General features: G+C 43.0%; 5 protein-coding genes across 12 annotated transcripts; all 5 read right to left on the bottom strand.

Moving 5' to 3' along the window:
* Window positions 1-3,809: 3,809 nt before the first annotated feature.
* LOC311134135 (voltage-gated potassium channel KCNC4-like) lies at window positions 3,810-10,560 on the bottom strand. Its single transcript, XM_084167728.1, has 3 exons — window positions 9,598-10,560; window positions 6,616-7,486; window positions 3,810-6,515 (listed from the first exon to the last, which is right to left on the bottom strand). Exons 1-3 carry the CDS (start codon window positions 10,186-10,188, stop codon window positions 6,442-6,444), a joined length of 1,536 nt encoding a protein of 511 aa, XP_084023854.1. The 5' UTR covers window positions 10,189-10,560; the 3' UTR covers window positions 3,810-6,441.
* A 2,640-nt stretch (window positions 10,561-13,200) lies between these two features.
* On the bottom strand, window positions 13,201-22,672 carry LOC311133273 (tripartite motif-containing protein 16-like protein; the record flags this gene model as incomplete). The annotated part of the gene is made up of 7 exons (XM_084166761.1): window positions 13,201-13,838; window positions 14,030-14,083; window positions 14,219-14,269; window positions 14,556-14,715; window positions 21,437-21,670; window positions 21,841-21,936; window positions 22,136-22,672. The coding sequence occupies 7 exons, from the start codon at window positions 22,670-22,672 to the stop codon at window positions 13,288-13,290; spliced, it is 1,683 nt and encodes a 560-aa protein (XP_084022887.1). The 3' UTR covers window positions 13,201-13,287.
* Window positions 22,673-26,448: 3,776 nt separating this feature from the next.
* strip1 (striatin interacting protein 1) lies at window positions 26,449-37,491 on the bottom strand (the record flags this gene model as incomplete). 3 transcript variants are annotated; one of them, XM_084167375.1, is made up of 21 exons in its annotated part: window positions 26,449-28,136; window positions 28,361-28,565; window positions 28,683-28,787; window positions 28,982-29,048; window positions 29,139-29,239; window positions 29,417-29,543; window positions 29,627-29,724; window positions 29,831-29,905; window positions 30,032-30,103; window positions 32,665-32,728; window positions 33,336-33,401; window positions 33,545-33,765; window positions 33,905-34,087; window positions 35,129-35,256; window positions 35,355-35,461; window positions 35,548-35,616; window positions 35,765-35,885; window positions 36,034-36,168; window positions 36,258-36,332; window positions 36,437-36,506; window positions 37,349-37,491. In XM_084167375.1, 21 exons carry the CDS (start codon window positions 37,457-37,459, stop codon window positions 27,889-27,891), a joined length of 2,448 nt encoding a protein of 815 aa, XP_084023501.1. In that variant the 3' UTR covers window positions 26,449-27,888. The 3 variants fall into 3 exon arrangements, with proteins under 3 accessions (XP_084023501.1, XP_084023502.1, XP_084023500.1); XM_084167376.1 differs by having other exon boundaries at window positions 35,548-35,610; window positions 37,349-37,461; XM_084167374.1 differs by having other exon boundaries at window positions 26,449-28,139; window positions 37,349-37,459.
* A 7,227-nt stretch (window positions 37,492-44,718) lies between these two features.
* On the bottom strand, window positions 44,719-96,962 carry LOC311133751 (S-adenosylhomocysteine hydrolase-like protein 1). Its single transcript, XM_084167303.1, has 17 exons — window positions 96,499-96,962; window positions 66,271-66,382; window positions 66,038-66,181; window positions 61,019-61,119; window positions 56,565-56,667; window positions 54,557-54,651; window positions 54,318-54,424; window positions 54,097-54,213; window positions 51,023-51,086; window positions 47,491-47,579; window positions 47,069-47,139; window positions 46,814-46,908; window positions 46,518-46,616; window positions 46,366-46,434; window positions 45,641-45,719; window positions 45,142-45,262; window positions 44,719-44,948 (listed from the first exon to the last, which is right to left on the bottom strand). Exons 1-17 carry the CDS (start codon window positions 96,685-96,687, stop codon window positions 44,942-44,944), a joined length of 1,662 nt encoding a protein of 553 aa, XP_084023429.1. The 5' UTR covers window positions 96,688-96,962; the 3' UTR covers window positions 44,719-44,941.
* Window positions 96,963-97,169: 207 nt separating this feature from the next.
* On the bottom strand, window positions 97,170-106,673 carry LOC311134134 (nuclear transcription factor Y subunit alpha-like). 6 transcript variants are annotated; one of them, XM_084167726.1, is made up of 10 exons: window positions 106,557-106,673; window positions 105,417-105,538; window positions 101,294-101,440; window positions 101,028-101,159; window positions 100,720-100,828; window positions 100,369-100,511; window positions 100,104-100,280; window positions 99,865-99,972; window positions 99,009-99,038; window positions 97,170-98,072 (listed from the first exon to the last, which is right to left on the bottom strand). In XM_084167726.1, the coding sequence occupies exons 2-9, from the start codon at window positions 105,492-105,494 to the stop codon at window positions 99,027-99,029; spliced, it is 906 nt and encodes a 301-aa protein (XP_084023852.1). In that variant the 5' UTR covers window positions 105,495-105,538; window positions 106,557-106,673; the 3' UTR covers window positions 97,170-98,072; window positions 99,009-99,026. The 6 variants fall into 6 exon arrangements, with proteins under 6 accessions (XP_084023852.1, XP_084023853.1, XP_084023850.1 ...); XM_084167727.1 differs by having other exon boundaries at window positions 106,368-106,568; XM_084167724.1 differs by lacking the exon at window positions 97,170-98,072 and having other exon boundaries at window positions 98,483-99,431.
* Between the last annotated feature and the right edge of the window lie 19,177 nt (window positions 106,674-125,850).

The raw sequence follows: 125,850 nt of genomic DNA, 5'->3' as shown, positions 1-125,850 counted from the left end.
TGGCACCATCCCTACGGTGAAACATGGTGGTGGCAGCATCATGCTGTGGGGATGTTTTTCAGCGGCAGGGACTGGGAGACTAGTCAGAATCGAGGGAAAGATGAACGGAGCAAAGTACAGAAAGATCCTTGAGGAAAACCTCAGACTGGGGCGAAGGTTCACCTTCCAACAGGACAACGACCCTAAGCACACAGCCAAGACAACACAGGAGTGGCTTCGGGACAAGTCTCTGAATGTCCTTGAGTGGCCCAGCCAGAGCCCGGACTTGAACCCGATCGAACATCTCTGGAGAGACCTGAAAATAACTGTGCAGCGATGCTCCCCATCCAACCTGACAGAGCTTGAGAGGATCTGCAGAGAAGAATGGGAGAAACTCTCCAAATACAGGCGTGCCCAGCTTTTAGCGTCATACCCAAGGAGACTCGAGGCTGTAATCGCTGCCGAAGGTGCTTCAACAAAGTACTGAGTAAAGGGTCTGAATACTTATGTAAATGTGGTATTTCTGTTTTTAATTTTTAATACATTTGCAAAAATGTCTAAAAACCAGTTTTTGCTTTGTCATTATGGGGTATTGTGTGAAGATTGATGAGGGAAAAAACTATTCAATACATTTTAGAATAAGGCTGTAACGTAACGAAATGTGGAAAAAGTGAAAGGGTCTGAATACTTTCCGAATGCACTGTATATATTCGTATTTTAAGCTTTGCAGTCCTCCATATCAGTCCTCTATATCAAATAGAGTGTAGTAATGCTTTCCCTAGATTTTATGTAGAACATTTCCTTGTAATTTAGTGTGCCACTGAAGCACTTGAGCAGACCACTGCTCTTGACACACCTCCTTTCGCTGCAATGCTCTACCTGTTTCAGCTAAGTGTTTAGAGGCAGGAACAATATTGTTTGGCATTGGTTACAGTGCCAACTCCAGAGGGCTCTGTATATTTTGAAAGACTATGTGCAAGGCTGCTGTAAAGACACTGTCTTCATTGTCTATTTGCTAGCATTCATGCTAGGCTCTTCACATAAGCACCACTGTCTCATCTAGTGTCAGTCTCCTACTGTATCTTGTGTACTTTAAGCAAATACTGTCCTTGTTCATCATGTAGGAGTTATATAGTGTGATACTTCAGGCCACGCATACAGTAGCTAGTGTCTTAGAAACTTCCGTACCTCCACCAAAGAGTCTGCATGTCGACTACGTTCTGTACATACACCATAGAGCGGAATTAACAGATCACCATCACTTTCAGAGCAGAAATCCAGGAAGAAACGCACTGTATAATGTGCTGCTATTGATGTAGAAGATGAAAGAGGACTTGTCCAGTCATTATAAATAGCACAGATGAAGAGTACAAAAGGAGTCCCTCCCGGGCACAAAACGTTTTTGATGATCTCATATTATGAGAAGTTTTTGCAATAAATTACTACCAAGCACATAAAAATGTATTGACATAACCTTGTTACAAATAATTCATCAGCACAAGAAAGATTGTAGTATGTATAGGCACAAATAGGAATGTATTACAGCAAATGTGATGATTAAGGAGCTTTGACCAAATCAGATCGAAGTCTGATTGTAAAGCAATCTCCACTTTACTGAGGAATATAAACCTTCCCATGGTTGATCCTCAAATCTCTATTTACTGATACTCATGAGCAGAACGGCAGTGCTTCATGTAAGTGTGTCTTAATTTAAACCATGAGCACAGTTCTCCATTGGACTATTTCAACCCTCTTACAGAAGTGAAGTATTAAAACCAGATAGAGAACTCACACAAGCATATATTGTTAGTTTAATATCTGCCAAGACCTTTTCCCACAAGTATTTACACACCTTCATCACACAGATAGCAAAGCTTTTACCGTACGTTGTTACCGTAACAAAAAAAAAGCACACCTGACAATCTGGAATGACAGGGAAGGAAGAAAATCCCCCCCAAAAAAGAAAATATATATAAAATCAACATGACCCATAAAGCAACATGACCCACTTGGTCTGTCACTCTTATCAATTGATTTACAGCTAGCTATGAAGTCAAAATGATTCCATTTAGCTAACTTTATTTTTTGAAGAGGATTCCTTTATTTAGATTTGTATCACAATGTTCAAAGCCATGCATGGTGTTGATGATTAAATTGACTATATTTATATTACTGTATAATATTCTATCTGTGTATGTTGGTGCGCATAATGTTTAAAGACTAATTACGATTTTATCTGTAAAGGTGACCAGTTGTATGTTTTCATCCTGTGTATATTTTATTGTATATTTGAAGATTTCTCTATTTTGTAGTTGGTATACCTTATCTATGACTATGGGACTGTAAAAGGAGTGGGAAGATGGGAGGGGGGTACAGTATGTTAACCTTGTGTGATCCCAATGTAGCCTCGTTTTGTGAACGTGTATTGTCGAACACTGACAAGCTGCATGTGCAGCACTCTGGTTCTGATGTGTTCCTCTCTCAGCTGCTTATAGAGAGGCGTGGCCCTCCAGATAAGAACACATGGATAAGCATATCGATGCAGTCACCAGTTTTTGCTTGAGGTTATAGTCAAGATTTGTTTTAGTCATTGGCCTGGAGCCAGTCCCTCTTGTGATTGTACCATGTTGAAATCCCTCACTTTGAAAGTCTGTAAATATTCTTATGTCTGTAAGATTCTACAACAAATAATAATCAAATTATTCTAAAGATAGAGCAAAACTTGTGAAGTATATAAATGTCTTAACACTGCAGAACTGTTTTAATAAGAGTTCATGTGGAAGAAATTACTATTGAATGTGGTGAAATGAATGCACTTTTTCACTTGAACTCCAAAAGAGTATTGTTATGTTTCTGTTTTTTTGTCTGCATATTGGTATGCTCAATGTTTGCCCAAGCTTCTGTACAGTCTGTGTTAAAGCATTATTGTACTATATTATCTGCTGGAGCAACAGTAGTGGGATGGGAGGCTAAAACCTCTGTAGGGAAAATGAGTTGAGGTTAGGAACTGCCCCTTTGTAGCTAAAGTGTTATAGTGACTCAACATAATATGAGTGTGTGAGTGTGGTTATGTGTATTTGTGTCTATGAATGTGTGTTAGTGAGTTTGTAGTTTCCTTCTGATAATAAGTGGGTGCAGGGCCTTACCAAGCACAAGTTGAACATTGAATCGGAGGCACCACCAGAACCTACTCTCTCTTCCATCATTATGATTGTACAGTATTGAAGCTACATGTGAAAAGAGTAAAGATATTTTTTGGATATCACCAAAAAGATAAATAAACCATAAACAACCTGTCAAGTGATTTGTGTTTAACTTTTAGGACAAGCTAGATATCTAGATAAGATACATGTAGTCTGGGTGGCCTGGAACACTGTGCTGTTCTGTTTACAAATGGGAGCATAAGGCTTCCTAGCATTACGCAATTCAGCCATTTGGCACTCAACATATCCCACATTGGGACATAACCATGGTTGCAGCAGAAAACATTCACACATGTCCTCACTCTCATTAAGTACTACATACTGTACACAGAGGAAAGTATTGTCATGGTCCACAAGGATCATAATTCATTCACATTTCAATTCAATGTAAATACGCCCTTTGTACAGATTTGTAAATCAATCACTTGGAGAGGCCAACAGATGACACATATTTGTACAGAGCTGTTGTTATTCTGGCAGAGGAAATGGTGCTGTCCTCCCTCACTGTGGCGTCATAACGGATGTTTTGGCAGAGAACAGCTAAATGGCTTCTCAGAAGCCCATGTACAACCCTTCAACAAGATTGTGCAAGAGGACACAGCTCTGAACACAGGCTTAACCCATCAGAACACAGGCATTAGACATTTTTATTAGACTTGTTTTTACTCTGTTGTGTATTATTATAACAAACAGATATTGTGGTGATATTACGCTCTCACCCAACTGTGACATATAATGATAAAATTACTTAACAGAAACTTAAAACTATAGAATATACAGTAACTATAATTGCATGTTTTAATTTGTAGTGTTAATATCGTTAGAGGTTTGAACGTTTTTATATAAAAAAATAATACATTTCATCTGTGTTTCCATTTCCCCCAATAAATCATCCATTTTGTTTTAAATATCAATGTGATTTCACACTCTCACCTAAACAGAACATAACAAATCATGAATAAGAAGTAACCAGGCAAGTACTGATAAAATTACAAAAATAGCATTGTTTCAGCTCATTCTTTCACATATAGAAAAAAAACATGTCTAAATCAATGCTAAATTCATGTAAAATAAATGAGTATAGCTGAACAAAAATATTAATGCAACATGCAACAATTTCAATGATTTTACTGAGTAACAGTAAATCAGTCATTTGAAATAAATTCATTAGGCCCTAATCTATGGATTTCACATGACTGGGCAGGGGCAAAGCCATGGGTGGGCCTGGGAGGGCATAGGCCACCCACTTGGGAGCCAGGCCTAGCCAATCCAAAATATTTTTTCCCCCACAAAAGGGCTTTATTGCAGACAGAAATACTCCTCAGTTTCATCAGCTGTCCGGGTGACTGGTCTCAGACGATCCCGCAGGTGAAGAAGCCAATGTGGAGATCCTGGGCTGGCGTGGTTACATGTGGTCTGCGGTTGTGAGGCCGGTTGGACGTACTGCCAAATTCTCTAAAATGACGTTGGAGATGGCTTATAGTAGAGAAATGAACATTAAATTCCCTAACAACAGCTCTGGTGGACATTCCTGCAGTCAGCATGCCAATTTCACTCTCCCTCAAAACATCTGTGGCATTGTGTTGTGTGACAAAACTGCACATTTTAGAGTGGCCTTTTATTGTCCCCAGCACAAGGTGCACCTGTGTAATGATCATGCTGTTTAATCAGCTTCTTGATATGCCACACGTGTCAGGTGAATGGATTATCTTGGCAAATGAGAAATGCTCACTAACAGGGATGTAAACAAATGTGTGTACAAAATTTGAGAGAAATAAGCTTTTTGTGCGTATGGAAAATATCTGGGCTCTTTCATTTCAGCTCATGAAACATGGGACCAACACTTCACATGTTGTGTTTATGTTTAAATTACTTGACTAAAACTTGAATATGATTACACACTCTACATGTCAGTAAAAGTATTGTATTTGGTTCAAAACATTCTCTTAAGACCTAAACCTCAACTGGAGTTGTGCATTAATGGTGTAACCATTGAGCAAGTTGAGGAAGCTAAACTCCTAGGTAACATGCGATGTTCAATTATAATGGTCAAGTCATATTGACAAAGTTGTTGTGAAGATGGGGAGGGTTATGTCTACTATAAAAAAATGTTCTGCATTTTCTTTACACAAAAATCAACTGTTCAGGCTCTGGTCTTGTTCCATCTTGATTACTGTCCGGTAATATGGTCAGGTGCAGCAAAGAAAGACCTAGCAAAGCTGCAGCTGGCTCAAAACAAAGCAGCACGCCTTACCCTTAACTGCACACACAGAACTAACATCAAGAACATGCATGCCAGTCTTTCCTGGTTGAAGATTGACGAGAGATGAACTGATTCTCTTCTATTCTCTATGAGAAATATTACTGTGATGAAAATTCCAGATTGTCTGCATAATCAAATAACATACAGCTCAGACACCCATACATACCCCACAAGACATGCCACCAGGGGTCTCTTCACAGTCCCCAAGTCCAAAACTAATTCACGGCAACGCACAGTATTATACAGAGCCATGACCGCATGGAACTCCCTTCCATCTCAATTACTCAAGCAAACAGCAAAATTACATAAAACAAATGGATAACATCTCATGGCACAATAGGGACTGTGAAATGACACACATACAAACACACGCACACTAACACACACAACCTACACCCACATTATTCTTTAGTTGTGTTGTTTGTACAATGAGTGTAGAAAACATTAAGAACCCCTGCTCTTTCCATGACATAGACTGACCAGGTGAATCCAGGTGAAAGCTATGATCACTTATTGATGTAATTTGTTAAATCCACTTCAATCAGTGTAGATAAGGTTAAAGAAGGATTTTAAAGCCTTGAGACAATTGAGACATGGATTGTGTATTGAAGTCAACATGGGCCAGCATTCCTGTGGAACGCTTTTGACACCTTGCCCCGACGAAGTCCATGCCCAGACAAATTGAGGCTGTTCTGAGGGCAAAGGGTATCATTTTACATTTGTGTGACTCTTCTTGTCTATCAGTATATCAGTGTTTTGTTACTTGTCGTGTTTTATGTTTTTGAGTGGACCCCAGGAAGAATAGCTGCTGCTTCGGCAAAAGCTAATGGGGATCCGAATAAACCAATAAACCAATAATATGTAGTACTTTAAATACACACAAACAAATATTGTTATACCATGTGATGGGATATAAAGATGATAAAATGTAACATGTTATAATGTTATTCATGGTATAACATAACTATAATGTCCCAATCCGGTGTAATGGTACAATCAGGATCCAGTCTTTACCTCCAGGATCTCATACCCAGACTTAGGCTGGGATTCAATTAAAGGCACGTTGGACTCTAAGAGGGAAAGAGAGAGAAAAATTGAGCTTGTTTTCTGAGCAACAAAAATAGGGATATTAATATAATCAAATATGAATATACAAATATTATAAAATACCTGAATAAGACCGCTCCCCTGATAACAGGCATAATTCTGTCTGCTCTTGGGGATGGCTGGCTAAGCGCTCCAGACAGGGCAGGTGTTGCCTCTTCTTCTTCTTTGGGAGCTTTTGTTGGGCCATGGCCAGGGAGTAGTACAGGCGGAAGTTATTGACTATGACTGGGACAGGCATGGCTATGGTCAGAATACCTGCCAGAGCACACAGGGCTCCAATTACCATGCCGGAACAGGTCTCCGGGTACATGTCCCCATAGCCCAGGGTTGTCATGGTAACCACCGCCCACCAGAAGCTTATGGGGATGTTCTTAAAATGGGTGTGTGCAGCCAAAGTTGGGTCTTCAGGGTCACCATGTACTCGCTCTGCATAGAATTCCAGGGTGCTGAAAATTAGTATTCCAATTCCAAAGAGGACAGCGAGGAGGCAGAACTCTGGAACGCTGGCCTTTAGTGTGTAGACTAACACACGGATGCCCACCATGTGGCGCATCAGCTTAAAGATCCTCAGGATCCTCACAAAGCGCAGCACACGCAGGAAGCCCAGGGCTTTCCCACTCAGCCCCACCTCCAGGAAGAAGGGCAGGATGGCCACAAAGTCAATGATGTTCAGTATGTTCTTCACAAACACCAGTATGTTGGAGCAGCAGGTGAAACGTACCAGAAACTCAAATATGAACCACACCACACAGACGCCCTCCACCACGGTCAGAGCAGGTTCGGTCACTATCTCATAGTACGTCACCTCTTCGGTGTGGTTCCCATCTATGACCAGCTCTGTGCGGTTCTCTAACGTTTGGAAGCTCTGATGTGTCTCCAGACAGAAAGCTGTGATGGAAAGGAGGATGAAGAAGAGGGAAAGAAACGCAATGACCTGCAAATGACAAGAGGCATCATATGACTGAGTGGATCATCTCATAATGATTAAAGACACAAACAACACACTCATTTATTTGTCTTTGCAGTTTGATTGACGTGTTGGATATACAATGGTACTGTATAAAAAAGGCTGTTGGTCGGTGAGATTATTAGGCTTGTGTGCTGTCTCCTAAACTGGCTCAATCCCATGGTCGCTGTTTCATATGGAGCCACATTACCTTCCGTTTGGGTGACATGACTCAATGGGAGTTACATGACTGAACCATTCAAGGGACTCTGAGGGTGAATCTCAATTGAATTTTTTATTCCTCACATCTTCTCTGCCCATCTCCTTATCAAAGCACATTGGAGCAGAAGATCTGAAGTTCCTGCACTCTAATCTTCTCTGTTTTAAGAAGGAGGAAAGGAAAACGTATGTAAGATATCAAGAAGATAGAATTTAGATTCACCCTGAAGCTTCAATTCTGGTGAAGCTGCTTTTATTATTACAGTCCTAGCCTATGGAACAGCCTACCTGAGAATCTGAGGGTAGTAGAAACAGTGGATTTTTAATTTATTTTTGCACACACCTTTTAGCCTTTACTTATTTGTAAAATGTGGTTTATACTTCTACCTTTTGTACTCGTTTTTATTGCCCTTTATTGTCTGTGATTACTTTTATTTATCTCTTATTCCTTTTTGTTTTCTATTTTTATTTGTGAAGTGCATTGTGTTGCTGCAAGGCAGCAATGAAATGTACTATAGAAATATGTTTGATTTGATTTGATTTTGTTCTTGTGGTCTCCGGCATTTTCCATTTAATTAATGGAGTGGTTGCGGTTCCGGATTTTTTGGAAACCTGATTTGCCATGGCTAAATACATGGAGATTTCTGTGCATGTGCAATATATTTTTTTTTTTTGAGTAGCTGCTGCCCAGTGCTCCGCTGCCGCTTCCCCCTCCTTGAACACCTTTGCCTGGGGTGTAGCCTACAAATCTTATGTTGAACACAAAGGGCATGGTTGACATGTTCCAACTATTTATTGCATTCCATGCCTCAGTAGGCTATTAAGCATATGCACGATTTCATGTTATTTTTTCAGGAGGGGAATTAGGCTACATGCAGCTATTTACATATTGTACACAAAAGACGATCAACATGTTCGTAAAAACTTGCAGATAGTTTTTTGCCCCAAGGCAAAACTCAAGTGGGGAGTTACATGCAGCTATTTAGGTAGCATATCAAACACAAGCAAGACACAGAGATACAGTCTAATTAGCAATTTAATGTTATCTTTTAATCATCATTGCAAACATTGGCTAAGCAGGAGGCGGACAGGCAGTCAAAGTTCTATTTCAGCAACTCTGGCCAGTGGCAACGATATGGCAGCAACTACAAAGATTAGCCTACATCATCTCACAAAACGCAGATAGTTTTTGCTCCAATGCAACATGTATGTACGCTGTCCTGCTTGTGGAACTGCAATATCCATTCCAACAGACAGAGAAGGTTGTAGCCTTCATAATGGCCTTGAATGTTAGTTCAAATCACAGCAAGGTTTTTATTTCAGCTGTTCAGAAATATGAGGTAGTGACATAGACTACATCATCATGGTTCAGAAGAGGGTGAGTAATGAGAGAAATGTGAAGGGACTGGTGGCAAGTGAGCTGCAACTAAATAGGAAAAAATGTGTGCGTAAAATAACACATGCGCAGAACGTGATCCGGATCCATAGCTTTGAGAAAGCGGTTTCCAGAGGGGCAGAGCAGGGGCAAAACTCAATATTCACAGCCACAGCCTTTAAAGGGGTGTGATATATCAGACATGCTTCAGGCTATCAGAGCTGCTTCCACGTGCTTCTCCAAGCCATTGCAAGTGTTTATTTTTCTTAAAAATGAGTGACTCTGTTTCAATGCTGTGATCCGTTTCTATGCCTGCTGCCTGCTCTGGACAGTCATTAGAGCTGTTTGGTTTATGGAAAAGCCATATGGTTTTTAACTGCAGTAAACAGAGCCAGCCTGCTACCATACCACCTTCTCCACAGCATGGTAGGAATGCCCAGAGGGAATTGCCAGCCTCACACTGACTAGCCTGATTTTTCATTGGGAGAGAATAAAGAATACAAACCTTGGCAGCCTTAGACGAGAACGGGTCATCAAATAAAGACCATATTTTCGGTTTCCACCTTTTGAAGCAGCTCTGAGAATTATCTGGGTTGTCCTCAATATCGAATGGCTCTGGAAACTCTTCATTGTGGTGCACATTTGAGTCAGATGGTCCGAACGCTGCAAGGGCCTCTTCGGCGTCCCTATGTTGGCAGAATGTTATCCAGCAACAAGGTTCCACGTCCACCTCGTCGACCCCCCAAAAAGCCAACTCCTCTTCAAAAAGGGGACCGCAGACATCTTTTGGACAGTGAAGCTTACCAGTTCTGTAGTAATTCAGAACATTGGAGAAAACACCTGGATGTCTGTCAAAGAATATTTCAGGGTCACCACTGGGGTCATGGTCCATCAGTTTAGCCAAACGGGTACCAGGCAAGCTCTTGAGAGTGCCCATGTAAGTTTCATGACGCATGCCACCAACGTTGATCACAACCTTTTTTGTGACATCCCCTTTTTTGTCCCAGTCTTCCCTTAGACATGTTTTCGACGACGTCCTGTCGTGGCCATGGGCTGAAGTATGGCCCTGAGAGGACACACACATTGAGCTGATCATGACTTGGAGTGGAGAGAATAGCACTTCCAGGAATGTTGTTTAGCCTACGGTCCTCATCTGTGGCAACATTTTTTGAAGAGATTTAAAAGGTTTCTCAGGCCCAGGGGTAAAGAAAAACAGCATTAAGGCAGGCTATCATCTCTCTCCTTTGGTAGTTCAGTTTGGGAAGAAATCATGGTCTTTCCTTCTATTTATTGCTTCAGAGCAGTCTCTCCCTGTAGGCCACCCCCTTTCTGCATTCCAAAGTTTTTGTCCACTTCTGTCAGTCAGGGCAACCTGGTCTCCGAGCATTTCGTATTATTCTGTAAGTAAATCCGAGATACTCCATTTAGTATGATATGTTACATTTCGTATGGTATGTATTAATTTGTGGATGTCCATCACCCATTTCATATGATATTTTACGAATAAAAATGTGTATTATATGTTACGAATTTGTAAAATGTATGATATGTTGCGAATTCCAACTAGGTGGCTAAAGTTAGCTAGCTGGCTAATGTCAGCTAGGCTAGGGGTTAGGGTTAGGTTTAGGAGTTAGGTTAAAGGGTTAAGGTCAGGGCTAGGGTTAGGGTTAGCTAAAAGAGTTAAAGTTAGGGGATGACATTCGAACTCGCAACCTTTGGGTTGCTAGACGTTCGTGTTATACACCCACCCTGACTAACCACCCTACTTTTCTTTTTGCCTTAAGTAACCATCTGTCTTATGTAACCATACCAAACATAACATACTAACTTGAGTACATATCATTCATTTAGTATGTTACGTCTAGTCTATGAAACCAGGCTGGTTAGGGGTACAGCTTAATTTTAGCCTATTGCTAAGTTTTTTTACATCTTAAAGTTGATATCAATAGATTTCAAAATAGGTAAGACATCCAAACACACATCTGTGGCAAAGAACAACCTCACAATATGTAAGACAGTTTTAAGACAGTTTCTCCATCAGTGAACAACTGCGGTCACTGTCACCTTTACTGTAAGGATTAACTAATAGAAAATTAATTGAAGTGTAAATTGTTAACTAACTCTTCACATTCTTTGATCCTCAACATTGACTTGGTTCAGCCCCAAGTGCAAATGTAAAGCAGTATCTATTGGGCTAATGACCTCCTCGTGTCATCCTGCTGTGTAAGGGACATGACACTGCCCTCTAGTGTGTTTCCAAGAGAAATAGTCAGAGAAAGTATGACATAAAAGCTGTATAATAACCAACACTTTTGCACTTTATTTACATATTTAAAACAACCATTATTATTTTTTTTATGAAAAACGATGTTTCCGTAGATATTACAAATAAGTCAATATTACAAATGTAAAGAAGGTAACCATGAAACCATTTAGAGGTTTACAAGCTAGTTAGACAATAAGATTCCCCAAAACCTAAACAGCAATCTAAAACCTTTCAACTGTTCTCCGGGATGTACAGTGCAGTCGGAAAGTATTCAGACCCCTTCACTTTTTCCATATTTTGTTACGTTACAGCCTTATTCTAAAATTGATGAAATTGGTTTTTTTCCTCAATCTACACACAATACTCAATATTGACAAAGCAAAAACAGGTTTGTAGATTTTTTTGCAAACTTATAAAACAAAACAACTGAAATAACACATTTACATAAGTATTCAGACCCTTTACTCAGTACCTTGTTGAAGCACCTTTGGCAGCGATTACAGCCTTGAGTCTTCTTGGGTATGACGCTACAAGCTTGGCACACCTTTATTTGGGGAGTTTCTCCCATTCTTCTCTGCAGATACTCTCAAGCTCTGTCAGGTTGGATGGGGAGCGTCACTGCACAGCTATTTTCAGGACTCTCCAGAGAGGTTTGATTGGGTTCAAGTCCGGGCTCTGGCTGGGCCACTCAAGGACATTCAGAGACTTGTCCCGAAGCCACTCCAGCATTGTCTTGGCTGTGTGCTTAGGGTCGTTATCCTGTTGGAAGGTGAACCTTCGCCCCAGTCTGAGGTCCTGAGTGCTCTGGAGAAGGTTTTCATCAAGGATCTCTCTGTACTTTGCTCTGTTCATCTTTCCCTCAATCCTGACTAGTCTCCCAGTCCCTGCCGCTGAAAAACATCCCCACAGCATGATGCTGCCACCACCATGCTTCACCGTAGGGATGGTATTGGCCAGGTGATGAGCGGTGCCTGGTTTCCGCCAGACGTGTCGCTGGCATTCAGGCCAAAGAGTTCAATCTTGGTTTCATCAGACCAGAGAATCTTGTTTCTTATGGTGTGAGAGTCATTTAGGTGCCTTTTGGCAAACTCCAAGTGGGCTGTCATGTGCCTTTTACTGAGGAGTGGCTTCCGTCCAGCCACTCTACCATAAAGGCCTGATTGGTGGAGTGCTCCAGAGATGGTTGTCCTTCTGGAAGGTTCTCCCATCTCCACAGAGGAACTCTGGAGCTCTGTCAGAGTGACCATCAGGTTCTTGGTCACCTCACTGACCAAGGCCCTTCTCCCCCGATTGCTCAGTTTGGCCGGGCGGCCAGCTCTAGGAAGAGTCTTGGTGGTTCCAAACTTCTTCCATTTAAGAATGATGGAGACCACTGTGTTCTTGGGGACCTTCAATGCTGCAGACATTTATTGGTACCCTTCCCCAGATCTGTGCCTCGACACAATTCTGCCTCGGAGCTCTACGGACAATTCCTTCGACCTCATGGCTTGGTTTTTGCTTTGACTTGCACTGTCAACTGTGGGACCTTATATAGACAGGTGTGTGCCTTTCCAAATCATGGCCAATTAATTGAATTTACCACAGGTGGACTCCAATCAAGTTGTTGAAACATCTCAAGGATGATCAATGGAAACAGGATGCACCTGAGCTCAATTTCGAGTCTCATAGCAAAGGGTCTGAATACTTATGTTGTTTTTTTTATATACATTTGCAAAAATGTGTAAAAACCTGTTTTGGCTTTGTCATTATGGGGTATTGTGTGTAGATTGATGAGGAAAAAAATTTATTAAATCAATTTTAAAATAAGGCTGTAACTTAACAAAATGTGGAAAACGTGAAGGGGTCTGAATACTTTCCGAATACATAGCTTTATTTTAAACTTATACCCACAGCCTACTCTTCCTGGGTGTTTTATTCTCTATCTCATGGTTAGAATCTCTTATGCCTCAGATTACATAGTATGATGGGACTCTCGTCCCCAAGACAAAAACCTGGGTAGAGGGGTTCAGTGAATGTGCATTTCTGGGTTCTGTAGAGGAACTTCATCCTATCTGAGACTTCATAAAACGTTATGGTGCCCTCCTTGAATTTCAGGTAAACCCCTATTTTGTGCTGGCTGGGGGTTGCACTGAGTAGAATACCTTTATTGTTGTGGGACACAGAATAGCCTTTGGAACAGTCGAGGCTCCAGGATTGGTCGCTGCCCCCAAAAGCAGATGTCTTAGAGCGTGATTTTCTGTTTATGCCCCAGTAGGCCAGGGCAATCTCAGCCTTGTTCCCAACCATCTCCACCTCCCAGTAGCAGCGCTCAGCCTCAAGCCCCTCCCTGCACATCACCTGGTGACGGTTTGTAAACCTCTCAGGGTGAGGTTGGACTGGCACCTTCTGCTTTTTAGGGTCCCACCTCACCATTCTGCCATCCGTTGAGAGGGACAGGTCATTGTGGGCAGTGTTGGGGTCAAGAGTGAGCTCACAGGCATCTGAAGAATCAAAGAGGATCGTAAAATTATGTTCATGATCATGTTCAAACAGCATTCTCATGAGGTTGGTTCAGCCCCATTTAAAACAAAAATATCTTTATTATGTTTCTTTACAGTTGTTGTTGTACAGGTTGAGGGAATTTTAGTTGGGTTGCATGTCTGTGTGTGTGACTAAAGGACTTAGGTCTTACACTGTAGAAACTCTGGTCTGGTCGTAGGCTCTAGGGTCTGTGCACTGCAGATAACTGTGTAGGTCAGGAGAAAGGCAGAACAGGCGTAATTAATCATGCTCAGTTGTGGTTAAGGTTGTAGTTAATTACTAACTCTCATTACTTAAGGTCAAGTAAACTGTGACTGACACAAAAAGAAGGATAACTCACCTGGAAGCTGCTCAGGTCTGACTGGAGACTGGGAACCTCCATTACCAGCCACTGTTGAGACAGATCATAAAATCCTTTACAAATGTATTGTCTGTCTGTCTGTCTGTCTGTCTGTCTGTCTGTCTGTCTGTCTGTCTGTCTGTCTGTCTGTCTGTCTGTCTGTCTGTCTGTCTGTCTGTCTGTCTGTCTGTCTGTCTGTCTGTCTGTCTGTCTGTCTGTCTGTCTGTCTGTCTGTCTGTCTGTCTGTCTGTCTGTCTGTCTGTCTGTCTGTCTGTCTGATTGCCTGCCTGCCTGCCTGCCTGTCTGCCTGTCTGCCGCATTCCTCTCTTCAACTGACCAGTTTGAGACACTGTATTGATTTCCTCCTCACAGAACGCCTCCAGCCGATCCCCAAACTCTGAGACGGCAGTTCTTATGGCCTCAAAGGGGAGGTGTGGATCCGTCGAGACACTGGACAAGTCATGGGGCTCTGGGAGGGTAGAAAGTGAGGGCCAACTCTTTGGTAACAAGAGAGAGGGAGATAGAGAGACATGAAAATGAAAGAGTTATTAATCGTGAAAATTCACCATGTCATCATGCACACAGTTGCAAACCTTCAGAACCAGACCCTACCCCACTGGGCACAAACTGGTTGAATAAACGTTATTTCAACGTAATTTGTCAACTTATTGTGATGTGGAATGTACATGGAAAATACATTGGATTTTAAATGTTTGTAAGCAATTTTCAACATAGACAAACCTTGTATAAGATATGTTGAATTTGTACTTTGAAACAAAGTCAGATCCACATTCAGAAAAAACTATAGGCTGGGCAGCACGTCCTACTGGAGAGTTGATAGATATACAGTGGATTTGGAAAGTATTCAGACCCCTTCCCCTTTTCCACATTTTGTTACGTTACAGCCTTACTCTAAAATTTATTTTAAAAAATTTAAAAACACCCTCATCTACACACAATACCCCAAAATGACAAAGTGAAAACAGGTTTAGACATTTTTGCACATTTATTACAAATACATTTACATTTTTACATTTGATTTAGCAGACGCTCTTTTCCAGAGCGACTTACAGGAGCAATTAGGGTTAAGTGCCTTGCTCAAGGGCACATCGACAGATTTTTCACCTAGTCGGCTCGGGGATTAGAACCAGCGCCCTTTCGGTTACTGGCACAACGCTCTTAACCACTAAGCTACCTGCCGCCCCGGCAAATAAAAACAGAAATAGCTTAAGTATTCAGACCCTTTGCTGTGAGATTCGAATTTGCGCTCCGGTGCATCCTGTTTCCATTGATCATCCTTGAGATGTTTCTACAACTTGATTGGAGTCCACCTGTGATAAATTCAATTGATTGGACATGATTTGGAAAGGCACACACCTGTCTATATAAGGTCCCACAGTTGACAGCGGATGTCAGAGCAAAAATCAAGCCATGAGGTCAAAGGAATTGTCCGTAGAGCTCCGAGACAGGATTGTGTCGAGGCACAGATCTGGGGAAGGGTACCAAAACAATTTCTGTAGCATTGAAGGTCCCCAAGAACACCGTGGCCTCCATCATTCTTAAATGGAAGACGTTTGGAACTACTAAGACTCTTCCTAGCGCTGGCCGCCCGGCCAAACTGAGCAATCAGGAGAGAAGGGCCTTGGTCAGTGAGGTGACCAAGAACCCGATAGTCACTCTGACAGAGCTCCAGAGTTCCTCTGTGGAGATGGGAGAACCTTCCAGAAGCACAACCATCTCTGCAACACTCCACCAATCAGGCCTTTATGGTAGAGTGGCCAGACAGAAGCCACTCCTCAGTAAAAGGCACATGACAGCCCGCTTGGAGTTTGCCAAAAGGCACCTAAATTACTCTCACACCATGAGAAACAAGATTCTCTGGTCTGATGAAATCAAGATTGAACTCTTTGGCCTGGATGCCAAGCGTCACGTCTGGAGGAAACCTGGCACCATCCCTACGGTGAAGCATGGTGGTGGCAGCATCATGCTGTGGGGATGTTTTTCAGCGGTGGTGACTGAGAGACTAGTCAGAATTGAGGGAAGATGAACGGAGCAAAGTACAGAGAGATCCTTGATGAAAACCTGCTCCAGAGCGCTCAGGAACTCAGACTGGGGCAAAGGTTCACCTTCCAACAGGACAACGACCCTAAGCACACAGCCAAGACAACACAGGAGTGGCTTCGGGACAGGATTCTGAATGTCCTTGAGTGGCCTAGCCAGAGCCCGGACTTGAACCTGATCAAACATCTCTGGCGAGACCTGAAAATAGCTTGTGCAGCGACGCTCCCCATCCAACCTGACAGAGCTTGAGATGATCTGAAGAGAAGGATGGGAGAAACTCCCCAAATACAGGTGTGCCAAGCTTGTAGCATCATACCCAATAAGACTCGAGGCTGTAATCACTGCCAAAGGTGCTTCAACAAAGTACTGAGTAAAGGGTCTGAATACTTATGTAAATGTAATATTTCAGTTTTATTATTTTAAAAACCTGTTTTTGCTTTGTCGTTATGGGGTATTGTGTGTAGATTTATGAGGGAAAAAACTATTTCATCAATTTTAGAATAAGGCTGTAACGTAACAAAATGTTGAAAAAGTCAAGGGGTCTGAATACTTTCCGAATGCACTGTATGTACAGCTATTCATTTGGTCTCCCATCCAGGGTTTTAAACAAGCCCAGCTTTGATATTTGTCACTGACTACTACCAATGTGCTACCATAAGAATGATTATTGAGAGATCTCTTAATAACGAAATATATTCACTGTTGCTAGCAAAGCCATTCCAAAGGGTAGGTTTAACAAAGCAAATGAAATATAACCATACTTTATAAATCATCAATGATACTATTTAGGCCACCGGAGGTTGGTGGCACCTTAATTGGGGAGGACAGGCTTGTGGTAATGGCTGGAGCGGAATAAGTGGAGTTGTATCAAACACATGGTTTCTATGTGTTTGATGCCATTCCATTAGCACCGTTCCAGCTATTATTATGAGCCGTCCTCCCCTCAGCAGCCTCGACTGATTTAGGCCTATATAGCATCAACAACTATTGTTTCAATTCAACCCAGGGTTCAATTAAAAATAGACAATATATACAGTGGGGGAAAAAAGTACATATTACAAAAAAAAAGTACAAAAAAGTACATACAAAAATACATATTTTCCACCATAATTTGCAAATAAATTCATTAAAAATCCTACAATTTGATTTTCTGGATTTTTTTTTCTCATTTTGTCTGTCATAGTTGACGTGTACCTATGATGAAAATTACAGGCCTCTCTCATCTTTTTAAGTGGGAGAACTTGCACAATTGGTGGCTGACTAAATACTCCCCCCCCCCCCCTGTATAGGCCTATGGTTTCAAGCTTTGGTTGATTTCAAATGTCATCTTCAAGTTAATCATTAATATGTTGGATTCACGTCTCCATCTCAACCAAAAATCTAAGTTAAAGAATAGGACTAAATCAAATCAAACTTTATTTAAAGTGCATTTAAAATTTGATTAGATTTAGTCAATTATTAATTTGTAGACAAGCTGGATATTGTCAACGCAACCAAATATCAACATTTGAAGGAGATGCGTCTTCTGCTTGGATAGTTCCATCTGTGCCACTGACTTAGTCTGCTTTTATTCCAGTTGATCTACAAATAATTGATGTTGGATTCACGTCTCCATCTCAACCAAAAATGTTACTTACAGAATAGGACTAAATCTAATCAAACTTTAAATGCACTGTAAATAAAGTTTGATTTGATTCATTTCTGTTCTTTAACTTTGATTCTTGGTTGATATGGAGACGTGAATCCAACATATTGGCACACGCACTCGGCACACGCATACTCCGGCTGACTGGCTCTCGTTCAGGCAAATTAGAAATAAGTGCACTCAGGCTATCCGGAAGGCCAAAGTTAGTTACTTTAAGGAGCAGTTCTCTCTCTGTGGGTCTAACCCCAAGAAGTTCTGGAAAACGGTTAAAGACCTGGAAAATAAACCCTCCTCCTCACAGCTGCCTATGTCCCTTAATGTTGATGTGGTTGTTACTGACAAGGAGCACATGGCTGAGCTCTTTAAATCACCACTTCACTAAGTCAGGATTCCTTTTTGACTCAGCCTTGCCTCCTTGCCCGTCCAACATTTCCTCATCTCCCAGTCCTTCTAATACGACTAGCCCCGATGCTCCTCCCTCTTTTTCCCCTGCCCCGCTACAAAGTTTCTCCCTGCAGGCAGTCACTGAGTCTGAGGTGCTAAAGGAGCTCCTTAAACTTGACCCCCAAAAACCATCTGGGTCAGATGGTTTAGATCCTTTCTTCTTTAAGGTTGCTGCCTCTATCATCGCCAAGCCTATCTCTGACATTTTAAACCTGTCTCTCCTCTCTGGGGAGGTTCCCATTGCTTGGAAGGCAGCCACGGTGCGTCCTTTATTTAAAGGGGAGATCAAGCTGATCCTAACTGTTATAGGCCAATTTCTATTTTGCCCTATATATCAAAAGTGTTGGAAAAACGTGTAAATCAACTGGTTGGCTTTCTTGATGTCTATAGTATTCTCTCTAGTATGCTATCTGGTTTCCGCTCAGGTTACGGATGTGTCACTGCAACCTTAAAGGTCCTAAATGATGTCACCATTGCCCTTGAGTCTAAGCAATGTCGTGCTGCTATTTTTATTGACTTGGCCAAAGCTTTTGATACGGTAGACCATTCCATTCTTGTGGGCCGGCTAACTACCTCTCTCAAAGAGTGCAGTGTATAAAGTCAGAACATCTGCTGTCTCAGCCACTGCCTGTCACCAAGGGAGTACCCCAAGGCTCGATCCTAGGCCCCACGCTATTCTCAGTTTACATCAACAACATAGCTCAGGCAGTAGGAAGCTCTCTCATCCATTTATATGCAGATTATACAGTCTTATACTCAGCTGGCCCCTCCCTGGATTTTGTGTTAAAATGCTCTACAACAAAGCTTTCTTCGTGTCCAACAAGCTTTCTGTTGTTGGACAGGTCATATGGTTTGGTAAGAAGAATGCCCCTCTCTCCACCGGTGTGATTACTACCTCTGAGGGTTTAGAGCAGGGTTCTTCAATTCCGGTCCTGGAGGGCCGAAACACCTCTGTTTTTCATCCTCTCCTTCTAATCAGGGGCTAATTCAGACCTGGGACACCATGTGAGTGCAATTAACTACCAGGTAGAAATAAAAAACAGAAGTGTTTCGGCCCTCCAGGACCGGAATTGAAGAACCCTGGTTTAGAGCTTGAGGTAGTCACCTCATACAAGTACTTGGGAGAATGGCTAGACGGTACACGGTCCTTCTCTCAGCACATATCAAAGCTGCAGGCTAAGGTTAAATCTAGACTTGGTTTCCTCTATCGTAATCGCTCCTCTTTCACCCCAACTGCCAAACAAACCCTGATTCAGATGATCATCCTACCCATGCTAGATTACGGAGACGTAATTTATAGATTACCATTCGGCCATCAGATTTGCCATCAATGCTCCTTATAGGACACATCACTGCACTCTATACTCCTCTGTGAACTGGTCATCTCTGTATACCCGTCGCAAGACCAACTGGTTGATGCTTATTTATAAAAACCCTCTTAGGCCTCACTCCCCCCTATCTGAGATACCTAATGCAGCCCTCATCCTCCACATAACACCCAAACTGCCAGTCATATTATGTTAAAGGTCCCCAAAGCACACACATCCCTGGGTCGCTCCTCTTTTCAGTTCGCTGCAGCTAGCGACTGGAACGAGCTGAAAAAAACACTAAAACTGGACAGTTTTATCTCCATCTCTTCATTCAAAGACTCAATCATGGACACTCTTACTGACAGTTGTGGCTGCTTCGCGTGATGTATTGTTGTCTCTACCTTCTTGCCCTTTGTGCTGTTGTCTTTGCCCAATAATGTTTGTACCATGTTTTGTGCTGCTACCATGTTGTGCTGCTACCATGTTGTGCTGCTGCCATGTTGTGTTGCTACCATGCTATGTTGTTGTCTTAGGTCTCGCTTTATGTAGTGTTGTGGCGTCTCTCGTCGTGATGTGTGTTTTGTCCTTTTTTTTCTTTTCTTTTTTACCCCCCGTCCCCACAGGAGGCCTTTTGGTAGGCCGTCATTGTAAATAAGAATTTGTTCTAAATAAAGGTTACAATAAAATAAATATATAAATTATTAATTTGTAGACAAACTAGAATTAAAGTCAGACTAAATAAGTGGCACAAAAGACATCTCCTTCAAAATGTTGATATTTGGTTGCATTGACAACCAAACACAATTCAATATCACTTTTGCAATACAGGAAATAGCCTATTAACTTGTTGACAAGTTAACAAATGATATGTTGGATTCACGTCTCCAACTAAACCAGAAATAAAAGTTAAAGAATAGGATTAAGCCAGTGGCTCAGATGAAATTATCCAAGCATTAGATATCCTTTAAATTTTGATATTTGGTTGCATTGTCAACCAAACACAATATGACTTTTGTTATACAGTAAATAGCCTAAAGTTAAGGCTATCTTACAAAACTAATGTAACAGTATTTATTCGACCTTAAAATGAGTAACACATCCATGGCCACATTTTGAGGTTACGGTACTGTAACTATACAAATCTTCTTATGTAATCATAGAAAGCATGCATGTTCAAGATAGCATGGAAAGGTTGCAGGTCTGTGGAGATTGCTATAATAATAATAATTGCTAGAATAATCTGTGCAGAATCTCGAACACCATTGGTCACTTGAACTATGTACTTTAATGCAATCTCAACTGCAATCCAGTTCATTTGGTTGTGTTATTAGATTAAGCACAGTGATGACACATTAAGTTGTTGTATAAATACAAAATGTCTGACATTGTATCCCATTTGAATTTTGTTGTGCTTTTAAATGGTTGAAAGCACAGTGATAACACATTTAGATGGCAACTAAATCAAAAATCAGAAATAGTTTTTCCATTGGAATTTGGTTGTGCTTTTAGATGGTTGAAAGCATAGTGATAACACATTGGTAATTCAACAAACTTCTAGCTGTCTTTTTGAGTGGGTGAATAAAGGTTGAAATCTCATTGATTAATGTCTCAATCAAATATCACCCAAGATCCATGTTGAAATGACGTGGTGACGTCAATTCCACATTGGTTTAACGTAATTTCATTGAAATGAAGTGGAAACGTTGATTCAACCGGTGTGTGCCCAGTTGGTACAGCCTGTGATGCAACTAACCATACCTGGAGGAAGTGGATATCATCATCTGTCTGAGAGAGCTCCGCCAGCTCAGTGTCCTTCTTCTTCAGGTCAGCCATGTATGTCTCCAGGTTGCACAGGGAGCTCTCAGCCTGAGCCATTACAGCTGTCTCCTGGGCCCTGATCAGCTCTCTGACTGTGGTGTAGTGCCTCTGGAGGGAGTCAATCAGCCCAGCGAGGACGCCCTCGCAGTGCTCTTCAGCAGCCCTACCACTTTCCTGTTACACATACAGTCAGGGGCAGACTTAGCGATTTATGTTTGTTTTTAATTCCAGGACATTTTGAAAGATATAGGCCATATAAAGTTGTTTTTAACACATTTGTTGGTTTAGTCCTGAGAACATTGTAAATAATTATCACTTACTTCTCTGACTTACGGTCTACCCACCTTAATCCTATTGATGATCTCTGTCAGGTCCTTCTGCTCCTTTTCACTCTTTTTGATCCTCTCCTTGGATTGCTTCTTAATGTCCTGGAGCTGTTCCTGTGGAGGGAAAATGTATCTACAGATTCAATATTTACAAGGTCAAACCAATAATGATCTCATAAATTCTGGAATGCACAAGGGAATTAAGTGTTATTTACTTACTTATTTGACTTGAATCAATAAGTGATCAAATGTGCATTATACACATAACCCTTGGGATACTTGAAGCAACAGATTTAAGTTTATAGGTCAGTACCTGTTTCCTGCGCCATCCCTCGTTCACTAACAAAGTGGTGTGTTCTTTGTGCTCAACCAGGGCGCACAGAAAGCAGATGCATTGATCATCATCACAGCAGTAAACCTCCAGTAGTCTGTCATGTATAGGACATACTCTGCTCTTCAGTGCCTCTGGGACTGTAGTGGTTTGGGGACTCTTCATGGGTCTGGCCTTTTCCTGAGTCTGACTGGGCGATGGCTCTGCCTCCTGGCAGGCTGCAGCAGGTCTGTGTGTACCTACAGCACCCACATTATTTCTACACCTGGACTTCTCCATAGCTTCCACCATTTCAGCCAGAGCAATGTTCTTGATCAGGTTAGGCCTTGGGTGAAAGGTATATTGGCATTCAGGGCAGCTGCAGAAAAGATCATGCATTTCTTCATTGTCCCAGAAGTCCTGGATGCAGAGAATGCAGAAAGTGTGTCCACATGGAATAGCAGCTGGAGTCCTGAGCACCTCCTGGCAGAGTGGACAGCTGAAGTGGGCCATCCTGACCGATATACCAGACACTGCCATATCTGAGAACAAACTGATACCGACTGACTGGAACAAGTCTGTCTTTAATTTCTGCCAGAAAGACAAGAGTTTCGATTCTGTGAAGTGAGGTAGGTGGGACTCCTTGTCATTTCTTGGTATGTTCGTGAGAGCTGATAGGAAGTGGTTGAATCGTGGTTATTCGCCACGTGCATATAGGATACAACAGGTGTAAAATAGTTCTGACCTTGAGAGCGCTTTCCCAATAATGCAGTGATAATAATAATAATAATAATAATATAGATAATATAGATAATAGAATAAAACAATATTAAAAAAAAAACATAACTACGATGTAAGTTAAAGAACCACGAGTACAAGTACCTTATTCAATGGATGTGTAGTACACAGAGTGACTATGACAAACAAGCCGACAGTCTGGATGCGCGTTTCAGACAGCGAGGTTACCCAGAGGAATGGTTGCATGACGCAAGGGATTGTTATAAAAATATGACACAGGATGACAGCCTCACACCCAAACCACCCGCCCTCCTGACCAACGCGTTCAATGCTTCCTTCAGTACTCCCCACTTGGCAAACAGTTCGACCATATCATTAAAAAACACTGGCACATCTTGAGCACTGATCGACAACTGAAAAAATACATTTAAAGAACCCCCGCGGGTGGTCTTCAGACGTGCCCCCAACATCAGTCAAATGGTGGTGAGGTCTGATCTTCCACCGGTGCCACGTAGCACCTTCCTATAAAATGTGCCGGACGGTAATTACAGATGTGGCCGATGAACCCAGTGTAACTTTACGAACAAATGCACAATGTTCAATCACCCTATCATGGGCAAGGCCATTAAGATTAAGGGCATCATTACGTGTTCCACAAAAACATTTGATATACCTGATCACGTGTATTTGTGGTCTATGCTAGGCTATGTAGGACCAACGAAACGGGCTCTGAAAACAAGGATAGCAGAACACAGGAGTAATATCAGGATTCTTGACCAGAGAAACCCTGTGGCTGCTCATTTCATGGAGGCTCGCCACAACATTTGCTCTCTGAGATACATTAGTATTGAACACATGGCCTACTAACAGCTTACTACACAACATACACTTAGAATGACTTTCTTAGGTACAGTATACATATCTCCCTGGCATATTACATCATTTATGCAGCAGCATACAATACATTTTTGGACTCACCTTGTTGTGTTGTGCTCACTTGAACAGGAAGGTGGCGTGGCGGTCCTTGTGGGCAAATGTTGTCATCAAAGTCTGGCATTCTCTGGATTTATGGTGCTTTCAAGACACTGGGAACTCTGAAAAAAAACAAGGTCAAATCATGACGTCAGTGATCTTCAGGTCGGAACTCTAGAAAGAGGCTCGAGTTCCCGACTTGGAATTACGAGTTGGATGACCGTGCAAAACGTATTTTCCCAGTCAGAGCTCGTTTTTTTCAGAGTTCCCAGGTGTCTTGAACTCACTGAAGTCTGCCCTGAATGACAGGTCGCCACTGCTCTCCAGAGATGTTCCATCGGGTTCAAGTCCAGGCTCTGGCTGGGCCACTCAAGGACATTCAGAGACTTGTCCCGAAGCCACTCCTGCGTTGTCTTGGCTGTAGGGTTGTTGTCCTGTTGTAAGGTGAACCTTTGTCCCAGTCTGAGGTCCTGAGTGCTCTGGAGCAGGTTTTCATCAAGGATCTCTCTGTACTTTGCTCCGTTCATATTTCCCTCGATCCTGACTAGTCTCCCAGTCCCTGCCACTGAAAAACATCCCCACAGTATGATGCTGCCACCACCATGCTTCACTGTACGGATGGTGCCAGGTTTCCTCCAGATGTGATGCTTGACAATCTTGTTTCTCATGGTCTGAGAGTCCTTTAGGTGCCGTTTGGCTGGTAGTAGGATATACACTACCAGTCAAAAGTTTGGACACACCTACTCATTCAAGGGTTTTTACTATTTTTTACATTGTAGAATAATAGTGAAGACATCGAAACTATGAAATAACACATATGGAATCATGTAGTAACCAAAAAAGTGTTAAACAAATCAAAATATATTTAATATTTGAGATTCTTCAAATAGCCACCCTTTGCCTTGATGACAGCTTTGCACACTCTTGGCATTCTCTCAACCAGCTTCATGAGGTAGTCCCCTGGAATGCATTTCAATTAACAGGTGTGCCTTCTTAAAAGTTAATGTGTGGAATTTCTTTCCTTCTTAATGCGTTTGAGCCAATCAGTTGTGTTGTGACAAGGTAGGGGGGGTATACAGAAGATAGCCCTATTTGGTAAAAGACCAAGTCCATATTATGTCAAGAACAGGTCAAATCAGCAAAGAGAAACGACAGTCCATCATTACTTTAAGACATGAAGGTCAGTCAATCCGGAACATTTCAAGAACTTTGAAAGTTTCTTCAATTGCAGTCGCAAAAACCATCAAGCGCTATGATGAAACTGGCTCTCATGAGGACCACCACAGGAATGGAAGACCCAGAGTTACCTCTGCTGCAGAGGATAAGTTCTTAGAGTTACCAGCCTCAGAAATTGCAGCCCAAATAAATGCTTCACAGAGTTCAAGTCACAGACACATCAACTGTTCAGAGGGGACTGTGTGAGTCAGGCCTTCATGGTGGAATTGCTGCAAAGAAAGCACTACTAAAGGACACCATTGGGCCAAGAAACACGAGCAATGGACATTAGACCGGTGGAAATTTGTCCTTTGGTCTGGAGTCCAAATTGGAGATTTTTGGTTCAAACCGCTGTGTATTTGTGAGACGTGGTATGGGTGAACAGATCATCTCCGCATGTGTAGTTCCCACCGTGAAGCATGAAGGAGGAGGTGTTATGGTGTGGGGGTGCGTTGCTGGTGACGCTGTCTGTGATTTATTTAGAATTCAAGGCACACTTAACCAGAATGGCTACCACAGCATTCTGCAGCGATACGCCATCCCATCTGGTTTGTGCTTAGTGGGACTATCATTTGTTTTTCAACAAGACAATGACCCAACACACCTCCAGGCTGTGTAAGGGCTATCTTACCAAGAAGGAGAGTGTTGGAGTGCTGCATCAGATGACCTGGCCTCCACAATCCCCTGACCTCAACCCAACTGAGATGGTTTGGGAGTCGGACAGCAGAGTGAAGGAAAAGCAGCCAACAAGTGCTCAGCATATGTGGGAATTCCTTCAAGACTGTTGGAAAAGCATTCCAGGTGAAGCTGGTTGAGAGAATGCCAAGAGTGTGCAAAGCTGTCATCAAGGCAAAGGGTGCCTATTTGAAGAACACTTTTTTGCTTACTACATGATTCCATGTGTTATTTCATAATTTTGATGTCTTCACTATTATTCTACAATATAGAAAATAGTAAAAATAAAGAAAAACCCTTAAATGAGTAGGTGTGTCCAAACTTTTGACTGGTACTGTACATGTAAACAGAGCTGAAAAGTGACTGGTAGTAGGAATATATAAATACTTACAGTAATATAATAATGGTAATATATACATGTAAACAGGAGTAATAGTGACCAGTAGTAGGATAGATACATACTAATGCCAATCAATAGTCAATGGACATCAGCAAAATTGAGTAATAAATCAAATCAATAATCATTTTAGCAGCAGCGAAGGTTGTCTGAGTGGTTAGAGACCTATGGATGGGCATAGAGCCAATGTGGATAGTCTGTGAGAGCAGTAGTTGTTAGCAAAAGAGTACTCTAAGGGAAAATAAATCAAGACGTTGTTTATTGACAGAAAGCTGTCTTATTCCGTTATATCAGTCTATAAATAAAGCAAAAACACAAATGACAGGGCAAGAGGGGGCATTATTTTAATACAGTATTTAGTCATACAATGTAAAACAGCCATGATAAATAATGGTTTTCCCAACATCTGTTTTCATTTCTCCATCTTAGATTGAATAACCATTATGACAAAAAAACAATAGAAGCTGCAAATTAGTATAAGCACAATGCAACTATAAAATTACCTTGAATCTGAGGAGTTATCAGGTGGGCAAAATTGTTCCCTTGAGTAAAAAACACCTGCTAGCTAGTTTACTGAGAGTGAGAGCCACAAATAATAACATAGGGCTCATTTTGTTTCTTTCCTCACTCTCAAACATACTGTGTACACACACAATATTAAAGTACATTTTCCAAGTTCTTATTCAATCAGGTTGTGGAGTGCGCCAGCACGTTTTCCTGTTGCTTTAGGTTAAAACGTTAGTCTGTAAATTTAATTAAACTGTCTTAATACCAAACTAAATGGTCTACGCCTGGGTTGTATACAGGTGTATCATACAAGCCAATGGACACTAAGTGAGTAGAGTAATAATGGAACAGTGGAACATCAAAAGGGATTCAAAAGCCTGATCAACAGGAGGTTAAAGCAGTAACCATAAGACATAGACAGATACTGTACACACACTCAAGAAACCCTTACCTCAATCTTTCTCTCCCTTACAAACACACCATGTTATTTTGCACTTGTTCCTAAGGGTTATCATACTGTACTGTAGTGCTTGAAGGGCAAAGTACTGGGCCGACAGCCAGGAATGGGGTTAAGTGTGTAAGAAGTCAGGAATACAAAGGGTTAACATCCCCACCCTGGGAGGTTGGACAAGGCTGATAAGAACTATAGCACTCTGTAAAAGGTCCAGTTCCAAACTAAACAAGGGTTCTACATGGGATAATGGATAAATCTACCCCAGGGTTTCCCAAACTCGGTCCTGGCCATTTTGGTTTTTGCCCTAGCACTACACAGCTGATTCAAATAACCAACTCATCATCAAGCTTTGATGATTTGAACAAGCTGTGTAATGCTAGGGCAAAAACCAAAACGTGTACCCAAGGGGGCCCCAGGACAGAGTTTGGGAAACCCTGGTCTAGTGCCTGGATTCAGGGATTATAAATGATTGGTCCAACTGTGCAGGGGTAATGCAGAAGGTCCACATTTAGGTGGCTTTGCTGTTGACCCTCTACCTCCTAAATATCCATTACTGACTGTTACTCCTCTCTGCATGAGGTGACAACAATACAAGGATAATGTTTGCTATTGGGACTCATGTCTGCATCGTTTTCACAACCAAATGCAGTGCTCTATGAATGCTGTCTTTAAGTAACAGATATTCTTGTTCAGCAATATTTGCACTTAAAGAGGTGGGTATGTAGACTATTGTTGCCACCTAGGGGAGGTGTTAGGAAAACCTCCTTATAGCACCACCTGCCACCACCAGCCCTGTTCTCATTGCAGTAGCTCTTCCCAGGATATTGGCTTGGAGAAGACCTCTCGCTCCAGCCAGAGGTCATAGTTCATCTGGAAGTCCTCCGGCAGGTCAACACGCTGCCCCAGAACACTCTGCAGGCAGTTGTCCACGGGCAGGAAGTCAGGGTTGCTCTGGTTGTTGTCGTAGCGGCGGCTGTTGAAGCGCTCAATGTTGGCGCGCAGAGCACACTCCTCTGCCTGGAAGTCCCAGGGCCGCGCATCCAGGTCTGCTGTCAAAGAAACATGGAAGCTCATTACTTGGGGTAATGGGGTAACTTGACATACGTAGGGGTGCTTACACTTAGCAGTTCACAGTCATTGTGGGGAAATGTTTCACGGTTACGTCTGTGATAGCAGATATGAGTCTCCCAATCATCATATCATGTCAATCACTGACTGAAAAACTCAACGGGCTCTTTCTGGGTCGATTTTGGTGTCGACAGCAACTCACCGTTACCGTAGGCCCAGTCGTCATTGAGGCGATGGCGGACCTTCTGGTAGATGGCAGACATGGTCTTCATGTTGCTCTTCCTCCACTGGCGGCCCAGGTACTTGGTTTGCACTTTGAGCAGCTTGAGGACGTACAGCTGCATCATGGCCTGTTTGACCTTCAGCGCCCTCTTCAGGATAGGAGCCGACTTGAACACCACCAGCATCTGACAGAGAGAAGTGCGAGGTATGCAATTATGATCTAAAAGAATCCCAGACTGATGTCTGTCCTAGTGAATAAGAGCAACTCTGTATTGTTTTGGGTGGGTGAGTCACTCCCTCACCATGGTTCTGGAGTGCTTCCACTTGGTCAGCTTGTTCAGGATCCTCAAGAGGTTGATACAGGAGAACAGGTTCCTCCAGCAAAACTGGTTGATGTCTCCAGCCTCCTGTAGAACACAGACAAACCGACCAATTGTTACCAACACCTCACCTCCAACCTTTGATTACTGTAACACTTCCATTAGGTACCCTGGTGTTTCCCCCCCTTCTACAACAACATTGCCTAGGTGTTTGTTTGAGTTCAGCAGCTCATATTACAATATGTATTTCAATTATGTGAGGGATGGAGTTTGCAACTTACCAAACTCTCTGCAGTAAGTTCCGGGAGCTCATGCACCACACTGTAAGGAAAGTCCAGCACAGAAATACTGCAGGAGAGAGAATGAGATGATTACTAAAAGGGTCACAGATCTTCCTGATCATCTGGGTCTTGAAATGGCTCAAATTCACCAACGTACCTGTTCTTGGCTGTGATGTAAGACATGATGTTCTGGTTGAAGAACTTGAGAATGAGAGGAATACAGTTGGCAAACACCAGGTGCTGAGCCATGTACTCAAACTGTTGAAAAAAAACCACAAGAAACAGAAGGGTAAGGCAAGGGAAGACCATTCACAAGTTCGAGGTGCTTGTGAGAAATGACCACTCCTATTAAGTGGTTGTCAATACTTGGTAGATGAGGCTAAGTCAGAGTTTGCCTGTGTGTGGTGGTAGTGGTTGAGTGTGGGTTGCCAGTACCTGGTAGACATGGTTGAGTTTGAAGTGTTTGAGAAGCAGCAGCAGGATGGCAGAGATGGCCTTAACAATGATCTCCTTGTGGCGGTTAACATCCACACCAAGCTTCATGCTCTGGATCACTGTTGTCCTGCAGATACAGTATCAAATCAAACCCTTTCAATTGTAACTCAACTGAATACAGCTCCCTTTCAAATCAAACAGCTGACTCACGGCATCTCCTCAGGCAGCACATCTGCCAGGATGTTGATGGAGTCTGTCTTGGCCTTGGAGGTGGGGGCAGCTGCCAGCAGAATCTTCAGCAGGGCAATCTGAGAGGGAGAAGAGTCACAGGTCAATTCTGCCAAGGGTTTAGAAGTCATAGAAATGGACTGGAGACCTATATTCATCAGTATACAAGTGGAGCAGAACACTCACCATGTACTGAGGCAAGCTGGGAAGAATGCCCTGGTATAGCAGCTCAGTGGAGCACATCTCCACATCCTCTTCTCCCTATAAACAAACACAATACATGCAAAATAATACTTTTTAAAATAAACACTTGTTGCCTTTTCTCTAGGACAGTGATATTCCTGCATATATACCAGTGATAGGTCAGCGATATGCATTTGCACTCACCCCTGACAGTGGAGTTTTCTGAAACTCATCCTCCTTGGCAATCTGAATCTCAGCTATAGAGATGTACTTATGCTGAAAGGAAATAGAGAACGGTCATTTATGAGAATTCCCACTACCAGTGGTGCGGTCCCTCTCTAATCACATCTCACTCCACCCATCCCCCAACATTGCCAGAGAGACTGGGGGTTCATAAACCAGGCCATTGATAGGTTGCTAGAGGGCCGGACACCTGACAGCCCTTCTGCCTTCTCAGGTCAGAGCCTCCTCAGTTTCTCTCCAAGTGGACATGTGTAATGGAGTGCGTGGACAGAGTTGGTGTTACTATTGTAACTTGTGTTTGGTGTTTCCAGTTCCAATCTGTCTATTGTTAGTTGTTCATAGTAGTTGTGCTATGTGTTATACAGTCCTTTTCTTACGTCCCTATCACTTTATTGCCCTAGAGTCGATGTCTGTGCAGAAATGAAATTAGCATAATAAATATAAAAATTGTCCATAAAAATCTGTCTGTTTAAGCTATCAATATGTTTTTTTGCATGGGCTGCGTCTCAATCCGCCGATGTCGGCCTTCCGCATCTGCGGTGTAAGGTGGAAGAGCAACAGTGGTGTTTCTATTTTGTAGATGCACCTTTGTCAGCGATTAAAGCTGCGAGTCTTTCTGGGTAAATCTAACAGCTTTCCACACCTGGACTGTGCAACATTCGCCCATAATTATTTTCTAAATTCTCCAAGCTCTGTCAAATTGGTTGTTGATCATTGCTAGACAACCATTTTCAGGTCTTGCCATAGATTTTCAAGTAGATTTAAGTCAAAACTGTAACTCAGCCACTCAGGAACATTCACTATCTTCTTGGAAAGCAATTCAAGTGTAGAGTCGGCCTTGTGTTTTAGGTTATTGTCCTGCTGAAAGGTGAATTCATCTCCCAGTGTCTGGTAGAAAGCAGACAGGATTTTGCCTGTGCTTAGCTCCATTCTGTTTCTTTTTTCCATCTGAAAAACTCCCCAGTCCTTAAAGATTACAAGCATACCCATAACATGATACAGCCACTACTATGCTTGAAAATATGGAGAGTGGTCATTTAGGTTAGTATTGTGGAGTAACTCAAATGTTGTTGATCCATCCTCAGTTTTCTCCTTTCACAGCCATTAAACTCTGTTTTAAAGTCACCTTTGGCCTCATGGTGAAATCCCTGAGCAGTTTCTTCCTCTCCAGCAACTGAGTTAGGAAGGACGCCTGTATCTTTGTAGTGACTGGGTGTATTGATACACCATCCAAAGTGTAATTAATAACTTCACCATGCTCAAAGGGATATTCAATGAGTGTTTCTTTTTTTACCCATCTACCTTCTTTGCGAGGCACTGGAAAACCTCCCTGATCTTTGTAGTTGAATCTGTGTTTGAAATTCACTGCTCGACTGAGGGGCCTTACAGATAATTATATTTGTGGGATACAGAGATGAGGTAGTCATTCAAAAATCATGTTAAACACTATTATTGCACACAGAGTGTCCATGCAACTTGTTATGTGATTTGTTAAGCACATATTTACTTATTTAGGCTTGCCATAACAAAGAGGTTGAATACTTATTGATTCAAGACATTTGTTTTCCTAGACAATTTAGAAAAACATATTGCCACTTTGAAATTATGGGGTATTGTGTGTAGGCCAGTGATAAAAAATCTAAATTTAATAAATTTTAAATTCAGGCTGTGACAACAAAACGTGGAAAAAGTCAAGGGGTCTGAATACTTTCTGAAGGCACTGTATGACCCTACTATGGAAAGCTGAGACTCATGAAATCAATGGTGTTCTCCGCTCCCCACAAGCGTCACGGGACTCGTCTGAAGTCGGTACCGCCAATGTGCCAACTTCTGTCTGTAGAATCCAAACGTTTTGAGCTACAAACTAATATGACCTCACCATCGCAAGTCCAGACTCTCACGAACATGTTGATTTGCTCTACGACGCCCAAAAGCTTCACAAGACTCGTCTAAAGGTAACCCAATACCGGTTTTAAAAAATGAATGTATGGAAGTAGTTTTGTGCAACAAAAAAAAGGAGTTACTTCCTCTTTTAACTGTTTTCTCATGTATGAATATGTTATTCAATGCCTTTCTATGGGTTAAAAGCAGTAAGGCAAAATTCAATGTTATCAAATCATTTTTTTATATATATTTTTTATACCTACAGGGGTCCTAATATTCTAAATCAAATAGCAAAATTATCCTTGGTATGACCATCTTAAAACAATTCCACGTTAGCTTAGTAGGACCCCCCCCAACATACAACCAAATGCTTAGACTTTAGCGGGATAACAATAATATTGCTTGTGCTATCCTATCCGATTACCCATTCATTGTATTGCTATCTGTATATATATATATATATATATATATATTCATATCTCTCTTTCTACAGAACCACATCAATCTCATATATCCTCTGGAAATAAAGTTATCAATTGTGTGTAACACTGTGAGGTTGCCTTATTCTTCGGAATAATAAGGTGTCAGTGAGTCACAGACCAGCCTAACTTGAGAGCAGCTCTCTTTCAGGCACAATGCAGGAATATTAAGCAATATCTAGAAAATCCATGTTTAACAATGCTTGAGACATGTTGAGAACTGCATAATACCTGCTTCAAGGTTCTGATGCTTTCATGGATGGGTCTGGGTAGGCCGACAACTGTATCTGTGTCACTGCAATACAAATACAAAAATAACCACGAAAACTAGGTCAAGGATCCTCGACAAGAAATTACTTTTCAAGATTAATAGAGATTTACTATTCAAGGGATACTTCAGGATTTGGGCAATGCACGCAAAAAGATAAAAATGGTATCCATGAGTTCATCTGACTCTGGGTAAGTAGATAAAGGGCCTCGTTGCCAAAGTCCCAAAGTATCCCATTAAAGCTGCAATATGTAACTTTTTGGGCGACCCAACCAAATTCACATAGGAAAGTGTGTTATAGATCTGTCATTCTCATTGAAAGCAAGTCTAAGAAGCTGTGGATCTGTTCTATGTGCGCTATTTCTATGCTTCCTGTTCTCAAGTTTTGTTTTTGCGTCTTTTACTTTCGGTTTTCTACACCAGCTTCAAACAACCGAAAATACAATAGTTTTGGTTATGGAAAATATATTTCACAGCGGTTTAGATGGTACAATAATTATCTACATTGTACTTGCTTGTTTTGTCACATAATTCACCTAATTTCAGTTTATTAGAATTTTAGCAACCTGGAAATGGTGGAGCGATTTCTGCATAGTGCATCTTTAAATGAAAAAAAGACACCAATTGAACTTACTTTCCAAGCGTATAGCCAATAAATTTGCTTCTACTTGATTCCAGGAAATTTTCGATGTCTTTTTCCCTGTAAAAGCAAACAAAAAATTATAATCATACAATATTAGGCACATTATACAAGACACATAAAACCAAAGAGTATATCTAAAGACACAGCATTAATCTGTAGCAAATGGTCTCCTTGATGTCTCCCTCAGCCCCGCACCATACCTGACTTTGGGGGCCCAGGGCAGCCCCTTGGGGAAGTTCACCCTCTCTGAGGGGGGGTGTGGGATTGGCGGGGGCATGACCTCATCCCGCTCCATGGGAAAAGGCTCCACCTCCATGGAGTTGTCATTGTCATCGTTGTCATCCTCATCTTCACGAGGGTCGTCTGACTTGTAGGGGTCCTTCTCATTGAAAGCATCCAGGTTGTCCTGTTTTGTCAGGGACTGTAATGGAGAGGAAAGGGTTGAGGAGTACTTTTCAAATGAGCCTGACACAATGTTACATTGAGCAGGTGTCAAACAGGGGATTGCCTTCACTTTGTTGCGTTGCATTGAGACTTCATTCAGGCACGGTAGAGGTTACCTTGTGTTCACGGCGTGCCCGTTTCTGCTGCTGTTCGATGAGGTCAGAGGCGGAGGCTGGGGGAGAGGCTGCCCTCATGCTCCTGATGACCCGGATGCTGTCCTCTGGGAGGGGGGGCAAGCGCAGCTCCTCCCGCTTACGCACCTTAATGTTCTGGAGCTGCTCAAACCCCCCGAGGGTGAACTGGGGCAGAGGAGAAGACATGTTGTAAGAGATAGAGATATAGACACTACCGTTCAAAAGTTTGGGGTCACTTAGAAATGTCCTTGTTTTCGAAAGAAAAGCAACTTTTTTGTCCATTAAAATAACATCAAATTGATCCGAAATACAGTGTTGACATTGTTAATGTTGTAAATGGCTATATAAAAAGCCATATCTCAGACTGGCCAATAAAAAGAAAAGATTAAGATGGGCAGTCTGAGATATGGCTTTTTCTTTGCAACTCTGCCTAGAAGGTCAGCATCACGGAGTCGCCTCTTCACTGTTGACGTTGAGACAGGTGCTTTGCGGGTACTATTTAATGAAGCTGCCAGTTGAGGACCTGTTTCTCAAACTAGACACTAATGTATTTGTCCTCTTGCTCAGTTGTGCACCGGGGCCTCCCACTCCTCTTTCTATTATGGTTAGAGACAGTTTGCACTGTTCTGTGAAGGGAGTAGTACACAGCGTTGTACGAGATCTTCAGTTTCTTGGCAATTTCTCGCTTGGAATAGCCTTCATTTCTCAGAACAAGAATAGACTGACGAGTTTCAGAAGAAAGTTATTTGTTTCTGCCCATTTTGAGCCTGTAATTGAACCCACAATTGCTGATGCTCCAGATACTCAATTAGTCTCAAGAAGGCCAGTGTTATTGCTTCTTTAAATCAGCACAACTGTTTTCAGCTGTGCTAACATAATGGCAAAAGGGTTTTCTAATGATCAATTAGCCTTTTAAAATGATAAACTTGGATTAGCAAATACAACATGCCATTGGAACACAGGACTGATGGATGCTGATAATGGGCCTATGTAGATATTCCATTAAAAATCAGCCGTTTCCAGCTACAATAGCCATTTACAACATTAACAATGTCTACACTGTATTTCTGATCAATTTGATATTTTAATGGACAAAAAAATTGCTTTTCTTTCGAAAACAAGGACATTTCTAAGTGACCCCAAACTTTTGAACGGTAGTGTATATGCAAGCCAAAAGTACCTGGCTAACACAATAGCCAAAATCACCAGTATGCTCTTCCACAGCAGCAGAAGAACCTTCTTCATGGGGAAGTGGGGTGCGTGGCCACTGCAGAACTTGGTCACCATGCCAAAGAGCATGACAGAGATGGGCTCGTTGTTGTACAGAGGAGAGCCTGGGAGAGAGAGAGGGGAAAGAACAAAGACTAGTTATAACAGACAGCCCAAAATTACTCCTCGACAAAACCCTTCTAATAGAAACACACACTCTTACCCAGCTCTGTTCTAAAGGTCTCCCTGGTGGCCCTCCACTCAGGTGAGTCGGCTGGGTCCTCCTGCTGGATGGTCTCCACCATCAGATACATGATGTTGAGCAGCACCCTGAGGAACACTAGCATCAGAGGAGGACTCTAATACACTGGTGTTTAACTATATAGAGCTACAGGAAAGTCAGTGTGTAATCTTACCTGAGGTCTGTGCTGTCAGCCAAGGAGATTGCTGGCTTTCTGACTGCACTGCTACAGGCAGCACTGTTACTGAGAGAGAGAGAAGAAGCGGAGGAGAGAGAGGCTAGTTGAGAAGAGGAGTGAAAGAATCAGCTACCTGATTTTTACCACATTTTGTATAGCAAAGAAACTCTTCCCAAAAACAATGACATCTCACTGATTTGTAGTTCCAACTTACTCAACCTCCATGTTGAGCAGTTCCACCAGGGCAGTGAAGGTGCCAACATCCAGCAGCAGGAAGATGTTGTACCTAATCCAGTGCTGCACTTCTGCCTCAGAGCTGCACTCTGCAAATGTCCCTGTAGAGCCACAGGTAGGAAATCTGACTTAAGTGCTGAAACATTGTTTGCTGGCTGCCTCACTATATAAATATTTTGCAACAGCTGCCTCTTCACAGGCTTCCTTAGTGAACTTATGCTGCTAAACCATTGAGAGCTGATGACCTACCCTGAGCCATGTAGAGAATGGCCCTGGCCACCTTTAGCCTCTTCTCCCTGGCGATCACCTCCAGGCCGTCCAGGAGACGCATAGCGTGAGCTCTGTGTTGAGCCACATCCAGCTCGGTCCATTTCTTATCAGACACTGAGACAGGGCAGGAACAAAACACACTCAGAGGTACTATATAACCACGCTGGCGGAAGACAATGCATTCAAGTCAATAAGATACGAACCATGAGTTCGGAATTCTTCCTCAAAGCATTTTCTGTTGAGAATAAATTCTGGTCCTTCAGTGTAACTGTATAGCTCTGGAGAAGATACGTAGGCAAAGTTTGTACAAATTCACAAGAGAACATGTCATAGAGGTCACTATTTAAAAAATAATAAAGGAGAGTGTCCAGAAATACCTCACCTGACAGTTCAGCAGACCACTTGTCTGTATCTGCATACTCAAACTCAAGGTCTGGAGACTCGGAGAAGCCCTGTGTTGGAGCACAGACAAAAATACACTACTGTACTGTATTGCTATTTCGGACCACAGAGAAGAGCCGAAAAATTTGGGCACATTCCAATGTCCGTAGTCTTTTTAATTTGGGGAAATATTGTTTTAAATTTGCAGCCAGATGGGGCAAGCCCATTGCATTTGGACTTGACAGTATTCAATATAGTGAACTCATAGTATATTGTAGGATCAAGGGTGTTTGAAATGTCAAGAGATGCCATTAGCTAGCTAGTTTTATAGACATACACAACTGTGGGAAGCATTTGAGTCAACATGGGCAAGCATCCCTGTGGAACGCTTTCGACACCTTGTGGAGTCCATAGCCCGACAAATTGAGGCTGTTCTGAGGTCAAAACGGGGGGATATTAGGGATCCGAAGTGCCCTGTACGAGAAAGACAAATATTTTGTACACTCAGTGTATATCTACTATTGTAGCAAGTTCTGAATAGCAGAAGGTTTGAACTATATTTAAACAGAAACTGGATAGATATAGCAAGCTAGTTAGCTCGCGTTCATAGTTACTGTAGCTACCTAGCTAGCTAACAAAACAGGTAGCGTTGGACAAGTGGCAGTTTCGTGTTCAGGGTTAACAATTCTGAAAGCGAGCCACAAATCTTGCACAACTAACTATTCGCCATCAGAACAGTTGTAATGGGTGAAAACGGACTGGGGGATCAATAATTAAATTCCTAGCTAGCTAGTAACAGCATGTATCGACTAGCGTTAGCTAGTTGCTAGCTACCGTTAGGCTTGTTGACAGCACAAAATATGAATTTATGATACAGAACGTAATACAATAAACCAGTATTTTTTCCCCTTACCTCCGAGTCTTTTCTTTGATTACGGACAAATTCACCCCTACTTTTGTTGGGTAACATAGCCCTCTGTTTATTGTTAACAATCAATCCACCACCATTACCACCAACGTCCATCTTTGATTGACCAACAAAGTTTTCCTTCTTCTTCGTGTGGCTTTCCGGCAGACTAGACACAGGCTTTCTTCTTCTTCGTGTGAATTTCCGGCCGAGTAGACGCTGTGTTGCGTATTTTTGCCTTTTGCAGGTTGGAACCCCTTCTCTCAAAACTCCATGTAGATCTTCTGCACTAAAATCTCTCACACACCAATATTTTTCTGCTGCTGCAACTACCACATCAATTTCTGCTCCACCAGTGCAGTGCAGTTGATCACCATGGCTATAAACACAATAAATCCAACCTTAATAAAAACTAATCTTCTCTGGATCTTTCTCTTCAGGCCTACTCACTGGGGGGCTCCCAGTCGAATCCCTCATCCTTGGGCTATCCTCTACTCTCCTTACTGCCTCAGCGTATGAAACGTTCTTCCCCACTCAAACTCTGGCAATCTCAATTTGTCTCTCTCATACAGGGCACTTCGGATCCCAAGTTGTATGGGCACCCCCACAGTTTACACACAGTGATTTCTCAACCCTGACTTCACACTAGAGGTCTTCACGGGTCAACCCAAACCCGAATACCCGAGACCCAAAAATTCCAACTTTTTCCTCGGGTCCGGGTCGGGTCCTGTTTGATTGTCATCAGGTCTGTGTCTATGTAACTAGATGATAGACCTAAGTGGACACAAATGGACCCAACCACAGCTCTGCATAGCCTATAGCATATTTATTTTATGCTAATACAGGTGCATTTATTGACTTATAGAAGACCTAACCAACATATAAAGACCTATTCGTTAACCAGAAGAGCAACTTGGCTGATAAACATACTTTTTTTGTCACTTGGGTCCAATCGGGTCTTGTCTAGACCCGGACCAGTTAGGGTACAGTTTAGGCCTAGGTCTGGTTGTCGTCGGGTCCATTCGGGTTTGGGTCTGAATGTTTTCTGGTCCGTTCGAGTCTGGGACCCCGTTAAAAAATATATATATTGGGTCCGGGTCCAATTTTTTTGACCTGAGAAGATCTCTACTTCACACTCCCTCTGACTATGCACTCCTGCACACTTTCCACATTGTGGGATCTCCCTTCTACATGCTGCTGCCACATGTCCGAATCCTTGGCACTTGAAGCACCATAGCGGGTTCAGAACAAACACCCTCACCGAACAGCTAATATACCCTTATCAGGTAGAAACTCCACATCAAAGCTCAGCAAGACAGACAGGGTATTCTCCGTCTCACTATTTCCACCGGGTCTGCGTCTCACCAAACAGCGGGTGTCACAGACATCAGGAATATTATTTCTCATCTTATCCACCTCTACACTCAATGCCACCCCCACTGATCACTCCTTTGAGCGGTGCCCTGCTCCGGAGAGCAAAGAACGACACAGGTTGAGCCCTGAGACGCATGAGGCGGAACACCCGCTGCCTCTGGGCGGAGGATGCAAAAAACATTTATACAAAAAAAATCCACTTCCCAGTTTGTCCTTTACCCAGTTTGAAACAATGTATGGGTCGGCCAAAAAGCAGGAACCCACTTCACTCCTACCGGTCCAAAATCATCTCTGGTAGGCTTCTCAGGGCAAATGTTGGAAGTATCTACCACCTGTCGCCGCAGGTAGGCTACTTCACCTTGGTCAAGCTCACTTCCAAACTACATCCAACTGGGAACAGACGTCAATTCAACGTCTATTCCACATTGGTTCAATGTAAATTCATTGAAATTTCATGGATACAACGTTGATTCAAAGTAGTAAGTAGTTGCAACCAGTGTGTGCCCAGTGGGATGCCACTCCCTCCATGGTCACCTGTGACAGGAGACAGGAACTCATACTCACTAGCTGTTTTGTACTCTTTAACACCATTAGGTATTTATTCGGTAGACAGGTTTGAGCCTGGCGCCTTTCTTCCCATTCGTCTGCCTCTGCGTCATGACTCGCACTCTCATTCACACCCTCAGCAACCTCTTCCCTGACGCAGACTTTCTTGCGTATTGCTGCCTTTTACTGGTCGGAATGTGAATTGCACTTTTGTCACAAAAAAATTGAAAAGGAGAAGGGGAAAAAAGATATTGCGCCACCATCTAACCCTACACATCACAGGAGGCTGCTGAGTGGAGGATGGCTCATAATAATGGCTGGAATGGAGTGAATGGAATGGTATCCATGTTCCATACCATTTCAGTAATTCCGTTCCAGCCATTACTAAGAGCTCGTCCTCCCCAATGAAGGTACCACCAGCTGCCTATGCTACACATATACAGTACACCACTATACCCCCCCCCCCCCCCCCCCCCCCCAAAAAAAAACACGCCAATCGCACTACTTTGGCCAAAACAAATCCTACTCCAGGCCTGGAAGGATGGAAACCCTTCTCTCAAAACCCCCTGTAGATCTTATGCACTAACATCTCTTACACCCAATCAGTGCAGTACAGTTGATAACCATAGCAATAAACTCAAGAAATCCTACCTTACTAAAACTCATCCTCTCTGGATCTCTCTCTTCATGCCTACTCACTGAGGAGCTCCCAGTCTAATGGCCTTGGAGGGTCAGTGTTTCTCCCTTTCCTCTCTTAACCTGTGAGTCTGTCACTTCACTTGATTCAGGTGTTTATTAGCTATCAGTTCCATTATTTCCTGTGGTGTTCATGGTCTCTGAAGTTGTGGCCTTTATTTTCTGTCTTGCTGTAGCATAAACACTACAAATGGAGAGCAGACTGTGACTCAAAGCGAACCAACTGGGTTTGCATCCAGAAGCTTACTCCAAGGCCATTGAGGACATCAACAGTGACTTGACCTACTCCCAGCCTCCCGTCTACAGAGTGCATCTTGGATGGTGGTGGAAATTGTCATCAGTGATTCTCAGCGTTGGAGCCAACCCTGCAGACTCCCCTGAGGGAGAGGGATCCACCAGCATGGATGGCACTTGTCGACCTGATGATGTGGGTGGCGATATCTGTGCTGCAGGACCTTGTTGGTACTCCAACCTGGACTCAGGGGTAGACGTAACATAGTAAATGTAAATCCGGGACACCCAATTAGTATATGTTAAGTTTCGTATGGTATGTATTCATTTTGTGGATGTCCATCATCCATTTTGTATGATATGTTACAAATTCAAATTTTTATGATATGTTACGAATTGCAATTCATACAATATGTTACGAATTTGAAAAATGAATGATATGATATTGTGGCTAACGTTAGCTAGGTGGCTAATGCTAATGTTAGCCACCTAGTTAACATTAGCTAGGCTAGGGTTAAGGTTATGAGTTAGGTTAAAGGATTAAGGTTAGCTAACATGCAAAGTAGCTAAAAAGTAGTAAGTAGTTTCAGAGTTGCTAATGAGCTAAAATGCTAAAGTTGTCCGTGATAACATTCGAACATGCAACCTTTGGGTTGCTAGATGTTTGCGTTATATGCCCACCCCGACCAATCACCCTACTTTAGTTTTTGCCCACTTATTTAAGTGTCCCGGATTCTGTCTATGTAACCATACCAAACTTAACATATCATACTAATTTAAGTGTCCCGGATTTACGTTTACTATGTGATGTCTAGTCTATGAGACCAGGACTGGGTTTCCCAAAAGCATCGTAGCACCAAGATCGTCTTAATTGATATAAGATGATCTTGATGCTACAATGCTTTTGGGAACCCAACCCAGGCTGGGTACTCTGCACATCACAGATGCTGCAGGTTCTCTACTCCAGGCCTGTGGGGTCAGGAATGTGCGCTCCATACTTAATGAACTGCTGAGTGTGGCTGGTGGCCCCACTGCCCTGACTGCTGGATATGGTGAGGCTTCTGGGACTGTCATGACAGCTGTCACTCTAAGTGTCTGTCAGCTTGGAGTAAACTGCAGCCTCGTATGCACTTGGCAGATCATTGACACCAGATGAGAAACCAAGCCTCCAAACAAGTGAGTCAACGAATCACATTTACACTCTCTCCAAAGAATATATGGATTTGGAGGTGAATAGTTAAGACTGCTTCCTATCCTTCAGGTGATCGTAAATCGCCCAAGAAGGGAGGTTTCCTCTGCCGTGTTTGGAGGGCAGTGAAGCGAGTTAACCTATGGCTGCTGTAGACATGCCAGGAGCTAGGACTAAAATACATAGTCATTGTTGGCCCAGTCTTAAAATGTTTGAAACAGCCAAATGAAATATTTTTCATACTTGAATCTATATTTTGTAGTTTAAAGCATTGTTTACATGAATACATTGTTTATTCATTCCATTTACTATGTTTTTCACATTTTCTAAGAATGTGTTAGAAAATATTATGTTAAGTACGTGGAAAACCCCCATACAGTTAGTTACAGAATTGGGACTTAACATCACACTTGGTAAAGAATGACTTGTTGAAAATTTTTGCACTAGCAGTTTTTAATTCAAACACAGAAAAGTTTAAAGGGATCGGTATACATCAACCAACAGAAAGCAGAAACAGAAATAGCAGCATAAGAGAGCAGTCACATTAAAGTAAATCAATTTGAATTGTGACTCAGCCAGACTACACCAGATAATACAACAGATAATACACAGAAAAATAATACATAGTACTGTATAATCTTTAACATTATGATTTCATTCGCAAAGCTCAAATAAAAATCCTTAGGTAAAAATATAGTTTTGTCGAAACCAGAGATGCATAAGCGATTCTCGCATCATGTACATCACAGTGATCCTTGCTTTAAATAATAATGGGTCGAAATTTCAGCTCCTCACGCATCACTTGGTTTTGAACATGGTGGTCAGCAAGTGAAACTTGTCACTTGGTATATGGTATTTTCTGGATGAAATTATTCAAAATGGTTACAAATCAATCACATAAGCATAATAAATATATGTCACAAGAGTTCTTCACTATTTATGTCAGTTGAAGTGAAATTGCAGAGCACTGTTGCATACAACAGCCAAATGACCCTGGACTTGAGAGCTGGTTTGATAAGACCTCTCTACTGTTAGACAATGTTTCATAAACTGACTATATTTGTCAGTTATTATGACATCCAGCTAGTCCTTATCGTTATGACAGTATGAATGAATAAAAAAATATGGAAGATTAATTTAACTAAAACTGAATTTGATATCAGAGGCATTGTAATCAACGCAGTGCATGTAAAGGCATTCTGGAAGATTGAGTCATTTTACTTTATGGCATGCTTTTGGTAGTGCTATACAGACAATACCCAAGGGAAGAAATGGAAAGATTTACTGTACTTTCGAAAACAATGGTAAGTACAATACAAGTGAATTCAAACTACTTTGTTAGCTTACAATGGAAGTACCTTTAAAATGCTGACACATCAAGCAGTTTTGGTACCCCCCCCCCCAAATCTTTATAAGAGACCACTAGATTTATGCACAGCGATTATATTGCAGAATCAGACCACTGTTGGACAGCTTCCAAAGAGGAAGAGAGCAGACAGACATAATCCTACAAGTGATGAATATGTACAGTAGCAGATGAGTCACAAGGCACTGTCACTTGACCAGTAACCAAAGTTAAGACGCCAATACCCCGCCAACAATGTTCTTCTCACGCATATGTCCTTGCTTGTAATGCCCAACAGCTTTAAGTAGTGCAAAGATGAAAGCGCTTTATCTCACAGTTGCATCAGCTAACATATATACAAATAAAACAGTATCTGTTTCACGCAGCTAAAATGGAAGGACAGAGAAAGGACTGAAAACCATCGCAAAAACTAAATTGTACTTAGAGATGTGGTCTGTACTCAACTGACTCGGTGTCCCATATTAACAGACCAGGGTGGCAGTGCATGTCCTTTTAAATGCACAGGTAATACATACAGATTATTTACCCTCTGTAATACTACCGGCAGCTGGAACTAAAAAACAACATAAAATATGCAGTTTGCAGTCTGATGATCATCATTACTCAACTGAAAAACAACTCTCCCTTATGGAGAGTTGGTTGGCTGTGTAAGTTTCCTCTTTCTGCTCAAAACTGACAATAGTGACCTATGTGATGGTGACATGAAAACAGGCAGGTATGGATGCAGAGAACAGAGAAGGACAACATGGTGATCAGGAACGTTAAGAGAAAACAGGATTCACAACACAAAAAATGATACTAGTACTACTAGTAACAATACTTAAACTATCAGCCAACTACAATATTTCAAAAATAATTTCAATAATCATATTTCCACATTATTAGGACCAGAGATTGAGAAATGGCAACTCCACTATTGTCATTTGAGTCTGATAAGACTCCTCTAATACATTTCAGTGTTATTACCCTATTACCATGTGAGACTCAATCAAAACCAGTGCCACATTAGATAATCACTCTTCTGGTTACACATACCTTTCTGTATCTACATGTTGGTGAAGATAACTGCATTTCTGTACTGTACATGCATACATGTACTATACAGAAAAAACAATACATGGTCTGTCTGTATGTTTGCCTTAGGAGGTTTAGTCAATACAGTCAGTACAAGTAATCATCTTTTCAATTCAATCAAATGTCAGCTCTGTTTCAGAGGGAGAGAGATAGAGCAGTAAAATTACCAGCTGGTAGTAAACATCTATGTGGGTATAGTAAACATCTATGTGGGTATAGTAAACCTCTATGTTGGTATCATGTTTCCAGCAGGAAACGTGACAATGTGTTTAAAGGCCCAGTGCAGTCAAACACGTAAATGAGTCAATAGACCAATAAGAAAGAGTTCCAAACCTTTCTGACAATAACAGCTAGTTTTCAGTTTTCCCCTCACTCAGACCACTCCCAGACAGTCCTAGCTAAATTCTTGCTTGAGAAATTGCTCTTTACTAAGAAGCTATTTTTGTTTCTTTTTGACCATTTTAATTTAAAACAATCACAGTAAGGTATTTAATTGTTACCCAGAAATGATTAGATATTGAGATACAAACGGCTGCATTGGACTTTTAAATGGGACATTTTGTGGTTGAGACTTTCTATTGTAGAGGCCCATTTCTCCCTGTTCCCTTGGCTGGAATGTAATTATTTGAGAAGAGTGTAGCGACATCAATGCAGAAAACAAATATAAATCTCAATCAAAACTATCCCCCTTCCCTACACAATCATTTGGCACAATAATATAAACATAAATCAAACTACTAATAAACCATCAGAAAAATGTATATTCTAGTGGGGAGTGGGTATGAAATCAGACTTGTGTGGAAAAAAATACATCTCTAGCAGAGAGCCGAGTTTAAGTGCTGTACTTTCAATTGGTCATTCATGGCCAGTGGGATCCAGCATGTTGGTTTCTTAGAGGAGGTGTATATTTACAGAACTGATGGTGAAACTAAACACACAAAACAGCAAGTGAAACAGGGTAACACTTACTGAAGAAGATGACGGAATAGAGCTTGATTTGAAAACAAAAACAGTGTGTCTGGTGAAGTGTCTTTAAAAAAACAAAATATAGATTTCATTATCTTCTGGTCATCCAGGCCTTATCCAAGTCAAGGAGTGCAGAGTTGTGGTCCATTCATGCAAGCTAATACCTGTGAATCCCAAAAATTAACATAAACCTAGCAGTCAAATGTTTGTACTGAATGTCATACGAACCTTTACTTAGCTCGATTGGACCAATGAGAACATGTATGTTGTGGCTGTGGGGATGCATTGCAGATAAATCTGACATAAATCTGACATTTGGGTGTCATTTAAAGGGATCTTAGGGGGATGTAGTTGTACCTGTAGTAGTTGGGTTTGAATGGGCCATTCTTGTTGAGGCCCAGATACTTGGCCTGCTCATCTGAAATCTCTGTCAGGTGGGCGTCAAAGGTGGGCAGATGCAGGCTGGCAACATACTCATCTGAGACAATCCCAACACACATACAATTATAGAAGTGATAAACAATTTATTTTATTTTATTGTATTCAACGTAGCGATTTGTGTCAACGTAACAGAATGCCTCATTCATGTCACCAGAGGGCATAAGTAGGGCCTCAGAAACTAGTGAAAGTGGTTTGAACAGCTTGTCCAAAACAAGCACTTGTGATACAGTATCATTATGTCCACACTCACAGAGAGAGTGATTAAACAGTTAGAGCAGGAATTACTGTGGGTTGTGTAGCTAGCTAGACCATAACATAATAATTATAACAACTACCACTACAGCCACTATTTCTCTGTATTCTCATGTAACGCTCCAAACATAGCAGGATATAATAAGGGCTGTCGATGACTCACCCATCTTCTTGGGCAGCAAGTACACATCCTGTTTGTAGCGGCCCTCTGGAGCATTGTACAGCTCAATAAGGGCCAGAGCCTGTTGGAGAAATGAAGCACCATACACAATCATCGGTACACACACACAATCTCAGGAATAGAAACATATCAATACTCACATTATACAATGTACTCGTGTGAACACATAGAGCCCCCTTACGTTCAAACAACATTTTATAAATACCCACACCATTCCTGGAACCTTCAAATAAACACTGAACCTTTTTAGAAATGCCATAACAGCAGTCTAAATATACAGCTGTGCATGTAAATATACTTTGCTTAATGTGCCAAATGAAAGGTGTTATCTGATGCACAAATTGTCACTGAATGAAATATGCACTAGGGGAGATGGCTACACTATGCCATTGCTTCCTTGTCCGAGCTTGATGTTCTACACAGTGCTCTGAGAGTCTATCTAATCTACATGAGTTCAGATAAGCCCTCCTTAGCCATTTCCCCCCCTGGAGTTTTATTATTAGAGATGACACTGAGGTCAAGGCACCCTCTTATCATCTACCACGGTGGCCTAATTATGGGAGGGAATAGACCACATAATAACCCACAGACTCTGCTATCTGGTAGCTAGTGTGGGGTTGGGAGAGGCAGTGAGGGTCTGTATTACCTGCTGCTAACTGCAGCACTACTCTAGCTGGTTGTTAGCTACTGTGGGGAGTGTCTTTTACCTGGGTCGTGGCTGTGATTGACAGGACGAAGGTGGGAACTGTGGAGCAGCTGAGGTTCAGAAGACGACCCTAAGGGAGACACACAAACATTTAATTTGCTATGTGGGAGTATATGTGCATGCATGTGTGTGTGTGTGTGTGTAACTTCCCACCTCGGCCAGCAGGATGACCCTCTTGCCATCAGGCCAGATGACGTGGTCCACCTGAGAGCGCACTCTCTCCCAGGTCAGCTCGGGGGTCCGCAGGCTCGCCTGGTTAGCAGGTCACACACACAAGGGTCATGCAAACACACTATGCACTCTCACTCACACTCTACTAAAAGTCTAAATATGCAGTACATTTGAAATCATCATCATGAACATCATATTCCCAGGAAAACTTCAAATATTGCCTCCCTTTATTTTTACGATTTACAGTAGCAACAAATTGAGTTGTCAAAGTTCCTCACCACGTCAATCTCAGTGTTGGAGTGCCCCATGTTGCACACGATGGAGCCGTTCTTCATGCGGTCCAGCTGGTCCCTGGTCACCACGTTCTTATTCCCTAGGAGACCACAGAAGAACACCAGTCTAAAACCTCCATCTCCATATAGGCCTTAGCACAAACCCTCAGGGTGATTAGGTGATTTTTTTTTTTTACAAATCATATATAACTGTCCAAAATAATATCACAATTCATTACACAGTAGTTTGATGTTGTTTACCAGTGCATGTGATGATGACGTCCACCTGGCGGATGACCTCGTTCAGCTTGACCACCCTGAAGCCGTCCATGCTGTTAAGACACACATGGGGAGAGAGGGGTTAGTCAGAACCGAGGGGGAGAGACAAGTGCTCTGCCTACTGTAAAGTTGGTTAGTACTGGTTGATGAGTGCCATTCAAATAATAAGGCTCCTTTGTTTTATTTAAAGATTTAATACATTGCTCTCTGGTTTCTATCATTTTATCCTGAATTATAAAAGCCAGCTCATATTTTCTGTTTATATTTTGCTGGAGTATTTGTGTTTCAAAGGTTTATCTTAGAGCAGGGCAAAAAGACTCCTGGTGTCACTTTATGGTGTCATTTCTCTGGGTCAGCAGTGCTTAACATTTGGTACTTCCTGCTTCCTACTTGCTGTCCCTCACCAGGCCTGCAAGGCGCAGATGGGATCTATCTCTGTGACGTAGACGATGGATCCCATGGCTTTCAGCGCGGCAGTGCAACCTTTCCCGACCTGCAGGGAAAGCACATTTCATTAGCATTACATAACATGACCACATCACATTGACCTCAATAAACAGAAAAGGCCACAATGGACCCACTACAGAACATGTATACCGGTAAACCTTGACGTCCACATTAGTCTTTAGAGGCAGATTACATTAGACTAAATACACAATGACTTAGCATGAGATAGCATTGAACTCTTCAGTACAGTGGGGGAAAAAAGTATTTAGTCAGCCACCAATTGTGCAAGTTCTCCCACTTAAAAAGATGAGAGAGGCCTGTAATTTTCATCGTAGGTACACGTCAACTATGACAGACAAATAGAGAATTTTTTTTCCAGAAAATCACATTGTAGGATTTTTAATGAATTTATTTGCAAATTATGGTCGAAAATAAGTATTTTGTCACCTACAAACAAGCAAGATTTCTGGCTCTCACAGACCTGTAACTTCTTCTTTAAGAGGCTCCTCTGTCATCCACTCCTCTGTCATCCACTCGTTACCTGTATTAATGGCACCTGTTTGAACTTGTTATCAGTATAAAAGACACCTGTCCACAACCTCAAACAGTCACACTCCAAACTCCACTATGGCCAAGACCAAAGAGCTGTCAAAGGACACCAGAAACAAAATTGTAGACCTGCACCAGGCTGGGAAGACTGAATCTGCAATAGGTAAGCAGCTTGGTTTGAAGAAATCAACTGTGGGAGCAATTATTAGGAAATGGAAGACATACAAGACCACTGATAATCTCCCTCGATCTGGGGCTCCACGCAAGATCTCACCCCGTGGGGTCAAAATGATCACAAGAACGGTGAGCAAAAATCCCAGAACCACACGGGGGGACCTAGTGAATGACCTGCAGAGAGCTGGGACCAAAGTAACAAAGCCTACCATCAGTAACACACTACGCCGCCAGGGACTCAAATCCTGCAGTGCCAGACGTGTCCCCCTGCTTAAGCCAGTACATGTCCAGGCCCGTCTGAAGTTTGCTAGAGTGCATTTGGATGATCCAGAAGAGGATTGGGAGAATGTCATATGGTCAGATGAAACCAAAATAGAACTTTTTGGTAAAAACTCAACTCATCGTGTTTGGAGGACAAAGAATGCTGAGTTGCATCCAAAGAACACCATACCTACTGTGAAGCATGGGGGTGGAAACATCATGCTTTGGGGCTGTTTTTCTGCAAAGGGACCAGGACGACTGATCCGTGTAAAGGAAAGAATGAATGGGGCCATGTATCGTGAGATTTTGAGTGAAAACCTCCTTCCATCAGCAAGGGCATTGAAGATGAAACGTGGCTGGGTCTTTCAGCATGACAATGATCCCAAACACACCGCCCGGGCAACGAAGGAGTGGCTTCGTAAGAAGCATTTCAAGGTCCTGGAGTGGCCTAGCCAGTCTCCAGATCTCAACCCCATAGAAAATCTTTGGAAGGAGTTGAAAGTCTGTGTTGCCCAGCGACAGCCCCAAAACATCACTGCTCTAGAGGAGATCTGCATGGAGGAATGGGCCAAAATACCAGCAACAGTGTGTGAAAACCTTGTGAAGACTTACAGAAAGCGTTTGACCTGTGTCATTGCCAACAAAGGGTATATAACAAAGTATTGAGAAACTTTTGTTATTGACCAAATACTTATTTTCCACCATAATTTGCAAATAAATTCATTAAAAACCCTACAATGTGATTTTCTGGATTTTTTTTCTCATTTTGTCTGTCATAGTTGACGTGTACCTATGATGAAAATTACAGGCCTCTCTCATCTTTTTAAGTGGGAGAACTTGCACAATTGGTGGCTGACTAAATACTTTTTTCCCCCACTGTATATACACTACTGGTCAAAAGTTTTAGAACACCTACTCTTTCAAGGGTTTTTCTTTATCTTTACTATTTTCTACATTGTAGAATAATAGTGATGACATCAAAACTATGAAATAACACATATGGAATCATGTAGTAACCAAAAATATCATCAAACTGATCAGAAATACAGTGGACATTGTTAATGTTGTAAATGGCTATTGTAGCTAGAAACGGCTAATTTTTTATGGAATATCTACATAGGCGTAGAGAGGCCCATTATCAGCAACCATCAGTCCTGTGTTACAATGGCATGTTGTGTTTGCTAATCCAAGTTTATCATTTTAAAAAGCTTATTGATCATTAGAAAATCCTTTTGCAATTATGTTAGCACAGCTGAAAACTGTTGTGCTGATTAAAGAAGCAATAAAACCGGCCTTCTTGAGACTAGTTGAGTATCTGGAGCATCAGCAATTGTGGGTTTCTTCTGAAACTCGTCAGTCTATTCTTGTTCTGAGAAATGAAGGCTATTCCATGCGAGAAATTGCCAAGAAACTGAAGATCTCGTACAACGCTGTGTACTACTCCCTTCACAGAACAGCGCAAACTGGCTCTAACCAGAATAGAAAGAGGAGTGGGAGGCCCTGTTGCACAACTGAGCAAGAGGACAAATAAATTAGTGTGTCTAGTTTGAGAAACAGACGCCTCACAGGTCCTCAACTGGCAGCTTCATTAAATAGTACCCGCAAAGCACCAGTCTCAACATCAACAGTGAAGAGGCGACTCCGGGATGCTGACCTTCTAGGCAGAGTTGCAAAGAAAAAGAAAAAGAAAAGAAAAAGAAAAGATTAAGATGGGCAAAAGAACACAGACACTGGACAGAGGAAGATTGGAAAAAAAGTGTTATGGACAGACGAATCGAAGTTTGAGGTGTTCCGATCACAAAGAAGAACATTTGTGAGACGCAGACCAAATGAAAAGATGGTGGAGGAGTATCTGTCAAGAATGGTGGAGGCAATGTGACGCTCTGGGGGTGCTTTGGTGGTAGTAAAGTGGGAGATTTGTACAGGGTAAAAGGGATCTTGAAGAAGGAAGGCTATCACTCCATTTTGCAACGCCATGCCATACCCTGTTGATTGGAGCCAATTTCCTCCTACAACAGGACAATGACCCAAAGCACAGCTCCAAATTATGCAAGAACTATTTAGGGAAGAAGCAGTCAGCTGGAATTCTGTCTATAATGGAGTGGCCAGCACAGTCACCAGATCTCAACACTATTGAGCTGTTGTGGGAGCAGCTTGACCGTATGGTACGTAAGAAGTGCCCATCAAGCCAATCCAACTTGTGGGAGGTGCTTCAGGAAGCATGGGGTGAAATCTTTTCAGATTACCTCAAGAAATTGACAACTAGAATGCCAAAGGTCTGCAAGGCTGTAATTGCTGCAAATGGAGGATTCTTTGACGAAAGCAACGTTTGAAGGACACAATTATTATTTCAATTAAAAATCATTATTTCTAACCTTGTCAATGACTACATTTCCTATTCATTTTGCTATATTTCCTATTCAAACTCATTTCATGGAAAACAAAGGACATTTCTAAGTGACCCCAAACTTTTGAAGGGTAGTGTAAATTATGAAACCTCCTTACCTCTCCATAACCACAGACAACAACCTGCTTTCCTCCAAACATTACGTCTGTGGTCCTCTTCAGGCTGCAGACAGAAACATGGAGACAGAAACAGGGGAAACAATAGGATTCAGGATGTCAGCCTTTCTGTGGTATGTTAAAACTCCAGGTAGAGTGAAGTGGGCAGTAGCAGTCTATAAAAGCAATTTCTCAGGCCACAGAAGTCATGTTGTTAGCCTGATTTATTGGCTTTGTCTATTATACAGGCCAGAGATGCTTTGGCTGGGACACTGAAAATGCATCATATTTTGCCTTGGGGAAAAATTCAGCAGCACAGGACTTCAGTATATCAAATCAGAAATCTAATCAAATCAAATTTTATTTTATTTGTCATATGCACCGAATACATGTGTAGATCTTACCGTGAAATGCTTACTTACAAGTCCTTAACCAACAATGCAGTTCAAGAAATAGAGTTAACAAAATATTTACTAAATAAACTAAAGTAAAATATAAAATAAAAAGTAACACAAAATTACATAAACAATAACGAGGCTATATACAGGGGTACCGGTACCGAGTCAATGTGCGGGGGTACAGGTTAGTTGAGGTAATTTGTACATGTAAAGTGACTATGCATAGATAATAAACAGTGAGTAGCAGGTTGAGGGAGAGGTTGTTGTCCTGGCACCACACTGTCATCGTTGTCGTTGATCAGGCCTACCACTGTTGTGTCGTCAGCAAACTTAATGATTGTGTTGGAGTCGTGCTTGGCCACGCAGTCATGGGTGAACAGGGAGTACAGGAGGGGACTAAGCACGCACCCCTGAGGGGCCCCAGTGTTGAGGATCAGCGTGGCAGATGTGTTGTTGCCTACCCTTACCACCTGGGGGCAGCCTGTCAGGAAATCCAGGATCCAGTTGCAGAGGGAGATGTTTAGTCCCAGGGTCCTTAGCTTAGTGATGAGCTTTGTGGGCACTATGGTGTTGAATGCTGAGCTGTAGTCAATGAACAGCATTCTCACATAGGTGTTCCTTTTGTCCAGGTGGGAAAGGGCAGTGTAGAGTGCGATTGAGATTGCGTCATCTGTGGATCTGTTGGGGCGGTATGCGGGTCTAGGGTTTCCGGGATGATGTTGTTGATGTGAGCCATGACCAGCCTTTCAAAGCACTTCACGGCTACCGAAGTGAGTGCTATGGGGCGGTAGTCATTTTGGCAGGTTACCTTTGCTTTCTTGGGCACAGGGACTATGGTGGTCTGCTTGAAACATGTAGGTATTACAGACTCGGTCTGGGAGAGGTTGAAAATGTCAGTGAAGACACTTGCCAGTTGGTCCACGCATGCTCTGAGTACACGTCCTGGTAATCAGTCTGGCCCCGTGGCCTTGTGAATGTTGACCTGTTTAAAGGTCTTGCCCACATCGGCTACGGAGAGCGTGATCACACAGTCGTCCGGAACAGCTGGTGCTCTCATGCATGCTTCAGTGTTGCTTGCCTCGAAGCGAGCATAAAAGGCATTTAGCTAATCTGGTAGGCTCGCGTCACTGGGCAGCTCGCGGCTGGGGTTCCCTTTGTAGTCCGTAATAGTTTGCAAGCCCTGCCACATCCGAAGAGCGTCAGAGCCAGTGTAATAGGATTCAATCTTAGTCCTGTATTGACGCTTTTGCCTGTTTGATGGTTCGTTGGAGGGCTTAGCGGGATTTCTTATAAGTGTCCGGATTAGTGTCCCGCTCCTTGAAAGCGGCAGCTCTAGCCTTTAGCTCGGTGCGGATGTTGCCTGTAATCCATGGCTTCTGGTTGGGATATGTACGTACGGTCACTGTGGGGACGACATCGTCGATGCACTTATTGATGAAGCCGGTGACTGAGGTGGTATACTCCTCAATGCCATTAGATGAATCACGGAACATATTCCAGTCTGCGCTAGCAAAACAGTCCTGTAATGTAGAATCCGCGTCATCTGACCAATTCCGTATTGAGTGAGTCACTGGTACTTCCTGCTTTAGCTTTTGCTTGTAAGCAGGAATTAGAAGGATATAATTATGGTCAGATTTGCCAAATGGAAGGCGAGGGAGAGCTTTGTATGCATCTCTGTGTGTAGAGTAAATGTGGTCTAGAGTTTTCTTTCCTCTGGTTGCACATGTGACATGCTGGTAGAAATGAGGTAAAATGGATTTAAGTTAGCCTGCATTAAAGTCCCCGGCCACTGGGAGCGCCACTTCTGGATGAACATTTTCTTGTTTGCTTATGGCCTTATACAGCTCATTGAGTGCGGTCTTCGAGCCAGCATCGGTTTGTGGTGGTAAATACACGGCTATGAATAATATAGATGAGAACTCTCTTGGTAGATAGTGTGGTCTACAGCTTATCATGAGGTACTCTACCTCAGGCGAGCAATACCTCGCCTGAGGTAGAGTGTGAGACTTCTTTAAATATTAGACATCGTGCACCAGCAGTTATTGAAAAATAGACACACACCCCCGCCCCTCGTCTTACCAGACGTAGCTGCTCTGTCCTGCCGATGTACGGAAAACCCAGCCACGACTCGGTGAAATATAAGATATTACAGTTTTTAATGTCCTGTTGGTAGGATAGTCTCGACCGTAGATCATCGAGTTTGTTTTCCAGTGATTGCACGTTGGCCAATAGAACCGATGGTAGTGGCGATTTACTCACTCGCCTTCTCCCTCTGTATCTCTGCCTTTTCTTCACGCGAATGACGAGGATTTGGGCCTGGTCTCCGGAAAGCAGTATATCCTTCACGTCGGACTCATTAAATAAATAATCTTCATCCAGTTTGAGGTGAGTAACCGCTGTTCTGATGTCCAGAAGCTATTTTCGGTCATAAGAGACGGTAGCAGCAACATTATGTACAAAATAAGTTACAAACAATGCGAAAAACTAAACAAAACAGTTGGTTAGGAGCCCGTAAAACAGCAGCCATCCCCTCCGGCGCCATTATATTGTCTAGTGTATATGATTTTATGTATGTACAGTATTTGATCTACAAAAAAAATCTAATTGATACATTGTTATGTAGTGCAGTGTTGTAGTGAGACAACATTCACTTCGCTTAAAGGTTCATTTAACACCTACCCATCCAGGATAGACTCTCTGCAGCAGTAGAGGTTGTCAAACTTCTGCTTTGTCACAGAGTCATTCACGTTCATGGCTGCCACACACAGCTTGCCTGCTTTGGACAACTGGTACAACCTGAAAGACAAAGAGGAAGTGACTAAGGAACTTAACTCAGAGTTGCCTGCTGGTCTTATGAACGTGTGTGACTGTGAATGTGCTGTAATCAGAAATGAAATGACCTGTGGACCCCAGTCACACTCTCCTCCACAATGCCCCTGATCTTCTTGAAGACGTTGGGGTATTTCTTATACACCCAGTGGGTCAAGTCCCCTCCATCATCAAGGATCTACCACAGACACAGCAAGAAGGGACAACATTCTCAAACAGTGACAACAGACACATATCAGTAACACAAAATGGTCTACAAGGACATTTGCCTTGCTGTTAAAGGAGGTTAATGATATACTTATATGGGTACCATGTTAGGCTGCCAGCCCTCCATGTTGACGCACTTGTCGATACACCACCAGAAGTCATCCTCAGATTCCCCCTTCCAGGCAAAAACCGCCACACCTGCACAAATCACAAGGTAGTTGGGAGAATAGAGGTGTTCGATATTACTATATTTCTCCAGATCAGACAGATATTACCAAACAGAGACATATCCAAATCCCTTTTGAAACAACAGCACAGCATTGGTTTGTGATGCAAAGACCCTTCATTCCAGAGAGCGCAGAACTGATGACGTTTGAACGCACGGTGCTCGATGTCCGTATAATCTGCTCTAAAGCCATATTAATATAATGACCTGCAGCTTAACTCCAGATATCTGGACCTGCACAACAATCCAACCACAACACCACAGAGCCTAGAACAGCGCTCACCTTCTGTAGGCTCCTCCAGCAGGCAGTACACTTACACAACCCTGCTCACTAAAGACTTCAGCTCTCTAACATTAAAGCTAACTTCACACTCTCATAATCATTCAGGAAACGGGTATCAATAGCAGCCATAACTAACAGTATTGACATCAGTACTGAACAATCATGTAGGATCGCTACAGTAGCTACTGTAGCTTATTAGGCTTAGTTACACAGTAGTCCTATCCTGCTATGTGTCTTCATGACCAATTGTTGTGAACTGACCTAACATTTTACTTCCATTCTGACATGCTTATAACATCATAATGCAGGCTTTATAACACAGAGGGTGTGAGTAAAGCCCCTCCGTATGTCTGTTCTCTAAACCAAGAGGGGATAATAAGCTGGGTCTCTTGTCACGAAAGCTGTTATCCTGTGATTTATAGAAGAGGACCAGACATCAGGTGATAGCTGCAGCAGAACAGAAGGCCTCCTGGTCATTTCTACCCCAGAGAGTAGAGCAGAGCAGGCAGGCAAGGAACAGAAGCTGCCAGAGGACACAGCGCTTTCATCTGTTAGCAGGGAGATTTCTCTCCATAAAGACCTGGACCAACTGTTTATTAGAAAGAGATACTCTGACAGACGGAGCTTTACACAACTATGTGGGAAAGGGAGAGCTTATGTAAAAAAATAAAATAGAGTGGTACACTAAAACACAAATCTGATTCCTGCTATTGGACTAGAGGGTTGGGGAGATTTTGAAAGCTCCATGGTTCCTCTGCCATGCTACTAGAAACACGGTATACAGTACCTGGGCTTAGGATCTCTATCCCACTGACTTTTTCTTAGTTAACCTCATATCTAGTCCTCCAACCTCATCCCCGTCTCTGTGTCTGTAAGTATACACCTACGTACTACCATCTATCTACTCCCTTCATCTGGTCAAGTCTCCATCTCAGTAGGTTTCTGGCAGGCTTGCTGTATGGTATGAAGATTGCTGGCATAACTCACACATAGAAAATGTAAACACTGCTGAGAGTGGGTTGTAAATGGTCAGAGGATACTGTTGTGTGTAGGACAAGTTAATCAGCCCACAGCCTGTGTGCCAGTTCCTCTCCCAGCTTGAGCTGTGTGACTGGTGATATTTACTTTAATGCAGTCTGACTCTGTTGTGAACCTCTCCGGCTAACAGGCCATGAACAAAGACACCCCACTACGGAAACACATATACTTAACAATCACCCAGCAACCCAAGAGATATGTGTCTTGGTGCTGTAGTTCAATGACTAGAGGGCAAGACTGATGTTTTCTCTGTGTTTTCCATGACTTTATTGAGAACATCTCGAAACACGTCTCCTTGGTTTCAAAGGGCACAGGGAAGCAAATCACCCCCAACTCTTAGCACCCTTACAAGAAACACCCATTTAACAATAATGTAATTCATTACATATTAATAAGAGTTAAATTATGCATAGTATGCAGAAATACTACTAATTAATGTGAATGTGATGAACCACAACTCTCAAAAACCTCTTATGAAGTACAATCAGCCTCTCATTCTTTTCCATATAGAAGCTCATACTGTAACAAAGCAGCAAAGTAGTGATGTAGAAAGCTTTTACTTACTGATCTCTGAGAGGGCAGCTGCCACCTCGTTCTGTGTGGAGTAGATGTTACAGGCTGTCCAGCGACACTGGGCCCCCAGAGCCACCAGAGTCTCAATCAACACCTGAGGGCAAGAGAGAGAGGAGGGGGTTGAATGAGAGAGGCACAAAAAAAAATACAGATATGTACAAGTAATATGTTGTATCATAAATAGCCTAGCTGATAGAGAGAGCAGTAATTTTTTTTACATTTTAGTCATTTAGCAGACGCTCTTATCCAGAGCGACTTACAGTTAGTGAGTGCATACATTAAAAAAAATATCATACTGGCCCCCCGTGGGAATCGAACCCACAACCCTGGCGTTGCAAGCGCCATGCTCTACCAACTGAGCTACACGGGGCCCATAGTAGAACTCAATATATTTAGTCTTCAGAAAGTATTCACAGTGCTCTTGTGTTACAAATGGGATTAAAATGGATTTTAGTGTAAGTTTTGGTCAATGATCTACACACAATATTCTAATTTCAAAGTGGAAGAAAAATTATACAATATTTCTTTCATACATTTTAGGTTATTGTCCTGCTGAAAGGTGAATTTGTCTCTCAGTGTCTGTTGGAAAGGAGACTGAACCAGGTTTTTCTGTAGGATTTTGCCTGCTCGATTACATTTATTTTTGTCCTAAATAACTCCCTAGTCCTTGCCGATGACAAGCATAATCATAACATGATGCAGTCCCCACCATGCTTGAAAATATGAAGAGTTGTACTCAGTGATGTGTTGTGTTGGATTTGACCCAAACATAACGTTTTGTATTCACGACAAAAAGTGAATTTCTTTGCCATATATTTTGCAGTATTTCTTTGCCATATTTTTAGCAAAATTACTTTAGTGCCTTATTGCAAACAGGATGCATGTTTTGAAATATTTATTTTCTGTACAGGCTTCCTTCTTTCACCCTGTCATTTAGGTTAGCATTGTGGAGTAACTACAGTTGAAGTCGGAAGTTTACATACACTTAGGTTGGAGTCATTAAAACTCGTTTTTCAACCACTCCACAAATTTCTTGTTAACGAACTATAGTTTTGGCAAGTCGGTTAGGACATCTACTTTGTGCATGACACAAGTAATTGTACCAATTGTTTACAGACAGATTATTTCACTTATAATTCACTGTATCACAATTCCAGTGGGTCAGAAGTTTACATACATTAAGTTGACTGTGCCTTTAAACAGCTTGGAAAATTCCAGAAAATGATGTCATGGCTTTAGAAGCTTCTGATAGGCTAATTGACATCATTTGAGTCAATTGGAGGTGTACCTGTGGATGTATTTCAAGGCCTACCTTCAAACTCAGTGCCTCTTTGCTTGACATCATGGGAAAAGCAGAATAAATCAGCCAAGACCTCAGAAAAAGAATTGTAGACCTCCACAGTAGCCACAGTCTGGTTCATCCTTGGGAGCAATTTCCAAAACGCCTGAAGGTCCCACGTTCATCTGTACAAACAATAGTACGCAAGTATAAACACCATGGGACCACGCAGCCGTCATACCGCTCAGGAAGGAGACGCGATCTGTCTCCTAGAGATGAACGTACGTTGGTGCGAAAAGTGCAAATCAATCCCAGAACAACAGCAAAGGACCTTGTGAAGATGCTGGAGGAAACAGGTACAAAAGTATCTATATCCACAGTAAAATTAGTCCTATATCGACATAACCTGAAAGGCCGCTCAGCAAGGAAGAAGCCACTGCTCCAAAACCGTCATAAAAAAGCCAGACTACGGTTTGCAACTGCACATGGGGACAAAGATCGTACTTTTGGGAGAAATGTCCTCTGGTCTGATGAAACAAAAACAGAACTGTTTGGCCATAATGACCATCGTTATGTTTGGAGGAAAAAGGGGGTCGCTTGCAAGCCGAAGAACACCATCCCAACCGTGAAGCACAGGGGTGGCAGCATCATGTTGTGGGGGTGCTTTGCTTCAGGAGGGACTGGTGCACTTCACAAAATAGATGGCATCATGAGGAAGGAAAATTATGTGGATATATTGAAGCAACATCTCAAGACATCAGTCAGGAAGTTAAATATTGGTTGCAAATGGGTCTTCCAAATGGACAATGACCCCAAGCATACTTCCAAAGTTGTGGCAAAATGGCTTAAGGACAACAAAGTCAAGGTATTGGAGTGGCCATCACAAAGCCCTGACCTCAATCCTATAGAAAATGTGTGGGCAGAACTGAAAAGGTGTGTGCGAGCAAGGAGGCCTACAAACCTGACTCAGTTACACCAGCTCTGTCAGGAGGAATGGGCCAAGATTCACCCAACGTATTGTGGGAAGCCTGTGGAAGGCTACCCGAAACGTTTGACCCAAGTTAAACAATTTAAAGGCAACGCTACCAAATACTAATTGAGTGTATTTAAACTTCTGACCCACTGGGAATGTGATGAAATAAATAAAAGCTGAAATAAACCCTTCCCTCTACTATTATTATGACATTTCACATTCTTAAAATAAAGTGGTGATCCTAACTGACCTAAGACAGGGAATTTTTACTAGGATTAAATGTCAGGAATTGTGAAAAACTGAGTTTAAATGTATTTGGCTAAGGTGTATGTAAACTTCTGACTTCAACTGTACATCCTCAGTTTTCTCCTATCACAGCCATTAAACTCTGTAACGCTTTTAAAATCACCATTGGCCTCATGGTGTAATCCCATGTGGTTTCCTTCCTCTCCGGCAACTGAGTTAGGAAGGACACCGTTATCTTTGTAGTGACACAGGATGGTTTTTCAATACCGTCAATATCGTTGAAACTATTTCATTGAAAGTTTTTCTATACATTCATATTTGTAGCTACTTTTTCTGTAAATATCTGCAGTCAACTTGTGCAATAAGTTAGAAGATAAAGCAGATTGCGTTTGTCATTTCACCTGTCACATTATTTAACATTATGAAGTTTACTGTAGTTCCCCAGAACAGTTGAGCCAGTCACGTGTTTGTTTGTAAATAGCACAACTGGAGAAAGCGGGAGCAGGTGAGTCCAGCTGTGTATTGACAGGGGTCGTGTTTTATATTGAAAGTCAGTGTTTCTTTGCTTGAATAGAGTGATCAGGGACGTGCAACTATAGTTTTCCTTCACAGAAAATGCATTAGTGCAACACATTCGGCAGAAGATAGCTTAATTTTAATCAGATGACAAAAGAAGTGCAACGCTATTTGGCTGGCAGCCACACAAGTAGGCTAAATGAGCTTACGATGAAAAAGTAAGGTATTTTTTGCAAAAACTATGCATGGCCATCATTTCTGTTTATCATAGAAAGAATGTAGCCAGGTACATTTCCTAATGTTTGCATTTTACCAGAGAAAAGTAGTCTGGCTACATTGAGAATCAGTCAGAGCGCTGTCTGCTGATAGAATGCCAGTTCGTGAATTTTCATCTGAGTGGAGAAGTGCAACTGAAGCACAAAATGTGTCTGATGCCGAGCAGAAATTACAATAAGAAGCGTTTTAGATTTGCGTTTACAAAACGCAGCAAGATATTTCTTATGCGTTTTGTCTTTTTTTCCTGTGTGAAAAACTAAGAATTCTGCGTTAACGCGACCCCTAAGTTTAAATTGCTAGCTATCGAAGTAAGTAGCTGAATTAATAAGGCGAGACGGGGCATCATTGTGTTGGCTTTCTGCCGTGTTTGAGAAGTCAAAGCCATTCCGACGAACAGTTTTGATTTCCTTGCGTTTTTTCTCCTCTCCATTTTCTGCCCATCTGCTCCTCCCCCATCTGCTCCAACCCAATCTTCTCCGAGCAGAGCAGGCAGGGCCATTGCCCTAGCGACTCCAGACTCCACACAGACACAGTGTGTACACATGCTGCTCCAGAGCCAGTACTGTTCATTTGCACAATGTCTCTCGTTCACATTTGCTTGTAAATGTCCAAACACACCAAAAATGACATTCGGTAGCTCCTACCTATATATGTATAACTTTATGAGATGGATTGCGTGTCTTTGCAATTATTTTCGTTTGCGCTCGTTAGCATATTTAGCTAGCAGCCTCCATGGAAATGTGCTATTACTTGTGATAACTTTGTTAGCATTCTGGTAATAGACCCCCCAATAGGATTTTTTGCGCCCTTGTGTACTAAACTGGTAATACCGTAAATCCCGGGATGAGAGAAGAACGGTATGAAGATATGAAAATCTGGATACCGCACAACCCTATTCTGCAGTAGCAATACTGTGGGGAAGAGATATCATACTGCTGTCTTGGCACTGATATTTGGGTATGTAGCCTATGTCACTGCAGCAAAACTTGGGTATTGGAGACAGTGTAAGTTAGTCTAAACAACAGGGCCAACTTGGTTAATGTAGAAGTCTCTGTGTACGCTGTGACCTTCAAATCCTACTTTATAAGGAGAGAAATGTCCCCCTGTAGCCTTGACAGTGATATTAGGATAGGTAAGAAGACAGAGTTTTCTTACTGCAGTCTGGGCAGTGATGTGAGTGCAGCCAACAATTTTTGCCCCAGCAAGTGGCTTCTCTCCCTGGGCTCTCTTCCTGAGTGAGATTAATGCTGACATATCTGTGAAAAAAGAGAGAGAGAGAGAGAGAGAGAGAGAGAGAGAGAGAGAGAGAGAGAGAGAGAGAGAGAGAGAGAGCGAGAGAGCGAGAGAGAGCAAAGTGGGGTGATAGAGAGAGAGTGAAGGAGATGGAGCAAGAGAGAGGGAAAGAAAAATAGATTCCAAACATGTTATCTACATTCACAGAGTAGACATACAGAAAAGTGGTCTGAATATAAAGCCCTTCCAACTCCCCCATCTTCCACACAAATCTCACTCAAAATTGAGGGACTCAAAGAATTTCCTGCACCAAAACCTCTGAGCTCCGTAAAATTCAAATACCCTCAAATAAGCTATGACTTTGCAAGCTGCCAATTCATATTGGACAAGGATGATCACTCCATATCAAGCTCTGGAGTTGTGCTGACAGTGTTAGGGGTGTAGATTCAGCTGCCATGCTGCACATAACAAAACATTTAGGCCAAGGACAACATAACATCTAAATGATTTGGGGAGTAATGTCTGAAATCAAACACAAGAATGATAAAATGAGAACTTTAGACAAAGATTTTGCTACATGGCAAAAACTGAAGGTCAGCTTCATCAAAGCTGTCTGAACTGGTGGTTAGGCCTAGGGCTGTTACAGTGACCGTATTACCGCTAAACAGGCGGTCACGAGTCATGACCGCAGTCAAATTCTACATGACCGTTTAGTCACGGTAACTAGGCTTCTCCAAGCTCTGATGCAGCTGGTCATTAGTAGCCTAACAAACTTGCTAACTGCCTGGTACTCAGCACTCTATTGTCCCTCTAAATCACTCTGACATCAATACAAATGTAATCGAAAATCAAATCAAACTTCATGACAGCCCATAAACTCATGTTACGCAACATTTCTATAGGCTATGCAATTGCGTGAGAAAACAGAGTTTTAATGGCCTCTATTAAAAATAGGCTTAAAATTAGCTTTCTATAGGCTTACAATATTTATTTCTCAACTTTCCTAATATTAAGCACATTGCTTCGCTTTACAACAGGAGTACTACCTGGCTGGCATGAAAATGAACCATGGGAAAAGCGTCCTCCATTCGCTATTTCAGTGCATAGATGACATGTATTGTTTTTCCTCTGCCCCTGTTCCAAGAGGTGCATAATAATGGTCCATTCTAAATCAAAACTAATTTCACACATATACAAAAGTATATATTAGTGGATTCGGCTATTTCAGCCACACCAGTTGCTGACAGGTGTATAAAATCGAGCACACAGCCATGCAATCTCCATAGACAAACATTGGCAGTGGAATGGCCTTACTGAAGAGCTCAGTAACTTTCAACATGACACCGTCATAGGATGCCACCTTTCCAACAAGTCAGCTCGTAAAATGTCTGCCCTGCTAGAGCTGCCCTGGTCAACTGTAAGTGTTACTGTGAAGTGGAAACGTCTAACAGCAACAATGGCTCAGCTGTGAAGTGGACCGCCGAGTGCTGCAACACTCACTACCGAGTTCCAAACTGCCTCTGGAAGCAACGTCAGCACAATAACTGTTCGTCGGAAGCTTCATGAAATAGGTTTCCATGGCCGAGCAGCCACATACAAGCCTAGGATCACCATGGGCAATGCCAAGTGTCGGCTGGAGTGGTGTAAAGCTTGCCACCATTGGACTCTGGAGCAGTGGAAACGGTTCTCTGGAGTGATGGGTCACGTAGTCCGACGGACAAATCTGGGTTTGGCGGATGCCAGGAGAACGCTACCTGCCTATTGCATAGTGCCAACTGTAAAGTTTGGTGGAGGAGGAATAATGGTCTGGGGTTGTTTTTCATGGTTCGGGCTAGGCCCCTTAGTTCCAGTGAAGTGAATCTTAACGCTACAGCATACAATGACATTCTAGACGATGCTGTTCTTCCAACTTTGAGGCAACAGTTTGGGGAAGGCCCTTTCCTGTTTCAGCATGACAATGCCCCCGTGCACAAAGCGAGGTCCATACAGAAATTGTTTGTCGAAATCGGTGTGGAAGAACTTGACTGGCCTGCAGAGAGCCCTAACCTCAACCCCATCGAACACCGTTTGGATGAATTGGAATTCTGACTGCGAGCCATGCCTAACCGCCCAACATCAGTGCCCGACCTCACTAATGCTCGTGGCTGAATGGAAGCAAGTCCCCGCAGCAATGTTCCAACATCTAGGAGCCTTCCCAGAAGAGTGGAGGCTGTTATAGCAGCAAAAGGGGGACCAACTCCATATTAATGCCCATGATTTTGAAATGAGATGCTGGACGAGCAGGTGTCCACATACTTTTGGTGATGTAGTGTATTATTTTGTATATGTAAAGACAAGATTCAATTAAGAATAGTCTGATGGGTGACAATTTTAGCCTATCACTTGTGACTAATGTATTATCACTTATGAATGATGCCCAGCATGAGCAGTAAGGCAAGAAACAGCGCATACCATTTTTTTGTGACTTTTAAAAACCATAGTCGTACACCTCATGCAGCCTAGCCCATAGGCCTATATGTTTTGATAAGGTTTGTATCACAACTAAAGTGGCCAAATAACTTCTTAAAATTAAGCACATTCATACGTTTTACAACCGGTGTAGAGCCTAACTGGCATATATAGGCGGCGCGTGAGTTTCAAGTTTGGGGAAGATCATTTTCACCATACCAATGCACCTTTATAATAAAGTATTACATGCAGAATCGCATTTGCCACTTTTGTCACTTTTGAGAACAGTGTTTTCCAGCTAATTGTGCGCATTGCTGCGCTTATAATCTGAAGAAATAACCTAATAGTTTATCAAAATGTAAAGCTAAACGTTCTGATCTGTTGCATCAGCCTCATTGCTTTTAAACTTTTTTTTTTAGCGAATGGTTGTATTAATTTGGGATCTATCGCATCCAACTTTCCCAGAGTATGTTTGGAATATTTATTTAATCGCACAGAAGGACAAGTTGACCAATAGAATAGGTCAACCTTTGTACTATGAGGGATAGTAGATTGACATAGGCTAGTGCTTTTCCTGTTCGTTAGGCCTACTCATCTTGTTGGCTGACGAAAAGTAAATATGGACAGTTCTTCTAACATCTTCAATATGTGCCTCGGAATTCGATAAGGAGGGACACGCACAGTTGCGTGCACTTAGATATCTGAGAGAGCCATGTTAGTGAGAGGTGCTTCAGGGGATCGCTGCCGGGATAAGGGAATGATCATTATTATATTCAGCCCAAGGGCACAACGGCTACTTTGGCTGCAAAAGACATGGATTCTTTAGGGGGCATTACAGCCACACAAGGAGGATGCCACCGGGAAATTGCTTGTCAAATTGTGAATGAGAGACTGATGTGTGTGTGCAGCCTGCACAAGAAACAAAGCACAGCTCATGCCTTTCATAAAACTTTTTTCAAAATCATTAGAGTCGCATCATGCAGCCTTAGAATGTGTTAAAAATCTAAACATATAGCCCAACGTTTGTATCACAACAACATTTGCATAAATAACTCTAAATTAAGCATATAGGAGGACCTGTTTCTTTGTTAACCGCTCAACACAGAATAGGCACATGTGCGCACTCTCTCTGGAAATCGTTTGGAGAAAATATACTTTCTATTTTATTCAGCTATGTTCAATTGGATTCTTCATACTATAAAATATTATAAAATTATTCCACGGAATTCTAAGCAAATCTTGTTTGCTAAATGAACTAGTGTAGCCCACAGCTATGGCATAGCCAGATCAGGACCTAACATAAGGACAATTCAGAGTATGCTATTCTGTTCTTCTGAAATTGAGTACATTTTCTTCATATCATGTTTCTTTAGACCTGTCTAAAATAAATAATAGATTTATTTGCGATGGTGTAGGCTATATAAAATGGATTTATTAGACTTTTAAAAAATGTAGATGTTCCAAAGGTCTGCATCAGTGGCTTGTAGGCTATGCGTGGAAGCCAAGAGATGCTAGACGTGTTTATGGTAATTAGCGGTCAATTACCGTGAGACCGGCAGTTATTTGCTTGACAATCACAAGCTGACTAAATGTCATGACCACCACAGCCCTAGTTAGGCCTAGTGAATCTTTAGATTTTTCTGCATAATATGTTTCTCTTTCTGATGTGGCTTGTGTGTGTTACACTTCAAATGACTGATCAGCAAAACCAAAGAATAGTCTAATAATTCGACACAGGAGGCCCTTAAGAGCAGAAGCCATATCTGCAGACAGATTGGTCGAGGTCAATCTGAATATAGATAACAAGCTACTATAGATAACTAGCTAGACTCTAGCTGCTAGAGTATATCATTTACATTTTAGTCATTTAGCAGACGCTCTTATCCAGAGCGACTTACAGTTAGTGAGTGCATACATTTTTTTTTTCTTTCATACTGGCCCCCCGTGGGAATCGAACCCACAACCCTGGCGTTGCAAACGCCATGCTCTACCAACTGAGCTACACGGGGCCCAAGGGGCCCGTATATCAGTCAATCACAGAACTGAGCGAAGCTGTTCTTTTCTTATCCCAGATTCTCCCCTCCAATCAGTGTCTTGGTTAATCTGATTTGGCAAATCCTGGCCTTGGAGGGTGGGACTCTAATATATTTCTGCACTACAGGCCCTGGCAAGAGCAATATTTAGATTTAGATATACTTTACTCTCTGTTGTTCACAGAAATGTTTTTGTTGCTCTTTGCATCCTGATTGATGCCAGTAGTGGTTTTATTAACTATGATATTACCTATGATCAAAGACTGTTAACCATTGATTAGACTAATTGATTCATGCCATAAGACAGCAAATTTCAAGAACATGCTTTAAATAACCAACAACAAGTACTTTACACCTGGAGCCCCCTAGGAATGTTTTGAGGTTTATCACTTCTTATTGTCTTGGGTTGTTCTGTGTGTGAGAGGTGAGGGTGACAGGTTACAGAGCCATTTTATTGTACCTTGTTCTGCAATCTCAATCTCGCGACGACCAAATTCGGCCTGTTTGATGTTCTTCACACAGAAGTCACTGGTGCCCTTGGAGTTGAGCTGTGTTTTGTCCCGTGGTGAAGTCTCATCATCAGAGCTGTCCGTGTAGGACGCAGCTGGGAAAGGAGACAGAGAGGGGAAAGTCAGCAAGAAAGGGTCAAGCAATCCATACATAGCTGCGTGTGTGTGTGTGCTTGTGTAGTACCGGAGCTGTAGCTGTCGGTGGATGACTGAGAGATGGATCGAGACAGCGAGCGTCGGCCAGCCTTGGTAGGGAACCTGCTGAACTCCTGCTTGTCTTCCACAAACTGGATTTGCTGAAGGAGCAAAAGAGGGTACAATTTAGACTAGGGCTGACCCCATTTAGTCTACTGGTCGATTGTTTGGCCGATAGGCTGTTGGTCAACTGAGATTTCTTTAGGCGAGCAGTAGCAAAAAAATAAAAATAATAATAATAATTCATGTTCTGTCTGATTCGCACCTGTCTGAGTGGACTAATCCATTGTGGAGGCAGTGAGGATGGCACAGTCCATCACCCTAAGACATGTGCTACTGAAATTGTATATGGTTATATTACGTAAGAACAATGGTGCAACACTAATAAAAATGTTATTTTATAACAAATGTGCTTTCTCCCGCATTGGCTGTCCACAGGTCTGAAACATCAGTGCGCTGTTGAATTGACGCCTTTTCCTAGACCATGTTGTTATGTGCATAATAGCAAAGATAAACAGCATATTGGTGTTGAGAACAAAGCGAAGGAGGCAGCAGAATGTGGAGACAAGAAAACAGCCCTTGCCTTATTGCCTAAGAAAAGTATGGAGAGAGGAAACCAACTTAATTAGGTCTAGAATCAATAGCCGAACTGTTAAATGTGCCTGGCTTTATAAATAATCCATATACAGTACCAGTCAAAAGTTTGGACACACCTACTCATTCAAGGGTTTTGCTTTATTTGTACTATTTTCTACATTGTAGAATAATAGCGAAGACATCAAAACTATGAAATAACACATTTGGAATCGTGACCAAGACAAAGGAGATGATTGTGGACTACAGGAAAAAAAAGAGGACTGAGCACGCCCCCATTCTCATCGACGGGGCTGTAGTGGAACAGGTTGAGAGCTTCAAGTTCCTTGGTGTCCACATCACCAACGAACTATCATGGTCCAAACACACCAAGACAGTCGTGAAGAGGGCACGACAAAGCCTATTCCCCCTCAGGAGACTGAAAAGATTTGGCATGGGTCCTCAGATCCTCAAAGAGTTCTACAGCTGAAAAGTCATAGTCAATCAATCAATAATATAATAATACTTTTAGCAAAAAGGTTTATTTTTAATTCACAATCTGTAGAAGCAATGAGAATAGAAAGGTTCAGAACTTTTGTAAAACATCACAGTACGGTTGAAATATATACAGTGGGGAAAAAAGTATTTAGTCAGCCACCAATTGTGCAAGTTCTCCCACTTAAAAAGATGAGAGAGGCCTGTAATTTTCATCATATGTACAAGTCAACTATGACAGACAGAATGTGGGAAAACAATCCAGAAAATCACATTGTAGAATTTTTTATGAATTTATTTGCAAATTATGGTGGAAAATAAGTATTTGGTCAATAACAAAAGTTTCTCAATACTTTGTTATATACCCTTTGTTGGCAATGACACAGGTCAAACGTTTTCTGTAAGTCTTCACAAGGTTTTCACACACTGTTGCTGGAATTTTGGCCCATTCCTTCATGCAGATCTCCTCTAGAGCAGTGACGTTTTGGGGCTGTCGCTGGGCAACACAGACTTTCAACTCCCTCCAAAGATTTTCTATGGGGTTGAGATCTGGAGACTGGCTAGGCCACTCCAGGACCTTGAAATGCTTCTTACGAAGCCACTCCTTCGTTGCCCGGGCGGTGTGTTTGGGATCATTGTCATGCTGAAAGACCCAGCCACGTTTCATCTTCAATGCCCTTGCTGATGGAAGGAGGTTTTCACTCAAAATCTCACGATACATGGCCCCATTCATTCTTTCCTTTACACGGATCAGTCGTCCTGGTCCCTTTGCAGAAAAACAGCCCCAAAGCATGATGTTTCCACCCCCATGCTTCACAGTAGGTATGGTGTTCTTTGGATGCAACTCCGCATTCTTTGTCCTCCAAACACGACGAGTTGAGTTTTTACCAAAAAGTTCTATTTTGGTTTCATCTGACCATATGACATTCTCCCAATCCTCTTCTGGATCATCCAAATGCACTCTAGCAAACTTCAGACGGGCCTGGACATGTACTGGCTTAAGCAGGGGGACACGTCTGGCACTGCAGGATTTGAGTCCCTGGCGGCGTAGTGTGATACTGATGGTAGGCTTTGTTACTTTGGTCCCAGCTCTCTGCAGGTCATTCACTAGGTCCCCCCGTGTGGTTCTGGGATTTTTGCTCACCGTTCTTGTGATCATTTTGACCCCACGGGGTGAGATCTTGCGTGGAGCCCCAGATCGAGGGAGATTATCAGTGGTCTTGTATGTCTTCCAATTCTTAATAATTGCTCCCACAGTTGATTTATTCAAACCAAGCTGCTTACCTATTGCAGATTCAGTCTTCCCAGCCTGGTGCAGGTCTACAATTTTGTTTCTGGTGTCCTTTGACAGCTCTTTGGTCTTGGCCATAGTGGAGTTTGGAGTGTGACTGTTTGAGGTTGTGGACAGGTGTCTTTTATACTGATAACAAGTTCAAACAGGTGCCATTAATACAGGTAACGAGTGGAGGACAGAGGAGCCTCTTAAAGAAGAAGTTACAGGTCTGTGAGAGCCAGAAATCTTGCTTGTTTGTAGGTGACCAAATACTTATTTTCCACCATAATTTGCAAATAAATTCATTAAAAATCCTACAATGTGATTTTCAGGATTTTTTTTCTCAATTTGTCTGTCATAGTTGACGTGTACCTATGATGAAAATTACAGGCCTCTCTCATCTTTTTAAGTGGGAGAACTTGCACAATTGTGGCTGACTAAATACTTTTTTCCCCCACTGTATGGCAAATAGAAATCCTATATGGATGGTGTTAAGAGATAGATGGGAGGTATTGAATAGAGTTGAAGGATGGGACTAATAACAAATAACAACAAATAATAACAAAGATAGCTAATAATGTAAGCATACTGTGTTCATAATAAGTATATAGGTTGTATGTTGGGAGCTTTTGGGAAAGAGCACAGTTAGAAAGATATGGCATATAGAAGCAAACCGGATGGACATCATGAAAATGATCGGAGAGGTTGAGAGTAGAAGAAGTTCAGGAGCAAAAAAATATATATATATAATAGAATTATTGTAAAATTAACTCTGTCCATAAGGTGTAGATAGTAAGTATAGACCGGAAGTAGGGGCCTGGGCATTGTTGTTCACTAATTTACTCCAAGTAGGGAAAGGATGGTGGGGTTGAAAAGTAATGAAGGGGAGTATATATATTTTTTAAAAACATGGGGGATTGGAAGTGATGCAGACAATTACATTGATAGAAGATACAATCTATCTGCAATATTAAGCTGATCCATTCCCCCAGAGAAAAAAAATATAATAAATAAATAAATAAATAAAGAGTTCTACAGCTGCACCATCGAGAGCATCATGACTGGTTGCATCACTTTCTGGTATGGCAACTGCTCAGCCTCAGACCGCAAGGCACTACAGAGGGTAGAGCAGGGGTGTCAAACGTACGGCCCGCGGGCCGGATCAGGCCCGCAAACGGGTTTAATCCGGCCCGCGAGATGATTTGGTAAAGTATAAAAATGCGCTGCAATTTTTCAATAAAATAAACTGCTGTTCCAATTGCGTCCACTGGATGGCGCAATAGCAATTGTGTTAAGCAAGCAAACTGTTCATACCGGGGCAGAGCAAGTAGGTCAAGCACGTGCAGCCAATGAGCTACTTTGTTTTGCCCGCGATATTTATTACGGCTTCTACTTTTAACATTATGTGCTTTGGCACCCTCATTGCCCCAATATGTCTCTGTCAAAAAAGAGAAAAGTGGACGCAGAGTGCAGAGTGTTCCAAGAAAAATGGTCATCCTATTTATTCACGGAATTGAATGGGAAAGCTGTATGTTTGGTGTGTTCAGAGCATGTTGCAGTGCTGAAAGAATATAACCTTCGTCGCCACTATGTGAGTCTTCATGCCGACGAATATGACAACTTTCAAGGACAGCGGAGATGAGAGAAGGTGAATGAACTGTTGGCGGGTCTGAAGAAACAGCAGTCTGTGTTTACTCACAGCCGAGACATCAGTGACGCTGCAGTGAAAGCTAGCTACCTCATTGCTAATGAAATCGCAGTGGCTTCAAAACCATTTAGTGAGGGTGAATTTGTAAAAACATGCATGATGAAGGCAGCGGAGATTGTGTGCCCTGAAAAGCGGCAGGCTTTTGCAAATATCAGCCTGACAAGAAACACAGTTGCAGACAGGATTTCCGATCTTTCAGTGGATTTGGACAGCCAGTTGAAGCGAAAAGTAAAGTCATTTATTGCGTTTTCGGTTGCAATTGATGAAAGCACGGACATTACAGATGTTGCACAACTGGCCATTTTCATCTGCGGAGTTGATGACACATTGACCGTCACAGAGGAGTTCGTGAAGTTGGTGCCGATGACAGATACAACGACAGCAGCTGATATTTTTACCGCACTCGTCGGCGCGCTGGACAGGGTCGGAGTGGACTGGTCCCGCGCTGTCAGCCTGGCTACAGATGGTGCGCCCTCAATGATCGGGAAAAAAGCAGGCGTTGTGACAAAGTTCAGAGAGAAAGTGCAATCTGCAAATGGAGGACGTGATTTTTTGACTTTTCACTGTATTTTGCACCAGGAGGCTTTGTGTTGCAAGTCATTAAAGATGGATAACGTCATGAAGGTGGTCATCCAAACTGTTAATTTCATCCGATCCAGAAGCCTGAATCACCGTCAGTTTGACAGCCTTCTCAGAGAGAAAGACCACATCTATGGCCTGCCATACCACACTGAGGTAAGATGGTTAAGCCGAGGTGCTGTGCTGAGGCGTTTCTTTGATTTACGAGAAGAAATTGAACAGTTCATGGAAGAAAAGGGCAAACCAGTGTTAGAATTTCATTCCGCAGAATGGATGCAGGACCTTGCATTTATGGTGGATGTTACAGAGCACCTGAATAACTTGAACAAACAGCTGCAAGGGCGCAACAAAGTTGTCACGCAGTATTATGACAGCATACGTTCTTTCAAGTTGAAGCTGTCATTGTGGGAGACGCAACTTGCCGGTGGTGATGCAGCTCACTTCCCCTGTCTGAAAAATGTGTGCGCGACCCAACATGTGGCAGACATGAAGCGGTTCAAAGATAAAATAACGGACTGTTACGGGAGTTTGAGCAACGCTTTCAGATTTATGTTTATATGTTTTTATGTTGATGTGCTATTGTTTTTAATTGATTTTATTTTATTTTATTTGTATATTTAACCTATTCTTGACTCTGTGGTTCTTGCACTTGTTTGGGGAACAGGATTTCATTATTTTTATCTACATTTCTGCCTGAGAAATGACACCCTGATATAGTTCTGTGATCTGTGAAACAGTTCTGTTAATCACTGAGGCATTGTGTGTTTGTGTGTTCTTTTTCTTTAGAATTTTCAAATAAACTTGACGTGTTTTATGATTAATAGTGATGTTGTGCTTGTACTATTTTGGACACACTGTCCTCAGGCTCCAGCTTTATGTTGTATGTTGATCGTATTAAAACAAAGAAAACAATCTGAAGTTGTTGTTTTTAAGTTATATATACCATGATTTTTCCGGTCCGGCCCACTTGGGAATAGATTTTCCTCCATGTGGCCCCTGAGCTAAAATGAGTTTGACACCCCTGGGGTAGAGCGTACAGCCCAGTACATCACTGGGGCCAAGCTTCCTGACATCCAGGACCTCTATACCAGGCGGTGTCAGAGGAAGGCCCACAAAATTGTCAAAGACTCCAGCCACCCTAGTCATAGACAATTCTTTCTGCTACCGCACGGCAAGCGGTACTGGAGCACCAAGTCTAGGTCCAAAAGATTTCTCAACAGCTTCTACCCCCAAGCCATAAGACTCCAGAACAGCTAATCATGGCTACCCGGTCTATTTGCACTGCCCCCCCAGCCTCAACTAGCCGGTGCCCCCGTACATTGACTCTGTACCGGTACCCCCCTGTATATAGCCTCCCTACTGTTCTTTTATTTTACTTCTGCTCTTTTTTTTCTCAACACTTTTTTGTTGTTGTTGTTTTATTTTACTTTTTATAAAGAAATAAATGCATTGTTGGTTAAGTGCTGTAAGTAAGCATTTCACGGTAATGCATACACCTGTTGTATTCGGCTCATGTGGCAAATAAAATTTGATTTGATTTGATTTGAACTCCGGGTCTTCCATTCCTGTGGCGGTCGTCATGAGAGACAGTTTCATCATAGCACTTGATGGTTTTTGCGACTGCACTTGAAGAAACTTTCAAAGTTATTGAAATGTTCCGTATTGACTGACCTTCATGTCTTAAAGTAATGATGGACTGTCGTTTCTCTTTGCTTATTTGAGCTATTCTTGCCATAATATGGACTTGGTCTTTTACCAAATAGGGCTATCTTCTGTATACCACCCGTACCTTGTCTCAACACAACTGATTGGCTCAAACGCATTAAGAAGGAAAGAAACTCCACAAATTAACTTTTAACAAGGCACACCTGTTAATAGAAATTAATTCCAGGTGACTACCTCATGAAGCTGGTTGAGAGAAAGCCAAGAGTGTGCAAAGCTGTCATCAAGGCAAAGGGTGACTACTTTGAGGAATCTCAAATATAAAATATATTTTGATTTGTTTAACACCTTTTGGTTACTACATGATTCCATTTGTGTTATTTCATAGTTTTGATGTCTTCACTGTTATTCTACAATGTAGAAAATAGTAAAAATAAAGAAAAACTCTGGAATGAGTAGGTGTCCAAACATTTGACTGGTACTGTATATCTACAGAAATAAGACAGATCCTGATTCTGTTGCCTGTTTGAGTGTTTTGTTTAATTGCCTACTGATTCCATAAGAACCAAGCCTCACGCAACCACAACATGTCGGATAAACAATTTCACAAATTTGGCTGTTTTTAATCTTTGCTTTGCTGTAATAAAGGCTTTACACTTTTTTCGTTAGAACAACCGCTCTGGTATTATTTATAATGTATTTAGTGTTGTTTACACTGTTCCAAATTGTCAGAAAAATCATATTTATACTAAAAACACTCATTTTTCTTGATATCCTTCTTGTTATTGTTACTATTATTATTATTATTATTATGATCATCATTATAATAATAAGTAATGTCATTACCATTAGTAGGCTTAGTATAGCAGCCTTGTATAACCAACATTGAGCTGTAGGCCTAAGAGCGCATCCTGTTAAGTCTTAATACCATAACTTACTTAGGCCTTTATTTCAATACTTATATAGGTTACTGTATCAATCAAATCATTCATTTGTTCATGTGATGACACAGCATATTAAGCATTTTAGTTTAAAAATAAAATAACAAAGCAAGCCTTGAATAATTAGCGTAAACACTAAATAAACCGTTCCATTTCGGAAATTGCATTCACAAAAGAATACGAGTGTTTTTAGTCTTTGCTGTAATAAAGGCTTAATAAAACATTTTTACAGACTCCGTTACGCTTTTGTGTTGTTTACATTGTTCCAAAATGGTCCGAAAAATTATATCGTAATCTAACAGCATCTGTTTGGCACACACAATATGCACGCAGCGCTGGCTCCTTACCTTCTTTTTCTTGATCTCCAGTACTTTCCACAACTAGTCAAATTTATTCCACACATCTGACTTCCCTTTTACCTCCTGAGCAACCAGTAAACATTCCCGAATTTCGAGTGTATTTGTCACGTCCTCTGCATCCATTTTGCTTTTACGGTGTTTGTTATTGATGTGATTATAATATGCTCTAGGTCAGGCCCTATCGGTCACGTGCATGCGATGCATACATATGTTACTGAAATCCCTAATTTGTTTAGGAAAAACATTCCCTATTCCCTCAACCCTTGTTCTCTTTTCGTGACACAACTTTTCAGTCAGAAATGGCTGTAATTATGTTGCAGCTTCAGCAACATGGACAGCGCGATAAATACTGTTCATGTTCTGTGGTGGTCGTTGCAGCAGCGATGAGAGATAGAGACAACAGGTGCTAGTCACAGAGTCACTCGCTGTCTTTTTTTTTTTTTTTTTCACAGCACAGCAAGTCTGAGCCAGGCCCGGCACAATCATATAAATTGCGGTCGGACTCCCTCTAGTCTTTTTTGTGTCTTAATTATTTAATCAAACAGTGTGCTTAAAGCATCAGACAAGCTCAGTGCATATAGTTGATTTAATTAAAACACATAGGATGTGTCCATTTATGGAAGAATACACGTAAAAAAATGTAAACCAATCGATTGTTCGAAAGAACAGACGACTCTTGGTCGACGAAGATTGTTTTTAGTTGGGGACAGCCCTAATTTTGACATCCCCTAACTTCAATTCACTTGAAACCTGGATCAAAAGATGAAAAGATCTGGTCGCAAGAAATCACCCAATACCTACAGTGCCTTGCAAAAGTATTCATTCCCCTTGCCGTTTTTCCTATTTTGTTGTATTACAACCTGCAATTGAAATTGATTTTTATTTGGATTTCATGTAACGGACATACAAAATAGTCCAAATTGGTAAAGTGAAATGAAAAAAATAACTTTTTGTTTCAAAAAATTCTAAAAAATAAATAACTGAAAAGTGGTGCCTGCATATGTATTCAGCCCCTTTGCTATGAAGCCCCTAAATAAGATCTGGTGCAACCAATTACCTTCAGAAGTCATATCATTAGTTAAATAAAGTCCACCTGTGTGCAATCTAAGTGATCTGTCACATGATCTCAGTATATATACACACCTGTTCTGAAAGTCCCCAGAGTCTGCAACACCACTATGCAAGGGGCACCACCAAGCAAGCGGCACCATGAAGACCAAGGAGCTCTCCAAACAGGTCAGGGACAAAGTTGTGGAGAAGTACAGATCAGGGTTGGGTTATAAAAAAATATCAGAAACTTTGAACATCCCACGGAGCACCATTAAATCCATTATTAAAAAATGAAAAGAATATGGCACCACAACAAACCTGCCAAGAGAGGGCCGCCCACCAAAACTCACAGACCAGGCAAGGAGGGGATTATTCAGAGAGGCAACAAAGAGACCAAAGATAACCCTGAAGGAGCTGCAAAGCTCCACAGCGGAGATTGGAGTATCTGTCCATAGGACCACTTTAAGCCATAGAGCTGGGCTTTACTGAAGAGTGGCCAGAAAAAAGCCATTGCTTAAAGAAAAAAATAAGCAAACACGTTTGGTGTTCGCCAAAAGGCATGTGGGAGACTCCCCAAACATATGGAAGAAGGTACTCTGGTCAGATGAGACTAAAATTGAGCTTTTTGGCCATCAAGGAATGTCTGGCGCAAACCCAACACCTCTCATCACCCCGAGAACACCATCCCCACAGTGAAGCATGGTGGTGGCAGCATCATGCTGTGGGGATGTTTTTCCATCGGCAGGGACTGGGAAACTGGTCAGAATTGAAGGAATGATGGATGGCGCTAAATACAGGGACATTCTTGAGGGAAACCTGTTTCAGTCTTCCAGAGATTTGAGACTGGGACGGAGGTTCACCTTCCAGCAGGACAATGACCCTAAGCATACTGCTAAAGCAACACTTGAGTGGTTTAAGGGGAAACATTTAAATGTCTTGGAATGGCCTAGTCAAAGCCCAGACCTCAATCCAATTGAGAATCTGTGGTATGACTTAAAGATTGCTGTACACCAGCGGAACCCATCCAACTTGAAGGAGCTGGAGCAGTTTTGCCTTGAAGAATGGGCAGAAATCCCAGTGGCTAGATGTGCCAAGATTATAGAGACATACCCCAAGAGACTTGCAGCTGTAATTGCTGCAAAAGGTGGCTCTACAAAGTATTGACTTTGGGGGTTGAATAGTTATGCACGCTCAACTTATTTCTTGTTTGTTTCACAATAAAAAATATTTTGCATCTTCAAATTGGTGGGCATGTTGTGTAAATCAAATGATACAAACCCCCCAAAAAATTGATTTTAATTCCTGGTTGTAAGGCAACAAAATAGGAAAAATGCCAAGGGGGGGGGGGGGGGGGGGGTGAATACTTTAGCAAGCCACTGTATAATAGTGCTTTGTAACTAATTCAAAGCTACAGTATGTGATCAACAGGGTAAGGGCTGTGATCAAACAAAGATACTGTGGCATAAAACAAAACATTGTATTGTAACTTGATGAGAGAATTGGTTTGGCATATTAGTTTTCATGTAAAAGTAGTTTAAAGTCATAAATTGTGAATGGATATGTATGCAAGGGGATATATTCACATTAAGCCTTGAGATATCATAAGGACTCTGTTCACTTCTAAGAGAGCACTTGAATTTGAATGCTTTCTCAGATAAACCACTCTGTGGTGTTGGAGTTGAATCAGGTATGTGCTTGTGACCTAGAGTGTGTGTAGTATAGCCTAAATACACTTACACATCAGGATAAAACTATCCTGAAATGGTGAGCATCTATTTTTATTGCACAGAATCCAAAATAGACTTGTTAGTTGTGTTACCCAACAGACGTCAGTTCATTGAGAAGTGTCAGTTCATTGAGAAGTGTCGTCACTTGAGGTTAAAAGCCATCTTTAGTGAAGTGACGTCTTTCACTTTTGAAGAGGCTTCAAATACTGAGCTGGTGTGTGGATAGCATAGAAATAAGAGTTCCACTGAACTGACAAGGCTATTCCAAGTGCCATTTCCATGGTCTGTCCAGTCTGACAGTTTTATGGTTATCGAGGAACATGATCTTGTCCAAGAAATATAGACTACTGTACAAATGGCTATCAATGGCGGTGTCAGACTGTTTTTGTGTTGCAATGGAGCCCAGTTTAAAAACAACAACGCATCTCTCCAACGTACAGAGAACCACGTCTGAAGTCTAGGCCTATTTATGGCCCTCAGAACTGGCTCCCTAAAGGGAAATGTGTCCAAACTAGTTCCTCCTCACATCCACATCGACTGCACACAGTCTTACAGATTCACATGAGAAACACCTTCTGACGTGTTTTAGAAAGGTTTCATACAAATATAGGTAATGTGTCATGAATCATGACACACTGACCTCAACCGAAAGTCACGCAACACAAGAATGCTAAGATAGACGAGATAAAACATCTCTTGCAAACTGAGGCGCTTAAAAAGCATTATACAATCCTATATAATGACATTCTGAACAGGGTGTGTTCTCTTAGCAAAAAGGTCCTATAGCTTCTTGGGTCTTTGGTAGCTACCAGCGTTTTGAAAACTCCAACTGTAATATTTGGATCTCTCATTGGCAGTCTGCAGTAAGCAGATAAGGTCTATGAAGGTATTACGCAACTATAACCCCTTGCATAACCAATACATGCTTGGCTAACCCACTCTACGTCCTGCGTGTGGTTCCTGGGGAGGTCTAAACAGAGCCAGAGGTGAATGTGGGTGAGATAATCTCCCCAGTATTTGAAGAATACAGTGAGAACATAAGCATGTTAAACTGGAGCTGGAGGCTAGAGAGGGACATTGGATATGGTGTTAGCATGCCAGTGGGTCTTTATACGGATTGAGGGCAGTGGGACCATAAATGAACCAACTTCACATTTTGCACAGGAACATTCCCCCCAAAATTGTGTCTGTATAAAGGCTAAAGCACCAATAGCAAATGACAAAGCGCAGTCATGTGAATCCAATCAATAAAGCTCTATTCAAGGTTAACACTCAGTTGACAGTGGTGGAAACTAATTTAAAATGTAGCCTATTTCATAGGTCCCTTTTCTCAGATAGATCATTGTAGACTGTAGAGACTAAACCACAGGGCATGCACAAAACACACAGACATACAGAGTCACCGACGCATGCACACATATGCCTAAACACATTCAGATAATTCTCATGATTGCAGCCCACACATTACTCAGTGTGTCTGACACAAACAGTATAATAGCGAGTACTGATTTCTTTGGTTTTGTTTCTGCTGGCTAGTCGAGGCAGGACAAGTGCCAAGTTGACAGTATTCTCAGAGATTCCCTGGGTAGCAACCTATCCCTGGAGGTTGAGTCGGGGTCACACAGTTCTGGTTGAATGTGCATACCTCCACATGCAGGTGAGGACCTGGTTGGGTAGTGACAGGATACAGAGAATCACCAATGGAAATGTTTGTTTTGATTGTATCTACCACTTTCAGCACGTTTTGTGCTTGCATCACATTTTATGCCTGCAGGACTGGTTCCCAAACAAAAAGCCAGGGATCTCTGCATACTTTAAATCCTCACAACCTGAGATGAATACCTTGCACAGCAGCAGCTGTAACTCTATCCTCCTTGCTAAGTCGAGGCAGGGAGGGATGGATATGGAGGTTTCTCCACAAACTGTCTTTGGAATGCAGTTCTTTTCATTTCCGCAAAGTGCACAAGCCCAATCCTTTCTTAAATTCAGCCACAACTGAGACAGAACAGTCTCAGTGTTAAAAAGAACAAGGGCTCAAAGTCCAGAGGCACTCTGCCAAAGCACTAGGAGTACAAAGAGATTAAGATTGTTTTATTGGTTCATATGTTGTCGTTGTTGTAAAGGTATACAGTATGTGTAAGCACATTTTATTATGTGGGATGCTGAGGTAAGTATGTGTCTATTCTACTACTTGGAATACACAGGACATGCTCCCTCCATTCCCTATATTTCCTTTAACTGAGGCTCAACTTGAACCAATGGCAAGACTTAACACACTATTTTTCCACAGTTTCTCTCTCTATTCTTCAGTTGGCCTATTCTATTCCCCTATATGCTATGAATAAGAATGAGGGTTTCCATTTCAGACTACAGGCAAGAGGGACTCAGCCTTACTACTTACTCTCTATTGCATTCAGTCAATGATCCACTCCATTTGTGTAGAGAACAGGGACAGCACAACAGAAAAATACAGTACACATCCATAATCCTCTTTCAGAAAGCTGACCTCTATCAACTGCAAACAAACAAAAACATTTGACAGCATATGCTTAGAAGGAGAGATTGTCTCTCTCTACCTTACTACTATAATTGAGAAAGTCAGCATTAAATGGCTGGCTGCCATTGTAACTTTTCTACAATGTGACTTATATCACACCTAAGGGTGTTGAAAGCTCCCAACCTCTCCCAACAATAAACTAAGCAGAACAAAAAAGGCTCCAAAAATGACATTAAGTTCAAATAATCTTCCTAAGCAAGGTCAGGCTGCAGAGCACGGTCATAAAGGGTTTCTATGGAGCGGTTCTCAAAAATACCCCTCACCCTCTCTGGCCAATCTCACTCACCCTGTGTTTGTGTGCCTGTGCCATGGCTCCCGCTTGCAGCTCCATGCCTCCCACTTGCCGTACAGGCTCCATGTTCATCCCTCACCAGTGCTCAAGCTCTTCTCCTGGTTGTTACGTACAGCGCCTGTTATCATGGCAATCTTCACACCAGGAGGGCAAAAGAGGGCCGTGCCATAGCCCCCACCAGCAGCCACCTGACAAATTATCTTCCCTCTTTTTTTCTGTCCTTTACTTGAGTTGTTTTCTGCTGTTTGCAGTATCATCTCGGTCTGGGTGTCTTTCCCTCTCACGGTCTCTCTGCTAATGTTCTATTCCAGGGATTTGTCTGCCATTGTAATCCTTGGGCGGGCCGCCTAAGCGTTTTTTCGGGTCGCCTAAGTCCAAACAGCCTAAAAAATATATATACATTTTCGGGATGGAATAACGCTTTCAGTGTAAACGTGAACGACTAAAACCAGATATAAAGTATGCAAAAAAGATAATGGACCTATATATTTTTTACAATATTATCTTTGAGAACTAACAATCACCAAAATAAAGCTAGACAGTCAGTCAGAGAGAATTGAAAATTCCCCCAAAAATCTATTTAGCAGTATTGATTTTATTATGTTTGAGCAAAAGAACACAGCATTAGCCATAGCAAAATGCATAGAATTGCAGGAAACTAGCTTTAAAACGTCAACATTTTCTCTCAGCTCATGGCAGAATATGTATAATTGCAGGAAATTAGCTTAAAAATGTACAAATGTCTCTACACTGCCTCTAAAATCCTCTCCAAAATGCAGGCACACCGACTGACTGACCAAGCTCATTGCCACGCCCCCTGCCACGCCCACAACCTTAGACACTTTTTATACAGAAAAAAACCTGTATTCCCTTTGATTTGGGGAGTTTCGTGCCCCTTTCCATCCAATGTAATCCTGGTAGTGGCTGCTTGCTAATAGATAGCCTGAGGTCGTTGGCTAATAAAAAGGATTGAAATGGAATTAAAGCCTGTTTCCATAAGCCTAAAAGCACTCCAGCAGATCTGACCAGGCCAACAGATCTGGTCAAGCCTAAATAAATACCTACTATTCTGACCCATCTTACTTACACACTCACACAAACCCCCGTGCACCCCCCCCCCCTCCATGTCTCCACACTAAAATGGGGTATAGGATGTAGTGGTACACACCAGAGTGTGGGTTTTAGAATGAGCAGTCAGTCATTACACATTTAACTCCCCACGGCTAATGCTAATACCTGCACCTGGCCGCCAAGCCAATGCCCCATAAGTCACCATGCTCCTCTACGCTACGATGAGGATCAGCAGTGACCCCAGTGACCTCTACATTATAAACCATAATAAATGCACTGCCTCAGCAAAGGGAGCTTTTATTTAAGCACGCTTCACGCTTCCCTGGGTAATATCCATCAATTAGGTTTTTAAAGACAAGTGTATGAAAATGCCAAAAGTGCTAGGCTGTGAGTATTTCATCACAAAGTTTGTGAGCAATATCACTTTGATATGATGATTCTGAAAGGAAGCTTCTAAGAACAGGCTTCTGATAACAAGCTTCTAGGTAGGCTAGATAAGGGGAATTCGCATCAGGCAGTGATGAGCTGTATTTAGCCCTGGTCAGTCAGGGGACTTCACTGTGGATGAGCCAAGGTCATCCCCGAGGGTTGCCTTCTGGATTTAGCTCACACTACATCCTGTCACATTTGATGGACAGGTGTTCCATTCCACTGAGCAGTGAGGTCACCCTGCCGTCTCCATGACAGATTCCATGACGCCTGCCTGGATTAATCTCCAGACAATTCGTCTGCAGGGTGTTCTGGGAAACAAGCTGATGCTGCGCTCACTACTGACTATGTATGTGAACAACACACATACACAAAACAAAAAAACTCTCCCCCAAAAGCAAGTAACATGGCTCAGTTGGTATATTGCTCACACCTGTTACTGGATAACACTGACCAGCGTTCAAAGAGGCAGAAACAAATGAGCGCTCAAGAAGACCAAAACCTCAAATTAACAGAAGACAGATGAAGTTGTCAGTATCAACTCTGGCATGGATGAGTAATGACGTTTCTATGTCGCCAACAGCACCAACAAGTCACCAGAGGGTAAGCGTCGAGAAGCTAAAGAAGTCACTGGATCAAGAAGAATGTTAAAATAGTAACTTCACCAGTGCACATAAAGTAAATCCCAGTTGCTTACAATCTCTCCATTGTTAGTCAACCAAGGCATCCTATCCATTGGTACACTATATGACCAAAAGTATGTGGACACCTGCTTGTCGAACATCTCATTCCAAAATCATGGCCATTAATATGGAGTTGGTCTCCCCTTTGCTGCTTTAACAGCCTCAACTCTTCTGGGAAGGCTTTCCACTAGATGCTGGAACATTGCTGCGGGGACTTGCTTCCATTCAGCCACAAGAGCATTAGTGAGGTTGGGCACTGATGTTTGGCAATTAGGCCTGGCTCGCAGTCGGCCCAATGGTGTTCGATGGGGTTGAGGTCAGGGCTCTGTGCAGGCCAGTCAAGTTCTTCCACACCGATCTTGACAAACAATTTCGGTATGGACCTCGCATTGTCATGCTGAGACAGGAAAGGGCCTTCCCCAAACTGTTGCCAAAAAGTTGGAAGCACAGAATAGTTTAGAATGTCATTGTATGCTGTAGCGTTAAGATCTGGAAATAAGGGGCCTAGACCGAACCATGAAAAACAGCCCCAGACCATTATTTCTCCTCCACCAAACTATACAGTTGGCACTATGCATTGGGGGCAGGTACCGTTCTCCTGGCATCCGCCAAACCCAGATTCGTACGTCGGACTGCCAGATTGTGAAGCGTGATTCATCACTCCAGAGAACGCGTGTCCACTGCTCCAGAGTCCAATGGCGGCGAGCTTTACACCACTCCAGCCAACGCTTGGAATTGTGCATGGTGATCTTAGGCTTGTGTGCGGCTGAAAATATGGGAGGAAATGGGTTAGGGGGATCAGTGACATTTGGTGCGGCAGAGCAGGGAGGGGAACAGACGGGATGACAAAGTGTCAGGAGTAGTGCGTGGCTGTATTCTCTTTAAACAAATGCAACAGTGGCTCAGTTGTGTTGTATAACTTCCCACTGAACATTAACACAGAGTGGGCTGAGTTGGAGGAGCGAGCTAAAGCACACCCACACACAACTTAGGTCAAGTCCCAGCATCACTGGTCACCCACAGCTCCTGGTCGGTCATTCTTTCCGTTCTAGTACACTGTACTGGAATGATCATTTCAAATAGGCCAATACATGTGTAAAAAAATAAAAAATGTAAACATAACAAAAACTCTCCCTCTCATTCTGTCAGTCGCTCACTCTGAAACTGTATGTCCATTTATATTGCGCTCTCTCTCTGAAGAACCCAGAAGGCTTCATTTCCTGCTGGACCAGTGTTGCATAATGCCAACAAAGTGTGTGTGTGTCAGTGTGTGTGTGTGTGTTTGTGAGTGTGCGTATGTGTGTGTACACATGCATTTGAGTGTAACATTACACCTCCAGCTTGCGTAAAATGCCAGGCTGCTCCTGGGGGCTAACGCAGGAGAGCGCTCCAAGCTAATGTTTATTCAGAGGCAGAGAAAGAGTTCTCTAATGAGATCCAAGCTAATTTTCTGTTTTTGGAAGATTATTTCTATGATATCCATGCAAAATGAAAGAGATGGAGACCCACACACTGTCGAAAAATAGGAAAAAATCCAAAACTGAGGCTTCAATGCAAAAATAAAAAAATGTTTTATTTGGACATCATGGTGCCGAACTTTATTTTTGCATTGAAGCCTCAGTTTTGGATTTGTTCCTCTTTTTTCGACCGAGTGCGGGTCTCCATCTCTTTCAGTATTCTCATTTTGATACCTACGCACCTGGAACCGACAATATTTGGTAATAAGGACCTTTAAAAAGCGTAGACCGCCTCCTATCATTTATATGATATCCATGCATAAACAAACCTATACAGTGCCTTCGGAAAGTATTCAGACCCCTTGACCTTTTCCACATTTTGTTTTACGTTAAAGCTTTATTCTAACATTTATTAAATAGTATTTCCCCCCTCATCAATCTACACACAATACCCCATAATGACAAAGCAAAAACAGGTTTTTAGAAATGTTTGCAAATTTATAAAAAATAAAAACTGAAATATCACATTAACATAAGTATTCAGACTCTTTACTCAGTACTTTGTTGAAGCACCTTTGACAGTGATTACAGCCTTGAGTCTTGGGTATGACGCTACAAGCTTGGCACACCTGTATTTGGGGAGTTTCTCCCATTCTTCTCTGCAGATCCTCTCAAGCTCTGTCAGGTTAAATGGGGAACGTTACTGCACAGCTATTTTCAGGTTTCTCCAGAGAAGTTCGATCAGGTTCAAGAACGGGCTCTGGCTGGGCCACTCAAGGACATTCAGAGACTTGTCCCGAAGTCACTCCTGTGTTGTCTTGGCTGTGTGCTTAGGGTTGTTGTCCTGTTGGAAGGTGAACCTTCGCCCCAGTCTGAGGTCCTGAGCACTCTGGAGCAGGTTTTCGTCAAGGATCTCTCTGTACATTGCTCCGTTCATCTTTCCCTCGATCCTGACAAGTCTCCCAGTCCCTGCCGCTGAAAAACATCCCCACAGCATGATGCTGCCACCACGCTTCACCGTAGGGATGGTGCCAGATTTCCATGACGCTTGGCATTCAGGCCAAAGAGTTCAATCTTGGTTTCATCAGACCAGAGAATCTTGTTTCTCATGGTCTGAGAGTCCTTTAAAATACCTTTTGGCAAACCCCAAGCGGGCTGTCATGTGCCTTTTACTGAGGAGTGGCTTCCGTCTGGCCACTCTACCATAACGGCCTGATTGGTGGAGTGCTGCAGAGATGGTTGTCCTTCTGGAAGGTTCTCCCATCTCCACAGAGGAACTCGAGCTCTGTCAGAGTGACCATCGGGTTCTTGGTCACCTCCCTGACCAAGGCCCTTCTCCCCCGATTGCTTAGTTTGGCCGGGCGGCCAGCTCTAGGAAGAGTCTTGGTGGTTCCAAACTTCTTCCATTTAAGAATGATGGAGGCCACTGTGTTCTTGGGGACCTTCAATTCTGCAGAAATGTTTTCGTACCCTTCCCCAGATCTGTGCCGACACAATCCTGTCTCTGAGCTCTACGGAGAATTCCTTCGACCTCATGGCTTGGTATTTGCTCTGACATGCACTGTCAACTGTGGGACCTTATATAGACAGGTGTGTGCCTTTCCAAATCATGTCCAATCAATTGAATTAACCACCGGTGGACTCCAATCAAGTTGTAGAAACATCTCAAGGATGATTACTGGAAACAGGATGCACCTGAGCTCAATTTCGGTAGTCATAGCAAAGGCTCTGAATACTTATGTAAATAAAGTATCTGTTTTTTATTTCTAATACATTTTTCAAACATTTCTAAAAACCTGTTTTCGCTTTGTCATTATGGAGTATTGTGTGTAGATTGCTGAGGATTTTTTTATTTAATCCATTTTAGAATAAGGCTGTAACGTAACAAAATGTGGAAAAAGTCAAGGGGTCTGAATACTTTCCAAAGGCACTGTATATACACACATACATACACGCAACAAGTGTTCAGTGTCAATAAAATATTTGTAGGACAAATTCATATTTCACACTGTCACTTGTTTGCATTTAGCCTACAACATGTCATAGAACTTCTGGAAGAAGCACGGCCCCATCCTGCAAAGTGGCACAGAACACGTAGAGCACCCAAATGAGGTTTCTACCCATCTCCCACTCTTTGCCCTGTGTCCACTCCGGATGCACACCACACCCTCTCTTACGCCCTTCAACCTTAATCTGCTTTCAAATGAGTTACAACTCGGTCCACACGCCCTGGTGCCACACTCTTGGCTCCCCTCTTCCTGCCACTTTAGCCATTACACAAAGGACCAGCGCCTGCGGTTTCTGGGTAGGGGACTTTGCAGGGTCCCCCACACAATGTACGCATTTATGATGGCAATGTTGAGAATCCCCCAAAACACATACTTCCACCATTTTCTGCCTGTGCATCCAACATTGTAATAGCTCCTCAGTTAGTCAAGATGATCAACCCCACCCATTTTCTTGTTGTAACCATTAAAAGCTCTGGAACAGATACGTTTCTACCACTTTTAAAAACAACTCCAAAACCCCTGCCACTGTCACTTTAGTCCTAGTCTGTGTGTTACAAGGGTGAATTGTGGGACTTGGGGCAGACACACTCCATGGAAACGTAGGCTCCCCTCTTGGGTTTGCCCTCTCTCTTCCTTTCCCTCTTCCTCCTCCCCCTCTCCCTCCTCTACTCTACTCTCCCTCCCTCCCTCCACTCTCCTCTCGCTCCACTCCTCCCTGCACATCTCTATCCCACCAATCATCTCTAACTCCTCTTCTTCTGACTCTCCACATCACTTCCTTCACTTTCACTGGCCTAGAGGAACAGAGTAACAGAGGGAGAGGAGAGGAGCAACAAATAGGATACAATTGTGGTCAGGAACATAATCTCTCTCACTCCCTCTCACACGGTCTCTCTCTTCCTCCCTCTCTTTTTCTCAACCATACACATACTCTCTTCCTAATAAGGGGTTTCCATAATAAATTGTGTGATACAGTTACACGGCTCCCATTCCACACACACACACACACTCTCGCTCTCTCCTCAAATCAACTCTTGCTTTCTTGCCTGACAGACTAACTACGGAGTTTCCAAATTAATTGTGTCGGTAGAAACAGGACAAAACAAGCAACTTGTTAGCTGGCTATGTAAACAAATATCCAACTCATCATGAGCTCCACTGCGCAGGCATCTACCCTAACACAACAAACTAAGCTGTCAAATAATAGGAAAACGAGGCAATGTATAGCCAATTAATATCTGCACCTATCAAACATGATAAACCATAACCTAATCCCAACAGATTAAAACAAATTACTCTAGCCTTCATTTCAGTGGCTAGTTAGCTGGTTGTCTGTATGGCTAGCTAGTGAAAGTGACAGCGGTGGTTGACGCTTCGTGAGCACAGCTCAAATGTACCGCTACACACAACTTTTCTTGCCTGACAGACTAACTAGCTTGCTAGCTAGCTATAGCAAGCAGCTGGGGCTGTTTCCATTTGAATTCAATCGGTAGAAACAAGACAAAACAACCAACTAGTTAGCTGACTATATGCAGCTAAACACTGCAACTATTTCCATGAGACAGAGAGCAATCATTTGAGCTCCACCGCTGATGTACCAACCAAGTTATCATGACATGACAGGACTTGCTAATCTGAGAGCTATTCTCCAAGTTTAACTGCATCAAACATCGACAACACCAAACATATATCTTATTTCACTCACCTCGACGTCATCGCTTTCAAAGTGCAAGGACGTGTCCGAATCCGTATTACCAACCAACATAGATATAGCCTCTTTCACAGTGAAAAGTAATGTCCGCTTCAGCGGCATCATTTTGAGTAATGAAGTGAAGAAAAAGTTGAAAAGTCAAATGACAGTTTCCGGTTTCTGGTTGATGACAACAGCCACGCGAATACGACAACAGGTTGTTAGCAAGTACATTTTGCGATATTGACATAGATATTATTGTTAGAAAACCATGCCACAATAGTAATTTAAAGAAAGGCCGTCGACGGGATCTAAGAGTTAATATGACTAGGATTGTGTCTTTGGCTACTGGACAACGAAATAAAGTTGAGAACATGAGAGAAATACTGGTTTCAATTACATATGAGGAAGTGTTTATAAAATAATCCCCTTAACATTCCTATGGTCGGAACACGGTAAGACATGCCTCATAAAATGACAAAAAACATCCAGGTTTTAAACAATTACGTTTATGGTTCAATAGTTTCAAAATGTTGACTGCCTCTGCTCAGATTGCAAGGTTCTCTCCTATCTGAGCAAACAGTGCCTCGAGTATGACAGAATAAATCCTTTAGACGTTAATATGAATTATCCTACATTATATTTGTCAAACATGACTGCCGTTTAGCCTATATATATGTAATTAAGTCTCATTAAAGTTAGGCTACATTTTCTGGCGTCCCCCTCCTGTCAGCATCGGTCTGGAAATGATAGACTGTAGCCAATACGCATAGGCTATCACCTACACATTGACATGTAAGCTAATTATTTATGTAAATTAACATACACTTCTGTTTTTCTTAACAGAATAGCTAGTGTTTTTCGGAATTCAAATAAATGTCAATTGGCTATTTTGGTTAATATCCTTGGTGCCCTAGCAGATGGCCTTGGTGCCCTGGCAGATGGCCTTGGTGCCCTGGCAGATGACCTTGGTGCCCTGGCAGATGGCCTTGGTGCCCTGGCAGATTGGGCATCTCTTGAAGGCCAAATGGCCTTGCCCCTAAAATCACAAAATTCCAGGCCTTCATGTCACATTGTGGGCTTTAAGGTGTCACCTGTAAACGTATTTTTAACTTCCTTGATTCAATTAACAAAAGTAAGATATCAGGTTTTTAACAGAGACTTTTCAATAATCATGCTGCAATGAACGACAGTCAATCCTCATTGCTTTGATACTTCAGTTAGAAACCAAAACCTAGGCCAAATCTCAAACAGTGGTGTTGAGAATCGCTCAACATTCCTTTTAGTCACTGGTCCACACCACCCATCTCCTGTTGCTTGGCCTGAGTGGCCTTGTCTTGAGGGATTGGGTTCAGGCCAGGGTGTAATTGGCTGGTATAGACAAGTCTAAGCCTAACTGTGTCTTTCTCTATTCAAGTCTATAAAAAATTCAATATGGGTCCAATATCAGTGTAATTGACTTACGCTGATATTGACTACATAACTTTTGTTAATTTTTTGCCAGTAGTTCTGAAAGCAGCGCCCAGGAGCCAAATAGGGTCCCAGAAAGCTGTGTACTACATCATCACGTAATTGTCCTCGAGCCCCTGCGGCTGTGCACAAAGATATGCACGTGCTTGGGCTCACCCCACAACCTCATTGGACAATGCAGTGCCGATCTGATCCTGCCTCCCACTTTAACCTTGCAACCTCATTGGACATCATTCCGACTGCCAATCAAAATTGTCCCTCAATGTTCGGTTGTGGCTGGCTAATTCCTTGTGGTAAGGTCCTTGCTATCAGGGATCCTTGGGACGTCCCTATCCCATTAAAGTTGACATTTGAAATTGTTATGTTAAGGTTAGGTAAGGGTTATGGTTAGGCAAATGATTGTGAGGATGTAATGTTAAACAGTGGAAAAGTTATAGCCTACTTATAGGTTTGCGTCAAATGTCCTACACCTTGAAAGTCGTGAAATTATTATATATTGCATTTGGGTACGTGATAAATGACGATCGCTGGCAATCAATTGCAGTGATGGATTAGTGATGCACGTTTATAAGGACAAATGGCATGGAATTATTTGACTTGGATGGATAGTTGACAACAGAAAGTAGGGCAATATTTTCTTATCTAAAAAGTGGGTGAAAGTTTGCAGTAGACATTTCTCTAGCGCATCAATTTATATGTGTGTTGTGTCATGATTCGTGCCTGGTAAAAACCTGATAGTCTATTGCGCAATAGTCCAACATTCTAACTAAATACACCAGTGACACCATTTAGCAGATACAGGTTGTGAGCATAGTGTTTCTGATCGGTTTGACAATTGTGTTCTAATGTACTTGTCTGGCCAACATGCCACCTTCAGCGCACATCAATTTCTGCTTGGTTTCCAGATAAATGTAGCCTATTGAAAGAGAGAAATGAAACAACTCCCGAGGTCTAATAGATCTAACTTCTAAATTCAACGTTTTCTAACTTATGATGCATGGATTGGATCGATGTATTTTCACTGTTATGAAAATAACTAAATGGCAAGTGCATGTGACCAGGAAATTCCAATCGCTTCAGAGCGTGTGCTCACTAGGCTAGATGACATTAACAAGCGCGCATCTCGTGCACTAAATTATGCCAGGCTGGAAGAGGACTGCAGATGGTTTATTATGCATGTATGAACCATACATTGACACAGAGTCTAAAACGGGAGGCTTAAAAAATAACAAGGTTGTTTCAATCCTCTGGAACGCCTCTATAAGGTAAAGCTGTCATATGGACTCTAAATAAACGCTTTGTCTTCGTTAATGATAAGGCAAGCGCACAGTACAATGAGAGGCTCACTTGTAGCCTACCAGTTACATAACGCAGTAGATTCTGTCTCTGAGAGACAAACTATGAAACTCAGCTCTAAAACAATTGCTCTCACACAATGAATGGAACTTCAAACCTGCTCAAGTGTTATGAAACCAGAGACATATTACCTAGCCTGTGACATGATGTATTATCATGATTTGACATTGGTGGAATTTTTTGTTCAATACTGTCAAACTAGCCTACACAAACAATGTTCATTATGATATCAAAAATGTCTACGCTCTAGTATCTCAATGTAATTTATGGTATTTGTTTTAACTACAGCTTATAAAAATGTAAGTGTCCTTATATAGGTTAACCTCAGTCACTGCTTTAGAATCTGACTCAATTTATAATGTTTTGTTTTAACAGACATTAGGGACAAAACGCCAAATGCTTATGTGCGCTATAGATCTCCCTCAAAAGAGGATGTTGACGGGTGGAAGCCTATTTGAGACAGAAAAATGTGGCTACTTTAATTTCGGGTTGAATGAAACCTTGTGTGGAACCAGGTTCAGAAAGAGCCCATACACTACAGTGGTAATCAAGCGCATTTGAGTTAATCAGAAATCAAAGTTGTATCCAATAACATGTAGCCACAGAGCCCAGGACAAGGCAATACAAAGAAAAAAAAAGAACTGCGATTTTGTTTGGATTGTCACATAATTTAATCCATAAAATGGTCCTTTGGAGGAAGGATTGTTGACATATACAGTACATACAGTACATGGCCAAAAGTATGTGCTTTGTCCCAGCTTTGCTGCTATAACAGCCTCCACTCTTCTGGGAAGGCTTTCCACTAGATGTTGAAACATTGCTGCGGGGACTTGCTTCCATTTAGCCACAAGAGCATTAGTGAGGTCGGGCACTGATGTTGGGCGAGTAGGCCTGGCTCGCAGTCGGCATTCCAATTCATCCCAAAGGTGTTTGATGGGGTTGAGGTCAGGTTCTTCCACACCGATCTCGACAAACCATTTCTGTATGGACCTCGCTTTGTGCACAGGGGGCATTGTCATGCTAAAACAGGAAAGGGCCTTCCCAAAACTGTTGCCACAAAGTTGGAAGCACAGAATCATCTAGAATGTCATTGTATGCTGTAGCTTTAAAATTTCCCGTCACTGGAACTAAGGGGCCTAGCCCAAACCATGAAAAACAGCCCCAGACCATTACTCCTCCTCCACCACCAAACTTTACAGTTGGCACTATGGATTCAGGCAGGTAGTGTTCTCCTGGCATCCACCAGGACTGCCAGATGGTGAAGCGTGATTCATCACTCCAGAGAACGTGTTTTCACTGCTCCAGAGTCCAATGGCGGCAAGCTTTACACTACTCCAGCTGAAGCTAGGCATTGCGCATGGTGATCGTAGGCTTGTGTGCTGCTGCTCAGCCATGGAAACCCATTTCATTAAGCTCCCAACTAACAGTTATTGTGCTGACGTTGCTTCCAGAGGCAGTTTGGAACTCTGTAGTGAGTGTTGCAACCAAGGACAGACAATTTTTTTGCGCTACATTGTTGCTCCTAGAGGTTTCCACTTCACAATAACAGCACTTACAGTTGACCGGGGCAGCTCTTGCAGGGCAGAAATTTGACGAACTGACTCGTTGGAAAGGTGGCATCCTATGATGGTGCCACGTTGAAAGTCACTGAGCTCTTCAGTACAGGCCATTCTACTGCCAATGTTGGTCTATGGAGATTGCATGGCTGTGTGCTCGATTTTATACACTTGTCAGCAATGGGTGTGGCTGAAATAGCCAAATCCACTCATTTGAAGGGGTGTAGTTGACATTTGTATCTAAAAGCATAGAGAAATAATTAATCAAAGTTGGCATATTTAAGACATTTTGGCACTACCAGGAGCATTGCAAGACACCATAACTGTTTATCTATATGTGGCACAACCTTAATCTTGATGTCATTTGAAACCTCATTGTGTGTTCTAAAATGAGTAATACATGATAGAATTGTACATGATGGAAATGTACATGATTTTGAAAAGTATGACAATTTATATTACAAATATGCCCTCTTAAATTGTTCTCATATTTCAATATGTTGTTGTTCTATGGACTGTGTTTTACTGACACAGAAATTTACAGAGTAGGATATCTGGGACATTTTGAGTTATGACCAAATATACAGTGGGGAGAACAAGTATTTGATACACTGCCGATTTTGCAGGTTTTCCTACTTACAAAGCATGTAGAGGTCTGTAATTTTTATCATAGGTACAGTTCAACTATGAGAGACGGAATCTAAAACAAAAATCCAGAAAATCACATTGTATGATTTTTAAGTAATTAATTTGCATTTTATTGCATGACATAAGTATTTGATACATCAGAAAAGCAGAACTTAATATTTGGTACAGAAACCTTTGTTTGCAATTACAGAGATCATACGTTTCCTGTAGGTCTTGACCAGGTTTGCACACACTGCAGCAGGGATTTTGGCCCACTCCTCCATACAGACCTTCTCCAGATCCTTCAGGTTTCGGGGCTGTCGCTGGGCAATACTGACTTTCAGCTCCCTCCAAAGATTTTCTATTGGGTTCAGGTCTGGAGACTGGCTAGGCCACTCCAGGACCTTGAGATGCTTCTTACGGAGTCACTCCTTAGTTGCCCTGGCTGTGTGTTTCGGGTCATTGTCATGCTGGAAGACCCAGCCACGACCCATCATCAATGCTCTTACTGAGGGAAGGAGGTTGTTGGCTAAGATCTCGCGATACATGGCCCCATCCATCCTCCCCTCAATACGGTGCAGTCGTCCTGTCCCCTTTGCAGAAAAGCATCCCCAAAGAATGATGTTTCCACCTGCATGCTTCACGGTTGGGATGGTGTTCTTGGGGTTGTACTCATCCTTCTTCTTCCTCCAAACACGGCGAGTGGAGTTTAGACCAAAAAGCTCTATTTTTGTCTCATCAGACCACATGACTTTCTCCCATTCCTCCTCTGGATCATCCAGATGGTCATTGGCAAACTTCAGACGGGCCTGGACATGCGCTGGCTTGAGCAGGGGGACCTTGTGTGCGCTGCAGGATTTTAATCCATGACGGCGTAGTGTGTTACTAATGGTTTTCTTTGAGACTGTGGTCCCAGCTCTCTTCAGGTCATTGACCAGGTCCTGCCGTGTAGTTCTGGGCTGATCCCTCAACTTCCTCATGATCATTGATGCCCCACGAGGTGAGATCTTGCATGGAGCCCCAGACTGAGGGTGATTGACCGTCATCTTGAACTTCTTCCATTTTCTAATAATTGCGCCAACAGTTGTTGCCTTCTCACCAAGCTGCTTGCCTATTGTCCTGTAGCCCATCCCAGCCTTGTGCAGGTCTACAATTTTATCCCTGATGTCCTTACACAGCTCTCTGGTCTTGGCCATTGTGGAGAGGTTGGAGTCTGTTTGATTGAGTGTGTGGACAGGTGTCTTTTATACAGGTAACGAGTTCAAACAGGTGCAGTTACTACAGGTAATGAGTGGAGAACAGGAGGGCTTCTTAAAGAAAAACTAACAGGTCTGTGAGAGCCGGAATTCTTACTGGTTGGTAGGTGATCAAATACTTATGTCATGCAATAAAATGCAAATTAATTACTTAAAAATCATATCAAATCAAATCAAATCAAATCTTATTGGTCACATGCGCCGAATACAACAGGTGCAGACATTACAGTGAAATGCTTACTTACAGCCCTTAACCAACAGTGCATTTATTTTAAACAAAAAAGTAAGAATAAAACAACAACAAAAAAGTGTTGAGAAAAAAAGAGCAGAAGTAAAATAAAGTGACAGTAGGGAGGCTATATATACAGTAAAATAAAGTGACAGTAGGGAGGCTATATATACAGGGGGGTGCCGTTGCATAGTCAATGTGCGGGGGCACCAGCTAGTTGAGGTAGTTGAGGTAATATGTACATGTGGGTAGAGTTAAAGTGACTATGCATAAATACTTAACAGAGTAGCAGCAGCGTAAAAAGGATGGGGTGGGGGGGCAGTGCAAATAGTCCGGGTAGCCATGATTAGCTGTTCAGGAGACTTATGGCTTGGGGGTAGAAGCTGTTGAGAAGTCTTTTGGACCTAGACTTGGCACTCCGGTACCGCTTGCCGTGCGGTAGCAGAGAGAACAGTCTATGACTAGGGTGGCTGGAGTCTTTGACAATTTTGAGGGCCTTCCTCTGACACCACCTGGTATAGAGGTCCTGGATGGCAGGGAGCTTTGCCCCAGTGATGTACTGGGCCGTACGCACTACCCTCTGTAGTGCCTTGCGGTCAGAGGCCAAGCAGTTGCCATACCAGGCGGTGATGCAACCAGTCAGGATGCTCTCGATGGTGCAGCTGTAGAATTTTTTGAGGATCTGAGGACCCATGCCAAATCTTTTTAGTCTCCTGAGGGGGAATAGGCTTTGTCGTGCCCTCTTCACGACTGTCTTGGTGTGTTTGGACCATGATAGTTCGTTGGTGATGTGGACACCAAGGAACTTGAAGCTCTCAACCTGTTCCACTACAGCCCCGTCGATGAGAATGGGGGCGTGCTCAGTCCTCTTTTTTTTCCTGTAGTCCACAATCATCTCCTTTGTCTTGGTCACGTTGAGGGAGAGGTTGTTGTCCTGGCACCACACGGCCAGATCTCTGACCTCCTCCCTATAGGCTGTCTCATCGTTGTCGGTGATCAGGCCTACCACTGTTGTGTCGTCGGCAAACTTAATGATGGTGTTGGAGTCGTGCCTGGCCATGCAGTCATGGGTGAACAGAGAGTACAGGAGGGGACTGAGCACGCACCCCTGAGGGGCCCCCGTGTTGAGGATCAGTGTGGCAGATGTGTTGTTACCTACCCTTACCACCTGGGGGCGGCCCGTCAGGAAGTCCAGGATCCAGTTGCAGAGGGAGGTGTTTAGTCCCAGGATCCTTAGCTTAGTGATGAGCTTAGAGGGCACTATGGTGTTGAATGCTGAGCTGTAGTCAATGAATAGCATTCTCACGTAGGTGTTCCTCTTGTCCAGGTGGGAAAGGGCAGTGTGGAGTGCGATAGAGATTGCATCATCTGTGGATCTGTTGGGGCGGTATGCAAATTGGAGTGGGTCTAGGGTTTTTCATACAATGTGATTTTCTGGATTTTTGTTTTAGATTCCGTCTCTCACAGTTGAAGTGTACCTATGATAAAAATTACAGACCTCTACATGCTTTGTAAGTAGGAAAACCTGCAAAATCGGCAGTGTATCAAATACTTGTTCTCCCCACTGTATATATTTGGTCATAACACAGAAAGTCCCAGAGATCCTTGAGGCATCACTACAGACCCGGGTTTGATCCCAGGCTATGTTGCGGCTGGGATATCCCTGTCCCATCACGCTCTAGCGACTCCTTGTGTCGGGCCAGGCGCATGCACGCTGACTTCGGCCACCAGCTGTATGGTGTTTCCTCTGACACATTGATGTGGCTGGCTTCCGGATTAAGCGAACAGTGTGTCAAGAAGCAGTGTGGCTTGGCGTGTTTCGGAGGATGCATGGCTCTCGACCTTCGCCTCTCCCGAGTCCGTACGGGAGTTGCAGCGATGAGACAAGACTGTAACTACCAATTGGATATCACGAAATATAAATGTTCATACTTTCCAAAATCACACAATAAATGTACATTTAGATCTTGCATAATGAAATGTATTACTCAATTTAGAACATGTTTCAAATGGCATCAAGATTAAGTTTGTGCCACATATAGATCAACAGTTATGGTGTCTTGCAATGCTCCTGGTAGGGTCAAAATGTCTTAAATAGGCCAACTTTGATTAATTATTTCTCAATATGCTTTTAGATACAAATGTTTGGGCTTAGTGGGACTATCATTTGTTTTTCAACAGGACAATGACATAACACACCTCCAGGCTGTGTAAGGGCTATTTTACCAAGAAGGAGAGTGATGAGTGCTGCATCAGATGACCTGGCCTCCACAATCCCCCGACCTCAACCCAATTGAGATGGTTTGGGATGAGTCGGACGGCAGAGTGAAGGAAAAGCTGCCAACAAGTGCTCAGCATATGTGGGAACTCCTTCAAGACTGTTCGAAAAGCATTCCAGGTGAAGCTGGTTGAGAGAATGCCAAGAGTGTGCAAAGCTGTCATCAAGGTGGCTATTTGAAGAATCTCAATTATAAAATATATTTTGATTTGTTTAACACTTTTTTGGTTACTACATGATTCCATATGTGTTATTTCATAGTTTTGATGTCTTCACTATTATTCTACAATGTCAAAAAAATTACAAAATAAAGAAAAACCCTTGAATGAGTAAGTGTGTCCAAACTTTTGACTGGTACTGTATGTCAACAATCCTTCCTCCAAAGGACCATTGTATGGATTCAATTTTGTGACAATCCAAAAAAATCACGGTCCTTTTTTGTTCTAGTTTCATGAGGAATCGCCCCCAGACTGGCTAATGTGCACTGCCTTCTCAATGGGGTCCTGAAGTTGAATTAAGTGTGTAAGTGTGTTTGTTTGTGTGAAGTTTCTCCACTTTAAATGCATACTAGGCCTAACTGTAGCTGACAGCTTGTGGCTAATAAATCAAATTCCTTTAACACTGTGTATATGGGGGTAGATGACGTTCTGCACCAACAGCGTTCACATACAATAAATAGTAAATGCATTGAGAATTAATGGTTGGATTTCAGCAGCTGCTAACGAAGTGAATAGATATGTGGATTACGTAATGTTTAGATGGGACATCCTGAATGGGACATGATGTGAAGACCACCCAGACAATAAAATAAACTAAATCAAATCATAAGTAACTAGCTAGCTAAAATTGTCAGTTGTTCACTAGCTAGCTACGTAATGAATGCGTCTTACCTTTTTGACAGGTTTGTGAATAGGGACCGCACTGAACGCAGCAGAAGACACTGACAGTTCACCCATGGTAATGTCGCTGTTCTTGCTCACTGTCATTGCTGAGTATTTTTCAGCCACGTTCTCGCTCTCCTTTACTTCTTTGCTGGCTTGTTTCAGCTCCAACTTTCCGTCCCCCGGAGTGTCCGACATTCCGATAAATAATTAAAACGTACAACAAATTAGTTAGCTCGTGGTTTAGCTAACGTTAGCTATCTACAGAATTCGCGTTACTCCCCACTGTTCGGTATTTTGCGGAAGACGGAATTATTTGTGCAGCTGGAGACTGTAATTCACACGATTTAGAAACAATTAATTAACAACCGTTTGGTGTATCAGTTGGTAATTCTATATTTACAAACTACAGTTTAGTAATTGCATTCATAAAACGGTTCGTTGCCTGCGCAGTTCCTTCTCGTGCAGCAATCTGTGAACTGCCTGTTTTGCCTAGCGGTCACCTGAAATTGTGGGCGGGGATTGAGGGCGCGCGCCTCTCCTCCCTTCGTTTGCACAAGCGTCTAGTAGAGGTTGCTCTAAAAGCACTGATTCAGAATCAGCTTCCCTGCCATATTACCTTATGGAAGGAAAACGCCAAAATGACCTTACATCAGACCTATGGATTTAAGTTTTTTTTTAATCATGCAGTGTGTATGTGTACAGTACAGTTCTGGCAATATTAATTCCAATACAAAATATGTTGGAAGTTGGAAAATGTATTCATTGTATTTTCAGAGGCGTTCTTAACACATATACAGAACATTTGCTAATGCTGTTTCCTTTAAAAAGCATCTACATTCTTACAAGACTGTTACAACCCAAGATTTTAAAAAAACTGATTCAGGTAATATTAAGCATTTGATTATTGCCCTTTTCAAATGGAATAACCACAGGATACAAAAACACGTCTGAAAAAGCCTTAAAATAAGTGATGATAGTTACATATCATCAAGAACCAGAGGACACAATTTATCTGTACAAAGGAGAAACTACAATTTCATATTTCTCAAGAGCATCAGGAAAGGAAGAGGGTTATCATAACCACTTTGGACTTGTGGCCTATAGGATTGTGCGTTTTTTGATCAAGTTCTTGTGGCACATCCAGAGATAAAAGTAACTGACATGAAACAAGTAAAGGTTGCTTTGGAAGGAACTTTCTTGTAGAACTTGTGCTGATCTTTTTTGTAAGACACTTCCTCCAGAAGGGCCCAATTGTTCTCCAGTGTTACCATGGTTACAGTGAGACATTGAAAGATGTACAGTATCTGTATGTGCAGTATCTCTGTGTGCTGGCAACTTCTTCACCCAGTCTGTCCTGCTCTCTACCAGGCTTCTGGGCAGGGAACTTGGGCCGCTTGGGACTGGTTGGAAAGCACTGGTTGATGTGTGGGACATCTGATCTTATTCCACCCCCCACCACCATTCTCACAGAGAGACAAACACATGAGCAAACACACGTCTCACAGGGCTTCTAGAGGTTATGACACACGGATCACCTGCCAGACTGCCTCCTCTCCAGCATGTTGTTGGTCCGCCTGTACCTGGAGGAAGAGGAATGGTCAGTCAGCCTGCTTAATGACCATGCCACAACAACATGAGCCTCTCCCAGGTATAAGCAGCTAAAGTGTAGTATAATCCAGTCTGGGGGTTAGATTTCAATCAGACAATACCATAATCTAAATGCTCACTAATGTTCGTTAGGATTTGGTCTGGGAGGTGATACTACGTTATTGGTCAAAATGCATTTTCCCATCATACCAAGAGGCCTAAAGGAGCTACACAGTTTTATGTCTTAGATAGGGATTAATTTATGTGCTGAAGTGCTGTTACAAGTAACTGGTTCATATTTTATTAATTTATCAGATCCATCATTTTCGAACATCTTATAGTTTTGAATAGTTTTTTGTTTAGTGAACACAGATTTTCCGTAATGTTAAAAAAATATTTAAAAAACATTGAAAGCCAGGTCTTTATTCATATTAAAAACAATACCAACAGAAAGAGACATTTTTAATCGTATACACACACATCACAAATGTGTATGATGGACAATGAGACAGGTGGCAGTGTCAGAAAAATGGCAGCAATCATAAAAACTAATAGAAAACAGAAACAGGAATCATACACAAACACTATACACAGAAAACACACACATGGCCTCTTAATCTGTTACATGTGGTTAGCCATTACCAACTTCCCAATAAACCTTGTGTGGGCATAAATAAAACTGCTGCAAATTCAGGCTTAATGGGTGTATAAATACTGAATGCTCAGCGTTGGTGTGTCTTGCTCTTTCTCCAAGGATGGTTGGATGTATAGCACCATGTTTAATATTTAAAATTAGGATAATAGGATAAATCATCCTACATTGAAGGGTGGGTCTGATCCAAGACATTCATAATATGAAGCAGCATTGACAAAGGTTAGGATTATTTTTTATTTTTTTATAGTGATCTTGTGTTAAATTCATACAGTACCTTTAAACCACTCCCATCCTAGCCCTGCAGCTGTTAAATGAACACAGGTGTTAGCAGAGAGGTTTACACTACAACATGGTACAAGCTCAACAAGACAACACAGCAAGGAAGCAACACTGGACAAAAACAACAACATTAACATTCAAACATTCTTCAGCTTGCAACAAGAGCTCACACAAAGTAAAAACACATTTCAAATGACATTGGAGAACATTTTACTAAGTCAGTATCACAGGAGGTTGGTGGCACCGTAATTGGGGAGGATGGGCTCGTGGTAATGACTGGAGCGGAATTGGTGGAACGGTAACGAATACATCCAACACATGGTTTCCAGGTGTTTGCTGCCATTATATTTGCTCTGTTCTGGACATTATTATGAGGCGTTCTCCCCTCAGCAGCCTCCTATGGTCAGTATGTACAGCTCTATGTAAAAGAACAAGCTTTAGAACTCAGCATGGTTTGCCAGAGAGGTGGTTAGGAATCAAGTGGCTGCAATACCTCAAAATAACAAAAAATGTTTGTTTCTTTAATGTTTTTTAAAAATATGCCCGCATATAAAAGCAACCCCCTTTATATACTGAAAAAATACATAACTTGTAAAAAACAATACTATTCTTTGATATAAAATTATGAGGTAACCGATATAATAAAAACATACAAAGATAGCAAGGATGACTGTTTTAAGACTGCAGGGGAAATTAATGGCTGCAGTGGACATGTGACAGAGTGAGGGGTGGAAATGGCTGCTACTTGTTGGTTAGCTGAGGGAGGCAACAGAAGTAGATTGCCAATTAGAGTTGAGTTCAAGACCTCCGAACACGTCCTCTTGTTTGAGGGCGCCCTGAGCCCTCCTCACCTGCATGGCCAGAGCCATCTCCTCCCTCTCCTTCGGCGAGAAAAAGCGTCCGCCATCACCCCTCTTCCTCGCCATGGCGTGCTTGTGACGAGACTCGTGCAGGTATTTCTGAGGGACGAGTAAAACCACACTCACAGACAAGCACATAAACACTCAACAAAAACACATCCTTTATTGCCCACACCATTTCCTCTTCCTCACACATATACACATCTACTCGTGCTCACACAGGCACTCACCCTCCTCTCCTTGGGGATCTTTCCCTCTGCCTCCAGCTTGGCGCGGGCCTGCCGTCTCTTCAGGATGCGGTGGTACTGCTTAGCGTTGACGTACAAAGGCTCCTCCTCCAGCATCTCTGCCCCCGGCAGGGGGATACGCTGCATGGTGGGCACAGTGCCACCGCCACCAGGAACCATCTAACACATACACACACGGGTCAGACTGATGCATAGCATACACACATGCATGCCAACAGGTCTGTATTAATCTCACTAGGGACCTTACCATGACCATGCCGCCTGCGTTGACCATGTTCCCAGGCAGTGTGACGGTCACTGTACCCTGACTACTGTTGGTTGTGTTGGTGCTGTTCCCTGCCTGTACGATCTGAGCACCAGCCAGACTAGAGGCAGGGATGGTGATCATACCTGAGGGAACCGCACAAGGGTTAAGTAAAAATCTGTTATCATAGATTATTGCTCCAGAAGAGTGGAATGTGAAACACTTTGCATACAGCCACACATAACTGATTCAGTTCTAAATCAGCTGATAATCAAAAGGAGGGAACAATAGCCAGCACACTAATCATCCATCAAGACAATGTAAGGATCCCAGCTATGAGTGTGAACGTGTTACCTTGCTGTAGAATGGAGCCATCAGCGTTGACTGGCTGGTACACAATGGTCTGGCCGTCTGCAGTCTGAGCCACTTGCTGCCCCGGCTGCAATGTAATCTGCTGCTGGCCCTGAGAAACAAACATCAATAATCATTACCAGCCAGTTATCCACCACACAATGTGGTGGGTTTCTATGGTGTCCATAATGTTTTATGGATTACAGCTCTTTACATCAAAAATTACAAGTGGGCCTCAACTAAACAATGGAAACTACGTAAATGTGTTCCATTGTAGACCCAAATATTGTATAAAGAGTGTGTGTCTATACCTGGTTCTGTCCTGCGGTCACAGCAGTTTGGGGCTGCTGAATGATGAACTGCTGGGTCTGGCCTTGCTGACCCTGAACCTGTAGAGTCTGTCCCCCCTGGAGCTGGATCTGACCCGGCTGCACAAGCTGGATCTACAGCAGAGAGCAGGACAGTCTTAATCAGCCAGTCTGCTTTATCATATCTCGTTCAGTAATATCTTGTTAGAGAGGCATATTTGCTAGCTTTCAGATAGGTGTGGTGTACAGTAGTACAACAGTTCAGTCACCTGTTGGAGCCCCTGAGCTCCAGACATTGGCACCTGCATGATGGTCTGCCCCTGCCCCCCCTGCCCCCCCATGACCATAATGGGCTGGCCCGACGAGGTGATGAGCTGACCACCGCTCACCTGCACCATCAGAGGCTGCCCCTGCACCTGGGAGAGAGAGAGGAAGGAAGGAGTGAAAGAGACAGGAAAAAGGAAGGTGGCAGAATGTAAAAGAGACATGGACAGGAAAGGAGAGTGAGGTTAATTCAAGATATCTCTAGTGGAACTGCAACAATGCATAATGATCATTCTACGTGCCACAGCAGAGCTTCCATGCAGCACATGTTGACCACAGACAGACAACCCTGTAGCCTTGAGGAACAGTTACAGAACAAAACAGGCCAGAGGGCCACAAAAAGATCAACATGGTGCTGTGATAGTCAATGAACCTTTTCTTGGAGCTAGTTTGATCTCCACAAGATGCTGAATGAGCGCACACGAAAACACAAATGACAAGAAGGGAATCGTAATAGGGTCTGAGCATACTGTAATTTCAGTGTATGCTATATTCACCTGGATATTTACTTGAGATTTGAAAAAGCAATGTAGGAGTCTGGTCAATCATAAACCCAGCAAGGAGAGAATGTTATGCCGCTCAGAATATTGTAGTAGGTTACAAAATAATACACATATCATAGGATTCATGACTTGATTGTGGTATAACTGTACCACCTGTTGGACAATGTGAGAATAACACCATTGACAATGCAGACAACATGATTGATATTGGAGTGACACGCATGGAGTTTTGCAGCCTGGCTGACAGCAACTCATGATGACACTACGATCACAGGTGGCTGTAGTGTAGCAGTGAGGCCCAGGGGCTAGAGTATATGATGAGGGGACATGCAGGGAGTAGTGGTACGCGGGTCAGCGGTTTGTTCACCCACACCCGCTCGCAATTGCTAATAACCCATCCACCCAACTATATGTGATAAGGTGAAAATCTGCGGTCCACACCCGAATCTAACCCGCTAATATTTATATACCCGCTAATATATAATATCTAACCCGCATTTAAAAAAATGCTCTGTAGCCTACAGTCAGAGATTTCAGAACTATTTTTTGACAGGGGGTTCAGGATTTTTTTTTGCCTGATTTAGATATGTTTCTGCTTATAATTTCCAACATTTTGGTAGGCTATTTGTTAGTCAACTTGTCTATAATTATAATGCAGCTTCTCTTCTGTCATTAAATGTTTCCCTAGAAGACTAAATAAACCCTTGCTCACCAGAATAATGTCATAAATCGATAGAATGTATGCTTCAATCTAGTTGACATCGGTAAAGTTATTTCGTGGAGCAAAGACGTTTAGGGACTGGAGAGAAAATGCAATAACAAAAAAAAACTGAAAAGATTTTCCGTGCAAAATGTCCATATGACATCAGTTTGACCAGTTGTAAGGAAATAGAAACCTGTCAAAACAACCCAACATGTTCCTGATAAGATTTCAGTTTGGCTTGGATGCATATTTTATGTGGTCGAAATACTATCAACTTTTATGATGCTGATAAAGCCAGAACCTCTACAGACCGTATCTAACTGCGCAATCACATTCTCTCAAGATGCTGAAAGAATGAAATCATATTTCTCCACTTTCTCCAAACGTAGCCTACATTTGGTGTATCATTTTACTGCAAGAAATTGAGTTCATATTAAGGCTATGTGAGAGGTTATAGACCTACAGTCAGTGTCCAGATTTCAGTTTCCATTTAACCCATCTGAACAGTAGGCTACAGTTCCCTTGATGTGCCATAGGCCTATTTGAAGTCCCGTCTTTTGACTGTCGAATTTGTATATCGCTTCACAATCATCACACATAACATATGCTGCTATCTTCCTCTTTTACCACTTCACCAAATCTTTCCCAAACATAACTTTTCTGTCCCTCCCTTCTCTTTATTTTAAACTCTCCATTTTGCAGCTTTTCTCTTATTGAATTAAACTCAGAGATAGTCCTTTTTGCCTCTGTGGATCGACGTTAACTTTTTCTGCCAGTTCCCAAAAGCATTTGGCGACTGACGTGTAGGCTATTTGGCGCGCTTACAGTTAGGCCCTAAAGCTTAGGCATACACACTAATGCCAGATAGCCTAAAATAATGAATGAAAAACCTCAATGTAGCCTATACAAAGTAAATTGCACAAGAATGATACCTTTGAATTTTTTAAGGTGTTGTTTTCTCTTTATTCAACCTGCCTGCCACCCTTCAGCCACACAATATTTGTATGATCCTAAACCCACACACCTCGCGGATATAACCGCGGGGACTGCGGGTTATGAGTCAAAGCATCACCAGCAGGGAGACAAGCTGGGTAATGGGGTAGGGACATGGTAGGGGCTCAGCGGTCCCACCACTACCTGGAGTGTCTGAACGTGTTGGCCTGTGCAAGTGGCTGCCTTGGGCTCAGCCTGCAACTGCACCGCAGTCACTGTGCCCTGGGCCAGAGATCAGTGTCACAGACAAAACTACACCCGCACACAGCTCTCTAAAACCCTGATCCGTATGGTTTTCAGCAGTTAGCGTCATCCACGGTTGGCTGCGTGTGAACTAAAATTCTGACACTGTGTTTTAAAGTTTAAAAATGTCAATAATCATCGCTTGGGAAACGGTTTTCGAAACATGCTGATATGCCCATAATCTTTCATATCAGCGATAAATAATCTTTCAAATAAAAAATACACTTACTGTAGCAGTTTTACACAGATCCATAAACTGTGTGTGCCTCAAATTGACGAACCTCTTACACACAGGTGTTCCGAGCACGCTAGATAGCTAATAAGCACAGGTGGCCGCCTCCGTCTTCCGTCTGTATTCTGTAAACAAGCGCTGTAACATGGAGATATAGCCACGTGGGAACACTAACCCTATAAAAGGTGTAGTAATTTAACCTTTTTTAAAATGTATTTTACTTCTTGCTGATATGTTCCTTATGTTTCCAAAACCATACTGCAAGAGATGCGTTTTAACGTTCAGAACGAGTGTTGGGGCGCTTAACAAAATCAAATCAAATCACATTTTATTGGTCACATGCGCCGAATACAACAGGTGCAGACATTACAGTGAAATGCTTACTTACAGCCCTTAACCAACAGTGCATTTATTTTTAACAAAGAAAGTAAAAATAAAACAACAAAAAAAGTGTTGAGAAAAAAAGAGCAGAAGTAAAATAAAATAACAGTAGGGAGGCTATATATACAGGGGGGTACCGGTGCAGTGTGCGGGGGCACCGGCTAGTTGAGGTAATATGTACATGTGGGTAGAGTTACATTTACATTTTTACATTTGTCATTTAGCAGACGCTCTTATCCAGAGCGACTTACAGTTAGTGAATACATATATATATATATATTTTTTTTTTTATACTGGCCCCACGTGGGAATCGAACCCACAACCCTGGCGTTGCAAACGCCATGCTCTATCAACTGAGCTACATCCCTGCCGGCCATTCCCTCCCCTACCCTGGACGACGCTGGGCCAATTGTGCGCCGCCCATGAGTCTCCCGGTCGCGGCCGGCTGCGACAGAGCCTGGATTCGAACCAGGATCTCTAGTAGCACAGTTAGCACTGCGATGCAGTGCCTTAGACCAATGCGCCACTCAGGAGTTGGGTGACTATGCATAAATAATTAACAGAGTAGCAGCAGCGTAAAAAGGATGGGGTGGGGGGGCAGTGCAAATAGTCCGGGTAGCCATGATTAGCTGTTCAGGAGTCTTATGGCTTGGGGGTAGAAGCTGTTGAGAAGTCTTTTGGACCTAGACTTGGCACTCCGGTACCGCTTGCCGTGCGGTAGCAGAGAGAACAGTCTATGACTAGGGTGGCTGGAGTCTTTGACAAAACTCCCCTGGCCAGAAGATACTATCTTCAGTAGGCGCTGAAGGTAGTTAACACACCTAGCTACTATGGCCAATGCCCAGGCACTTTTACCACACAATGAATAAAGCTACAACCTAGCCCAAACTCATGGCATTAACATTCTTACGTAGGTACATTTCTCTTAACCCCCTTCCAATACACAAACACGCCATACACATACATACATACATACATACATACATACCACATATGAACAAACCCTTCCTTACCTGTTGGATCTGCCCAGCAGCAGACTGAACCACTATCTGTTCCCCAGTAGATGTGGTGGCGGTAGTGTACTGCTCCATGGTCACTGAACTCTGAAAGGCCTCAATTCAGTCTACTGCTACAGCTGTGAGGGGCACATAACTGTATGAGATGACTATCCTAGATTGGGATTGTTAAAACATGTAAAAGTAAGATAAATGCTTACTTAAGAAGAATAATGTCAAATGATGATGAGGCATTACAGCAACAGATAAACACATTTACAGTAAGGTGGTGGGACAAATGTAACATGATGTCATATCTTATTATCAAATTATCTAACTTGAAAGGGCATATTCGTTACGACTCATAATAATCGTGCCAATCAATATTAAAATCATATTTAAGTACCATGATGATGACTGACTTCCCAAATGACTCTCTTGGACTCTCTTTCAGTTGTCAAAAAAATTTCTTGATCTGCACTGATAGGAAAATACTTGTTGACAGGAAAAAACAATACGTCTAATCATTAGGCAGGCTTTCACCTGGTCAGCTCTTTCAGATCAGTGCAGATAAAGTAGGAGGACAGAGACGCGGGCCATGGTTTGTTTGGTGGTCGAGAAATAGGCTACTCTCCTTGGCACTTGAAGACATAAATGATAAATATATGCCATATCACAATATTGTCATAGACAAATGCTAAGTTAACTAGTAGCCTGTGATCAAAGTTAAGTTACTAATGAGGGTTTTAGTCACATTTTTCAACTGAATATGTAGCAAGCCGTCAGTGGGCCAGCTAAGTAACGTTAGTTAGCTCACGAGTCACGCACCTCCTCGAATATTGTCTTATGTTTTAATGTGGCATTCTAGCTAGCTATATTATGAGACATTGCCGGTCATTGTAGTCTCTCACCCAACCAGCCATTTGTCACTGTGCCACCACACATAGCTAGTTAACGTTAGTTAGTTACCTTAGAGTTAGCTAGCCAGCTAACAATGAGCCATGTTGATTGGTGGGGTTAACGTTTAGTTACTTTTTAGCTAACTAGCTAGCTTTTAATTATTGCATTTAACTAGTGGAGTTAGTAATTTGGTTGGTCAATGACACACCAATCCCCTGCTACCGGATCACATTCCTCCTCAGCCGTGCAACCTCTCACCGTTTGTCAGCCGCCCGGTTTCTCTGATTGGCCCCAATACCGACACACAAAATCCAATCACGGCGCTCTCGACATGTAGACAAAATGGCACTTGCATGAAAAACCACCACCAACAACAAGCCTCTTCTTCTCCAAACCCCGATATATGCGCATGCGCTTTGTGTAGTATAAGGAGAGGGATGTGAAAATGAACGTTTTAGCCGAGGTTTCGGGAACTGATGGCTTTATTGAGTAGCCTACAGCACCACAGTTGTCGGGACACTGGTAATTTTTCATAAGGGAGGACAACTGTAGCATTTTTAGTGATGGGATGATTGATATCGGAGCTCGGACGCAGTTCCAAAGCACTAGGCCTACTGATCGGACGCTCGTTTCAAAGTCATTATCACGTGGCATCCAACGTTATGGTGCATTACCGCCACCTATTGTACTGGAGTGTGGGCCAGAGACAGGGAGAAACTAAATCCTAGCTGCCAGCCCCATTGCTCTTAAAAAATATAACAAAATATTTGAGACTATATCTGATGGCGTTCTACTCAATATACTATTTAAACTAATTTCCTGTGTCCCCTTCTCCCTCATACTAGATCTCATCCTCTCTTTCCCTCTGATACGGGCCCCGTGTAGCTCAGTAGGTAGAGCATGGCGTTTGCAACGCCAGGGTTGTGGGTTCGTTTCCCACGGGGGGGCAGTATGAAAAATGTATGCACTCACTAACTGTAAGTCGCTCTGGATAAGAGCGTCTGCTAAACTTGTACTTCGGTATCACGTCCGAAGTACAAGTTTCTAAACACAGAGGCGCAACATCGCAAGGCTTCCGGGAACGCTTGCGAAACAGACCAGGCCGGGGTTTGAGAAGTAAAACAATTAAAACATTCTTCCTTAGTTGTTAATTTTCTAGAAATATAAAGGCACATCCTAGAAAGGCACATTCGAGACGATTTCTTAAGTAGTTGAACATGTTATTTCTTTGATTTGACGGCATGCGCAAATCCGCGCAAGATGACCCAATGACGTGTTTCTGCGCATGAGCTTAGCTAGCCAACGTCGCCATGACATCGCCTACAAGCGTGATCAGGGATTTCTATTGGAGAAGCAGTTTTAGCCTATCGTCATACTGTACTGTCTTCGGTAATACTATTGCGCTCGAGTCTATTGCCGCGTTCATTCGGAACTAGGCAACTCCGAAATTTCCGACTTGATAACTGGTTGTAGTTATACACCTGCGGCGTTCAAATAGTTAGCAAGTCGGACATTTCTGTTTCCTAGTTCCGACTAGTACGTGAACGCAGCACAAAGCCTCCCTCCTCTCGTCCCTCCGTACATACGTCATACACTCCTTAAAGATTTCCGGTCCATAGTGTGACATATGGGGGTTGTTCAGTTATGAAAAGACAGGTGGAAGATCATATCAGCTCCACCTTACCTGACACCCTAGACCAGCCTTCTCAAATAGTGGGGCGCGCCCCCCTGTGACCCCGGGGAACATGCTTTTTTTTGCAGCAGGGAGTAGGGTTTTTTTGCACCGAACAAGAGCACACAGAACAGAGCAGGAGATATGAAGTGCAGATAACAAACCCTTAAGAGACCCCATGGAAAGATATTTAAGTGGCGCAGTGGTCTAAGGTCGCAGTGGTCTGTGCCACTATCCTGGTTCGAATCCAGGCTCTGTCGTAGCCGGCCGCGACCGGGAGACCCATGGGGCGGCGCGCAATTGGCCCAGCGTCGTCCAGGGTAGGGGAGGGAATGGCCGGCAGGGATGTAGCTCAGTTGATAGAGCATGGCGTTTGCAACGCCAGGGTTGTGGGTTCGATTCCCACAGGGGGTATGAAAAAATAAATAATGTATGCACTAACTAATGTCGTAGTAAATATATAATGTTATAGCTTGGTCTGACTAAAATCTTGTGCATGACCCATCTTGTGTTGGGCCTTTGTATTTAATACAATGCACAAAGACTTCTATCTTGTCGGCCTTATCAGCAGGTGGCTATGGACAACACCCACGCCATAGGTCTCTCAGTTCTCCCAACTCACGACTTCTTGCTCTGAGGACATACACACACACACCCCCACACACACACACACATATACACACACACACACACACACACACATCATCATTGTTAAACATACACACACATACACACACACACACACACACACACACATACACACACGCACACACACACACACATCATCATTGTTAAACATACACACACATACACACACACACACACACACACATACACACACGCACACACACACACACACACATCATCATTGTTAAGCACACACACACACAAAAAACCCCTTCTCTTAGGCTGAACATCTGAAGACAGAGAACCCGACTCAGAGCCAATGCAATGGAGGTGACCTCGACCAACTCATCAGGACCAATCAGAAGATCAGAACTACTAGAATCAACCTACTTTATTTTATTGTATAAAATGTCAGCACACAATGTTTAGGGGCTCGCTCTCAGATATCTCCCTACGAGATTGACGAACGGGTCCGTGCACGCTATTTACAGATATCTTTACCTCTGAATAAACTGCCTTATATTATACAATTATCCACCTTGTCCGAAAGTCTCTACTTGGTCTCCGTTCTCCAGTAAACTTGTGATCATCAACAAAATTGGTAGCAGAGGATGGTTTTCTAACTCTGAATTCGGTCCATAAAAGTTGATAGAGACAGGAGACAAGTAAGAGACGGATCTGAAAGGACGGGTGACCTGTCCGCAGGAGCAGCCGGGAATCCAGCTCGCCTCAGGAAACTGATCTAGACGGCCGTCAATACAAAGGTAAGCAGAACCTGTTAAAACAAAATCTGCATATTGTATTGTAGGATAAACCCAAATTATGATCAGTAGTACTGGGCGTGAGTATGGATTACTGTTAAATTTATAACATATCTATTATGACTCAAAAGGCACATATGTAAAGATATCTGAATTCTTTAGGTTTTTACTGTTGAAATGTGACTCTAAGAGAAGAAGTCTAGTTACAGTGGTTTTATTTTCTGTTGAATTGCGGCTTTCTAGTGAGGAGCCTATTACAGAGGTTGTGGTTCACGAGAGACGGACCCTTTTATTTTTACTGTTGAAATGTGACTCTAGAGAGGAGTCTAGTTACAGAGGTTGTGGTTCACGAGAGACGGACCCTTTTATTTTTACTGTTGATATCTGAAATCTTAGGTTTTTACTGTTGAAATGTGACTCTAAGAGAAGAAGTCTAGTTACAGTGGTTTTGTTTTCTGTTGAATTGCGGCTTTCTAGTGAGGAGCCTATTACAGAGGTTTTGGTTCACAAGCGATGGACCCTTTTATTTGATCCACAAGAGAAGGATCTGGTGACTTGATAAAAAGATTCAGATAGTCGGGTTGAGTTAATTCCGTGAGAATCCAAGTCCAGAAAAGGTTCTCCCGACTAGACGCCAGTTGAATGGTTTAAACGACTGGGAGTCTCCTTGAGGAGAATCAAAAAAATAAAAATAAAAATACAAGTTCAGATAGTCGGGCAATTGGTTGACGTGGCACTCAACTATATGTACTGTGAGGAACTCAAACTGAATTCGTGTGTTGATGCTGATATGTAATAAAAAATGTAATTGTTGAAATGATAACCTGAATGTTGTGTAAGATTGGCCGTTTCATGAGACTAACTAGTTGATAACTTTTAAGAGGACCACCGAGTCCTATTTTGCCTGTTATGTAGCCGCTGCGCTAAAAGCTGACTTGAACTTTTTCCCTCTTGTGGAGTTGGTATTTCCTTAGTTCCTAAAATTAAATTGATAATTATTTTGGAAGCGCTCGAGTTTGTTAATATATTGTTCCAAAAGGGCGATTCTGATACCTTTTGGGAAAATATATAATAACTCGAATAACTGAAAAACAATAATAACTTTTGCTAAATAATTCCCAAAATTAAATTGATAATTATTTTAGGAGCGCTCGAGTTTGCTAATATATTCTTCCAAAAGGGCGATTCTGATACCTTTTGGGAAAATATATAATAACTCGAATACCTGAAAAACAATAATAACTTTTGCTAAATAATTCCCAAAATTAAATTGATAATTATTTTAGGAGCGCTCGAGTTTGCTAATATATTCTTCCAAAAGGGCGATTCTGATACCTTTTGGGAAAATATATAATAACTCGAATACCTGAAAAACAATAATAACTTTTGCTAAATAATTCCTAGAATTAGATTGATAATTATTTTAGGAGCGCTTGGGTTTGTTAATATATTCTTCCAAAAGGGCGATTCTGATACCTTTTGGGAAAATATATAATAGCTCGAGTACCTGAAAGACAATAATAACTTTTGCAAAATAATTCCTGGGATTAAATTGATGATTGTTTTGGGAGCGCTCGGGTTTGTTAATATATTGTTCCAAAAGGGCGGTTCTGATACCTTTTGGGAAAATATATAATAATTCGAATAATTGAAAAACAATAATACCTTTTGCAAAATAATTCCTAAGAATAAAGTATTGAAATTTTTTTGTGTACGAGGGTGGGACATCAGAGATAAATCTCAGTCAGCGCCAAGAATACATTGCTGGATTCGGCCAGTGACGGGCTGAGAGCACCAAGATAGTCTAATAAACTGTATAACCATGGCAACCACTACCGTCCCAAAACTCAAATTTAATGAATATCTAGATCAAAAAATACAGGATAGAGCGGGAGGGAAAGAACAGTATAAGACAGTGAAGAAAGTGTGGGAGGGAGTGAAACTCAAATGGACACAGGCAGGTTACTTTAGCGGGGGTGCCCCGTCTAAAGGGCAACTCACCTTTATGAAGAAAGGACTAGAGGTGGCAGTTGAGAAAGCCGAGGAAGAGCTGAGAATAGGGACATGGGCAATAGTGGAGAGCAGGAGGGTGCAACCAAAGAAAACAGATACGATGTGTGTGGCCACTGAAGCAGCTTCCCCAGAGGCCAGTACCAGCACCACTCCTGGCCCCACCTCACTATACAGCCTAACAGGCACCATGACTTTTGGCCCACAACCACGACCATGGCCTCAGCAGGGCACCCCATTAGGTCCTCCAAGAGGAGGGAACTACCTGTGTTACAATTGTGGAGGAGCTGGACATTTTAGGCGTGATTGTAAGGAACACCCACAATTTAACCATCAACCCCAATGGAGGGGAAGAGGCAGAGGTACACCACAATGGAGAGGTAGAGGAAGGGGAGGACCCCCACAATACCAGACTCAATGGAGACGGCCAAGGCCACAAGGTAATGGGGGGGCCTGTTACAATTGTCATCAATATGGACACTCTGTCAGATGGTGTCCATTACCACCTAGTCCGCAACAGCAACACTGGCTGGCAAACAGGGGTAGAGGTTATGCCTTCAGATCAAGAGGAGGCCCAAGACCGATGTACCAGCCACATGCTGCCCTACCAGCATATAACCACCCACAACAAGACCCAAACCAACAGCCTAACCAGCAGCCAGCTCCTACCTTCCAGGGCATGTCAGACGAATATCCTCCCTGGCCCTGAAGCTGCCCACCACCACAGAACGGGAATGGGGGTCAGCATTTTCCACTCCACACTGAACCAACTGTCATGTGTGAAGTGGAGGGAGTTACCCACCAATTTTTGGTAGATACAGGATGTACGTACTCTGCCATAAGATCTCGTCAACCACTCTCTTCGGAATCAATACAGGTGGTGGGGGTATCAGGAACACCCGAAGCACAAAACAAGACCATACCATTGCTCTTCCAATGGGGCCCTTCCAATTTGAAGCATCAATTCCTATATTGTCCCAACTGTCCAATCAACCTATTAGGAAGGGACCTATTGTGCAAACTGAAATGTTCAATCTACCTTACCGAAAAGGGTGTGGAGGTTTCCATTGATCCCATTACCTCCACACCAGTTCATCCAGTTAGGGTGCTGATGCTACCCATCATCCCAACCCCAGTGCTCTCCCTGACCCAAGAAATATACTGGTTGAAGTGCATCGAATCCGGCCAAGGAACCCCTGAGGTTCAATTCAAGTTCAACCAGCTGAGACAACTCATTTACACATTTCACCCATACAAGACTCCTCAAGCTGAAATACACTGTACACTTAATGTGACTGACAATGATGTCGACCCATATACCGATGACTGGGATGAAAACATGATGCACCTGACACCAACAATCAGATGTTGTACCATAGTGTGTGGACAAGAAGGAGTGGCTGCTCCGGTTATCCTACCTTCCCATTTGAAATCCTGGTACCTACTGGGCGAAGAATCTGCTCCCCATGTTACACTGGCAGTTGGAAACGGTTTTGAAGCAAGGAGCCTTGGGCCTATGATCAAAAGAGCATCCAAACTCCAGTGGGAACCCACCCAAACTCCAGGAAGCAGGACCAAGAAACTTACACTCCTCACTTACCTGGACACCTGAAGCATCAACAGCATTTGCTCTCCTAAAAACCGATCTCTCGGTGGCAGCAGCTCTGACAGCACCCGACTACAAAAACAAATTTCATCTTGATGTTTCTGAAAAGGAGGGGTTCACTTCTTCCATCCTTTTTCAGAAACAAGAGGGGGAGAGAAGAGTACTGATGTATCATTCCTCTAAGTTGGACCATATTGAAGCAGGTCAGACAACATGTTCCAGGTACGTGGCTGCAGTGGCAAAAGCTATTGAAAAAACCGCCCACCTGGTAATGTGCCACAAATTGGAAATCCATACGCACCATGGGGTTGCAGCATATCTGATGAGCAAGGAATTCACGTTCAGCGCTGAAAGAAAGAACAAAATCCAGAATAAATGCACCCAATCACACATTACTTTTGTCAACACCGACAAAAACATGGCAGACGCACTCAATGCAGAAGAAGGGTTGGCACACTCCTGCGAAGAGAGGGCGGCACAGGAACTGAAACTGCGACCAGACTTGGGAAACGAACCCCTTACCAATCCTGATCTATGTTGTACACCGATGGATGCTGCTATAGAGGAGAAGAAGGGAACATAGCAGCATATGCAGTGGTACAGCAGCTTCCAGACGGGTCACACGTGACCCTGGAATCAGACATCATCCCACAACCTGCCTCAGCCCAACTAGCCGAGATCATTGGTTTGACTCAAGCCCTGGAAAAGGCTGAAGGAAAGACTGTGAACATCTACACTGACTCAGCATATGCTCATGGAGCAGTCCATACAGATGGACCACAATGGGTCAGACGTAACTTCACCACAACAGGAAACCTTCCGATCAAACACAAGGCACAAATGGAGAGACTGATAAAAGCAGTCTCACTACCTGAGCAGGTGGCCATCATGAAGTGCAAAGGACATCAGCAACTCAAGAACAAAGTCAGCGAGGGAAATGACGCAGCTGACAAAGCAGCCAAGAAAGCTGGGGGCTACACTCCAAGACAGATGGTGCTGCAGACTCAACCAGCTAGAACAGAACTCACAGACCAACACATAAAGGAACTACAATTCACAGCGGGCCCGTATGAGCACTCGGTATGGGGACAGATGGGAGCCACCAAAGGACCTGATGAACTTTGGAGATGCCATGACGGCAGGTTGGTGGCCCCAGCTAATCTCTGCCCCGAGCTGATACGTGAGGCTCATGGGCCCACCCATGAAGGGAAACTCAAAACTTTACAGAAGGTTTCCCATATTTGGTGGCACCCACACATTAAGGACATGACAGACTTGTTTTGTGATGAGTGCAGCATTTGTGGCAGCCACAACCCAAAGAAACCTTTCCAAACACCCATGGGTTCATACCCAGTACCTAATGCATGTTTTCAGGACATTAGCATAGATTACACTGACATGGGGGCTGATAATGTAACTAATGGGAAAAGGTACTTATTGGTAATGGTAGATCGATTCTCCAAATGGGTTGAGGCAATACCAACAGCACGTGAGGATGCTAGGTCAGTTATTAAGTGGCTGCAGACTGAACTCATACCAAGGTATGGGGTTCCAAGACAAATTCGATCCGACAACGGGTCCCATTTCAGTAACCAACACCTGAGACAGGTGGAGGAGAGGTTCGGCATTGTGCACAAGTTTGGGTCTGTGTACCGGCCGCAATCTCAGGGCCTCGTGGAACGTGCCAATCAAACTTTGAAGGCTAAGATAGCCAAGGTATGTGCAGGTTCAAAGTTGACGTGGGTTGAAGCTCTGCCCCTGGCGTTGATGGCCATGAGAGCCTCTCCAGGAGCAGGCACCCATCTCTCTCCACATGAGATTATGACTGGTAGGGTCATGCCTGGTCCACCAAGGGAGGGAGGTCATATGCCCGCCCTTGATGTACAACAAATTGTAATGTCTGAATATGTGAGAAAACTAACGGAACTCTCTGCAGCTCTCTCCAAACAGATTCACAAGGTCCAAGAGGGGGAGCTGACGGGAGATCCGGCGCCGCTGAAGGTAAAGGTTGGCGACTGGGTAAGGATCAAGGTTCACAAAAGAAAGTGGCAAGATCCCAGGTGGACTGGACCGTACGAAGTGAAGGAGGTTACTTCACACTCAGTCCAGGTCAAAGGTAAATCAGGCGCACCTTGGCACCACTTGACACATTGTACACCAGCACCAACTCCTTCCAGAACCCTGACTGAAGTCAGAAGTGATTTAATCACATTAAATTCGGATCAAATTCTTGACACCAACACTATCTGAATATGTGGAGGAGACTCCCATCTTCAGATACTGGAGGGGAAAGACAGAGGAGGGACAGACCACCATGGGAGAGACTGGGGTGCTCTGCTCCACTCCTTGTTTTGCTGATTGTAACTATTGGGGTTACTCTAGGAATCATACTCTGGTCAGTACAGCACATGACACAGACACCCATTACACCCACTAGTAAACCTAACGACACATTCAATGCCACAACCATACGTCCGACCAACCTGCACTCCGACACATTGAGCCCAGATCAGAATGTAAGCCACAGCCACCACGTAAATAAACGACAAGTTGTCTCTAACACCCTTTCCTGTGGGCCCAGACAATTGTATAGAAGCACCACATTATGTATACCCTTTAATGTTACCACTACTGCGACAGTGCCGTGGGTAGACTTCAGAGAACTTACCTACTACCGTGACTGGGACTGGTATATGACAGTGGGGGTCACCCATAGCGATTGGACTTGGACAAACTTGGTATGTGAGACTAATTATGACTGGTCCAGTTGCACCTCTACTACATTAGGAAAACAATGGAGGAAACTCTTGACTTTGACAAAAAACTCTAAAGGACTCAAATTTACTATCTATCCTGGTATTGCATTAGGCTGCCAGGACTTTAGACTTGCTCCTTATGTAAGCTGTACCACTGCACCAGTCCATTGGAATGTTCGAATTTGTCATATTAATAACACAAAAGCACAGGCTATTAATGAAAATGGTAATAAGAATAATTCTATTATTTTACTTACCACTCCACCTACTTTGGATGATGCAATCCTGACCGCTACAGGTGTCTCCGGCCTTTCTAACAACTGGCTCTTGTTGACTGAGGAAGCGGCAAAGGTGACTCATCAGAGTTGTGTGGTTTGTATGGGGGCACGGCCATTGCTTCGCATTATCCCTGCCGCCATTACGCCAGAATGCTTCCTGTCTGTCATGAAACATGACAACCCTTCCGCAAATTGTACACTATGGGACGTAGTTCATCCCTTGGTTACTAAAGCAACTAAGAAACCAATTTTTTCCTATCAGGTGGCTAGAGCTAACTTTACCTGTGTTAATCTCACGAAAGGTCTACCATTGTTGGGTATGGTACCTGTTGGATGGTGTCGGTTTATCTAAACGCCTAATGCTGAGTTTAAACCTGTTTCCAGGGCTGATGTCTGGTGGTGGTGTGGAGGCGTTCATCTGTTTGATGGACTGCCTGGAAATGCCACAGGCACCTGTGCACTAGTCTCTCTTTTGCTACCAATTTCTGTGTATCCAACAGGTGTTCAGGAGCTGGTGACCCATGTGTCTGACTTAATTCCTACCAGGACCAGGCGCGCTGTGGGCCCTACTCATGGGGACCCAACCTACATTGATGCAATTGGGGTCCCTAGGGGGGTACCAGATGAGTATAAATTGATTGACCAAGTAGCCGCAGGTTTTGAATCTTCATTTTGCTGGTGGTGCACGATTAATAAAAATGTTGACAGAATCAATTATGTCCATTTTAATGTTCAAAAATTAGGCAATTGGACACAACAAGGTTTTGAGGCGGTGCATGGCCAGTTGGCTGCGACCTCTCTCATGGCTTTCCAAAATCGTATTGCTGTCGACATGCTCCTGGCTGAAAAAGGAGGAGTATGTGCTATGTTTGGTGAACAATGTTGTACCTTTATTCCCAACAATACAGCCACAGATGGCAGCTTGACTGTCGCCCTGGAAGGGTTACGAACTCTTAATGGCAAAATGAAGAGCCACTCAGGGGTGGATACTTCAATGTGGGACTCTTGGATGGATGCGTTTGGTAAATATAAAACGCTTGTTTCTTCTATACTTGTATCCATCTCTGTTTTTGCTGCAATTCTAGTGCTTTGTGGATGCTGTTGCATTCCATGCATACGGACGCTGACAACCAGGATTATAACCACCGCTATTGATCCACATCCTGCAGATAACGGTCAGATGTTTCCTTTGCTTGCTATTGACGATGCTGACCAAGGATATCTGGATGATGAATAGCATTTAAGCTTTTTGTCACGTCTCTTGTGAGACGTGAAGAGGGGGAATGTAAAACTTTATCTTCTGATAAAGTTTTCCCTATTTTGCCAATTGCACTATTAAGCTTGTGTCACGTCTCTTGTGAGACGTGAAGAGGGGGAATTAAAACTTTATCTTCTGATAAAGTTTTCCCTATTTTGCCAAATTGCAGCATTTAAGCTTTATGTCACGTCTCTTGTGAGACGTGAAGAGGGGGAATCAAAACTTTATCTTCTGATAAAGTTTTCCCTATTTTGCCAATTACACTGTTAGCTTGTGTCACGTCTTAAGTTTTTCTTCTTTACTGTTACTTGGTCACGTCTCTGGGGAGACGTGAAGAGAGGGATTTGTCGTAGTAAATATATAATGTTATAGCTTGGTCTGACTAAAATCTTGTGCATGACCCATCTTGTGTTGGGCCTTTGTATTTAATACAATGCACAAAGACTTCTATCTTGTCGGCCTTATCAGCAGGTGGCTATGGACAACACCCACGCCATAGGTCTCTCAGTTCTCCCAACTCACGACTTCTTGCTCTGAGGACATACACACACACACCCCCACACACACACACATATACACACACACACACACACACACACACATCATCATTGTTAAACATACACACACATACACACACACACACACACACACACATACACACACGCACACACACACACACATCATCATTGTTAAACATACACACACATACACACACACACACACACACACACATACACACACGCACACACACACACACACACATCATCATTGTTAAGCACACACACACACAAAAACCCCCTTCTCTTAGGCTGAACATCTGAAGACTGTGACACTCTGGCTCTAGGACTTTTGTATGTGAGCTAGAGTGTATGTTGTTTTGTTGGGGATTTGGGTGTTTTTCTATGTTGGTAGTTCTGTTGGGTGTGTTTCTATGTTTGCAGGACTATGGGTTATATTTCTAGGTTGTGTGTTGTAGTCAATGACTCCCAATCGGAGGTAACGAGTGTCAGCTGTCGGCTCGTTATCTCTGATTGGGAGCCATATATATTCTGTGTGTTTTCTCCTGTGTTTTGTGGGTTATTGTTTCCTTGTTGCTGTTAGTGTATATCAGTATTTTGGACTTCACTTTCGTCCTATTTGGTTTGTTGTTTTTGATCGTGGTTTCTTTAATTAAATAAAGTCTACGATGTTCGCTCAACACGCTGCGCTTTGGTCTCCTCCTTTCGACGATCGTGACAGAATAACCCACCTTAAAAGGACCAAGCAGCGCGTCCAGGAGCAAAGGGTCTGGACACAGGAGTTATGGACGCCTCCTAAGGATTTTTGGACATGGGAGGAGATTCGGGCTGGAAAGGGTCCTTGGGCACAACCGGAGGAATATCACCGCCCTCGTGAAGAGCTGGAGGCAGCCAAAGCCGAGAGGAGGTGGTACGAGGAGGCAGCGCGAAGGCGAGGCTGGAAGCCCGTGGAAGAGAGGCAACCCCAAGAAATTTTTTGGGGGGGGCACATGGCTTGGGCGACGGAGCAGCAGGAGGCTGCCACAAGGCAGAGTCAGAGGGCTGCCAGGTTAAGGGGGCTGACGGAGGCAGAGAAGGGACGGATTCAGTGGGCTACCAGGTCAAGGGGGCTACTGGGTAAAGCAGGGAAGGAAAGTGTTGAGGCACGGCGTGAGGTACTGGGGTGTGTAACCAGTTCGGTCCGGCCCGTTCCTAGTCCCGAGGTGCAGCCAGTAGTGTGTGTTCCCCGTACGGTACGGCCTGTTCCGGTCCCTCGCACTAAGTGTAAGGTGCGCGTCGCCAGCCCGGTTCGGCCTGTTCCTGCCATACGCACCAAGTGTACGGTGCGCGTCGCCAGCTCAGCCCGGCCTGTTCCTACTCCACGCACCAGGGATACGGTGCGCTTCGCCAGCCCAGCCCGGCCTGTTCCTACTCCACGCACCAGGGATACGGTGCGCTTCGCCAGCCCGGCCCGGCCTGTTCCGGCCACTCGCACCAGGGATACGGTGCGCGTCGCCAGCCCAGCCCGGCCTGTTCCTGCTCTCCGCAATAGGCGTGAGGTGAGTCCCCAGGGTCCAGCATGCCCTGTTCCGGCTCCCCGCACTAGGCGTTATGGGAGTCCCCAGGGTCCAGCATGCCCTGTTCCGACTCCCCGCACTAGCCCTGAGATGCGTGTCCTCAGGCCGGTACCTCCTGTTCCGGCACCACGCACCAGGCCTACGATGCGCCTCAGACGGCCAGAGTCTGCCGTCTGCCCAACGGGGACTGAACTGCCCGTCTGCCCAAAGCCAGAGCCTTCCGCCAGACAGGATCAGCCAGAGCCTTCTGCCAGACAGGATCAGCCAGAGCCTTCTGCCAGACAGGATCAGCCAGAGCCTTCTGCCAGACAGGATCAGCCAGAGCCTTCCGCCAGACAGGATCAGCCAGATCCGTCAGTCGGCCATGAGCAGCCAGATCCGTCAGCCAGCCATGAGCAGCCAGATCCGTCAGCCAGCCATGAGCAGCCAGATCCGTCAGCCAGCCATGAGCAGCCAGATCCGTCAGCCAGCCATGAGCAGCCAGATCCGTCAGCCAGCCATGAGCAGCCAGATCCGTCAGCCAGCCATGAGCAGCCAGATCCGTCAGCCAGCCATGAGCCGTCCAGCCAGGATCCGCCAGAGCCGTCCAGCCAGGATCCGCCAGAGCCGTCCAGCCAGGATCCGCCAGAGCCGTCCAGCCGGGATCCGCCAGAGCCGTCCAGCCGGGATCCGCCAGAGCCGTCCAGCCGGGATCCGCCAGAGCCGTCCAGCCGGGATCCGCCAGAGCCGTCCAGCCAGGATCCGCCAGCCAGCCAGGATCCGCCAGAGCCAGCCAGCCAGGATCCGCCATTTAGTCAGGTGCTGCCTCTTAGCTCGGTGTTGCTCCTTATCCTGTTGCTGTCCCTTATCCTGGTGCTGTCCCTTAGCCTGGTACTGCCCCTTAGTCCGGTACTGCCCCTTAGTCCGGGACTGCCCCTTAGTCCGGTACTGCCCCTTAGTCCGGTGCTGCCCCTTAGTCCGGTGCCGCCCCTTAACCCAGTGGGGTTTAGTTGGGGGGTGGTAATGTGGAGGAGGCTAGGGAGGCTGGTGACTAAGGTGGGGTGGGGACCTCGACCAGGGGCAGAACCGCCACCGTGGACAGACGCCCACCCAGACCCTCCCCTAGACTGTGGGTTGGTGCGCCCGGAGTTCGCACCTTTAGGGGGGGGTACTGTGACACTCTGGCTCTAGGACTTTTGTATGTGAGCTAGAGTGTATGTTGTTTTGTTGGGGATTTGGGTGTTTTTCTATGTTGGTAGTTCTGTTGGGTGTGTTTCTATGTTTGCAGGACTATGGGTTATATTTCTAGGTTGTGTGTTGTAGTCAATGACTCCCAATCGGAGGTAACGAGTGTCAGCTGTCGGCTCGTTATCTCTGATTGGGAGCCATATATATTCTGTGTGTTTTCTCCTGTGTTTTGTGGGTTATTGTTTCCTTGTTGCTGTTAGTGTATATCAGTATTTTGGACTTCACTTTCGTCCTATTTGGTTTGTTGTTTTTGATCGTGGTTTCTTTAATTAAATAAAGTCTACGATGTTCGCTCAACACGCTGCGCTTTGGTCTCCTCCTTTCGACGATCGTGACAAAGACAGAGAACCCGACTCAGAGCCAATGCAATGGAGGTGACCTCGACCAACTCATCAGGACCAATCAGAAGATCAGAACTACTAGAATCAACCTACTTTATTTTATTGTATAAAATGTCAGCACACAATGTTTAGGGGCTCGCTCTCAGATATCTCCCTACGAGATTGACGAACGGGTCCGTGCACGCTATTTACAGATATCTTTACCTCTGAATAAACTGCCTTATATTATACAATTATCCACCTTGTCCGAAAGTCTCTACTTGGTCTCCGTTCTCCAGTAAACTTGTGATCATCAACACTAACTGTAAGTCGCTCTGGATAAGAGCATCTGCTAAATGACTAAAATGTAAATGAAAAGAAAGGCGGAGAGAGACGGAGATGAGACAAACGTAAGTCTCCCGAAAGCTAAGACAAGGAAATATGACTAAGCGTATGTAGCGCTTGGCTTCACTGCGACTACGGTGGGAGACGAGGAAAGACCGGTATGTTTACTGTGTCTAAAAATGTTGGCAGCGGACAGCATGAAGCCAAATAAATTAAGGCGTCACTTAAAGACATTACACCCCAATCACGCTAATACACCCCAATCACCAGACCACTAAAAACAAGAGTCTTCTCTGCTATCTGTGAGGAGATGGGAGCTGAACATCAAGCTGTGCTGTTTCACAGTGAAGCAAGGTGGCTGTGACGAGGAAAAGTCTTGTCCCGAGTTTTTGAGCTCAGAGAGCAGATAATAATGTTTTCGGAGCAGGAGCACAAGTATGACCTCGCAGAAAAAGTTAGTGATGAGAACTTCCTGGCAAAACTGGCCTACCTGAGTGACATATTTGGAAAGCTAAATGAACTAAATCTACAGCTTCAAGGGAAAGATAAACACCTCAGGTCACAGACAAGATCAGCTCTTTCACTCGAACGCTTGCAATGTGGGACAGGCGACTTGATGAAGGAAATACTGATTCATTCGAGAACCTGCATGAATTTGTTGACACTACTGACTATGATGCCACCTCAGTGATTCCATATATTAAGGAGCATATTTCATCACTGATGGGATTCTTTAAAAAGTACTTCCCTGAAAACAGTTCCCAATATGACTGGGTGAGAGATCCTTTCAATGCACCAGCTCCAACTGGTTTCAGCTCTGCAGAGGAGGACCAGTTCATTGATATGACGTCTGACTATACATTGAGACTGAGGTTCACATCACAGACACTGAGTGAATTCTGGCTGAGTGTAGAGAGGCAGTATCCACTCTTAGGGCAGAGGGCCATGGGCATTCTTCTTCCTTTTGCAACATCTTATCTTTGTGAGACTGGCTTCTCTGCTGTTGCTGCACTGAAGACCAAGTACAGGTCCCAGCTAAACATTGAGCAGGAGCTGAGAGTTGCAGTATCATGCTTGGCCCCGTGTAGCTCAGTTGGTAGGACTCAAACCAGGATCTCTAGTGGCACAGCTAGCACTGCGATGCAGTGCCTTAGACCACTGCGCCACTCGGGAGTATACCTATGTAAGAATGCTGTTCATTCACTATAGCTCAGCCTTCAACAACATAGTACCCTCCAAACTCATCTTTAAGCTCGGGCCCTGGGTCTTAACCCGCCCTGTGCAACTGGTCAGTACAGGTGCATCAAAGCTGGGACCGAGAGACTGAGAAACAGCTTCTATCTCAAGGCCATCAGATTGTTAAATAGCCATCACTAGCCGGCTACCACCCGGTTACTCAACCCTGTATCTTAGAGGCCTTAGAGGCTGCTGCCCTATGTACATAGACATGGAATCACTGGTCACTTTAATAATGTTTACATACTGCTTTACTAATTCATTTGTAAATACTGTATTCTACTGTATTTTAGTCAATGCCACCCCGACATTGCTCATCCTAATATTTATATATTTCTTAATTCCGATTTTTACTTTTAGATTTGTGTGTATTGTTGTGAATTGTTAGTTACTACTGCACTGTTGGAGCTAGGAACACAAGCATTTCACTACACCCGCAATAACATCTGCTAAATATGTGTATGTGACCAATAAAATGTGATTTGATTTTGATCTAGAAGAGCAGGTATTCCAGGGCAGATCGGGATGCAGGTTGGGCGTGATGTATATACTCCTGAGTGGTGCAGTGGTCTAAGGCACTGCATCGCAGTGCTAGCTGTGCCACTAGAGATCCTGGTTCGAATCCAGGCTCTGTCGTAGCCGGCCGTGACCGGGAGACCCATGGGGCGGCGCACAATTGGCCCAGCGTCGTCCAGGGTAGGGGAGGGAATGGCCGGCAGGGATGTAGCTCAGTTGGTAGAGCATGGTGTTTGTAACGCCAGGGTTGTGGGTTCGATTCCCACGGGGGGCCAGTATGAAAAAAATAAAATAATAATGTATGCACTCACTAACTGTAAGTCGCTCTGGATAAGAGCGTCTGCTAAATGACTGAAATGTAAATGTAGGGAGCAGAATGGGAGAGAGAACAAGAATGGTAGTAGACATGAGGAAGGTTGTTACATTTGTGACAGCAGCAATCAGTTTCACAGAAAAATTACAATCGAAGAAGATACAGATCATAGTGGTGCAGGCAGTGAGGTATCTTGGGATCACAGGACTGACATGGGAAAATGTACAGGATGACCTCAATAAGATTGAGAATCATTCCAGCCAGGAATCATGTATTGGTTAATTTTCATAATGGTGTTAATCCTTCAATGGAATTCCAGAAGTTTGATGACTAATGGGCAAGAGTTCAAACAGTTTATTGAGGAGTTACCAGCCAAACCTGATGTGATATGTCTCTAGAGATAGGGTAGCAGGGGGAGGAGGAGGGTGTGCTACCTTTATAAAACGGGGTTCCCATATAGGTGTGTGGGAGAGGGAGTTGAACAGGAGTATGTAGTGGTAGAGGTGTGGTTGAGAGGGGGTGGGACTATGGTAATAGTGAACTATTACAACCCGTGTAAGAGAGTAGAGTTGGGAATGTAAAAGAGACTACCCTTGGGAATGTAGAAGGTCAAGATAGGAGAAGGGTAATGTGTGGGGATTTTAATGCACATAGTACGCTCTGGGGAGGGTTACGGACTGATGTAAATGGACAAGTGTTGGAGTAACTATTGGATGAGAAAGGGCTTGTGAGTCTTAATGACGACCGAGGAACCATGATTGACCCAGTAACTGGAAATTAATCTGCTCTGGATCTTACTTTGATCTCAAGTTCAATGGCTGTCAGATGTAGTTGGGAGGTTTTGGAGGAATCTACAGGGGGTAGTGATCACTATCCTATCATGTGTACTGTAGGATTGAGGGTGGAAGATTCAGTAGGAAATTGATTGAGGAGATGGATATTTGGGAAAGCGGAGTGGGGTCAGTTTCAGGAGTTGAGTGAACAGGAGCTGTCTCAGGTTGATCTTAATTCAGATATAGAAACAGTGAATGATGGAGTAAGAGGAGCAATAGTAGGGGCCACAAGGCAGGTGATTCCTATGGGTACAGGGGGGAGAAAGGGTAACGCAGTTCCCTGGTGGACTGAAGAGTGTAGAGAAGCAGTGAAGTGTAGGAACAGGGCTTTCAGAATGTTTACAAGGTCCAATAATTACCAGCACTTGATTCAGTATAAACAAGCACAAGCAGTAGTAAGGAGGATCATTAGGACAGCTAAGAGGGAGTATTGCCGCCGGTTCTGTGGAAACATAGGCAGGACCACTCCTGTGGGAGAGGTATGGGGGATTAAGAGAATGAGTGGGGTCAGACGAGATTGGGATCTCCCTGTGCTGAAAAGTGAGGAGATTGTTTCAGTGAGCGAGATGGTGAAGGCAGAGATGTTATCCCAGGCATTTGTGAAGGTGCACAGCTCAAATAATCTGACAGAAGAGGGTCAGCATGGGAGAGAGAGGGTCAGAGGAGAACATACGGGGGTGCTGGATCAGAGAGAGATGGTGGGGGATACATTGACTGGCCCTTTTACGTTGGCTGAGATGAAGAGAGCATTAGCTAAAGCTGGGGTAACATCTCCTGGGAAGGATGAGATGTGTTACATCATGATGGCTCATCTCAGTGACACTGCGATGGGGAAAGTATTGGACCTTTACAATAAGGTGTGGCAGGAAGGGGAACTGCCTGGAAGTTGGAAGCAGGCTGTAGTTGTGCCTACTTATCAAGCTGGATAACATGGGGGTGGGGAGCTCTATGTCAAAAAGGTATGAGGTAGATAATGGTACCCCCCAGGGAAGTGTCATTAGTCCTTTGTTGTTCTCCATTATGATTGACAATGTATTCTCCCAGGTGAGACCTGATATTGGGAGTACATTTTTTGTGGATGATGGATGGGGCATTCTGGAAGAGAGGGAGAAATATTACCCATACAGCCAGAAGAGTTCAAGAAGCGATTAGTGAAGTTGAGCAGTGGTCCCTCAGGTGGGGCTTCAAGTTTTCAGTTGAGAAAACACAGACTGTGTTTTTTTCTAAAAGGAAGGTTGGGGAGGAAATATACTTGAAGTTGTATGGCAGGAATCTGGAGAGGGTGGGAGGGTTTAGGTTCCTGGGGGGCTGGTTTGACACTCAAATAATATTGGGGGCGCATATTAACAGAGTAGTTGTCAAAGGAAAGAAAATATTTAATGTGATGCGTTGCTTGTCAGGAATGGAGTGGGGGGCTGATAGAATGGCGTTGAAAATGCTATATATAGCACTGTTAAGGTCATCACTGGATTATGGAATTGTAGCATATGGATCAGCAACTCAGACATCTTTAAAAAAGCTAGATGTAATCCAGTCCCAAGCCCTAAGAATATGTTGTGGAGCACTCAGGACCTCCCCGGTGGCAGCGATGCAGGTAGAGTTGGGAGAAATGCCGTTAAAGTTAAGAAGAGAACAGCTAGCCATGACATATTGGGTAAATCTACAAGGACATAAGGTTACACATCCTACAAAAGAGTTGCTCCTAGAGCGCTGGGAACAT

This window comes from Coregonus lavaretus (genome assembly GCF_964263955.1).
Source record: "Coregonus lavaretus genome assembly, chromosome: 8".
In the NCBI taxonomy this organism is placed as follows: domain Eukaryota; kingdom Metazoa; phylum Chordata; class Actinopteri; order Salmoniformes; family Salmonidae; genus Coregonus; species Coregonus lavaretus.
Note: the sequence above shows the minus strand (reverse complement) of the source record. Positions and strands in the feature narration are given on the sequence as shown.

Coding starts and splice junctions, on each gene's coding strand:
- LOC311134135 (XM_084167728.1), bottom strand. CDS start 10,188: ATGATCAGCTCAATGTGTGTGTCCTCTCAGGGCCATACTTCAGCCCAT. Junction 7,487..9,597: donor TCTCGTCTAAGGCTGCCAAG/GTTTGTATTCTT, acceptor TGTCATTTGCAG/GTCATTGCGTTTCTTTCCCT. Junction 6,516..6,615: donor AGGGGAGCGGTCTTATTCAG/GTATTTTATAAT, acceptor TTTCCCTCTTAG/AGTCCAACGTGCCTTTAATT.
- LOC311134134 (XM_084167722.1), bottom strand. CDS start 105,494: ATGGAGCAGTACACTACCGCCACCACATCTACTGGGGAACAGATAGTG. Junction 100,512..100,719: donor TGGCTCCATTCTACAGCAAG/GTAACACGTTCA, acceptor CGGTTCCCTCAG/GTATGATCACCATCCCTGCC. Junction 100,281..100,368: donor ACGCAGGCGGCATGGTCATG/GTAAGGTCCCTA, acceptor TGTATGTGTTAG/ATGGTTCCTGGTGGCGGTGG.
- LOC311133751 (XM_084167303.1), bottom strand. CDS start 96,687: ATGTCGGACACTCCGGGGGACGGAAAGTTGGAGCTGAAACAAGCCAGC. Junction 56,668..61,018: donor ACATCACTGCCCAGACTGCA/GTAAGAAAACTC, acceptor TCTTGCCCTCAG/GTGTTGATTGAGACTCTGGT. Junction 46,435..46,517: donor GGGTCATCCTGCTGGCCGAG/GTGGGAAGTTAC, acceptor TGTCTCCCTTAG/GGTCGTCTTCTGAACCTCAG.